The sequence below is a fragment of the Solanum lycopersicum genome, chromosome 10 (genome assembly GCF_036512215.1).
Source record: "Solanum lycopersicum chromosome 10, SLM_r2.1".
Classification (NCBI taxonomy): Eukaryota; Viridiplantae; Streptophyta; class Magnoliopsida; order Solanales; family Solanaceae; genus Solanum; species Solanum lycopersicum.
In genome coordinates, this window is record NC_090809.1 from 2154573 (window position 1) to 2266268 (window position 111696).

General features: G+C 32.1%; 15 protein-coding genes, 1 long non-coding RNA gene and 1 other non-coding gene across 20 annotated transcripts; 7 read left to right on the top strand and 10 right to left on the bottom strand.

Annotated features, from left to right (window-relative positions):
- Positions 1-3229: 3229 nt before the first annotated feature.
- Positions 3230-11453, bottom strand: LOC101256421 (polyadenylate-binding protein-interacting protein 9). Its single transcript, XM_004248179.5, has 10 exons — positions 10705-11453; positions 9478-9588; positions 9340-9384; positions 8012-8084; positions 7543-7655; positions 7339-7398; positions 6747-6794; positions 6595-6663; positions 4626-4687; positions 3230-3598 (listed from the first exon to the last, which is right to left on the bottom strand). The coding sequence occupies exons 1-10, from the start codon at positions 10999-11001 to the stop codon at positions 3541-3543; spliced, it is 936 nt and encodes a 311-aa protein (XP_004248227.1). The 5' UTR covers positions 11002-11453; the 3' UTR covers positions 3230-3540.
- Positions 11454-13605: 2152 nt separating this feature from the next.
- GLO2 (glycolate oxidase) lies at positions 13606-18062 on the bottom strand. 2 transcript variants are annotated; one of them, NM_001347977.1, is made up of 12 exons: positions 17991-18062; positions 17280-17447; positions 16366-16490; positions 16108-16154; positions 15882-15959; positions 15669-15793; positions 15502-15568; positions 15354-15416; positions 14933-15002; positions 14475-14575; positions 14267-14371; positions 13606-14097 (listed from the first exon to the last, which is right to left on the bottom strand). In NM_001347977.1, exons 2-12 carry the CDS (start codon positions 17417-17419, stop codon positions 13903-13905), a joined length of 1116 nt encoding a protein of 371 aa, NP_001334906.1. In that variant the 5' UTR covers positions 17420-17447; positions 17991-18062; the 3' UTR covers positions 13606-13902. The 2 variants fall into 2 exon arrangements, with proteins under 2 accessions (NP_001334906.1, NP_001334907.1); NM_001347978.1 differs by lacking the exon at positions 17991-18062 and adding an exon at positions 17890-17942 and having other exon boundaries at positions 13608-14097.
- A 10658-nt stretch (positions 18063-28720) lies between these two features.
- LOC101256130 (probable sugar phosphate/phosphate translocator At3g14410) lies at positions 28721-39315 on the top strand. Of its 2 annotated transcripts, none has more exons than XM_069289707.1 (7): positions 28721-28887; positions 35828-35935; positions 36006-36040; positions 37073-37185; positions 37414-37675; positions 37789-38057; positions 38649-39315. In XM_069289707.1, the coding sequence occupies exons 1-7, from the start codon at positions 28786-28788 to the stop codon at positions 38771-38773; spliced, it is 1014 nt and encodes a 337-aa protein (XP_069145808.1). In that variant the 5' UTR covers positions 28721-28785; the 3' UTR covers positions 38774-39315. The 2 variants fall into 2 exon arrangements, with proteins under 2 accessions (XP_069145808.1, XP_004248226.2); XM_004248178.5 differs by lacking the exon at positions 28721-28887 and adding an exon at positions 32398-32694.
- Positions 39316-39956: 641 nt separating this feature from the next.
- Positions 39957-41309, bottom strand: LOC101255338 (probable glutathione S-transferase). The gene is made up of 2 exons (XM_004248175.3): positions 40943-41309; positions 39957-40321 (listed from the first exon to the last, which is right to left on the bottom strand). Exons 1-2 carry the CDS (start codon positions 41255-41257, stop codon positions 39977-39979), a joined length of 660 nt encoding a protein of 219 aa, XP_004248223.1. The 5' UTR covers positions 41258-41309; the 3' UTR covers positions 39957-39976.
- Positions 41310-42460: 1151 nt separating this feature from the next.
- Positions 42461-44015, top strand: LOC104649502 (uncharacterized). Its single transcript, XM_010328956.4, has one exon. The coding sequence runs from the start codon at positions 42546-42548 to the stop codon at positions 44013-44015; it is 1470 nt and encodes a 489-aa protein (XP_010327258.2). The 5' UTR covers positions 42461-42545.
- Positions 44016-44062: 47 nt separating this feature from the next.
- Positions 44063-45758, bottom strand: LOC101255036 (probable glutathione S-transferase). Its single transcript, XM_004248174.5, has 2 exons — positions 45161-45758; positions 44063-44587 (listed from the first exon to the last, which is right to left on the bottom strand). The coding sequence occupies exons 1-2, from the start codon at positions 45476-45478 to the stop codon at positions 44240-44242; spliced, it is 666 nt and encodes a 221-aa protein (XP_004248222.2). The 5' UTR covers positions 45479-45758; the 3' UTR covers positions 44063-44239.
- Positions 45759-58904: 13146 nt separating this feature from the next.
- Positions 58905-61203, top strand: LOC101254736 (uncharacterized). Its single transcript, NR_144500.1, is given in 3 exon segments — positions 58905-58974; positions 59060-59152; positions 60958-61203. It is a non-coding gene; the product is annotated as an uncharacterized lncRNA (long non-coding RNA).
- A 72-nt stretch (positions 61204-61275) lies between these two features.
- On the bottom strand, positions 61276-63124 carry LOC101263854 (CASP-like protein 2A1). The gene is made up of 3 exons (XM_010328802.3): positions 62862-63124; positions 62414-62531; positions 61276-61627 (listed from the first exon to the last, which is right to left on the bottom strand). The coding sequence occupies exons 1-3, from the start codon at positions 63038-63040 to the stop codon at positions 61355-61357; spliced, it is 570 nt and encodes a 189-aa protein (XP_010327104.1). The 5' UTR covers positions 63041-63124; the 3' UTR covers positions 61276-61354.
- A 2455-nt stretch (positions 63125-65579) lies between these two features.
- On the top strand, positions 65580-67121 carry LOC101254243 (uncharacterized). The gene is made up of 4 exons (XM_004248172.5): positions 65580-66004; positions 66451-66487; positions 66665-66786; positions 66870-67121. The coding sequence occupies exons 1-4, from the start codon at positions 65747-65749 to the stop codon at positions 66930-66932; spliced, it is 480 nt and encodes a 159-aa protein (XP_004248220.2). The 5' UTR covers positions 65580-65746; the 3' UTR covers positions 66933-67121.
- On the bottom strand, positions 67097-70612 carry LOC101253941 (ultraviolet-B receptor UVR8). 2 transcript variants are annotated; one of them, XM_010328801.4, is made up of 4 exons: positions 70176-70612; positions 68351-68567; positions 67831-68173; positions 67097-67749 (listed from the first exon to the last, which is right to left on the bottom strand). In XM_010328801.4, exons 1-4 carry the CDS (start codon positions 70490-70492, stop codon positions 67265-67267), a joined length of 1362 nt encoding a protein of 453 aa, XP_010327103.2. In that variant the 5' UTR covers positions 70493-70612; the 3' UTR covers positions 67097-67264. The 2 variants fall into 2 exon arrangements, with proteins under 2 accessions (XP_010327103.2, XP_004248218.2); XM_004248170.5 differs by having other exon boundaries at positions 67831-68143; positions 70176-70611.
- A 1451-nt stretch (positions 70613-72063) lies between these two features.
- CAB-8 (type III chlorophyll a/b-binding protein) lies at positions 72064-74070 on the top strand. The gene is given in 3 exon segments (NM_001345842.1): positions 72064-72333; positions 72709-72770; positions 73333-74070. Coding segments are annotated over 3 exon segments (822 nt in total). The 5' UTR covers positions 72064-72189; the 3' UTR covers positions 73949-74070.
- Positions 74071-75232: 1162 nt separating this feature from the next.
- LOC101253324 (ras-related protein RABB1c) lies at positions 75233-80317 on the bottom strand. Its single transcript, XM_004248168.5, has 6 exons — positions 79960-80317; positions 77770-77909; positions 77457-77539; positions 76613-76817; positions 76428-76496; positions 75233-75569 (listed from the first exon to the last, which is right to left on the bottom strand). The coding sequence occupies exons 1-6, from the start codon at positions 80003-80005 to the stop codon at positions 75477-75479; spliced, it is 636 nt and encodes a 211-aa protein (XP_004248216.1). The 5' UTR covers positions 80006-80317; the 3' UTR covers positions 75233-75476.
- A 1436-nt stretch (positions 80318-81753) lies between these two features.
- LOC101263552 (GDSL esterase/lipase At4g10955-like) lies at positions 81754-85852 on the top strand. Its single transcript, XM_004248439.4, has 2 exons — positions 81754-82167; positions 84510-85852. The coding sequence occupies exons 1-2, from the start codon at positions 81995-81997 to the stop codon at positions 85513-85515; spliced, it is 1179 nt and encodes a 392-aa protein (XP_004248487.1). The 5' UTR covers positions 81754-81994; the 3' UTR covers positions 85516-85852.
- A 307-nt stretch (positions 85853-86159) lies between these two features.
- On the bottom strand, positions 86160-86232 carry TRNAR-ACG (transfer RNA arginine (anticodon ACG)). The gene has a single exon. It is a non-coding gene; the product is annotated as a tRNA-Arg (tRNA).
- A 2442-nt stretch (positions 86233-88674) lies between these two features.
- On the bottom strand, positions 88675-96118 carry LOC101253027 (conserved oligomeric Golgi complex subunit 5). The gene is made up of 3 exons (XM_004248167.5): positions 94742-96118; positions 91819-92292; positions 88675-89872 (listed from the first exon to the last, which is right to left on the bottom strand). The coding sequence occupies exons 1-3, from the start codon at positions 95879-95881 to the stop codon at positions 88949-88951; spliced, it is 2538 nt and encodes an 845-aa protein (XP_004248215.2). The 5' UTR covers positions 95882-96118; the 3' UTR covers positions 88675-88948.
- Positions 96119-98457: 2339 nt separating this feature from the next.
- Positions 98458-101636, top strand: LOC101252726 (uncharacterized). Its single transcript, XM_004248166.5, has 4 exons — positions 98458-98866; positions 100100-100299; positions 100674-101149; positions 101258-101636. The coding sequence occupies exons 1-4, from the start codon at positions 98710-98712 to the stop codon at positions 101295-101297; spliced, it is 873 nt and encodes a 290-aa protein (XP_004248214.1). The 5' UTR covers positions 98458-98709; the 3' UTR covers positions 101298-101636.
- A 1112-nt stretch (positions 101637-102748) lies between these two features.
- LOC101252438 (uncharacterized) lies at positions 102749-108867 on the bottom strand. The gene is made up of 8 exons (XM_004248165.5): positions 108606-108867; positions 105929-106651; positions 104652-104840; positions 104428-104519; positions 104137-104196; positions 103955-104024; positions 103546-103749; positions 102749-103423 (listed from the first exon to the last, which is right to left on the bottom strand). The coding sequence occupies exons 2-8, from the start codon at positions 106610-106612 to the stop codon at positions 103037-103039; spliced, it is 1686 nt and encodes a 561-aa protein (XP_004248213.1). The 5' UTR covers positions 106613-106651; positions 108606-108867; the 3' UTR covers positions 102749-103036.
- Between the last annotated feature and the right edge of the window lie 2829 nt (positions 108868-111696).

Genomic DNA, 111696 nt, shown 5'->3' on the forward strand with positions numbered 1-111696 from the left:
ACTTATTCTTGAAGTTGAAAATTGAAATATTTATCTAGGAGTAAGGGAAACTTAATAATTTTAGCAAAAACTTCATTTTATTTACTCCCTCTGTCCACAATTGTTTGACAGGTATACTAAAAATAGATGTCCAAGATTAATTGTCAATTCAAATAATCAAGAAACAATTAATCATTTTTTTCCAAATTTGCCCTTAATGATAATGTAGTTCATTAGGAAAGTTAGGTAGACTTTTGATATTCTTGATAGGGTTATATTAGTCAAATTACACATTATATTAAATTTTCCTTGAGGGGTATGCATGACCTTAACATGACAAACAATAATGGACGGAGAGAGTAATATAAATTTTCATTTTTACATGTTACTTTTGATATATCAAGCAAAATTATTATTTTTTCCCTATATTTTACCATCAACATTAAAGTATTTATTCCTCAAATCATTTTCTAACACCTAACATTACATATTGTTTATTAAGAATAGTTAGGTAAATTATTGTATCAATAATTATTTTTTTAATAAATATATCAAACTGGGCAGTAACAAATAAAAATAAATGAAGAGAGAGTATTATTGATACATTGTTGAGTTTGTCAACTTTGTTGATAAATTAAAGTTTATATGTTTTTGAGTCATTGACAAAAAAAAAGGGTCAACAACGTTACGTTACAGTCAACAGCCATTTTAATTTAATATTTTATTTATAAATCAAAAGAACTTGCCAATCTAATGTTTCACAAAGTCACTAGGCTATCATAACATGTATAATATAATTCATAAGTGAAGTTTGAAAAATGTAAACATATTCAGATATTTCTCTTACATTTTAAGTAAAGAGATTGGTTCAATACACCGTTAGCTCAAAAGAACATTTATAATATTGATAAGTTGAGATTAAATAAGGAATTTGTTGAGACCCAATAACCCCCCCCCCCCCCAATTGTTTGTTATCATGCTTTATTTTTGCTCTGTTTTGAGTGAAATAAAGTTTGAATTGAAATTATGTGAGTACAGTCGTGGTTTTCATTTTTTTTAGCAAGAAAGATTTTACGTAAAATTCTTGTGTCTAATCTACTTTGAACTATTTATTTTCTGCGTTATAATTCTGTTGAGGGACCTGGTCGAGTGATCACTGGTGCATGCATACTTTCTACCATTTTATATTTTTATTTTAGTATTTCATACTTGATCACCATAAAGATCAATATATAAATGAAGAATTAGATAGGCCAAAGAATTAAAAAAAAAAAACTCGATCTCTCTTGCATATCACTTGTTCAGATGCGTGTTTAAGATTGACAACCAAACTAACACCGAGCTTGGATGAAGTAATAAATACTCTTTTATTTTAATCAGAAATTTTAGTTCGTATCCTCTTGAATAAGCAGCCGTTTTTATTAGAAAACATGAACTTTCAAACATGAAAACAAAAATAATAATAATGTTCAGAGCTATTGTTGAGTTTTGAAGGTTTGAACATTTGAAATATTTTAACATACCATTACATTTAATTTGACTACAAGTTTTGACCAATATCATCAATCAATTAAAAGGACAAATTATTCCACTTCAATTATGTATTTAATTAAGGCTAAATGAAACTTATGGTTGCAAATTATACACGTCATGACATTTTGATTTTCGTTTAATTTTATCGTCACACCACAACCCAGATTGATACGTTGTTTGGTTTGTCAACTTTGTTAATTAATTTTAAGTTTACAAAAAAAAAAGGGGGGTCAACAACGTTGCGTTATAGTCCTTGTAATTCCATCATCATTATTATTAAAATGAAAGAACTTGTCAACGATATTTACGTTGAGTATTTTTAGGGGTTCGATGTTTATATAAGTTTTTCATTTTTAGAGACTCAAACATGAAATCTCTAGTTAAAGATGAAAAATCTCAATCGTTTCATCTATATTATATTAGTGTATATTTAATAGATTCGTAATATTGCAAAACAACAATACACTTAATATAATTTCATAAGTGAAGTTTGAAAAATGTAAATATATGCAGATATTTCTCTTTCGAGTAGAGAGACTGAACCCAAAAAAATATCGTCACCTCAAAAGAAAATTTGTAATATTGAAAGTTGTAAATTAAACAATAAATTCATGGAAAAATTACATGAATTGGTACATTTTAAAAAATAATTACTGATTTTAGCGATATTTTTTGTTATTATCATTTATAGCAATATTGTGATAAATATGTAATATTATTAAAAGTGAATTATGTATGCAATATATATGAATTATAACTATTTTTGAAATATATTATGTTTGTTTGGTAAAAAAATTGTCACATTATATTATAAATGTATTAAAATGTTTGATAAATGTATCATCTATCACTGAAACTTGTATTATATGTGAATAATAAATTGTTTTTTGTAATATGTATTAAACTTATGTTACAAATGAATTAAAAGTGATCCAATGAAAAAAAAATGTTATTATTATAAATGGTAAATATATTTTATTATAGTACATTTACGTAAGTTTCCCTGAATTCATTGCGACCCCAATAAATTCCCCCCCCCCCCCCAAATATATTTTTTGTGTCCTATTGTTTCTTATTATGCTTCGATCGAAAAAATCACAATTTCTACGATATAAAAAGATATTTGTGACTTTTTTATTTGTGCCTTCTATAAAAAAGTCGCAACGTAAATGTGAATATATGTTATTCAAATTTATTCTTTCTCGTGATACCTATTCGGAAAAAATAACTCTTTAATTTTTCATTCACACCGCACAAACTTAATGATTGTTATTTTGGTCAAACATTTCACATCAATTTAACTAAAATTGGAATAGAACATTGACTGAAATTGTACTTACATTATTTAATGAGATTTTGACAAATTAATTATAGTCTAAGTATAGGTAAAATTATTTCTGTATAACTAATACGTTACAGATTCAAATGGTAAATAAATCACTAATATTTACACTAGAATAAATCATCTACATCACAGTTAAGAGTGCAAACGAGCGAATCGAGTCAAATATGAGTCAGATCAAAAAACGAGTTAAATAAGTGTAACGAAAGATATTACAATAAAATCAAAATAAGAGAGATAATCGTAATATCATAAGGATGCTCACAAAGCTACATACACCACCAAACAACAAAGATATTCAAAAGGGTATATTCGGACTCCGCCGAAGACCAAAACCTGATATTTAAGTAGAAAAGGATAGAGGGCGATCCACGATTCACCAAGTTTCGAGCCAATGGCCCTCGGAAATTTCTCGATTATCGATAAAAGATTCAAAACAGTATATAGAACTAACTGTAGTAAATGTAGGGACATTACCATTAACACACTAGCAAAAGCAAAGGTCAATAGACATGTCCAGAAGCACCAAAAGAAAAGTACTATTAGAATTGGCAAGAAGATAAAGTAGAAGATGGACATTAAAGAAACATATTCGTTTCGCCATTTTTTCTCATTGACCTCAACGTCTTACAAGAGAGCTAGCGCCGTTCTCTTCTCTTTCAAGAACTTGAGTTTCTGAGCATCGCCTAATGCATTGCAGGGCCAGAAACTCGTGGCCTCACGGGTGTCTTTGAAGGACTCACCCTATAACATTAGCAAAGTTGTGAAGTTAGAAGTCATGTAATACCTCGCGGGAGAAAACAAAGACGCTTCAAGAATCACCTCAAATACAAAGTTACAAGCCAGATTATGGTAACACAACAAATATGACCCTTTTCCTATAAAAGCATCAGCGCTGCAGCGCTATCGCGTTTTCTCCAATTCATACATTCGACAGTAATTATCACTTGGTATACTATAAGCAAATGATTACAAAAGTATTATTGAGGCTCCAACATGTTTCGAACTAAAACAATAATCTTTTTAAGATACCTAACATGTCGATTACGTTTATATAAGATCCTGCCACATTGTATTTTAATCTGTTTGCACGGACTCTATGGAAATGTTGCCGTACCCGTGTCAGATCCTCCAAAAGAATAATACTTTTGGAGGATCTGAAACGCGCTCGTTAATATTTTTGAAGAGTCCGAGCAACATAGATTCTAATTATTAGAATAGAGATAGGATTTTGTTGCATATTTCAGTCATATCTTGTTCAAATTAAGTTACACACAAATGTATTAAGATAGATTACAACTTAAGGATGCTATCACTTGATAGTAATTTTTATGCGATACATATAGGATCAAGACGCCTTTAACTAACTACCACTTAATCTATAGAGTTGGATATTGCGATTATATATATTAACCCTGAAACAGGAACCAGCAGCTAGTCACATTTCCTCGTTTCACCCTATCTGATATAGACTCTAGCCAAAGCATGCAATGTGCAGACCTTTTAAACGAAACCATGATTTGTAGTTTTATTTCGGACAACAGAGAGGGGGAAAGCATGGACAGAGATAATAACGATGAAACTCCACAGGGAGAAGAAAGACGTTGCGGTTTGAAGGGGAGGACTTAAAAATGCATAATTCTAGTGCCTTCAATTATTCAAAAATGCCGATAGTAGAAAGATGCTAAAAGAAAAGAACAAAAATGCATTCACAGCTCACAAGGGAAAAAGTTAGTGCGGAACAGAGGACGCAATTTCTAAATAAGCTTACCTGATAGGTTGGGTGCCCAACATCTCACCACAAAGATCTAATGCCAAAATTGCACTCTCAGCCTGCACAATTTCAAATATGAGTTTGATTGCTATGATTGATCCACCGTTAGAGAGATTGTCTTAAATGAAATTACAGTCAAGACTCATTTCCAGTTTGTTGTTTCTCCTTTTCACCCTATATAAACTATCAGGACAATTGAAAATTTTACAACAAAAAGAGATTATATAGCAGTTTTGAAAAAGACAATTCTCGATAAGAGAATAGTGTTAAAATTGGGAAAGTAATAAAAAGAAGGGGGGAAGTTCAAATGAATATAATGAGGTTTTGTTTCTTTTTTTCTTTTTTGGCAAGTAATGAAGTTTTGCATCTTGTTTCGTGGAGAACTGTTGGGCATTATATAGTTATCTCTTTCATCGAACTTCCCCGAAAACCCAAAAAATAATTGAAAAAGCCCTCTCAAATCAAATAACAAAGAGCTTCCTCTCCTAAATTGTGCCCCATGGGTAAAGGACACCTAATAAATAACAAGAAGTACATTAAAAGCGCTAAAAGTTAATGGTGAAATGACATAACGAGAAACCCATGAAGGAAAGCGGAAGGTTGTATTAGTAACTAGGGAGCAGGTGTGCTTTCCTAAGAACAAGAATATCGCTTCTGATATTTGGACACATCAAGCTCCTCAAGACTTTAGTTGGTATTATAAAAAGCTCAATGGGCTAAAGGAGGAAATAAATGACGTTCTGCTGGAGGAAACTACTCGATAACTAGTAATTACATTGCTATCACTTCTAAAAAGTCACTATTTTCCCACTGAAAAATGTTCAGTGGCTATTCCCATAGATATTCTGATTGAATCGGTGAGAAAAGAAAACATAGTAATTTTTCATACAAGAGAAAGAAATGATAGATGTTTTGAAAATAGGGATAACAACCTGCAGGAAGTCAAGCTTAAATGTATTCTGTTGTTCTGTTTTTGGTGTACAAATGTCTACTCCAATGAGACTGAGTCAATCATAGATGGTTTAGGGTCCATCTAGTTCCTGGTTTAGCATTGGAAGGACTTCAATCTTTTTCTTCTTTTTGTAAATATGGTTTTTAAGTACTACCTAGGTACTGACTGAAATACAATGTTACTAGTGTCAAAAAAAAATTAGGAAGCTTCCCACTATTTCAGTGAGAATTTGTTTCCCACCATGCATTTTCCCAGTGAGCGACTGGTTCAGTGGAAAATATGAGTGAAAATCATATTCTCTAGAACAGATTTCCCACCGACTCGTGGTGGAAAAGACCTTTATTTCTAGCAGTGTCTCCTTGGGTAACAAAGAAGACTGGACCCCGCTAAACTTATATGGACTGCTCTAGCACACCTAGACACAGGTTTATACTATGGAAAGGTTTAGCACAATCTTCAAAAGAGTAACTGTACATAGCGAGGTTGTTCTTACATGGATTAAGGTAGAAATTATAGAAAGAATAGATATACTTAAGGTGTCTAAGATGTAGACGATTTTTACATTCAATACTGCATAATTAGATGATGCTTCTGAGACTTTAATTCCCATTGCCTAATTAGTGTGGGATTAGGTGCTCTTTAGGTGTTTGCTTTTACTGTTGTCAATGGTAATATTCACAGTTGTTACCAAAAAATGCAAGATAGAGAGAGGCGGAGACAGAGAGACGTCTACTTGGTGTGGACAAGCCTTTTCGGCTATTGAAAAGACTTGGTTTGGAAATGGGATATTCACATGTTCTTGTCCATTCTCTATTGGACATTGGCTTCATTAAGGTCCCGTTTCGACTTTAAAAAAAATCCTTTTTCTCAAAGAGTATTTTCAAATTAATGTTTGGTTAATAAAGGTTACTATTTTCCAACTTGGTTTGCCTTGAACTGAAAGGTGCGGAAGGACAAGGTTCGTGTAGAGGGGACAAAGCTAAAAAGATTAACATCTCAGAAGAAACAACATACCATAACAAATTCAACAAAACCGATACGGGTAGAGTGCACTTGATCCCCCAAAAGCCTCAGACGAGAAACCTGCAAAGGAAGACTTATCATTCAGCTTCACCTCTCAAGTCAAGATTCACATTGTATTGAGAGATATTGAACATCATACTGACCACACCACATCTTGTCTCAAAAAAGAATTTGACATCAGCTTGAGAAACCTGTTGATCATAGAGTACATTTATTTCTGAAATATAAAATGAAACAGCAAGCAGTGTTATGAAAAGCGAAAAGCGCAAAAAAGAGCTCTAAGGTTTGTGGGGGCTTTTAAGAGCAAAGCACAAATAAAGAGTGGGCTTTAATGAAAAAAGGCACAAATGGAGAAAAAATATGAATATATATGTTAAGTCCAAGACAAATTTTATAAGCACGAATCACAAATATATGGACAAAAAAATTGAAAAAAAGTAAAGGCCATGTGAAACATCAATGGTTTAATGTAGCCTCTTCACGAAATGCTCATTGGCTAGAAAAAGTATGACTTAGAGCCTTGATGACGATACCAAAACACACATTAAATCCTTCCTTCTCAAGAAAAAAAAATACACATTTAAGTGAGGCAAAACACTCAAAATCTTTTGAGGCCACAAGCCAGAGAATACAACAAGTGGTGCGTGCACAAGCTACAAAAATATCCAATAGAAAGATGCCGTCAAGAAAAAAACATGGGTTTTTAAAGAAGATTTCAAACATGAAACACTATACCGTCTTATCGATATTTGTACAATAGACTGTCCTAGCACACATTTCACGCTCATCCTCTGACTGCATATAAATCAAAACAACACGTCAGCTGACAAGAAAGCAATTAGTCGTCCTCGACTCCACAAGGATGAGATAGAACCAAAAGCAAATACTTGAGTAATATTCTCCAGATACAGCACAATGAAATGCCAAAAATTTGCATACCCTTGGAAGGAATGTAGGATTCACAGGTAGAATAGCGGTTTTTGAAGGTAGAACCTTGAGTTGGGAGAAACCTAAAATTGTTCCACAAAGACAAAGCGACGCTTTTGCAGAATCTGTTCATAATGATTTCAAATGACATTATTAGTTTCAACTGTTCAGCGAACTTAAGAATTTCAGCCAAAACATACTACTCCCTCTGTCCCAACTTAGGTAATGCAGTTTTACTGGACACAAAATTTAATAAATATAGGAAGACTTTGTAATGTTCAAAACCTACCCTTAAAATAAATGAATTTTGAAATAGAAGCGTACACCTTCTGTGGACTTTTTGCCAAATAAGTAGGACCAAATATGGGGAAAATGTTGATGGAATCATTAAATTTTGCCAAATAAGGAAATGTATAGTTCTTTTTGAGACTGACTAAAACAGAGAGTGTGTCACAAAAATTGTGACAGGGGGAGTACTTACATTCATCAGCAAACTCAACAAAAGCAAAGCGAAGGCGGGAGTGTGGATCACCACAAACTCGGCAGTCCACGACCTGCAAATAAGCACCACCAAAATGAAAACAACAACTCTTACACTCTTTAATAGAGTAACACACAAGATGTTGTATGAAGACAGTCTACTTTTGGAAACATTATAACTAAGTAGTTGCAAAAGGAAAAACTAATATGACAAACGGAACATAAACATCATTACTTCATATAACGTTTACCCACACGCTGCAGCCCCAACACACACACATTAAACCTATGCCCTTCTGCACCTACCAAACTTCTGTTCCAATAGTAAATAGTTGAAATGGGTGTATGGAAATGTCAATTCTCATTAAAGGCACCTGTAAAGAACAAAGCATGAGGCGTACATCCCAATTTTTAAGGCAAAAATGCTACATCCAGAGAAACCAAGCATGCAGGTCCCACCATAGACCAAACTGCACGCTCTTGAGTGTGATGATGGAAGTTAGGAAACAACAGGAACCAAAAACCCATGTTCCTCTATAGTGAACCATAGGGGGGAATGATTTGAAAAGTGTAAGTCTTAGCACAGATTTATTCTTGTATGCTTAACACTGATAAGCATGAGGGCTAGTCCCCTTTTGTCAAATGCATCTTCACAAAAGTGAAATCGCGCATAATTCAAATTGCTAAAAGGAGATGATTTGCTGCCAATGAGGACTGGAGATTGCTGGAGACTGAAGACATGTATCTTATTTTTATAAAGGACTGAAGACGTATATATCTATTTAGGTGAAATTCCAAAAATAAACAATTAATAATAAAGTTCACAGAAGTATGTAAAATTAATGAAGGGGCTAAAGCAAGGGTTCAAGTCGATAAGCGAGGAGACCAATTCTCACTAAAGCTCAAGTATTACTTTTCTATTTAGAGAACAATGTTATGGGGCTAACATGGATCTACTCAAGGACCTACTGATTTAGGTAAATAGCTAATGAGTTCCCCGACTGGAGAGGTCTATTTTTTAGGACAAACCATGTGCTTCTCAAAAAAGTCGGAAGAAATGCAGAGGATTTTAAAATTAAAAAATATTCATATAAATATAACCGTCTGGCTGCTTTTTCTTTATGTTATGCTTAGAGGAGTAATCTACCACAAGTCATTTTACAGGTAATCCAAGTTAGCGTGGATAGTGGAGCTTTATACAAATTAACAGAAACGGAAGGTAATTACTTGTTTCTTGCTTTCTCAAGTTATAAAAAGAATCATGCACATAAGAACTCAAATATCTGATATGATGATTCAATCAATGTTCAAAAGGGCGTAGTGACTTACTTGTCCATATGCACTAAATAGCGCAGCAAGCTGTTCTTCCGTGATCTATATTTAAGGTAAAAGGCAACATAAGAAAAACTACATAAATACTAATATATAACATCATACAGAATTCAACAATCGTAGATCATTACATACATTGATATCAAGGTCGGAAACATAAACTGTTCGCCTAATGCTATCTTCTCTTTGAGCTCTAAAAGATCTACTGTTCATTCTCCTTCTGCTTTGGTTAAAGTTGTTTCCTCTCTGTGAAAAAATAAATGTGAGACAAAAGAAAGGAACTTCACCACACAAGAAAGCATGACAAACGCAATCGCTGGAGATGGTTGTTCATGATTCAGATTGGTCGCTAAGGCATTAAACAAGACCAACAATTGAGTTACACAATGCCATTAGTAAATTAAAAATGTCAAGTAGGTAAAATTGTAAGTGGTTTTCTGCTAGTAGTTAGTAGCATCGCTGTCACTAGGCTAAAATGCACGTTTTCATTTGAATGTCAGCAAATTTGATGATCTGACCAAAGCCTTTGAGTTGCCGTATGTGAAGTAACAAATTAGCCCTTTATATCTCATCCACATATAGCAATAGTTTTGTTCAGTATCACAAAACAACCAATATAATGAAATCAAACAGCTAGCACATGCACATTAAACGACAAATTCCACGATATCCACTAACATGATTCCAATGTAATGAAATGGCATAACTAGCGCGTGCTTAGATGGTACTCATACACTCAATCCAGCTAAGAAAACCAAAGGAATTGATCCCATTTAACTAACTTAATGCCAATTTTCTGTTTTTAACAAATGGCCCTGGTTTCTAAATTCTGTTCAATCAGAAGCCCTTGAAAAATGATTAATGCCGAAGCCCTTGAAAAATGATTAATGCCGAAATGCATTTGGACCGTTGCAACAACTTAAAGTGGAAAGTAATCATTTAAAATCCTCACAGGATCAATAGTTACCAAAATACATGGAATGTCCAAAAAAAACACTTCTTACCAAAAAAATATGAACATATCTCAAACAAGCATGACAAAAAGCAGTTACATTTCCCTCAATACCAACTATTACTAGCACAAACTAATATACGCACACAACTCGATGAAATTCAACACGAATACTTTCAACCATGTTCAGTCATGAGAAATAAACCTTAAAACAGACTATAGCAACATCAAACTTGCAATTATTCCAAGTAATCATCCAATTAACAATTGTTCGGTCATGAAAACAGATTATAGCAACATCAAAATTGCAATTATTCCACTTAATCATCCAACTAACAATCATTCAGTCATCAAAAATAGCTTAAAATACACAAAAACAAGAAAATAAGATCTCAAAATATTAACAATACCCTTCTGTTATTTCTGAAACCATCCCCTCCCATAGTCATCTTATCAGCTGTCACAAAATTGTTAAAAACTATCTGATCACGATTATACGAAGAAGGAACAAATTCCTTAGCCATTGGATTCAGCTTCAGATTATTCAACATATGAACAACAATATCTTGCATTTCATACTCCGATTTTCCATTAGACACCACATCAGACTCTTCAACAACACCATTAACTACAGATTCAGACTTCACATTTGGCACAACAACCTCAATAACATCAATTTCATCACACCCTTTTGCACCAGCCGCCATTGAAACAAAAAAAAAACACTCAAATTTTTACAAGAAAACAGAAAAATAAGAGGAATTCTTGATTCCAATATGTTAAAGATCAGATTTTTACAGCAAAAATCTAATCTTTACACAACCCCAATACAGAAATATGTAAAATTAAATACGGGTATAGATCAAAAACTCAAATCTTTAATCTGAAATTGAATTATTTTAGAGCAAAATGTGTTCAAGAAATGCTTATTGACTGAGACCCATTTGGGGAATCAAAAGAAAATGATGAGTGAAAGAGAAGACAGATACAGAAAGAGAGAGCTCAAGAAGGGGTTTTTGACAAATTTGATCAAATGGTTGAGTAATGGATTTTGATGGTGTGGTTTATCAAGAAAACAACATGTGGCTTTGGGCTTTGGCCTATTGCAAATTGCAACTCTCTTGTGGCAATGTGTATTGGGTACACATATCAAGGAAGCAATTGTAGAAAACAATTTATTTATTTTTTATAATCGTGGCGTGCGAATTAACTCTATATAACAATATCAACCTAGTCACGATAATATAATGTATATGTAACAAAGATAACATATACACATGTATTATCTCTATCTTAAGAGATACATCTTATGAGACCATTGATATATACTTCAACCAGCTTTATATTAACGATATCCAAAACGTAATGAATCGAATCGAATTAAATTAAAAAAATTAAATTGTTCGTAAATCTAAAAATATTAACTCACTTCATTAATTACCAAATACATCCTTTTGGTGCATGGAAACAAGCATTTGTATGCTATAAAATTCTAATATATTCTTTACATTGATTTATGTCACAAAATAATGATATTTTTTTCTTTTAAAGAATATAAAATGAAAAATAATTTTATAAATGAATATAAAATCATTTAATTCTTTGCTTTTTTTAAAAAAAAATCATGATATCAAACACATGAGTCGATAATAGTCGTCGATTAGAATACATACATAAACGAAAAGTTGAATAACTCAAATTTCATTTGTGATTATTTAGACATTTTTACTTCAGTGGATATTTAGACACTTTAAAGATTATATATTATAAATATGTATTTTCAGAGTTAAAATATTTAAGGAGTCAACTCTAATCAATTTAAGATATTGAAATTTATATTTTTTAAAATTGAATATTTAATTATCATTTTTGTATTATGTCATTAGAAATTGACAACTAAAATTCCCATGTATTCCTCATAGATTAATAGAGTAAAATAAGAATATATGTACCTATCTTTGCATAATTTCTTACTTTTTTGCAAGAATATTTTTTAAATGTGTTAAATGCCTAGGGAATGGTGCACAATTATTATCACTTTGATTACTATCAAAACATTTATAATCACTTTCACTTAGTAATTAGTCCACAATGAACTTCTTGTTTCATCTATTGCCAAACATAAAGATATAATAATAATAATAATAATAATAATAATAATTAAATATAAAATTATGTATTTAAATATCTTTTAAGATGATCATTCTAAATTTACATTCTCTTACATAACTAACTTAAATCGAATTAAGGTATTCAGATATGTTAGATGAATATATAATTGTCAATTAAGACTAAATTTAAATATTTAAAAAGTTGATGTGTTTTCACAAATTAAGTATTACAATTTGTAAATTGAGAGAGTTAATGAATTTTGAAATGTATGTGGTATTTTATTTTTACATTTAAAAATTTAAAATGTATGTCTAGTGATATTTGGTATAGATATGATAATGATATAATAATTTTGAAAATTGAATATCAAAATTATAATATCAAAATTTTAAATAATCTATCGTATCATATTATGCCCACCCCTATTTGTTATACATCAATTTCAATACCTAATTACCAAACAAAATTAAAGAACATTTAGTTTTGTTCTTTAAAAAGGCATTTAACTTCCAACCTTTTTAGCTAAAATTAGGCAAAAACTGGTTCTTTTATTTCTTTATTTTTTTCATTCGAGCCGATGTTTGATATTTATTTTAGGCTACAATGAATTTGAATTAATGCCAATAAATTTCACTTCCGGAGATAAACTCCCAAAGCTCGAATTTATAATTTTGGATACCAATTTTGACCAGAATTTTAAAATATATTTTTCTTTATACTGACATGACAAGAACTACAGTTTATCATACTTTCGTATAGTTTTTCAATATCGAAACTTTAATTTTGAAATATTGAAAATTGAACTAATCTCCAACTTAGCTTGGAAGTTTAGTCACACCGACTTCCGATAAGCAATAAACTGAGACAAAGTGAGTATGCCCCATGCCTCGTATTGATGATCTATTTGACCAGCTTCAGGATGTCGCAATGCTTTCTAAGATTGATTTGAGATCCGGTTACCATCCAACTACATCCCTAAGACCGCATTTACGACTCGATGCAAACTTATAATGGACTTTTTATCCATAGTGTTTAAATTTTATATACCATCAGGTGATCCAAATGATATCTATCGCCTACAGGTAAGCCTCCTTAAAATATGAAATTTGGAAGTAAAACATGTTAAAGGAGATATATCCGATAATATAAAAATTACTTATATCGATCGACAATATATATTACTTAAACTCTAATCAATATATCCCACAAAAACAGACATTCTTATTAAGAAAATAATGATTAGAGAATACCCAATGGAGGCATCTCTAGTCATTTATCAAAAATATACATAATGCAAACTCATCACACAAAAATAAATGTTCCAATGAAAGATAGATAAGTTATTCAAAAGGCAAACTCGATGCACTAAGCTTTCACTACGCGCAGAGTCTGGAGAAGGGCTAGATCACAAGGGGCATTTGGAACATGAATGGAAACTGAACATTTTGCCTTGGTGAAACAATTTAACACCAAAGGTCTTCTGTCTTCTCTGATGTTTATAACCGTGGCACGGGAAGAGAAGCCCGTGGAGTCTCCCAATCAGTCATGACATGGTTACGCGTAATCTCCTTCAGTGAACGACAGCCACTCAATGCCATCGTTAGCTCAAACTCATCGCGTATCATCTGCAGTGCTTTCTTGACACCAGCTTCTCCATCAGCAGCCAATGACCAAATGATTGGTCGCCCAATCTGCAGAGGCGATCACAAACGTCAATACAAGAACAGTATGTCATAAACAGAAGTATATATGTCCTCTTTTCCGGCTTTGTATAAGGGGCAGACTAGTGTCTAGCTTAGAAGTTATATGTGAATTCACGTGAATCCAGTAATTTGAGGTTTGTGTAAAGTTTGTACTTACAAACACGCCTGATGCACCAAGCGCCAGCGCTTTAAAGACATCTGTTCCACGACGAACGCCTCCATCCAGGAACACGGGGATACGGCCTTGTACAGCTTTCACAACCTATATATTCACATGAAAAGCAATGCATGTCAAGGTTTGTACTAGACAGACGAGACGAGAGGTACCAAAACAAGAATCAGTAAGCTAGATACAAGTTAGATACCTCTTCAAGAGCCATAATTGTGGCAGGGACATAGTCAAGTTGTCGAGCACCGTGGTTCGACACAATGATACCAGCTGCTCCAGACTGAACTGCAATCTTAGCTGCAGGTTCCAAAGTAAAAAGTGTTTCACTACTAATTTGCACAAGTATTGAACTCAATAATGTGAGGAGAAATTATAAAGAGTGAGATGACAGGTGCAGTAAGCTCCCGCTATGCGTAGGGTCTAGGGAATGGCCGGACCACAAGGGTCTATTATACGCAGCCTTACCCTGCATTTATGCAAGAGGCTATTCTCACAGCTCGAACCCGTGACTTCCTGGTTCAATGTTAACAACTTTACCAGTTATCCCAAGGATCCCGTTCAATTCATTGAAATAATCCATTATAAAAGTATCGGAAACAGAAGTGCATCTTTATCCCAGAGCCTAGGAGGAAAGAAAAATCGTTCTTTGCTTACCATCTTCAGCTGTAAGTACACCCTTTACCAGGATTGGCAGTGAAGTAATTGACTGTAGCCATTGAACATCCTGTTCATATTCAGAAAGAAATTGTTCATATAGGATTCATGAGGTTCATTATAAAGCACGTGATAGTGGCGGTAGTTTAAACCGATATGCAAGTTTCATAATTACTCCTTCGGATCTCAATTCATGTGATGCACTTTGACTTTGCACGGATTTAAGAAAAGAAAGACAGACTTGTGAGTTAGTATAAGTCATACATATCCGTGTGACTATAAATCATCATCTTAACGTGAAATAAGCAGTTTAAAGTAACATATCGTTCTTCTTAGGACAGACTAAAAAGGAAAATGCATCACACATACCGAGCTACATAAGACTTAAGAAGACAGCTAAACAGTAAGGAAGTCAAGGTACCTTCCAACTCAATGATCGATCAACTTGACCAGCGACATATGAAGCCAATCCAGAGTCCTCAGCCTGCAAACAGGATTTTGTTAAAACTACACATGAAAATCGTAGAAATTATTTAGAACAACAGGTACGTTCCGTTCTGTTCACTCACTTTGTTCAGCTTGCCAATGTCCAGTCCTTCAAAGTTCTTCAGTGACAAATGTGGTGGCAAATTAAATCTGCAAAGGACGGAGAGTGAATTAACTTGTGGAGCAGCTTCATCTCAAGCGCCTTAGCTAACAAGACGGTAATATAATTACACGCGATTGGAATATGCACCTGTTCTTAATATCAGCTTCTCTACGTCCCAATCTCGGGGTATCAACTGTAAGAGCTATAGCCTTAAAACCTGCTCTTTCAGCTCTTCGCACCAACTGAATTGTTACATTTCTGTCCTTATAGACCTGGATTTTCGATGCGATATATATGTTTTAGAGTAGTAACATGTATGTATAGTTCTGATAAGTCTTTTAACTACAGTAATATACTTACATAGAGCTGGAAAAAACGGGTGCCAGGTCCTGTTGAATTAACCTCCTCGACACTTGAAGTTCCCCAAGACGACAGTGTCTGCAATACGAATTTGTGAGACACAGGCTAAATTTTAAGACTCCAAATTTCATTTTCGACATTCATCCCATCCATCAAAATCCCATCAAGTACTTTATTCATTTGTGATTAGTTTAAAGTTATACTTGACAGGCCACAACAGACTAACCATAATTGTTTCTGCTGCCGATGCTGCTCTTGCTATAGCATACTCACCTACACATAATCAACCAAAACGATTACTTGATTTTTGACATTACACAACTCGTACACGAACATAGTTAAATCAAACATGATCAACAACCAAAGCTGTATATATCAAATATCTGGTTCGTGTTTGCCATACGTCTTACATGAAATAGTCCAAACAAGGTATATCGCGACATTAGTGAAGGATTAAATATGAAAAGAATCAAGGTATATATACCATCAGGATGAGCCATTTTCTGCATAGCTGTTGGTGCAATCATGATAGGCATTGAGATATTGAAACCGAGCACGCTTGTGCTTAAGTCAATCTTGCTTACATCAATAAGAATACGAGGCCTAAACCTGCATAAACAGAGAAAGAATAGCTTATTACTAAAACTAAAACACATATGACTTTATCCGCTATAACAATAAAGTCATAATACTGTTTTTTCGCCATATCCCAACTTTATCCGCTGTAACAGTAAGTTAGTTATGTGTGTTAGGATGGATTACAGTCCCACATCGGTTGGTGAATGGACTGGTGATCTACTCATATGGATTTGAGCAATCTTTCCTTATGAGATAGCGTTTAGGATTGAGTTAGGCCCCAAGATTTATTTTTTTATCATGATATCAGAGTCAGGTTCTACTCTGTCTGGGTTCCGATCCACGGTTCAGTTAGGACTAGGCCTCAAGGGGGTGTTGGAGCGGGTTAGAGTCCCATATTGGTTGGAAAAAATGTACTACTAGTGATTTGCTTATATAGACATGAGCAATTCTCCCCCTCGTCAGCTAGCTTTTTGATTGAGTTAGGCTTAAGATCCATTTCTTTATCATAGTATCAGAGTCAGGTTCAATTCTGTTTGGGCTCCCGATCCACGATCTAATTTGGGATTGGAGGTTTTAAGAGTCCCACATTAGTTATGTACTAGTGATCTTTTTTTTTTAATAGACTTGAGCAATCCGCACCTAATGAGCTAGATTTTGAGTTGATTTAGACCTAAGATCCATTTTTTTATACAATGTGACTTTAGTTTTTACTTCAATAGTGATCATTAAGTTCATTGACGATACGTATAAGTGAAATCTAACTCTGATCTGTTGTGTAGCAATTTATGACTTAGAACTACGACGGCTAAAACAACTTACAAAATTCTTGAAAAGGCATTTCTGTTCTCAGCCAAAGTCCATTGATCCTCTGCTCCAGATGCATAGTAGTCATACACCATTTTTGGCAACTTTTGCTTTGCAATTGCTTCAAACTCCATCACATTGGTAACTTCCCCCATGTTGTACTTGTTTTACGATATTTAAAAACTACATAAAAAGTATTTCAGTTAAAATTCAAAATATTTTTAAAAAAACATACTAATTGCATCACATGAAATGGGAAAAAAGGAGTAATATATAATAATTAATAAGATCTATGCTGCTTAAAATATCGTCAGATCCTTCAAAAGTAATGCAATTTTTGAAGATCTGAAACGAGTACTACAACATTTTCTAAGAGTCGGATCCGCGTAGAATAAAATAATATTGGATTCACATAATTAAAAGGAAACATGAAATAATGAGAAAGAAATAAGCTTTCAATTTTATTTTATTTTTTTAAAAAAAATATCACTTGAATAAGATCAAATAAGAACAAAGATAAGTGGTACCAACTATCTATTTTTAACAAATTAAAAAAGAGGTGCAAACATGCATGCAAAAAATGTAGCTCAAAATAATTATTTTTTACGAAGAATATTCAACTGACCGTCGTTTAAGCCGACTAGAAAAATAAGTAGAAAGGAATCCAAGATTCTTGATAAGAAGAAAAAAGAAAGCAAGTGTTTTTATAGGAAGTTAAGAGCAAACCTTTTGAGTACTCCCAAGCAATGAAGAGTGAAACAATAATTGAGGGAATATAATGTTTTATTATATTATTATAAGATAAGAGGAAAGAACCAGCATATATATATAAATAAAATAAGGGAAAGGGGCCTCATATACATATATCATGAACTTTGTTATTCATAATTACTTGTTGATACTTTTTTTTTTAAGTTATCATTAATTATAAGGAAAATGTACGAGTATTCCTTCAATCTATACTTAAAATTTTAGAAACATACTTATACTATACAAAGGTTCTATTATCCTTCTGAACTTTTTTTTATAAATAATTTTTTACCCCTTTTCGGCCTACGTGGCACTAGCTTGAAAAAGAAAGTCAATCAGCTTTGGGCCCACAAGATAGTGTCACGTAGGCCGAAAGAGGTAGAAAATTATTAATAAAATAAGTTCAGGAGGGTAATAGGACCTTAGTATAGTATAAGTGTGTCTCTGAATTTTCGGGCAAAGGTTGAGGGGTACTTGTGCATTATCCTTTAATTATTTGTCCATTTTGATAAATTAAGAAGTTCCAAAAATATTTACCTATTATACCTTCAATTTATACTTCGAAAAAATGTATAATTTTTTAAAATATTAAGTTTTTAACTCATTCACTTCATAATTAAGAGGGGTAAAATTGTAAATTGCTATGTCAATTATTGATTTCTTAATAGGTTTCTCAATTCAAAAGTGAACAAGTAATTAGAGACAAAGGGAGTATTATACCCATATTGCGAAAGTAGCTCACATATATCTCTATTGTTACACCAAATTGCTCATATATATATATATATATTCTTTTTCTTTAACAAAAGTGAAAAAAATTATTAATTTTATTAGTAAAAAATAGTCCATATAGGGGTATATTTGATCCATCTCACACTATTTTTAAAAAAAAAAAATTCAACAATTAATTTGAATTTAATTATTTTAGTGGTTAAATTTATTTTTTTTCACTTAATTTTTTATAAAATTCATTATAAACACCCCAAATTTATTTATAATTAAAGAAGTCAAAAAATAATTTACGTGTAAAAGAGATCAAATACGTAATTTTATTTTTAAATTAATTTTCACTTTTATAACAACAGAAATATATATAAGCCACTTTTGATACAAATAATATATAAGCCACTTTTGATACAAATAATATATAAGCTCTAAATAACAAAATTAAAGAAATATATCAGCTCTAAATACTGGTCCCGTTCCCTTAATTAATTATAAAAGAAGACAAAAAAGGTGTACCCAAAAGAAAGGAGAATCACAAATTGAGGATGAGTATTAAAAAACAAGAAAGATAAGTGAGTCACTACAATTGCCTTTTCTTATCACCATTCAATAATTTCCCAAACTATTTATCTGTTATTATTAAGACATATTTGGACATATTAAATGTTATAGTATAATAATATTATGTGGCATTTTGTCATACACTTATCTGCAATTTCCTTTTTCCCTGTCAATATCTATGTAAAATTAAAAAAAATAGAAGTATATGATAAGTTAAAGAAACAAGACAAAATATAATTTGAAATATGAAATATGAAATTTGATAAGAACTATACAATTTCATCCAATAAAAATATGCATATAAAATTAATTTAATAATTTTTGAAATTATTTCTAGAAGTTTATGAGTTATAAAATTAATACTTCATGTGCTAGCTCTGAGTCTGATAATAATAATTGTGTTAGCTATATAAATCCTTATAGATTATGTTTATCTATTAAATGATTATATAATGAGAGTTTATCAAAAAGATTAGACTATTTTAGTCAATCATGTATATCCTTAACAAAAAATATTCTTACTTTAATATTCAATAACGTACCATAATTAAATTCTTAATATCTTTTATTGATTGAATTTTGAACTTTAATCTTACTCACTAATCTAAGAAAAATCAATTTAATCCCTTATCTAGTTATCTATTTTTGGAAACAAAATTTTATTTAATTACTTTCAAAATATAATAAGATATATTGTATTTGTATACATAATAAGTGTAGTCACACATATATAATATTTTTTTAGCAATATATAGTGTATCCATATACTATAAGTGTATTCATATGCTTAATAATAAGTATATCTACATGCATAAAAATATTATCCCTAATTATATATCCACTTGTATATATATATATATACTATAATACTCCAAACTATTTTATATTATATACAATTTTTTTTAAACTGGCACTATTTTAGATAAATATAAGGTCTTGATTTGTTGTGTCATTGTCATTTTTTTCGATTAATAAGTATCCTTACTTATAGTGGCGTAGCTACGTGGTGGACATGTTGTTAAATTAGATTCCTTTCGTAAAAAAAAGAGTATCGTATATATAAGTATAATGATATATAAAATAATTAAATAATATATTTTCGACACGTTTAATATAATAAGTTATTGTAACTCAGTGATTTTGACGATGTTTAAAATGAAGTAGTGATCCGTGTTTGAATCTCATTAGTTTTACTTTTTGAAAAGAGCTTTTATTATACTATTTTTGAATATTTTTGTAAAATTTCTGATTCCGCCGTTACTTTAATTTATAATTATTTTTTGAGACATTTATGATTGGAGACATTACTATTACAGCTAAGAAATTTCCAGCAGACATGGGCCATAAACATTGTGGAGGTGCAATATATATATATATATATATATATATATATATATATATATATATATATATATATATATATATATATATATATATATATATATATACGAGATATCTGTCATCTCTCATGATATATAATTTTTTGTTATATCAATTAGAAAAAAATGATTGATACAAAATTATTTTTATGTAGGTTAATTTTTTTTCATGTATTTATGGAAAAAATATCTTTTTCTTACTATTATCGTATATTATGACACTCGTTTAATATATATCATATACTTTCAAAGCAAAATATACAAAGAAATTCGATTCGTTTCTTAAAAACAGAGTGTAATCCTTATAATACTCATCATGAAATGGGATTTTGATAGAAGATTGGTTCATTCTATAAAAAAAAAAAACAGATTAGATAAATATTTATCTTAAATTACTTGTTAATTTATAAAATCAAGATGAAACTAATTATTTTTTCATTTTATCTTATAATTAATTTCTTTTTGAAAATGTAACTAAATTTGTACCAAAAGTAGTTTCTTTAAGTGATAAATTAATAAAACTAAAATTTATGATTTTTAAGAAACGTATAAAAATTATTAAATATAAAAGGAATAAAGTACCTTTAAATTGGACATTTATGATGGGAAACTTCTGAGCCCAATAACATGACACATGAACATGGGGCCATTAAGAAGATGTGCCTTATGGCATCGTAGAAGACAATGACGGAGTTATAATTTTAATTAAAAAATATTAAATATAAAAAAAATTAAAATTATGTAAAAGTTATAAAGTGTTAAAATATAATATTAATATATCAATACGAAAAAAGATATTTTTATTTATTGTATAATTTTTGAACAAAAAAACATCGATCAAATAATCGATATCTCTCGAATATATGAAGTCCAATAATTGAAGGGATAGTGAAAGAAGTAGACAAGAAACGAAACCGGAGCCCAAAGACAGATACAACTACAAGGACTCAACTCACAAATAAAAATCTAATTTTATTTATTTATTTATTTAAATTATAAAATTGAAGTTTAAAGTCACAATATTATGAAATGAGAAACTTGACCAGAAGAATTACTACAAGATAGAGCTTTTTTTCTTCTTTTCGAGTATATTCCTTAATTGGAGGCGGAGCTATTTTGTACGAAGGGTAGAGCTGTCAATATGGGCTAGTCCATCTCATCCGGGTTGACGCATACATGTTTCGACATTTTACGGGTCAGGCTGGGCTAGCCCATTTTTTATGTGGGTCAAACAATGACCGGTCCAACCCACAAGTACGTGGGCTACAGGCTTGTCGGGCCAGTCCATTTTATTTAAAAAAATATATTATATTAAATTGACAAAACAATATTACATGATGTTAATGTTACTATTTTTTGATAAAATCTACGAATAAAATTATTTTTGTAATATTTATAAGTTCTTTTTCAAGTAAAAATATAAATATCTAAATAAAAATATTAACCTAATTGTTTTGAGTTTGTACTCTCTTTAATTTTAAATTTTAATATTATATAATATTTTTAAATTAATTTTTATTGGCCCATGGACCGGCCCTACCAATATTTCTCAAACCCCGCAAATCAACCGATTTATTCAGGCCAGGCTAAAAAGTCCTTTTTCTCAAATGGGCTCCAAAAATCATAGCCCAACCCTATTAAATCCCAAACTAGGCCAGGCCGACCCAACAGGCCTAGCCCATATTGACGGATCTAACGAAGGGGGTTTATTATATTATTGCTTAATTCAAATTTTCTTTGATGAAAAATTACATTATTTATGTATGATTAAAATAAGTTTATATATATATATATATATATATATATATATATATATATATAGTAGATGTCAATCCCCTTTAACTATCTATTTTATACATTTTGAACCTCTTTATTATAAATTATGGCTCCATCTCTACTTATAATATACCTGAGATTTTATATTTATTTATAATGTTATATAAAAACATACAAATGTGAATTATAAATATGAAATTAATAAAAGAAAAGGTCATGTAGTAGGTGGTATATAATATGATAGTGAAGAGTAGTTGGGAGAGTACATTAATCAATATCCACAAAAATAATATATTTTATAACATTATTTCTTAGATGATATGCCTCAATGACTATATTCTTATTAGGAGAATAAATAAATAAAAAATGTATACATAATATAACTTGTAATGCTTGATATATTGTTAAAAATATTATCATAAAAATCGAATGGAAAATAAAATTTTAATTATGAAAAAAAAATACGTATTTTTATTTCGCTCCGATGAAAAATCACTTTATATTTTAAAGATAAAAGAATTTTATTTTGTATAACAACTTCTCAAAAGCTGAGACCGACAAAGCCTCAATGAATTGTTTTATCAAAATATAATTTTGAATGAATTTATGAACATTTATTTCCATATTTCACACTGTATTGAAGATTGTGATTGAACAAAAATTTTGGTGAAATATACTTTATTTTATCTCATTTAATATAATCTTATTTTAATTCAGCATTATGTAGCATTGTCAATATTATTTAAAAAAATCATTTATATATATATATATATATATATATATATATATATATATTGATATAATTTAAATAAATAACACATTAGTTATCTCGTAAAATATGATAATAATTTGTTTATTTATGATTATAATATTTAGAGAAAAAACTTCAGATAATATCATGTTTTAGTATTATAACTAATAAGAATCTTGAAAATAATTATTAGAAATGATAAATTTATACCAGTTTATAATTTTACTCGAGTATTTTTAAGTAGAAGTAAAATTTTATCTTGGCTATATATTAATTTAAAATATTATCTCATGATGAAAAGTAATAATAGAATATATATATTATCAAATGGTGCTTTTGACCATTTTCATAATATTGGAATTTAAGTTAAGAGATTTCTCTTATTGTCGTACTTAATAATATTGTAAAATATTTTTGGTCCTTCAATAATATTTATATAAACATTATTATGTAGCTAGGACATGACAATAAATTATTATAAACAAACATATTTTGTTCATGTTATTAGATTCAAAGAAATTTCATTTTATTGTATTTATTAGAAGAACACATTTTTATGCAATATCACTAAAAAATTTGTGATTTTATTTTGTGTACTTTGTATCTTACATTTTTTTTTTTTTTTTGCATATTTCATCTTCATGCATGAGAATTTGTTGAACTCTATTAATATCATATCTTCAGGATTTTGGATTATAGACTCGAATTTTCACCTTTTCAACTATAATAAAATATAATATGAATTGTGTGTTTTCAATTGAAAAATTATTTGTATAGATTTAAATTCAAAATTCTCATCACTATATTTTATATCTCAAGTAAAAAAAATATTTATACACAAAATAAAAACAAAAAAGGGCAACTTTCCCATCTAGCAAACAAAAAATTCATATTTGTATGCTATAACAAACTTTGCATAATTGCGCTCCATAGCAAACATAAAACTGTATAATTTGCTATACATATACAATTGTATAATTCGCTGGCCTAAATTGTATAATTCGCTGGCCTATTTCGCTGCAATTGTATAATTTGTTTTGCATACAGTTGAATCGACTTAAAATGTATGTATATTGCATAATTATAAGTGTATAGCAAGAAGATATATGTTTTTCTCGCTTTATACAAAAACAGATACATAATATATACACTTCTGTTGTATAAAGCTAGAGAAAATTGTATTTCACTACAATTGTATAATTCGCAATTGTATAATTTGTTGGCCTTTTTCTCTGCAATATTTGAGTAAAATGTTTGTAAATTGTATAATTAAGTGTATAACACGAAGATATACATTTTTGCATGTGTATATACAATTTTCTCTCGCTTTATGCAAAACAGAAACAGAATTATACAATTCTGTGTATAAAGCGAGAGAGGCGAGCGAGAATGGAGAGTGGCGAGCGAGATTTTTGGGAGAGAGACGCTGGCAAATTTTAGCTAATGTTTGCTATGGATCACAATTAAATCAAACCCTAGCTATTCCATTTAATTTAGGTTATTAATTTGCTATTATATACAATTTTCCCAACAAAAAATGTACATAATCCTTTGAACTTTGTATTAACTACCTCAGTGGTATGGGCTGCATGGGTAATAGTTTGGGCCGCAGGGGTATTATGGGTCACATATTTGTTTACGAAGAAACTATATATATTAGATGTACTTCGTTACTTCCTCCGTTCGATATTGTCTGTCATAATTTCTATTTTTAAAATCTAACTATAAAAACTTTGACTAGCATTTTAAAATGTACTTTTTCATCATATTAATATATAAAAAATTGTAATTTATAGTACTTTTCATATAGTTTTAGAATATCTAAATTTTTTGTTTAAAATATCAAATTAATGTGATCTAATTTATCTTTGAAAATTAGTCAAATTGACTTTCGATAAGTGCAACATGACAAACAATTCCAGACGGAGGGAGTATTTTATAATATATATATATGTATGTATGTATGTATGTATGTATGTATGTATGTATGTATATTATAATTAGAGCAATTTTCACATATAGCAAACATAAAAATAATATTTGTATGCTATAACTATCATTTGCATAATTGCGCTTCATAACAAACATAAATATGTATATTTCGCTATATAGATACAAAAAAAGAGTTGTATGATTCGCTTTACATATACAAAGAAAACAGTTGTATAATTCGTTAAACTTATACAAAAGAAAGCAATTGTATAATTTGTTTCGGTATACATATACAAAAGATCTATTGTATAATATGTGTTTGTATAAAGCGAGAAAGAGAGAAGGACAAAAGAAAACTGAACTGGGGAAGATTGTATTTGTATAATCACAAGTGTACATGACAAAATTATATATACATTTGTATTTGTATATACAATTTTTTCTTCCTTTATATAAACACAAACGCATGCAATGCATATATTTGTGTTTGTTGCAAATTGAGATGAAAAATAAATGACATTGCCGCATGTAACAAAATGAGAGCTCTACCCAGTAGTTCATTACTAAATGAATAGCAATGATATTTGTCCAACTGATTTTTCAAAAAAAAAAGAAAAAGAAAAAAAGAAGTTGAGGCGAGCGAGATTCGTTGGGTGAGAGGCGACTGACAAAACAGTTTGCTACGAATTAGAATTAGGAAAAAATACATAACTTGATATATTTTAATAAATAATTACTGATTTTAGCGATATTTTTTTATTTATTATCATTTATAGCAATACTATGTTAAATCTGCAATATGTATTAAAAGTGAATTATGTATGCAATATATATGAATTATAATTGTTTTTTGAAATATATTATGTTTTTTAGTAAAAATTTGACACATTGTAGTGTATTAGAATGTGGGAAAAATGTATTATCCATCATTAAAACTTGTATTATATGTGAATAATTAATTGTTCTTTGTAATATGTATTAAATTTGTATTATAAATGAATTAGAAGTGATCAAATGAAAAAAAAATATTATTGCTATAAATGGTAGATACAGTAAAACCTCTATAAATTAATACTCGGTAAGTTAATAATCTCTCTAAAATAATATTTTTCTCCGGATCCGACTTGGACCAAAGGAAATAATCATCAATTTCCATAAGATGATAAGATAATATATTTACAAAAGACCCCTATATAAATACATGGTCCCATTAATATCATAAATTAATAATTCTATAAAGATGCAAATATATCTAAGACAGTTTAGAAAAATATGATTCTATTGTGTTCTGTTTTCTTAAAATTTAAATCTAGCCGAAGCTCATCTCTAACTTTTCTTATTGCATCTAAGAGTTCCGGTGTTGTCATTTCAAACTGTACCATAAAATTGTGAAGAGTTCTTGATGCGATAAGTGCTTCCTTACGTGTACTGGTTCCAAAGGTATAGTTATATCTTCAACTTCCTCATCAACATTATTTTTTTTGGTGGTTATCCACAATTTCGTCTATGTTCTGGACCTCTTAACATGTTTCACTTTCACCCAGTTAATCAAACAGGTTATTGACATTCATTTTATTGTGGTAATCGAGATCATAAATTAACTAGCTCAAGTTTATTAATGACGTTTTCACAAGTAGGTTCATTCAAATTTTTTGAGATTGCGTCCTCAAACAAATTATACAGTGTCGAATACAATTTGCTATTATCTGTTGCCGAACTTTTTCATCCAAACATGGATTGCAAAATTGACAGCATCCAAAACATTAATCTTTACTGGATCAGTTTGTCACACTTCATAGTCTTCTAATATCCTATGATAAAACTAACTATATTTTGTCATACCATTTTTCCTTACAATTATTATTATCTACATTAAAAATATTACATATTTTTATCATACTCATATATATATATATATATATATATATATATTATCTACATTTAAAATATTACGTATTTTAATCATTAACTAAGTATATTTTGTAAATATAATGAGGAAGATACACCTATATACATGTATTTTTACTATTAGATACATTAAAATAGGAAGAGAAGCGATCGAGATGAAAAAAAAACAAGTGACATTATATGTGTGATTTGCCTATGTATCTAGGATATCAGATACATCAGAGAGTAGATAGTGATATTTGTTATCCATCTCTAATACGTGTGAATTCACTTGTATATAGTGTATCTCAAACAAATTACAACTATCTGACCCCATAATTTCCACGATACATGCATATGAATGCACCAAAATATGGTGAAATTTGTAATATTATCAACTAGCGTGTATCTAAATAATTATCGATACAGACTTCAAAATCAATCTCCCCTCAATGTGATACTTGTGTCTTTTTGATTGGTTGGTGAGTGAGATAATTATATTATGTAATTTGTTTTATTAAGATATCGTATTATGATTTTAAATAATATATTATTTAATTTATTAAAAAGTAATATTTATATATCGAACATACTTATAACATATATTTTTGAGGAAGATACACCTATATACATGTATTTTTGCTGTTAGATACACTAAAATAGGGAGAAAGGCGATCGAGATGGAGAAAAAACAAGTGAGATTATATGTGTGATTTTCCTATGTATCTAGGATATCAGATACATCCAAGAGTGGATAGTGATATTTATTATCCATCTCTAATACGTGTGAATTCACTTGTATAGTGTATCTCAAACAAATTACAACTATCTGACCCCATAAATTCCATGATAAATGCATATGAATGCACCAAAATATGGTGAAATTCGTAATATTATCAATTAGCGTGTATCTAAATAATTATTGATACAGACTTCAAAATCAATCTTCCGTCAATGTGATATTGTGTCTTTTTGATTGGTTGGTGAGTGAGATAATTATATTATGTAATTTGTTTTATTAAGATATCGTATTACGATTTTGAATAATATATTATTTAATTTATTATAAAATAATATTTTTATATCGAACATACTTATTTAATATTCATTTAAAAAATAAGCTATGTTTCGTAAAAGTCAAATATGTGTTAAAACTTTATATAAATTGACGTGTAAAAAATATATGAATATTTATGACCAAATATTATCTAAATTAAACGTTAGAATGAAAACACCTATAAATTCAACATATATTATTAGTTTCATCTTCAAACAATTGATAATCTTAAAAATATCATTTATTTGATTAACTAAACTTAGAACACCTTCAACCTGCCACATGACATATCAAGTGGTGTCAAACTCTTATAGAAACATCATACTCTTAATAAAAATTCGAGAAAAATGCTTAATACACCTTTAAACTTGGCGATCATTGTTGAGTATATTTGTATGCAAGATCGGAGTATATTCAAATTCAATTAGTTCGTAAAATGAAACTAATAATTCAAGCCGAATTTAGATATATGTTTAATATCCTCTCCCTAGATTTTATTTTTTTCTTGATACTAATTTGAAATGAAATGAGCTAAATCGACACTTATTTTGAGATCGAAAAAAATTACCGAAAAACAAGCAAAATATCCGTGTTCGTCTTTTTTGGCTCTTTTTCATTTTCACAAACAGTTGATGTACACAAAATTCCAGTCAAGCTTCAACCAGTGAGCGAGCGCGTGTTGACTGAACTCTTTAGGTATCAATGGCGGATCGAGAGAGAAAATTGATGAGCGAAGGTGTTTTAACTTATGCATACATACTTCTCTATATTTCCTTATCGAGTGGTCAGATCTTCTTCAACAAGGTACCTAAAAAAAACAATTCAATTTGATTCATGTATTCATTTGTTTCAACTGTTTTTAGCACTATGTTGTATCGTTAGTTGATTGGGTACCTGTGAAATACATTTTGTTGATGGGAGTTTCATCAACTCCCAATTTAAGAAAAAATGAAAAAGATAAAAGGGGATTGAAACAAAAAATGTAAAACATTAAGTTGATTTAATGTGTTCATTTGATTCAATTGTTCTTAGCTTGGGTTATAGGGAGGAGAGACATGAGTGTCGCGGTATGTTGAATGGCTAAGGGTGTTGATCGGAATCTTAGTAGCTCAGTTAGTTGGTTTGCTACCTGAACCTTGTAATCCCCTCCTTATAACTTGAGAAAAATGACAAAATGAAGAAAAGGGGATTGAAAGAAAACAGTTGTATAATTCGTTAAACTTATACAAAAGAAAGCAATTGTATAATTTGTTTCGGTATACATATACAAAAGATTTATTGTATAATATGTGTTTGTATAAAGCGAGAAAGAGAGAAGGACAAAAGAAAACTGGACTGGGGAAGATTGTATTTATATAATCACAAGTGTACATGACAAAAATATATATACATTTGTATTTGTATATACGATTTTTTCTTCCTTTATATAAACACAAACGCATGCAATGCATATATTTGTGTTTGTTGCAAATTGAGATGAAAAATAAATGACATTGCCGCATGTAACAAAATGAGAGCTCTACCCAGTAGTTCATTACTAAATGAATAGCAATGATATTTGTCCAACTGATTTTTCAAAAAAAAAAAAAGAAAAAAACAAGTTGAGGCGAGCGAGATTCGTTGGGTGAGAGGCGACTGACAAAACAGTTTGCTACGAATTAGAATTAGGAAAAATTACATAAATTGATATATTTTAATAAATAATTACTGATTTTAGCGATATTTTTTTATATTTATTACCATTTATAACAATACTATGTTAAATCTGCAATATGTATTAAATGTGAATTTATGTATGCAATATATATGAATTATAATTATTTTTTGAAATATATTATTTTTTTAGTAAAAATTGACATTGTAGTGTATTAGAATGTGTGATAAATGTATTATCTATCGTTACAACTTGTATTATATGTGAATAATAAATTGTTCTTTATAATATGTATTAAATTTGTATTATAAATGAATTAGAAGTGATCAAATGAAAAAAAAATATTATTGCTATAAATGGTAAATACAATAAAACCTCTATAAATTAATACTCGATAAGTTAATAATCTCTCTAAAATAATATTTTTCTCCAGATCCGACTTGGACCAAAGGAAATAATCTTCAATTTCCATAAGATGATAAGATAATATATTTAGTGAAGACCCCTATATAAATACATGATCCCATTAATATCATAAATTAATAATTCTTTAAATATACAAATATATCTAAGACAATTTAGTAAAATATGATTCTATTGTGTTCTGTTTTTTAAAAAATTTAAATCTAGCCGAAGATCATCTCTAACTTTTCTTATTGCATCTTAGAGTTTCGGTGTTGTCATTTCAAACTGTACCATAAAATTGTGAAGAGTTCTTGATGGGATAAGTGTTTCCTTACGTGTACTGGTTCCAAAGGTATAGTAACATTTTCAATTTCCTCATCAACATTATTTTTTCGATGGTATCCACAATTTCGTTTATGTTCTGGACCTCTTAACATGTTTCAGTTTCACTCGGATAATCGAACAGGTTATTGACATCCATTTTATTGTGGTAACCGAGATCATAAATCAACTAGCTAAAGTTTATTAATGACGTTTTCACAAGTAGGTTCATTCAAATTTTCTGAGACTACGTTCCTTAAACAAATTATACAGTGTTGAATACAATTTGCTATAATTTGTTGCCAAACTTTTTTATCCAAACATGGATTGCAAAATTGACAGCATCCAAAACATTAATATTTACTGGATCAGTTTGTCACACTTCATAGTCTTCTAATATCCTACGATAAAATATGTTCGATAATATATGTTGAAAACTCTTATTATCCTAACATCATAAGGTTGCAATTAGTAAGGCACATGATTTTGATATATTCGTTGTACTTTATGTATAATTTTTTTATGTGAAATCTATAAATATGATACATAAATTAGTAAGATACGATGATTTTGATATATTCAAAATTAACCTTTTATTAAATCTCAAACCATTCTTTAATATTAATAAATATTAATTTATCGATTAAATAATATCTCTATAAAATATTAATATTTTATAGTCCCAATTATATCAATTCATAGAGGTTTTAATGTATTTTTTCATTATAGTATATTTATGTAAGTTTCCCTTAAAATTAAATAAAACTATATCTGTAGCATTTAATTTGAATTAAAAGTGTGCTATTTTATACAATTTTTCCTTATAATTATTATTATCTACATTAAACATATTACATATTTTAATCATACATATATATATATATATATACACACACACACACACACACACACTAATTATTATCTACATTTAAAAAATTGCGATTTTTTCAATAACTAAGAGTGTCCTATCATATATTGAGGAAGATACACTTATATACATGTACTTTTGCTGTTAGATACACTAAAATAGGGAGAGAGACGATCGAGATGGAGAAAAAAACAAGTGAGATTATATGTGTGATTTTCCTATGCATCTAGGATATCATATACATCAAAGAGTGGATAGTGATATTTGTTATTCATCTCTAATACGTGTGAATTCACTTGTATATAGTGTATCTCAAACAAATTACAACTATCTGACTCCATAAATTCCATGATACATGCATATGAATGCACCAAAATATGGTGAAATTCGTAATATTATTAACTAGCGTGTATCTAAGTAATTATCGATACAGACTTCAAAATTAATCTCCCGTCAATGTGATATTGTGTCTTTTTGATTGGTTGGTGAGTGAGATAATTATATTATGTAATTTGTTTTATTAAGATATCGTATTACGATTTTGAATAATATATTATTTAGTTTATTATAAAATAATATTTTTATATCTAACATACTTATTTAATATTCATTTAAAAAATTAAGCTATGTTTCATAAAAGTCAAATCTGTGTTAAAACTTTACATAAATTGACGTGTAAAGAATATTTGAATATTTATGACTAAATATTATCTAAATTAAACGTTATATTGAAGACACCTATAAATTCGACATATATTATTAGTTTCGTCTTCAAACAATTGATAATCTTAAAAATATCATTTATTTCATTAACTAAACTTAGAACACCTTCAACCTGCCACATGACATATCAAGTGGTGTCAAACTCTTATAGTTTCATCGGACTCTTAATAAAAATTCGAGAAAAATGCTTAATACACCCTTAAACTTGGCGATAATTGTTGAGTATATTTCTATGCAAGATCGGAGTATATTTAAATTCAATTAGTTCGTAAAATGAAACTAATAATTCAAGCCGAATTTAGATATATGTTTAATATCCTCTCTAGATTTTATTTTTTTTCTTGATACTAATTTGAAATGAAATGAGCTAAATCGACATTTATTTTGAGATCGAAAAAAGTTACCGAAAAACAAGCAAAATATCCGTGTTCGTCTTTTTTGGCTCTTTTTCATTTTCACAAACAGTTGATGTACACAAAACTCCAGTCAAGCTTCAACCAGTGAGCGAGCGCGTGTTGACTGAACTCTTTAGGTATCAATGGCGGATCGAGAGAGAAAATTGATGAGCGAAGGTGTTTTAACTTATGCATACATACTTCTCTATATTTCCTTATCGAGTGGTCAGATCTTCTTCAACAAGGTACCTAAAAAAAACAATTCAATTTGATTCATGTATTCATTTGTTTCAACTGTTTTTAGCACTATGTTGTATCGTTAGTTGATTGGGTACCTGTGAAATACATTTTGTTGATGGGAGTTTCATCAACTCCCAATTTAAGAAAAAATGAAAAAGATAAAAGGGGATTGAAACAAAAAATGTAAAACATTAAGTTGATTTAATGTGTTCATTTGATTCAATTGTTCTTAGCTTGGGTTATAGGGAGGAGAGACATGAGTGTCGCGGTATGTTGAATGGCTAAGGGTGTTGATCGGAATCTTAGTAGCTCAGTTAGTTGGTTTGCTACCTGAACCTTGTAATCCCCTCCTTATAACTTGAGAAAAATGACAAAATGAAGAAAAGGGGATTGAAATAAGGTATATAAAATATTAAATAATGAGTTCATTTGTTTCAATTGTCCTTAGCTTGGGTTATAGAGAGGATAGATATCAATGGCACTATGTTGTACGTCCTCGCGAAAAGTATTAAAATGATTGAGGAGAATCTTAGTAGCTTAGTTGGTTTGTTACCAAAACTTTTACCTTGTTGATGAGAGTTCGATTCCCCACCTTGTAATTCCCTTCCTATATTTTCTTTCCCCTAACCCCAATTTAAGGGGAAAAGAGATGCATGCGATTGAAACAAGGTACATAAAACATTAAATTGACGTGTTCATTTGTTTCAGTTGTCCTTGGCTTGGGTACAGGAGGATAGATATGAGTGTCTGTGCAAAATTATTTTAAACTAGCATAAATCATCTAATATTGAATGAATAAGAAATGGCCTACTTGAATTAGTTTGAGATGGAGTTGATTGATTAAAGTGGTTTACTTTAACGATGTCTAATTAACATTGGGTTTACTTTAACAATGTCTAATTAGTTTGGTGGTTGCTAGAAATTGAGTACGTATCCATTTTCCTCTGTCTAAGTGTACCATGTTGGTAGTGAGGTGGGTTAGGTATTGGGCAATTTTCACCTCGTAATCGAGCTTTTGGGTTGAGTTAGCGCCAATCTCTATTTCTTTTTCATGGTATCAACCGGAAACTCATTCTCTGTTATTGTGTGTCACAATGTTGGGCTCCATGTTATGTTGTTCACGCTCAAATTAGTAGACCTAAGAGTGCAAAGGGTGTTAAGTGTCCCACTTGGGTTGAGAAATTAGTTAGGTATTCAACAACTTTCACCTCATAAACTAGCTTTTGGTTAGGCTCATTCCCTGTTGTTGTATGTCTCAATGTTGGGCTCAATGTAGTGGTGTTCACACTCCAATTAAAAGACCTGAGAGTGCGAAGGGGTAAGTGTCCCATGTTGGTTGAGAATTAGTTATTTGTCTTGTTATATGATATTAGGCAATCCTGACCTCATAAGCTAGGTTTGGGTTGAGTTGGGTCCAAAATCCATTTTATGACTCTGTTACGGTGGATATTTGTAAATTGTAGGATTTAGTGAATAAGGCCATTCGTACACATGAAGCATAAACATTTTTTTTTACTGACTTGTGTCTAGCTAGGTTGTTGTACCTTGACTATTTCACGGATACTTGTAACCTTCCACCGTTACATGTACCGGATAACTTTGTTCACCAAAAATTAGGACCTTAATCCGATGGGAGGAAATCCTCAAACTCTGTTAGAATTTGCTGAGATTCGAAGCATTTTTCCCCATAATCTTCATTAACTGCTAGACCACATTGTTCCAACATGAAGCACAAAGTTAGAATTCAAAATCCAATTTATTCTTTATAGACATAATGTGAATGCAATTATATAGTACCTCACTTTCCTTTCCTTTCCTTTCTTTTCCATCAACAACTTTGGGCTCATGTTACCCAAGTGGAGATTGCGGAAGTCTAGTACTGTCCTATAATTTGTGATTTGATTAGTTTGAGTACTCTATATGAAATGGTGGGGTGTTTTATTAGAAGGATTTTTTAAAACGCTCAAGGATAAGCATTTCTAGCATTGATCAATGGTCAGCTTTTCTTAGAAGGTTCTCGAGGTGCACCATAATTTATTTGTTTCTTCTTTGCGTATATAAGATCCATGTCATTATTTGGTCACATGCCTAGGATAGTTCATGAATATTTAAAGTCTGTTTGGATGGGAGACACCTTGGTTTCTGGGGACTTCATAGACATCTCACTCACTCTTCTTTTGAAGTAAATCTGTAGAAGAGCTCAATGTCCTGCAGTTTTGAGCTTTTGCTCAATTCACCTCTAGTTTGAGTTTGTGGTTCCAAATCCAAATTTTCTTAAAAAAACAAATGTGCGCAAACAATTTGGGCCTATGAATTGTAAACCAATATGGCAAATCCCTCAATTAAAATAACCCCTCAATCTCCAATTTCATTTTGGTTAAAATTTGTTGGATATTAAGTACACCTTTCATTGGATATTATTAAGACACCGATGCTATCTCCCTTTTCTTTTCAAAAATTTTGTTCTGTAGAAGGTTAAGCTGGGGTAACTTAGTTAAAATTACACACATTCTCTGCTACTATCAATCTTGATCAGATGATTTCATTAAACCTGATCAATCATGTATTAAGTATGCTTCTCCACATTTTCAAGAGGAATCTGTATGTCCTTACAGAAGCCCCTGTAACCTAGATAATTAGGTTTCTGTTCATTCTTCCTTGTGGATAAGCTTACCATAGTGACCAGATATAAACTCTAGTAACCTAAACCTCCTTCAGAAACAGCCTCTCTCCCTCACCTCTGAGGTAGAGGTAAGGTCTGCGCACACTCTACCCTCCCCAGCCCTCACCATGTGGGACTATACTGGGTATGTTGCTTTTGTTGTTGTTACCGGAACCTCCTCGGTGAGTTGGACGACTGTGAATCAGCCCTTTGCTAATGGCATTGAAAAATCTAAACCATAAAAGAGAACTCAAATATCAGGTTTCTCTAAAGAAATGGCCACTATGCTTTGGCTGAACTTTCATACTTTTCTTTTTCACCTTTCAATGAATTGAAAATGAGATAAAGATGCATCATTGTTGGATTTTATCTTGCTTGATTTCTTTTGACTACAGTTCTCAGTTGTTGCTTTAAGAATAGTTCACTTGTTTGACGTTTCTCTGCTCCTTTTATGTGCAATAATTTATTCATTGCAGTGGGTTTTATCATCAAAAGAAATAAACTTCCCGTATCCTCTTGCGCTGACGCTACTTCACATGGTCTTCTCCTCAGTACTATGTTTTGTGCTTACCAAAGTTCTCAAGGTAAGATTTTTTCTCCCTTTTACTGATTGTTTGGGTAACTAGTGATGCTAATTTAGGCATTTCTTTGCAGATAATGAAGGTTGAAGAAGGAATGACTCTAGACATGTGAGTGCATGTGAAAATATGTCATGTTAAATGTTTTGGATAGCAAGTTTTATATCCAATAACTCTATTACTCTGTCTATTCCAATTTATGTGGTACCAATTACTGTTTTGAGAGTCGAAGAGGTTCTTCTTTGACCATGTTTTTCTTTAAAAATTGGGATTACATTATGACTTCTGGTACTTTATATGTAGTTTCTAAATATGTAATTATATTTCTGAAATCTTGAAGAATCTAATTCCGATTCACACCGTAATTAAGTACTTTGGCTACTCTGAACCTCGTCACATGAAGTGGAATGAAGGGAGTATCTTTTATAACTTTTCTTCAATAAAGAAGGCTCATTTAGCTAGATTTTTTCCTATCAAAATATATGTAAATCTCTGTCTTCTGCCATCTCATCGCTTTTCCTCTTTCGGTGCAATCCATATCTTTTCTCCTGCTTTGCCTTGCCCGCCTTGGAAGTTGGATAAGCCAAGACTTGAGTGTTTAGCTGTTTAGTACATCACAAACTCCTTGGCTTATTGGTTAGAGATGTTCACTTTCTTCGAAGAATCATGTCATGCACTGCACAAGTTACAGATATACTTCTCATTAAAATTATATTTTTATTGTCTTCCCTAAAATGATGATAGGAATTTATTGTCCCAACATGTTGCTCCACTAAGAGACAGAGCGCCACATAGTTTCTATCCCCATCCTTACAATTATGCATAATCAGACATCTAGTTAGGCATAAAATGGATTAATTTGAATAACTTACTGAACTAAGTGTACACTTGCACTGCACAGTTATCAAAACATGTATAAACAAGACAGAGAAAAAAATTAGCATTAATCTTCTTCCTTACAATTAGTATAAACTAGAAACATACCTGAAGTTGATGGTTCTCTCAATTTTATCACAACTTTTGCTTTTGTGCTCAAAATCCTTACAACAGAAGTAGGCACCAGTGTGTTACTGTACTACTTTTTTCCTTCTCAACTTTTTTCCATTAGACTTTCTTGAGACTAACTAAGATTTCAATATGCAGATACATTAGCTCGGTCATCCCAATTGGTGCTATGTTTGCTATGACGCTTTGGCTTGGGAACACAGCTTACCTTTATATTTCTGTTTCATTTGCTCAGATGTTGAAAGCAATCAGTAAGAATTTTTTCTATCGAGTTGTCTTATATTCTGTAGTTCATAGATGTTAGAGGTATGTAAAACTTCAGTATAGTTTTATGCTGATATATATAAGTGTCAAAGGATGTTTCATGTGTGATGTTTACACTTTAGACGTTGGGCTGGTGGACGTCCTGCTCAAGTACTCTATACTCTTCGTTTGTTTGTGTGAGAATATGATTTCACATTTTTAGGTCTCATCTGCAGTGCCCGTAGCTGTCTTCATCCTTGGAGTTGCAGCTGGACTCGAAATGATGAGCTGCAGAATGCTTCTCATAATGTCTGTAATCAGTTTTGGTGTACTAGTAGCTTCTTACGGAGAAATAAACATCAACTGGGTTGGTGTCATCTACCAAATGGGAGGTGTTGTTGGAGAAGCTTTAAGGCTTATATTTATGGAGATTCTGGTAAAACGGAAGGGCCTCAAGCTAAACCCCATTTCTGTCATGTACTATGTTAGCCCATGCAGGCAAGTGCATTTTTTGTCTGAAAGCAGGATGCTTTTTCGAATTTTGTTATTATGTTATGCTTTAACATTATAAAAAAGACAATGTAATGGAACTCTCTTGTTACGCAATGCAGCGCTCTTTGCCTTTTAGTTCCATGGATCTTTTTGGAGAAACCAAAGATGGACGAACAACTAACATGGAGCTTTCACCCTATTGTTCTAACTCTAAATTGTATATGTACCTTTGCCTTGAATCTCTCTGTTTTCTTGGTGATCTCACATACAAGTGCCCTAACAATTCGTGTTGCTGGAGTTGTCAAAGACTGGGTGGTTGTACTGCTGTCTGCACTACTTTTTGCTGATACGAAGCTGACACTTATCAATCTTTGTGGTTATGCTATTGGTACTTTTCTGACCCTCGTATCTGATGCCAAGAAACATTCTACTTTTAACTATTTAACTGATTTCCAGCCATTTTCCTTGCATTCATTCTACATAGATGTGCTCCTTTGCAAAATACTCATCATCTACTTCTTGTTTTGGCTCATTATCTGTGCCCGGTAACTGGATAACCCTTTGCTTTGTCTCTATTGATTTGTGTAAGTGAACCAATGCTGCATCTAGTCCTCGGGGAACATCTTTCTATATTTTATCGCAACTGCTTTAATTTGTCCAGTGTTGGCACTTTGTGGTAGTGATATAATAGTAACTTCTTCATTAGAAGAGCTAACCTGTGACTAATACAACTGATTAGACCTCAGTAATGACATTATTGTTCTTGATGAATACATTGAGAGGACTAATAATTAATAAACACTGCCAAGAGCTTCATGTTGATAGAACACTTTATTTTATGTTTTTATTTTCTCAAGTAAGATTGTTAAACTTGGAGAAATCCTAATCTTTTCTCATACTGCATATATGATGATAAATATAAATATTGATGGTACTCTTTCATGATCGCATAGTAATATAGAAAATATGTTTTCTGCAGCTATTGCTGGTGTAGCTGCATATAACAGCCACAAGCTAAAGAAGGAAGCTACCCGAGTAAGCTCAGACGAGTCTCAAGCCACTTCGTCTATACCTTTAGTATCATCTTCAACGTCAAATGCGTAGATCTATCTGAAGAGTAGTCTTGCAGTCTATTCTGAGGTCTTGCAAGTAACGGAGCAGAAAATTCTGCAAATTCCAGTATGTCTTTTTTTTCCGGGGCAAGTAGGGGTTGGCTCACTCTTAAAATTGATGCATTATTGAAAACTACAACACATTTGCTGGTTTAGTAGAAGATAAAGTTGAACATGGTGATATTCAAGTCATGAACTTATCTATGCGACATTCTCTGGTTATTACTGCTGCTTTTGAATTCGAGACATCGGAGCACAAGAAAAAGAAACAGCTATAATGATGTATAATATAGAGGATCCCATATATTTTTGAACGCGTAAAGGTTGGGAAACTGACATTCTTTTTGTTCGATATAGACATCGATGAATGCTGACTGTTGATATGTTGAAACAGATTCCAGATTTATTAGAGTGTATAGCTGTTGGTGGAATTGAGTTCTTCTTGAGACAATTTTCTGTTGTAAGGTTGATCATTTTTTTTGCTTGAAATACAATATTTGAACAGATTAGTAAGAATTGAAGCCTTACATTGTATGATGAGCTATCACTTCTTTCACCACATAAATTTATCTATTTGGATTGTTTTATTCGAGCCGAAGATCTTTCGAAAACAATTTATCTATCTTGAAAGGGTAAATGTTTGCGTACATACCATTCTCCCCAGATCGCACTCGTGGAGTTATCTTATTTTATAGGTATGATTAAAGTTCATTCTTTTAAGCAAGTTATCTTGGATGATTATATGGTTTTATATGCAAACTTAAGTTGCTTAACATGATAATCATTTAAGTCAAATCTATAACTGATAAGTCTAATCGATAACATTCAGAACTAAACAGAACAGAACCAAAAGCAGTCCTGGCTCACATATTAAAACATGATATCAGAACATACAAAAAGTTCTGAATTCACCAATAACATTCAAAATTAAGCAGAACGGAACGAGAAGTAGTCCTAGTTCACATATTAAAATATGATATTCTGAATTCACTAATAACATTCAAAACTAAACAGAACGGAACGATAAGTAGTCCTAGATCACATATTATAACATGATATCAGAACAGACAAAAAGTTGTGAATTCACCATTAACATTCAAAACTCAACAGAACGGAATGATAAGTAGTCCTAGTTCACATATTAAAACATGATATCAGAACAGACAAAAGATTCTGAATTCACCAAATGATTCATCTACTCTATTCCATAATGCTTTCTAAGTTGCAAAGCAAAGTCATAAACCTTAAGAGGTTCAACAACATTTTTGTAGACACTTTCCCTTTTCATGCATCTTTTCATCCATGCAATAATCTTTGGTGTCTCAACTTCTGTACTAAATTCTCCAAATTTTTCATAAGTATAAAACCAACTACAAATTCCTATGAGACAAATGTCCAAGTAACCAAACTTTTCACCTCCAAAATAAAGTTTATCTCCAATAATTCCTTCTAGCATCCTTAAAGTGTCTATGTAGTTTCCCTTTCTTGTTTGTTTTTCTCCTCCTTTTTCCATCCATAATTTGCGCCCCGTATCAAACACCTGTGTAGAATTTAGAGTCAGTAACTTCAGAATCGAGCTGATATACAAAATATTAAATATGTGTACATTTTTGAAGTTTTATTACATATATAACATAGTCCAAACGAAAGACCTAATCCTCAAGACACAAAAATACCCTCTAGCAAAAAATGCAGAAGGTAAGACTGTATACGTAAGACCTAAAGTGGTCCGACCCTTATTTGAACCTAGTGAATAGAGTGAGCTTAGTGCATCAGAATGTCCATTATACGCAAAAGTTTCAATATTTTCTTATGATGACTTGGTGGAGATATGTCAGCATAAAAGATTTACTTTTCTTTTTCTTTTTCTTGTGAGCTTAGTTTACTTGACCGAGGGCCCCTAAAAATGGAAGTTTCTTTCCGTCTCTATTTGGCAAAGGGAGACGAAGTTGAACACGACTTATAAGTACATATAAAAATTTACTAAAATATCAACATATATTAAATCTTAACTCATAATTTCACGAGTGAAATAGGTTCAACAGTAAGAACCTTAAAGGTCGAACTCATCAAGTTTAAATCCAGGTCGAACTTATCAAGTTTATATCCTGAATCTACCTCTTCTGTCGATATATAAAAAAAAAATAACAAATTTTGTTACCTTTTCCACATAATCAGCCCAAAACATAGCTTGATATTTTTCATAAGGATCACTAGGAAGAAATATAACTTTGTTCTTCCAAACCTCATCAATATATTGGACAACATTTAGTGATTCACAAATTGGTTTTCCATTGTGAATCAAAACTGGTATTTTCTTGTAAATTGGATTCATTTCCAAAAGAATTGGACTTTTTTCAATCATATTTTGTTCTTTGTACTCAAAATTGACACATTTTTCAGCTAGTGCTACCCTAACTCTCATGCCATACATACTAGGCCAAAAGTCCAATAAAATCACCTCTTCATTTGCCATTTTTTTTAAAAAAAATTAAGAACTCATAAATTAACAACAAGAAGTTTTGACTAATCCAAAAAATTTTAGCTTGTGATATAAATAGATTGTTTAAGAGTTGGATTCTTGTATTTTAGCTTATGTATTCAAGTGATTGTACTATAAGACCTTGTTACTTTCTATTTGACGTTCTTTTATTTTCCTCGATTTTTACATAAAGGTAACTTGCTTACTCCGCGTTACGATGTTGGATTCTTGTATTTCAGCTTATGTATTAACGAAAATGTACTAAAGCTAGATAGGGACTAGAGCATATATACTTTTTATACTAACGGACGTACTTATCCACTAACCCGATTTATTAAATATCGAATCGACGAATAAGATAGCGCCTCGTGTCCCTATTTAGTCTTCCGTTAGAATAAAGGACATATATGCTCTAGTTTTGGGATGTCAGAGGCACCAATATCTCAAAAATATGACGAAACGTATCTCCATACCATTTACGATAGTTCATGGTATATTTCTTTTTCCCTTAAATTAATTTTCAATTATAGGCCAGTTTGGCTAGATTGATGAAACCAAGATTTTCAGAATTTTGTCTTGGCTAGGCTAAGGAATACAAGAGAAAAGAAGATATAATATATTTGAACTTTTTTTTTTTTGACTTGTTTAATTTTGGTGATGTGCCAAACCACAAAATTCAACCGTTAAAAAATAATGGCATGATTAAGACCTTATTCTGTAATACCAGTAGCATAATTAAGCCGATTTATTAATGAATGACCTAAATGAGTCTTTTTTCAAAATTCAGTGACGTATTTGAGCTTTTTCACTATAAAATATGTCATTTCATTTGATCATACTCATTCGCTTCAATAAGGCGTAAAAACCGAGAGGTTTTTTAGTTGAGGTAGATATGTATATATAGTCAAAGGAGATAGACATATTTTTTTTATAGGTTTATCCTTCAAATGTGATATTATGTAGCGATGAAAAACGATACAATCTATTCAAAACGTCATATTCAATAAAATAATATACAATAACACAAAACAATACATTATGAAACATCGCGTAACAACCCTCCACGGAGTGAGGTAATTGAAGGGCTAGGATGAGCATAGTACTTTACAAGTACCAAACACACAAGCATCTTGCTTCTGATTTTCACTTACACTTTGTAAAATGTGTTGTGTATGTATATAATAATGAAACTGTCTTTTTACTTTCTTAAACTCTGTGCAAAATCAAAACACGATAGACAAATTGAAACGGAGGGAGTAATAAACAACTCGCAAGTTAAAAGATGGTTTTGTTGAAGAGGATTTGTGATGATATAGAAGAGATTGAAGACAAGAAGATTGGCCTTCGTCGAGGTCTTTTAACGTTGATGTTAGAATGGAAATGTTTTGAACAACACTTGGATTTAACAGGAACAAGGTTGAAAGAATGGTTCAATGAACTCGAATCCAGAGAGAAGCATATGTGTGCTACTCAAGAGTCAATAGGTGAAAGCTTAAAGGAACTTGAGTTAGTTAGAGAATCACTCAACACGAAACGTGTTGAAGTTGAGGAGAAAGAAAGACAGATATCAGAGTATATTGATGACTTGAAAGTGAGAGAGGAGAAAGAGATATCGATTCGTGGTATGCTTGAGGTGTTTGAGAATGTACTTGAGGGAAGGCTTAAGGAGATTGATGTGAAAGAGAAGAAATTTTACGAGCTAGCTAATGAGCTCGATATCAAGGAAGATAGATTGAAGCAACGAGAGAATGAAATGAAGGCGCGAGAGGAAGAACTTGAGTCTGCTATGTTGTTCAACAAAATGCAGCTGGATTCTACGAGTCAGTTGAGTCCACGAGGATGTGATTCGAGGAAAAGAGAGAGGACAATGTTGGTGGAGTCTAACTACCCATTCAAAAGGCTAAAACCAGGAAAATCTTCGGAATATAGCAATGCTGTTGATGCAAGCAATGCTGATCAATTGGCGATGATTTGTTATGATATGATTGTTCGTGATGACTCTGAAACAGAACCGGAGACAGATCATAAAGGTATCACACAAGTATGTGACTGTCCTCGTGCTAAGTTTCACGACTTTGATAAGGGGAAAAACATAGAGGATTTTGACGTTGATCAAATTTGGGCGTGTTATGATGATTTAGATGGTATGCCTAGGCTCTACGCGCGAGTTGAAAAGGTTTTTACTCCCAAATTTAAGTTGCAAATGGTGTGGTTAGAGGCTAATGCAGAAGAAGATCATTTCACAAATCATGAGTTACAGATTAGTTGTGGTAGATTTAGACTCGGAAGCTCACTAGACGTCTCAGAACACCTTATATTCTCTCATCAAGTGAAATGTGAAAGAGATGGTTATGGTTATTATCTGATATATCCTACGAAAGGTGAGACTTGGGCTGTTTGGAGCTCTGAACTACTAGATGACCATCATCGACAGCTTAAGTATGAGATCGTGGAGGTACTTTCTGATTTCGTTGATGATGTTGGTATAAGTGTCAGTTATCTGGATAAAGTCACTGGATTCATCAGCATTTTTGAAAGGAGACGTCGTGGAAATGACTCATTCGTGATACCAGCAGATGCATTACACAGATTTTCTCATAAAGTTCCCTCCTTTAAGTTGACAGAAACGATAAACGAGTCTTTTGAACTTGATCCAGCTTCACTACCTGATTTGTCAGATAGGTACAACGACAAGTTCAAGGTCGGAAATGATGTCTTTAGCTTCAAAATGGATCAACCTGAAGAGTCTTAGGAATTTGAAGTTAAAATATACGATAACAAGAATTACGATTAGGAAGAATATTATCCATATCATAATGTCCAAGAAGAAGCAACAGCAGAACTACATAGATAATACTGACACTCTACTAGTCAACGATTGGCGATTGTCTTTATTCCTTTTAACTCTGAAACTATCTTTCGACAAGGCAGAACTAAGTGCCCATTCGTGTATTATGAAGCAAATAATGAAAATGTTTATTCTAATCCATTTTTCTTTCTGTATTCAATTACTACCTCATAGATCTTACGAGAGTCAGGTAGAGATTTCGAGACACTCTCCCTCTTCATGCATCTTTTGCCCCAAGCAGCAATCTTCGGGCACTCAGCCTCTATGCTGAAGTTGCAAATGGTTTCGTATGTATAAAACCAGCTGTAGAATCCAATCAGAGCAATATCAACGAAACCAAAACTTTCCCCTCCGAAGTAAGGCTTGTCTCCCAGTGCAGCTTCCTCGAGTAACTTGAGTGGATCGATGAAGTCCTTCTTACCTTCCGCAAACTCTTCTCTTTTGACTGTCCATATTCTTCTCCCGAAATCATACAACTGCAATTTCAAGATTTCCATTACAAAAATCTCATCTTTTTTATTTGTGATCATGTAAAACAATATCAATCAACTACAACGTCTGCTATATGAATCGTCTATATCTACTCTGTCTTATCCAGAATCCGTTTCATAGACAAATCAACAACAACAACAACATAACCAGTATGGCAGAGAGATTGTTTATGATAGACTCTCGACTCAAGGAAAAAACAATCCAAAGCAGAAGTAATGAAAGTTAAACCATAACGAAGACATTCTGAACAGTAACTACAACAAAATAATACAATAATCAAACAGCAAATACACTCAGTCTTATTGACAATCAGTTTCAATCTAATACCATAATCAAACAACGAACAACATATCCAATGTAGTCTCACAAAATGAGATCTCGGAAGAGTAAAGTGTATACAAACCTTACCCCCTACCTTTCAAAGGCAGAGAGACTGTTTCCGATAGACTTAGTCCAACAAGACATTCAGAACAGAACAGTAAGTAGAACAAAATATTACGATAATCAAAGTATATACAAGAAACTACAGGAGCAATACTACGGATACTAGTACGAACCTTATCAGTATAGCTAGCCCAAAACCTGGCTTGTGATCTGTCATAAGGATGAGAAGGTAACAGAGGAGCTTTATCCTTCCATACCTCATCGATATACTCAACAACGACGAAAGATTCACAAACAGGTTTACCATTGTGAATCAAAACTGGAATCTTTTTGTGAATTGGATTCATCTTCACTAAAAGAGGACTTTTAGAGGTAAACAAGTCTTCTTCCTTGTACTCGTATTCGATCGCCTTTTCAGCTAATGCAACTCTCACTCTCATGCCAAACATGCTAGGCCAGAAATCCAGTAGAATCACTTCATCATTTTCCATTACTATATGCTAGCTAAAAACTATAGCAAAAAACTCAAATTGTTACACAAGTATATAACAAATAGTTCCACAGTTCATTTGCTTGTATTTTGTATGTATTAACTTGTTTTATAGTAAAAAATCATAACATGTGAGACAACATAACACATAATCTGAAGTTTCATTATAGGTGGGCTTAATTTTCAAATAACATATCATTAACTTAATCTCAAGTGGTTAACAATCATAACTTTTTTGTTAAATGTCATTGTCTATCACAAACAACAACAACGTTGTGGTGTAGCGGTAAATACTCCTTCGTCCTTGATTGAAAAGGTCTTTTTGGTTCCAGTCTCCTGGGATACGGAGTCACCTTTGTTGGCCGTTAGGGAGTTCAGATTTAATCAGACTTCGATATGTATATTTGGATACGGATCGAGTTTGCCTTGTTAGGGAGCATTTTACTCACAATGTGGGATTTTATGGATTTGGATACTGAGTCGTCTTTATTAGGGAGCGTTTTGCCTTCAATGTGAGATTTTTCAACGCGAATTCAGATATTGTTTTGGATACAAGTCGCGTTTGATAAAGAGCGGTTTACTTTTAAGATGGGATTTTTTCTCAATACGAATTCAGATTTAGTCACTTTAATATGGATACCAAACACTGAACGGAAATAAAAAAAATATCATTGTCATCAAGCACTAATGGGACAACTGCTATTGAGACGTTTATTTTGTTTTTTTAATAGATTTTGAATTTATTTTAGTCTCATGTGTTCGACTTTTGTACGGGAAACTTACATAAGTATGTATATTAAGAAAATATTTATCATTTATAGCAATATAATCTTTTTCATTGAATATTTATAACATAATTTTAATACATATAACAAAGAATATATAATTTACTTTTTAATACATACAACAAATTTATCATAGTATTACTATAAATGTTAATAAATAAAAAAATTATTAAAATCAACAATTATTTGTTAAAAAATATTCACTCAACGTATTTTTTTTCCGTTTTGTATTATGGGGAAAAAATAGAGAAACATCAAAGACAACATTAAAAAGCCTAGAGGCAATAAATATTGAAGCGTGAATAATATAATATAAGGTCACTGATAGAATATTAAAATTATTTATTGTGTATTGGGAGTAGGGCAGCAGAAAAGTCCAACTAAAAAATATTTTAAAAAAAGATTCCACAGATCTAATTTTTTTTATTTTAATTGTTGTATCTATCTGTCCTAAAATATTTATATTCAATTTATTTACTTTATAATCCAAATGAAATGTGGATCAAATGCAATTTTGTCAAATTTAATGTATGTTACCTCAACGGATGGAGAGAACATATTCAGATTAAAATTGATTACAGTTGTCGATTAATAGTGTATCGGATTCGTTAAATTATCTTGATATCGAAAAGGAAAAGGATAAGGTTTTACTTACTATAAAGTTAAAAAAATGTTTTTTAAAAAAATAATATATTTTTATAGTTTAAATATGATTGCAACAAGGGTCGGAATAAAACGATAAAATATTATGCTATTAATATACTGATAGCGTAAAAAATCTTAACACTGTTAATACAATGAAATACTAGAATTCTTCACTAAACAATAGATTCATATATAAACATCTATGATTATGGTCTAATCTCCTACATTTTTTTTTTCTTCATTAGTTGAAACTCTTTTTTGGTTAATATTATATTAAGGGAAAATAATTAAAAATGTTCTCAAACTATGTGAACGTGATAAAAGTATGTTTTATTTGTAATATGGTTTTAAAACGTCAAACACTTTATAAGTGTTTTTTATATATATATTTTTTTGTCAAATACTTTCGATTGTAAAATACTGACTCAAAATTAAATTTAACCAACTTTTAAGCCAATTCAAACGGCTTTTTATAAACCCTAGAAGGGTCGTAAGGCAAGGGCTAACCCTTCATGTTTTTTTCTAATATTATTTCTTAATCTTTCTTACTAACATAATTATCTCCTAATCATATAGTATAACATAACAAAAAAGGACAATATTATCATCACATAACAAAAGAGGACAGTATTATTATTATTTATAACTAAGTGAGTATTTACATTTCATTGGCTATAATTAAAGAAAATTTTACATTTCCCACCAACATTAAAAACACAATCCAAAATCTTGTATTTGCCAATGACAAACTTTTTTCCCCAAAGATGGACCAGCATCACAATCGGATCGATCTCTATCATAGTTAAACACTTTGAAATGTTCCATGTGTTTGATCACCGAGAAATTTAACGTTACAAGTGACAGTATTATCACCTTTTACGATAATTGAAACGTCAACATTGTAAACAGAATTTAAATTGAAGTTATGATCACCAAGATTTTTTCCTCTCAACGTACGATCTATGTCCACCAAATTTAATTCCATGTAAATTTTAAGTCACCAAACTTTGAGATGCTTAGTTAGTTTAATTCCATATTTGCAAATTTTAAGTCACCAAATTTTGAGATTTTTAGTTAGTTTTATTCCATGTTTGTAAATTTTACGCGGTTAAGTAAATTTATACTACTTAATTATTCATCATATCTATAGTTTACTATAATTACCTCTCGTGACTAATATTATACATTGATTATGTGGACTGACTTTGAATTTGTATAATTAGCCACATTTGTATATGTTTGATTCGACAGAATATACAAATACCTATGTATAATATACAATTATCTAACCAATATTCATACAAAATTCACCACTCTCCCACTCTATGCCCTCTTCGCTCTTCGCTCTCCTCTCTCCTCCCTCTCCCAAATTCGCTTGCCATATATACAAATGCATGTGTATAATATACAATTATCTAACGGATATACATATACAATTCACATCTCTCCATTCTCTGCCCTCCCTCTCTCGCTTCTCTCGTCCCTCTCCCAATGTCGCTCGCCTATATTCTCCCTCTCCCAATCATGTTTGTCATATATACAAATACATATGTATAACATACAATTATCACTGGTATACATATACAATTCACCTCTCTCCCACTCTCTGCCCTCTCTCACTCGCTTTTATACTCTCTCTCCCAATCTCGCTCACCTATCTCCTCCCCTTCCCAATCACATTTTCCATATATACAAATACATATGTATAACATACAATTATCTAACCGATATACATATATAATTCATCTCTCTCTCCCTCTATTTTCCTCTCTCCTCCCTATAACATATAGCTACGAATCTTAATTATCAAATTATAGCTATGAAGAGTAATTAGGCTATTTTTAAGTGGTTATATGTGAAAGTTCCTCAAATAAACACTAGTACAAGTCATAAAATGAAAATAAGAAAATGGGCCAAAGTTCTTTTCAACTTATAAGAGGCCTAAACATTACCCTTTTGGGCTTTATAAGTTGTGAAAGTTATATATTTGGCCCATCAGTCAAATTTCTGGCATGGTACTATATGGTATTTCTGTTTCTTCGTTTCATTTCAAAATTTAATTATAGTTGTCTTATAATATATAGATAATTAAAACATTTAGGCGTTACAATTTTTTTTCATTTGTACTTTGTGAGTTGAAAATTAGCCTTTTAATATTTTGTATCTTATAAGCAATACATATAAATTTTAATGATTTAAGCAAGTTCACAAGTGATGGAATACAAAATTAACTTAATTAAGGTTGTGTGGTGGGGGTCATTCATAAGAGATATTAATTAGTCGATAGTACTTTTTAGAAGTTTTGTAATTATCCTTAACTATACCTATATTGTATAAATTTACTGTTATGAGTTTGAAGAATATTTTCTTTCGTATTAATATCAAAGACGGTTTCATGATTTAAGCTTTATAAGTTCGATTAATTACAAAAATTTCTATCTTTTAGTTTACTTCTCACCATAACCTATAAGTTTTACAAATTTTCAGAATCCCTCATTTTCGCACATCACATTAATGTATCTCGCGCATCAAATTAGTGTATATCGTGCATTAAATTAATGTATCTCGTGCGTCAGATTAGTGTATCATGTATAAAATGTACCTCGCGCATCAGATTAGTGTATCTCGCGCATCAAATTAGTATATCTCGCGCATCAAATTAGCATATCTCGTGCATCAGATTAGTATATCATGTAAAAAATATACCTCGCACATCAGATTAATGTATCTCGTGCATCAAATTAATGTATCTCGCGCATTAGATTAATGTATCGGCGCTAATGTTATTGTATACGTTTTGAGGAATTTTTGTAATTATAAATTTTTAAAAAAATAAATTGTAATTTTACCTTAAAAATATGTGATTTCTGTAATTTGCTCCTTTTTAATCATTAAACCCATTATATTTTAAATGTTATAAGTTCATATAATCATATCTACTATCTGTTGTAATTTTAGTAAAAAAATTTTACATATAAATTACTTTATGTTGAAAGTATTTGGTTCACATGTATTGACATATTTCAAATGTGTTGTCTGTCCCTAATTAATATAACAAGTAGGGTTACAAAGAAAAAATATCTTCTGCATCTACAAATTTGTCTAATTTAGTGTATGTTACATCAATTGATGGAGAGAATATATTTAGATTAAAATTTAATTCTAGTTATCGACTAGTGATATGTGTGTCGGATTCTTCAAAATAGTGAATTTTTAGAATATCTGGCATAGTTGCAATGAGAGTCTGAGCAACACCGCTTTTAGTGAATTGTTACACCATTAATACTTTGATCGCGAAAAAATCTTTACAGTATAAATACAATTTAATTAATCTTTTAAGATTTTCTTAGTAACATAATTATCTCCTAATTCATATATATTAGTAATTATGAGAGTAATACCTAACAAAAGAGGACAACATTATCATTGCATAACAAAAGAGGACAATATTATTATTATAATTATTATAATTAATAATTAAGAGTATTACATTTTAATGGCTATAATTTAGGAAAATTTTACATTTCCCTCCAACATAAAAACACAATCCAAGGTCTTGTATTTGCCAATTACAAACTTTCCACCCAAAAGATGGACCATCATCACAATCTGCTTGATCTCTATCATAATTAAACAGTTCAAATGTTCCGTGTGTTTGATCATCGAGAAATTTAACGTTACAGGTGAGAGTATTATCACCTTTTACAATAATTGGAACGTCAACAGTGTAAACGTAATTGTAATCGATTATATGCTCACCAAGATCATTTCCTCTCAACGTACAGTCTATGTCCACTGTGTGTTTAGCTACTAAATTAAGAATAGAAATGTTGTAATCTTCCACACTAAGTGAATTAACATGAAAAGATGAGAGTAAAAAGCATAGGATAAAGGCATGAAATAATTGGAAAGCCATTTTTTTTTGTTGTTGTTACTTTTTTGTGTGTGTTGATGCGACTCTAATTTTTAGTTGTTTTAAAGATTTATATTTTTGTTTAGATAGTTTTATTCCATATTTGTAAATTTTTAGTCTCTAAATTTTAAGATGTTCAAACAAAAGATTTTATTGACTTTTGACTAGCTTGTTTACCATAATGGAACAGTTTAATAAATATTAATCCATAAAAAATTAATTCATTAAATCTTCAACAAACAAACAAAAAAAAAGAGTATATTTTTATTTAATTAGTTTTATCCTATATTTATAAATTTTAAGTCACCAAATTTTGAGATGTTCAAGCAAATTAATTTTTATTGACTCTTGACTAGTTTTTTTACCATTATGGAAGAATTTAATTAATATCAATCCATAAAAAAAAGTCACTAAATCTTGAAATCTTTGGGGGGGGGGGGGGGGGGGGGGAAGAAAGAAGAAAGAATATAATGAAATACTCCCTCCATCTCATTTTATGTGGCACTTTTTGTTTTTCGAGAGTCAAACAGTTTAACTTTGATCGGACATTTGCGTATGAAATTTTTAAATTTTTTAAAAGGAAATTATATGTTTGTAAACTACGTAAAGAGTACTATAAGTCACAATAAATAATAATTCAAAATATTAAAATGATCTATAAAAAACTTATAATAAAAAATATACTTATTTCTCGAAATACGAAAAATATCACATAAAATAAGACGGAAGAAGTAATAAACACTAGTAGAAGCCATAAAATGAAAATAGGAAAATGGGCCAAAGTTCTTTTCAATTTGTAAGGCCTAAACATTGCCCTCTTGGGCTTTATAAGTTACCACTCTATTTCAAAAATAATGACCATATTTTCTTTTTAGATTGTTTAAAAAAGTATGATTCCTTTTATTTTTGACAACACTTTTACTTTTGCTTTCTACGTAACATGTTTAAGACGACAAGATTAAAGAACATTTTGGTGCATTTGACATAACTTTAATTTAGAATCATAAGATTAAAAAGTCTTTTTTTTTAATTAAACTCTGTTCCAAGTCAAATTAGGTTATCCTTTTTTAAACGGATGGAGTACATAATTTGCCAGTCAATCAAAATAGGGATAATTGTCTAAAATGACAAACTAATAATATAAAATAAATACAGTGTTTATCGTTTCATTTATTTGTGTTTCATAGCAAACTGTGTATCAGTCGCATCTCTCCTCATATTTTCTCTCACCACTCTCCCTCTCTCGCTCGCTCCCTGTCGCTTGCGTCTCTCGCTTTATACAATCGAAATGTATAAATTGTATTTCTGTTCGTATAAAGCGAGAGAAAAATGTATATACACATGCAAATACATGTATCTTCATTCTATACACTTATAATTATACAATACAAATATTTCTCTACCCAAGTCTCTTTGGCCTTTCTCTCTTTCTCGTTTTATACAAATTCAAATTGTATATATTTTCTTCTTTTTTCGTTTTATACAATTCGATTCAATTGTATATAACCTGCCCAATTTTCTTTTGTCTTTCTCTCTTTCTCGCAATTTATACAAACATAAATTATACAATTTTTATCTTGTGTGTGAGAGTGTGTGTGTGTGTGTGTGTATATATATATATATAATTATACAACTGTTTTCTTTTGTATATGTATAGCGAATTATACAATTGCTTTGTATATGTATAACGAATTATACAACTACTTTCTTTGTATATGTATAGCGAAATATACATATTTATGTTTTCTATGGAACATAATTATGCAAATTATAGCTATAACATACAAATATGATTTTTAGATTTGCTATATGTGAAAATTGCTTATAAGTTTATTATTATGAGTTTCAAAAACAATATTCTTTTTTATTTTAATATCATAGAAGAATTCATGACGTAAGCTTTATAAGTTTAATTTTTTGATTTTTGTAAATCATTAAACTCATTATATTTTAAATGTCATAGGGTTCATACATACTATTTGTGTAATTTTATAAGATCTTTTACACATAAATTTACTTTGCACTAATCGAAAGTATCGAATTTAGATGAATTATACATTTCAAGTTGTTATCCATCTCTGATTAATATAAATATAATAAAGACTCGAGTTTACAAAGAAAAATTCTATTAAAACAAAAGGGTTCATATTGAAAGTCGTAATTACTCCAAAAATCACTTTCACCAAAGAAAAACTCATAAACATGATATACTAATATTTTTACGATTTAATACTACGATACAAAATTAAGTTATCTCAAAATGATTATAACTTGAATAATCAAATCCACTTTTTTGTTTATATCTAACGATTTTTGTTAATATCTTCAACCAGATATGAAATAAGTTTAAGGAAAAATTACAGAAATTCCACCTTTTGTTTTACTTATTACCATTATTCCCTATAAGTTTTACAAATTTTCAAAATTCTTTATTTTCGCACATCATGTTAGTGTATCTCGCGCATCAGATTAATATATCTTGTATAAAATATAATGTATCTTACTTAATGATTAATGTATCTCGCGCATCTGATTAATATATCAACGCTTATATTATTGTATCCATTTTTTAAATTTTTGAGGAATTTTTATAATTAAAAACTTATAAAAGACAAATGATAATTTACCTTAAAAATACGTGATTTTTGTCCTTTGCCCTAAATTTAATCGCAAAACTTTTATAGCAATAATCCATCTAATTCTTTGAACCAAACAACCTCTTAATTTTGCTCATGGTGTCACTTCTTGTGCCACTAGGTATGTCATGTATTGTCATCATCAAATCTAATTGGAATTCTCATTAATGCTAAAAGAGAGGTTTGCCTCTTAAAGAGGTCAAGTCCATATACCTTTTTTCAAATGAAACACATATTACAAATAATGAAACATGAGCATGATAAAGACCGAATCAGAATTTTAACTTTATAAGTTTTAAATTTTAGAATAACAAGTTCAAGTAATTGAATTTCAAACATGATATTTAACACTTACTATGAATTTTAAATGCAAATATATTATTCAAATATAAAAAATCAAATTCAATTAAATTTATATTTGAACTTCTAGCTTCGCCTTTATATACTGGTCAATGACGTGGCAGAAGAATTGTCATTCATTGCTTGAAGTTAAAGGCACTTATGTGGAAATTAGCATTGGTTTGAAGCCAGCATATTCCAAGGCCTCCTGTACTAGGGTAAGTTATAACGATATCGTTTGTTTAGATATTTATTTACATTATAATAAAAATAATTTTTAGCGGCATTAAATATTAATAATAATAAAGAGTACTAAAGTCTTTACCGGCATTAGTTAAGTGTCGTTAGAACCAATATCGTTAAAGGCTTTAGGAACATATACAAAAAATGTCAGTTATCACTAAAATACATATTTAACGATAATATTAATTCGTGTTAATAGTTATAAACAAAATATTTCCATAGAAAATATATAATATTATATGACATAAAGGAACTCAGATCATTATATTGAAAAATTATTATAGATAATCACTAATTGCCTATTTGACTTAACTTGTAAAATTAGCTTATTTCAATTATCATTATTTTCAAAAAAAACACTTTTGGTTTGGATCAATCAATTTAAAACACATTTTTTTGGTCCCCTTATCTAGGGAATCAATCCTTATTCCGCATTCTCTCTTATCGGCCTGAAACATATATAAATCATGAATTCTTCGGAGCAGACCGGCAGGCTAGACGATCTTTAGATCAAAGCGAACAATATACACATTTTAGATCAAAGCAAACAATATACACATTAACATGACTTGAGTTGTGAGAAATATACGATATTAACATCGGACTTTCATGGTATATATATGATAGTAAGAAAAATCTCATCACGAATATTTTTGTACACTTTTAGGTCAAGCTGATGCCATATATGAAATCTTTGTACCAAAACGAATAATAATACATATCATGAACTTGTTAAACTTTAATTAAGTAATTGTAATATATTTTTCGTAATAAAAAATATTACCAGTGAATTTAAATTTCAAATATAGAATTTGATTTTTGGTCCCGTTATCTAGGAAATCAATCTTTATTCCGCATTCTCTCTCACCGGCCTGAAACATATATAAATCATGAATTCTTCAGAGCAGACCGGCAGACTAGACGATCTTTAGATCAAAGCGAACAATATACACATTTTAGATCAAAGCAAACAATATACACATTAACATGACTTGTGTTGTGAGAAATATATGATATCAACATCGGACTTTCACGATATATAAATGATAGAAAGAAAATTCTCATCGCGAATATTTTTGTACACTTTTAGGTCAAGCTGATGCCATATATGAAATCTTTGTACCAAAACGAATAATAATACATATCATGAACTTGTTAAACTTTAATTAAGTAATTGTAATATATTTTTCGTAATAAAAAATATTACCAGTGAATGTAAATTTCAAATATACAATTTGATTTTTGGTCCCGTTATCTAGGAAATCAATCTTTATTCCGCATTCTCTCTCACCGGCCTGAAACATATATAAATCATGAATTCTTCAGAGCAGACCGGCAGGCTAGACGATCTTTAGATCAAAGCGAACAATATACACATTTTAGATCAAAGCAAACAATATACACATTAACATGACTTGTGTTGTGAGAAATATATGATATCAACATCGGACTTTCATGGTATATATATGATAGTAAGAAAAATATCATCGCGAATATTTTTGTACACTTTTAGGTCAAGCTGATGCCATATATGAAATCTTTGTACCAAAACGAATAATAATACATATCATGAACTTGTTAAACTTTAATTAAGTAATTGTAATATATTTTTCGTAATAAAAAATATTACCAGTGAATTTAAATTTCAAATATACAATTTGATTTTTGGTCCCGTTATCTAGGAAATCAATCTTTATTCCGCATTCTCTCTCATCGGCCTGAAACATATATAAATCATGAATTCTTCAGAGCAGACCGGCAGGCTAGACGATCTTTAGATCAAAGCGAACAATATACACATTTTAGATCAAAGCAAACAATATACACATTAACATGACTTGTGTTGTGAGAAATATATGATATCAACATTGGACTTTCACGATATATAAATGATAGAAAGAAAATTCTCATCGCGAATATTTTTGTACACTTTTAGGTCAAGCTGATGCCATATATGAAATCTTTGTACCAAAACGAATAATAATACGTATCATAAACTTGTTGAACTTTAATTAAGTAATTGTAATATATTTTTCGTGATAAAAAATATTACCAATGAATTTTAATTTCAAATATATAATTTGATTTTTGGTCCCCTTATCTAGGGCTTTTTCATGTTTAGTCAATTTTGGCCAAACAAGACATTTTCATTCAATTAATGCAAAAAAAGTAGAGGACGGCTGTGTATTTTTGGTGTGTAATGTTAAAACACAATAACGTATTGGACACGATGGAAATAATTTTTTAAAATATTTTTTTCGTTTTGATTTGATTTTAATTTGATACGTAATTTTAAAACAATTAATGCCTATGCACGATTAGAAAATCAAAGAGAAGGACGGAGAGATTATTGGACATATGTAAACTGGCGAGCGTAATTTTTTTAAAACAATAATGTTTATGCACGCTAGAAGGACTGACAGATTTTTAGGCATATGTAAACCGGATGCACACTTTTGTGTGATCGCGTGTTGGTTAATTAATCACACATATCCTGTAATAAATTTTTCCGTCTCATTTTATATATCATCTTTTTACTTTACACTTACATTAAAAAATGATGTAACTTTACGCTTTCTACCCTTATTTAATGTTTTCTTAAGTCGATTATATAATAAATGATGAATACATTTAAGATTAATTAACTACTCTATCAAAAATATAATAGATAAATTATGATAATTTATGCATAAATTTTAGAAAAAATGCACAAGTACCCCCTCAACCTATGTCCGAAATCCCAGAAACACACTTATACTATACTGAGGTCCTATTACCCCCTGAACTTATTTTATAAGTAATTTTTCCCCTTTTTGGCCTACGCGGCACTAGCTTAAAAAAAAAGTCAACAAGCGTTGGCCCCATAAGATAGTGCCACGTAGGCCGAAGGGATAGAAAATTATTAATAAAATAAGTTCAGGGGTAATAGGACCTTAGTATAGTATAAGTGTATCTCTAAAATTTCAGGCATATGTTAAGAGGGTACTTGTGCATTATCCCTTATTCTTATAAAATAACAAATATTATAAAATCTAAGTATTAATAAAAAAGAATAACACATAAAATGAAACGGAGGGAAAAGTTCTCACTTTTTCTTCTATAAATACAATAAGTTGATAAGGCCTATCATAACTTTTTCCAACTTCTTATCATATAATAAAAATAAAAATTCTACCAATTTTCTTTTCCCCTCCAACATTACAATAATGGCCAATATTCTTAAATTGTTAAGGTTTTCAACAGAAATTGCTCCACAAAAATTTATCTCTTTACCTAAACCTTGTCCAATTTCTAAAAAATTGGACACCATCAAAGAGGAAGAAGCTTATGTATCAGTTATTTCATCTTCTCTCGATAGAAAACTCGAAAGAGATCGATATCTCGGAGCCGAAGTTAGCTCCATCTTAGCTTATTAGTAAGCATATGGCCTTACAAAAACTGCCTATACTATTCACTCCAAGAAAAATAAAAAGCACTACTATAGTCTTAAAATCCGTGTTGTTCATACTCTTTAAAAAAAATACTGTCAGTTGTTCATTCGACACTGATAGAACAATATTTTTTTTTAAGATTCGAACAACGTAGGTTAAAACTTAAAACTATAACAAGTGTATTGCCAAGTTTATTCACAAAGAAAAAAAGGATTTTTTAAAAAAAAATTCCTTTTTCTTTTTTTTTCTAGTCCCTAGTTTTTGTCTTAATTATCATTCACATGCCTATATTTTGATGGTAGTGATGAGTTTAGTCTTAGAGGAATAATTACTTTTGACATTATTCTTCACCACCATATTTTCAAAACAAGGGGTGAATGAGTTTTTAATTTCTTATTTATGGAAATTATTTGTTATGTATTATGTTGAATAAATACTTTCCTATATATAGGCAGTGCAATTAAAGGAAAGATTTTTCTATTTCTACCCTCAGAGAATTTAACTTATATTATCAGTATAATTTAATTTGTTATAGCAATTACTTGTCTTCAAACGTGAATTAAAATGTTATTCTATTTGTATTTAAGTTATTCGATTTGATTTGATTTTTCTCTTTTTGTTAGATTACTCGATTATTCAATTGTTGATATAAGATAATGTATTATCTATCTAATGTAAATGAATACATATTTTTGAATGAGGATTAAAGGACAACTATTATAAAAGAACGGGAAATAATTAATAATGTTAAATCTCTTAAATATCACGATTCTTCTTATGACTATTTTTCTATTTTTATGAGCTATAATAAAATATGGTCAAACGTTACCTTAAAAAAATGTAAAAACTACCTAATGATTTATATATTTTTACCATCTAGATACATGTTTTTTGCTAGCAGATACATTAATACATATGCATAGGAAAAGAGACGAGCGCGATAGAAGAGAGACGAGCAATAGAGTCACAATGTGTCACATATACTTGCGAATCAAACTAAATACATGTATAGAATATCAAGTACCAATTATTTTCCAAAATTAAACACAACGCGCTTGAAATAGGATAGATACGAGTGAACCATATGTAAATCCACTTGAATAATGTGTATCTGAAATAAAATCACATTAATTTTGCCCTCATGTATCTAGAGACTAAAATCTAATACGAAATGATATTTTCAAAAATACATGTGATTAGACTCCGAAATAATGAGATTTGTCCTAAAAACGATCAAACCAAAAAGTGGCTAGTTTACGCTATTTTTATCAATGAAGTGAAAGTGTTTGGGCCAAAGCCCAACCCCTTTAAGAAAGGATTTAGATGATGATAACTAGGCCCAGGCCCAATAAGTTTTACCGAATCACATACAAAACCCTCTATATAAACCCTATAAACCCACCAAAATCCCTCAATTTTTTGCCCTAACAATTTCTTCGTCTCCGCTAATTGTTGATCATCAATGGATTCTCAACCTGTTGAACCAGTCAGCTACATCTGTGGAGGTACCTTTTTTTTCATATTTGTACTGTTTTTTTGGTTTAATTTTGGTTTAGCGAGTCATGGAGCTTTTTTTTTTTTTTGATGAAGATTGTGGACAGGAGAATACTCTAAAGCCTGGTGATGTGATACAGTGTCGTGAATGTGGTTATCGTATTCTTTACAAGAAGAGGACTCGCAGAAGTAATTATTTTTCGTGTTATGCTTTTGTTATCCTTTTAATCTGAGTTTTGTGTGTTAATGTTTGCTTGATTGCTGTATTTGGGGTAAATTCAAACAAATTACTTGATTTAGGGATTTGGGTATGTTTGTTTTCGGCGTTATGTTATAAGATAAACTAGTTGATTTGAGGTTCGAGCAAGTTGACCTAGATAGCTGTATTTCGATTGTGGGAAATTAAGTGTGTTGAACTGAAGATCATGAGGTTTTAGGTTCGGATTCTACGTGTTTTGTTTCCACCTGTTATGACCTAGGTGGACAATGTTATCCTGTGCTTAAATTGGTGGGTGGTAGAGTGGAATTAGTCAAGGTGAGCGAGTGTGTATCGGATATTGTTATTAAGAAAACACTTTTGACATTGTAGGAAACTACCCCTTTTGGTATTATTGTGGTTCAGTTTCGACAGGGGTTGTTTCTTAAGGATGGAGTAGTAGGTTAAGGCTTATGGTTCTGTTTGTCTAACTTGGTTAGGTTATTCAATTGAGAGTAAAGGAAGTGTTGGAGTGAATTGGTTGATCTTAGAAACATATGGAGTGTTGTTGTTTCTACTGTTCGAAAGATGTGGGAGTGTTGTTGTTTCTATTGTTCTCTTCTCATTTATTTTTATTGTGGCTTCTTCATTACTGTATTCACTATTTCCTTTTCATACTTGATTTTGATATGCTTTATTTTAACTGAAACAACCTCTCTAGCTGCATAAGATAGGGGTAAGGCTGTGTACACACTATCCTCCCCAAACCCCACTTGTTTGCATGGAGTGTTACTGTAATTTTGATATAGCGAAATTTCATGTGGTATTCTTTTTTAAATTAGCATTCCGGGATGGTAGGGGATGGAATTGATGTGCTTCTTTTGAGTTGTAACTATTACATTTAATGTCGTATCTTTGTTAAAGAGAAGTCTTAGAAAAAGGCTCAAGCATAACCTAGAATTGTCTTTAGAATTGCAATGATGAGATGTGAACCTGTAAGAAATCGGGAAGTCTTAGGATTGTATTGTTGAACAGTTTGATGGTCTTTAATCTTTTACTATTGTGTTTAGGTAATGTTTGCTAAATTGTGAAGACAACCCATGGAACTTTTCGACAATTAAATATCTTGATTACTAGTTGTGGTTGTCTGTTGATTGCAATGGAAGTTAAGAAACAAGAAATTATTATTTCATAAAACTGTATTCACGTTTATTTGTATATAGCATTCAACCATGCTGTCGCATATCATGCTTGAATTAGCTTTTCTTTTGGGCATCTTTAGGTGAATCTGGTTTAGAACATATGCTTTGGTTTAATCTGTGTATGTGCGATTAGCCTACCATTTTAATGGTCCATTTCTCCAACAACAGTCTCATTACATTCTGTTTAAAGTTAGAGGATATGGCATATTATTGGCTCTGTTAGCAATAGAAATCAATTAAGTGTAATTGTTTACGTCCTTTAAACTGTTAAAACTATTCCCGGAGGAAGAAAGTGAGCCCATATTTGTTGCTGATGCACTAGTTCCACCAATGGATTGATATCTTCCACGTTAGCGATCCTAAGATGGTTGTTATGCATGTAGTTGTATTCCTTTGTTGTAAATTCAGAGATTCGAAAGCTAAATATACCATTCCCCAGTGCAAGGTTTCTAATACAAGAATCTTAGTAGTAGGAGTTTTACCACAACCCAGAATTTAGACACTTATCTCGAAACATCTTTGTTGCTGTGAGGAATCTGGGCCAACCTACAATGTCTCACTTTCTACAAGTAGTTACTATATTTGTTTTGGTGCAGTCGTGCAGTATGAAGCTCGTTGATTCTTGAAGTCATTTGGTAAAAACAGCAAGTGCCTGCTCTTATGGAAGTAGATATTAAAAACGTTAGCTAACTACTGTTAAAAATCACGCGTTTCAGCGTGGCCATTGTGTGTTTTTACCTTTCTGCGTGTGATTTCTTCATGTTGTTAGTCTATATGGCAACTTCGACTTGAACTCAGCGTGATTGAAATATTGTAGAAATTCCTTACATAGTCTGTTTCAAGTTCGAGTCTCTGAGATACTATGTTTTTTTTCCTTTCTTGAACTTTGAAGCTAGTAATCAAACAACATCATATAAACTGAAACGGAGGAAGTAGTATTTTATTACACAACATCAAATGTTGGAAACATTTTGGACTACATACCATTTGTTCTCAATAGTTAGTTATTTCTATACCTCCTTTGTTATTGTATTGTCCAATTGGTGCTTCATATTTGCTAAAAAGTCTGTAAGATGAAAGCAAAGAAATACCAACATAACAAAGACTAACAATGAATGTAATGGACACAGATGCAGTTGCCTTTTTGCAAAAACCACCAAATGAACCACAAGTTTCACTCCATGTAACATTAGTATCCCCTTTATATGCCAAATATATCACTTCTGTTGATGCAGCACCAGCAGCCAATATAATATATGTCAATATCTACAAAGTTAAAAACTTTTAGCAACTGAGAAAAAGAATTTAATACTTCTATCTATGTGAGGCATATAATACTGTTTGCAACAAATTTTAAACCAATGAAAAATAAATAAATCATACAAATAAAATATGAAGAAATATAATTTTATTGATTAAGATAGCGGTACAATTCTGTTGATCCCTTGATGCTACTCTCTAAGATTTATCCATGACTTGAGGGTTAGTGGCGTATTTCTCGAACTAGGATGATTTAGATTTGACCTCTCCATATGAATAATCCATCAATTTGTAGTTTATTCGAGATTTTGACCTCTTTATGGAATTTCCGAGATGCCTTTTTAAGGGAATTTAGTACCCTTTATATAGGCATAAACTAGGGTTTAGGGTTGAGTAGCATCCAAGAATCCTAATCTGAACTGAATACAATTTGTAGAGTTCTAACTCGAATTGAACGCATCTTCTAGAGTTTCACAAAATTTCAATGTCTACAAATACATAAACCATATACTTAAGCACTCTAACTCTGAGAGTGTATATCTAGACATGACCCCTTTATGTGTCGTTGATACCAGAAAATGATATGACACATCTAACATAACGGAGAAAGAGATGAGGTATCTAGATGTGCATACACATCCATTTGATAGAGAATTATACGATATTTCCCCCCACTAATCGTAAAAAGGGTTATTTCACTAAATTATCTACCAGTAACTTTTAGAAAAATAGTTGATCAATTTTTGACCCAATTATCAATGCTACGGAATATATAAATGTGAAATTAATGACCTGATCGAGGAGGAAGATTGTCCACGCCCTAGGCAATGTTGTTGGACGAGGAAGAGCTGCAACTATAGCTGATATTAGGGAATAAGCTGCACAAATTCCATTTGCATGTACTAAGTACCTGCACCACATTCAATATTTCACCAATAATACTAAGTTACATGTATCAATTTCGAAAATTTCATAACGTTTAAAGGCGTTTTAAAATGATAACGAATATATAAAATATCATTTCGTATATATACATGTATATATTCTCTAATAATATCGATCGAAGCCATAGTTATATCTAGCTTAATTCTGATTGATTATTCCTCGTTGTTGATACAGAAAAAACCTAACTAGATCACATATGCATGCCATCAATAACATGCAAAAGACAAAATAACATAACTTTTTTTTCAATCGTCGATACATAAAACTTAATCGAATCGAAAAAGAATATAGTTACCTAAAAGTTCCAAGGTCAGAGTAAGAAAGTGAACCATAGTCATTGGTTTGAGAATTCTTAAGCATAATGACAAGTGCCACTACACATAATCCCATAGGTAACAACCTCAATATTATTTCACCAATATTACTTCCATTATTTTCATTTTCCACAACATTTTTTTGTGTCAAATCTCCCATAATTGATAATTAATATTCTTTTGACACACTTTAGACTAAGATATTGTGGAAAATAAATTGAAGTGAGAGGGGGAGATTGGAGTGATGGATTGTTCACTACTTATTAATGAAAAATTTTTTAGATGAGAAGTTGGGTAGTTTTGGAAATTTAATGCAATTTAAAGCTCTTACACACATTTCTATGCATACATATTAATGTATCTTGATAACTATGCATTATGGGATAACCATATATTTGAAAAAAAAAAATTATTCTTTCCGTTCGTTATTATTAGTCATAGTTTTTATTTTTAAAATCAAACTGTAAAAACTTTGACTAATAATTTAAGATATATTTTTTGTTCATATTCATATGCAAAAATTTATAATTTATAATACTTTTTTATATAGTTTTAGAATATATATTTTTTGGTTTAGAATATCTAATTAATATGATCTAATTTACTTTTGAAAATTAATCAGATTGACTTTCGATAAGCGCAAAATGACAACAATTCCAGACGTTCGATATTATTTGTCATAGTTTCTATTTTTAAAGTCAAACCGTAAAAATTCTGACTAACAATTTAAGATGTATTTATTTTGTTTATTAATATGCAAAAAATTATAATTTATAGTACTTTTTATATAGTTTTATAAAATATTTAATTTTTTGGTTTAGAATATCGAATTAATATGATCTAATTTACCTTTAAAAATTAATCAAATTAACTTTTGATAAGCGTAACATGACAAACAATTTCGGACGGAGAGAGTAATTTCATTTCATATTGGCAACTTGAGCTGGTTTGCCTTTAGATCTCATAATAATTTATTTGATACATTATGGAGAACATAGAGATATATTTTTAAAAATATATAAGGATGGTGTATGAGTCAATCTGTCCACATTTTAATTAATTTCTTGAGATATTTGTTATTTTGATATAAATATCAGATAATTTTTGTCACTAAAATTTTGACGAATGAAAGGAAAATACATAATTTTATTATGTAATTGTTTGGATCGACTTGACCATGATTAATTTTATGCAATATTTATTATCTTTTTTCAATATATCAGAATGTTTTATCCACCAGAATTTAGCGGAATGGAAACAAATTACAACTTGATCATTTTTTTGTCTAATTTTACAATATATTTCCTCCGTTCAATAATATTTGTGTTCTATTTAGGATGATTAATAATATTTGTCCACTTATTGAAATCAATGGATAAGTTTTTTACTTGGTTCCCAATTTATCCGTATCATTAATTATAATTATCTACCGATTACATTTTTCAAATATTGTATTTAACTATTTATCATAATCAAAAGATGATATAGTAAAATTACCTTTTTATATTTATAGTAAATGTGCAAAATCAATAATGATTAAATATTATTGAGCACTTGTCTACAGAATTTGGATGCATGAAAAAAAGTTTCATAATTTTATACTGCTAGTGTTTGAATCAACTTACACATTATTTGATTTGTTACCATCGATATATATATATATTATCAGATATTATTATCCACCACAATTTGGCTCAATGGTATGAAATTGCATAATTGTGTTTTAATTGAAATTTAAACCTAAATTTTACTAATTAAACTATGATCAACTCTTGTCTTATAGACAATTAATTATGCCCAATGGAGCAATAATAAACTTGATCAACAAATTTTCAAGTCGTTAAACACAAAAAGGGCTTAAAAATACTTTTTAGACTATCTCAAAAAATGTCTAAATATACCTTTTATCCACTTATTTCATTAAAAATATTCGTTCAAATACCTTTTTTTAAGCTTATTTTTGCCCTAATAATTAAAACCTTTTTATTTATTTATTTTTAATATTTTAGATCTTTTATAATAGATAAAAAAAAATTCAAGATCGATATTCATAGGTTCAATATCTTAATCTAGTCTCAAGTAGTGACAGAATCAAGATTTTCAATAGAGGAGTTCAAAAATTGAAATAATAGACACACGAAGTAGTCGAAGGGGGTTCAACATCTACTATATATCCCTAAAAAATTATTTTAAAACTATATATAAATAATAGGGATAATGCACAAGTACCCCCTCAATCTATGTCCGAAATCTCAGAGATACGCTCATACTATACTAAGGTCCTATTACCCCCTCAACTTATTTTATTAATAACTTTCTACCCCTTTTCACCTACGTGGTGGGCCCAACGCTGATTGATTTTTTTTAAACTAGTGTCACGTAGCCCGAAAAGGGGTAGAAAATTACTTATAAAATACGTTTAGGGGGGTAATAGGACCTTAGTATAGTATAAATGTGTCTCTGAAATTTCGGGCATAGGTTGAGGAGGTACTTGTGCATTTTCCTTAAATAATATAATTTTTTGTCAAAGAGATTTCGAATTAACCTGTAACAGTAAAGTGGCTCCTCCACTAGTCTCAAGTAAAACCCGAGTTACAAAAACACCATCGTAAACATATCTAGTGTAATCTCAATAGTAAAATATGAAAGAAAATAAGACTAATATTAGTAGGATAGAGAAATTACTTTACCATATAGTCTCTTTATTAAAAAAAAAAAACTTATATCTAAACAAAGACAAGGGATTATTAAAAAAAAAAAAGGAAAAAGGCCTTTTGTTGAGTCAATAGCTTCTAGCCACAAATTTCCCTCTTCAAGAAACAAGAAAAGGATAACAACAATTCCCCAAAAAAAACAAAGAGAAAAAATGGCACTACAACTTCAACATTTATCATCATCAACAACAACACCTAAATTCAACACTTTTGCTTCTCAATTGCTACCAATTTTCCTGTGTGTCTCAAAATTTAAAAATGGTGGCATAACAAGTCTAAGATTATCATCATCATCATCAAGAATTAGGAAAAAAAGGACTACATATTTGTGTAGAATATCAGCTTCACTTTCACCTCTTGATTTGACTGAAGACAACATTATCCAAGTCCTAGAAGATGCAAAGGCTGAGGTATATCATATTTTTAAATTTCTTTTTAATAATTGAGAATATTTATTCCTTATGTATACGGTTCGAAATTCGATGGATAATAAGTTTGTTCTCTGACATTATGGGTTTAAGTGATGGAATGATAAGTGTTTTTTTAATCATTATTTAGAGGTTTCGAGTTTAAGTAAGATGTGAGACTTTTATTTTGAAAATTCAGATTTAGTAGAACCCTAACGAATATAGCAATCGAAAACAAAAATGAAATTTATAGGTTATGTGAATCCACCAACTTTAACCAAGATTTTGCATGTGTTGAAAAATTTAATATAGGACTACAAATGATATATTTCCGAACTCGAATTCATAAAGTTCAAATCTCGAATTCACTTTATGTCAAAATCTACTTAAATCTTGTGTCTGAATTTATCAATAATCTCATTATTTGTTTTGGTGTTTGGATTCTGCAGTTGGCACAACTTTTTGATACTACAGTTGGGATAACAGGTGATTGACATCTCATCAAATGAATAATGAAAATTAAGTCTTGTTTTTTTTTCTTCCTTTTATGTATTTAACCTAGCGTAATCACACACGTGAGGTCTAGAGAGATCGAGCAATATGAACGCTGATCTTTCCCTGTCATAAAGAGAGATTATTTCTGATAGACACTCGACTGAACAGGAAAAGCAGAACTTGCAGAAGTGGATGGACCTTATGTGAAACTTAGACTAAGTGGCAAATTTTGGCATACACGTTCTACTGTTGTAGCAAGACTTGGTAATTACTTGAAGCAAAGAATCCCTGTAAGTATATATACTATAAAAATATTACTAGTGTTTATTTCTTTCATTCAACTCTATAACTATTTTTTTCCCCTACTTTTTAGGAAATCTTGGAGGTGGATATAGAAGATGAGAAACAGTTAGATGATAGCCCTGCAAACTTCTGAGATTCGGAGTCGGAGGGAGTTGAAGAGAGCTCAAAGACACTAAAAACGAGCATTATGGCTCGATGCTTCTGAAGCCTATCGCGAGGGATCCTCAGACGAGGCACTCGTTTTTGTAGGATCCTATTTGTCATTCAAAGACAAAAGATACTAATAGTTGAGAATGATTTCCTAAGAATTAGTTCTTTATTTCTTGATGGTGTTTCTAAAATTCTAAGGGCTCGGTTTGGTTGGGGAACAAGTTATCCCAGGATTGTTATTCTACCCTCAATGTAGGATAAACCAAACGAGCCCTACAGAGTATCTAAAACAAGAAGAAACAAGAAATCAAAGATTTATTCACTAACTAGAACAAGACTATGATCCAGACCTGCAACAGCTTGAATAACGTCAGAACCTTCCAAATATTCAACGAGCATTGGTTCCGCTTCATCAGCAGAGCTGCCTAAACCAAGCCTCCCGTTCCTCCCGCAGCCCCAAGCCCATAACTCTTTCTTTGCTGTGAGAGCAAGGGAATGTGCACGTCCTCCTGATACAGAAACAGGTGATTCGCCAATCAGCCCTTCAACAACCTGAGGAGTGTTGTCTGGACCTTCCCTCCCAAGTTGAGAACTTTTGTTCCATCCCCATGATACAACACTTGTTGCATTTCCTGTTGGTTCTGATGAACGATCGTTACAAACTGCCAAAGAATGCCCAAGACCCGAAGCTATAGAGAGAGGAAGGAAGTTTATATCAACGGGTTGCATTCCCAAGTCTTTTATCGCTCTTCCTAACTGGCCATACACATTGCTTCCACCACTAAACAGCATCCCATCACCTAAAATAAGTAAATATAAACCACCATCAACATACATTCATGTACATTTCAAGTATTTACACATTAGTAAATGTGACTTACGGCAAAGGACAAGAGAGTGATCAAGTCCACAAGCTACATCTGCAACTTTTAACTCGTGTAGCTCCTCAATTGAACCAGGCTCCCATATGATAGGCATATCTTTTTCCTTCTCGATAGCTTCCATGACTGACTTCTCAGCAGCTTCAATTGCAGAAGATTCTCCTCTTGATCTAGGTTTAATACTATTTGATTCCAGTGGAGATATCTCCAACTCTCTTCCTATCTTACCGATTCTACCATCTGCATAGTATCCCCAGCCAAACAAATTCCCATTCTTAGCTAGTGCAAGAGCATGTCCCCAACCTAATGAGACCTGCCAACACCAAATGATTTGACAACACGCCTACACTTCCAAAAAAAATAAAAATAAAAATCTGAACAGTTCAACAATATTCACCATCTACTTAACTTGGTTATTATTGTTGCACATTATATCATTATGTGTTCCCAGTAACATTTCTTCCTCCTATTTATTTGACAAGTAAAACTTATTCTACCTTAAGCATGATTGGATGACCACCTTAACAATATCTTCTCCAGAAAGTGTTTCAATTTTCAAAGGTAATGCAGTGTTGGTGATTCCCTTGCCAAGACCAAGCTGCCCACGCTTAGAACTTCCCCAAACCCATAGAGATCCATCATCTCCTATGGCGGCAGAAATGACACCTGATGCAAATGCGGTTTGAACTCGTACTTTATGTAGTCCTTCTACTCTTTTTGGTTCATTCCACGTTTCTCTGAACAAGCTCAACAAAAAAGGATTTCCATGTCAGTAATACAAACACCCTACAACCCCAAACCAACCCTAAGTAAAAGAAGAAAAGCAAGACAGGGTGAAAACAGGACAGAGAAGGAAATACATGAGATCCTTTGGAAAACAATAGTCACTTCATCTGGATATCCAGCATATGGAGAAGAAAAGGTTAGCACAGAGATAGCTAACACCTATGTGGCTTGCACTCTTCAAAAATGTCTATGGGTGCACGTCGGATACTACAAAAGTAGTGCATTTGAAGAATCGGACATGGGTGCGACAACAATTTTGGAGAGTCCGAGCAACATAGGCTAACACAGTCTAGAAACCGAAATTTTAGTACCTTTCTAGAGTCATACAAACAAACAAATAGAGGTAAACTAGGATGTCACAGAAACTTTCAATACTAAGAGAAATTGCTCTTTTCTCACAGCAGTAAAGAAATCTGTTACAGTCGGCACTCGGCATTATCATGGCAACATTCTTTACAGCTACTGTTAAACTATGGAACTAAGCTGAGGTTGTGTGGTTGACCAAACAACTTGTCTACTACTGTTACAATGTTCTGTTGGCAGAACTTAATGCTTTTCATACATCAGATTGCGAGGATCATGCTTTGGCCAGATTAAGCTTTTCTTGGAATGTTAATCATTTATATAAGAAACAACAAACCACCAGAGCTCTCCAGTCTACTCAAGAAGCAAAAGCAAATTAATGGCCTCAAGGTATAGTCTTCTTCCAGAGCTTTCTTTCATCTGTTACATTTGCACGCACACTTGACTCGCTTATGTTGAAATCAGTTTACTTATTACATTTCCTTATCAATGAGGGTGGAAACATGAATGTGAACTAAAAGAGCATATATACAAGCAATGGCATGACTGCATCAGATATATGAATCTTCAGCTCAAACAACCTCTTTACAGTTCCTCGCAAGGTCATAAACACGAAATTGCCAGATTTAATCTGAAAGCTACTTTCTTCGAAGAGGATTACATCAACATAATAATTGCTTAACTATAATGAATCCTTCTCAATCCAAACTTGTGAGCACACGCATCGAATAAAGCTGAATAGATACAGAGGATTCCACATACAGCAGACTTCTTACTAACTCGAGATTGAAGCACATTCCATTTAACGAATACAATGAAATACACAATTTTCTCCAACTTGTACTACTAACAGACATAGAAAGCAAGCATATGACACATAAAACACTGTCAATTTACACAATATCAAGCCACAATTCAATACAGTTACTGATAAGTAAGTTACAAGTTTTTGCCTGTTCAATCAGTGGACATACATATACAAACATGTAAGGTTAAAAACACAACTAAAGTATTCCAAACAATTTTTCGAGTTTCATACCGAAACTTTTTTGTATCGGAATTTCTTATATTAACTATTAACAACTGTTTCTTTCCTTTTTTTCCTGCCTGAATAATGGTGATATTTCACGCCGGGAAAATAATAGTGTGTTTTGATAAATAGTCAGTGATAGTTTGATTAGGAAACTTGAATATCTAATAATTCAGATATAAAACTCGAAAAATCGGATACCGTGCGTTTTTGATCATTAACTCACCTGGGAGAAAGGGGATCACGGCCAAGCTGGCCTTCATTGTTACGTCCCCAAGCCCAAACATGTCCCTCAGAAGTAACGGCGAGGGAATGGAAGTGACCGGCGGCGACGGAAATGACGTCAGGCGGGAGACCGGGTATAGGAGTAGGCTCGTAAGCGTCGGATCCCATACCAATGATGGACGACGGAAGGCCCAAAGCTCCGTGGCTTCCGTCACCGAAGCTCATCACCGTTGTTTTGCTATGACTGCCGCTGCTCATCCATCGGCGGGGAAGGCGACCCGCCGGAGTTCTCCCGTGCTTCAGTAACCGGAGCATCATTTCTGGTTCGACCCGATTGGAAAGTGGTGGTTGGATACTTCAAGTATACTACGGATCATAAATCGGATCTTTCGGTGTCTCTATTTAAATTTTAACTCAATTAATGAAAATGTTTAGTAAAATAGCCTCAAATTTCTTTTTGTTCTCCATTCGGTGTCTGATATATGCGGTAAAAGTTGGCTGGTATATTAATCGGAGTTAACTTAACAACAAGTTATGATGATTTTTCAAAATTTTTTTTAATAGATCGTGAACACTTGTAAGTGAAATATTATTAAGATCACTAAATTATGTGTTAATTTATTAACAAACATTCGTAAAGTTAAATTTTAAATAGTATTTCAATTTAACATATGAATTATTGCGTAGGTTTAAAAATAGGGCAACTTTCACATATAGCAAACAAAAAATTCATATTTGTATGCTATAGCAAAGTTTGCATAATTGCGCTCCATAGCAAACATAAAACTGTATAAATCGCTATACATATACAATTGTATAATTCGCTGGCCTAAATTGTATAATTCGCTGGCCTATTTCGCTGCAATTGTATAATTTGCTTTGCATACAGTTGAATCGAATTAAAATGTATGTATATTGCATAATTATAAGCGTATAGCAAGAAGATATATGTTTTTCTCGCTTTATACAAAAACAGAAACACAATATATACACTTCTGTTGTATGAAGCTAGAGAAAATTGTATTTCACTGCAATTGTATAATTCGTTGGCCTTTTTCTCTGCAATATTTGAAGTAAAATGTTTGTAAATTGTATAATTAAGTGTACAACACAAAGATATACATTTTTGCATGTGTATATACAATTTTCTCTCGCTTAATACAAAACAGAAACAGAATTATAAACTTATGTGTATAAAGCGAGAGAGGCGAGCGAGAATGGAGAGTGGCGAGCGAGATTTTTGGGAGAGAGACGCTGGCAAATTTTAGCTAATGTTTGTTATGAAGCACAATTAAATCAAACCCTAGCTATTCCATTTAATTTAGGTTATTAGTTTGCTATTATATACAATTTTCCCTTTAAAATATAATGTGAATATAGTAAATTTTGTACAAATTTATATTGAAAAAATTTATTTAATATATAATTCATGATTTAGTTATTATTATACCATTAGAAGCATAGTTAAAATCTGAAGCTTATTGTTAATTCTAGTCATTTAACATTGTTAGGTTGAACATTTATTAATAAATTTCCTAACGCAAATACAGAATTTAAATCAAAATTGTTGAATTGAGCTAAACATGTAACGTACGTATATCTCCCCCTTATATATCGTATTAACTTGAAGTTATCATAAGAAAAATAAATTTCAAATTCAGAATCCGTCACGAGAAAAAACTATATACCCTAGTAAATCTATGAGAAGGCAAGGTGGCAACACCAAACAAGAGTATCTAAGATTTTCATTTGTGACTATAGGAATATAATATCTCTTATCTGATTTAATGAATCCACATGTTCACTTCTCATTTGTCCACAAGATCACAACTTTATCTTCAATATTCACAACTTGTTATATCAACCACAATTTCTATTCTTTTCACTTAGCCCCACAAAATACTTTGTCCCCTTATTTGCCACCTTTTGTATTTAATTTATTCTTGTGGAGCTAAGTGTTTATATTATTCTTCTTCTCAAAAAAACAAAAACAAACAAAAAAGAGAAGAAAAATTATGGCAACTCAAGCATTGATCTCTTCATCATCAATTAGCACTTCAGCTGAAGCTGCAAGACAAATTATTGGATCAAGAATTTCACAATCTGTTACTAGAAAAGCTTCTTTTGTTGTAAGGGCTACTTCCACTCCACCAGTCAAGGTAATTTTTTATACTCGGGGTCGTTTCGTTCAAAACAAGGATATACTGAAATCTATGCTACTCGGATGCTTTAAAGATAATGTGTATACTTATTGGAATCCTCCAGAAATACACTATTTTTTGAAGGATTCGATAAAAGTCATCTACATTCTTTAAGTGTCTGAGCAAGATATCCGAGAATTATAGTATAGTTATCTCAGAATTATAATTAAGTATGGTGAACCATAAGTTAATTTTGAATTTTGTGTGCAAGTGTGAGTTGTTGTTACCTTAGTTGCTCGGACTCTTTAAAAGAATTACAAAAATTGTATAGAATAATTGATGAAAACTTTAAAATAATACACAAGTACTCATACACTTAATTCTATTTTACAGCAAGGAGCAAATAGGCAACTCTGGTTTGCATCCAAACAAAGCCTTTCATACTTGGATGGAAGGTAAGATCTATGAGAATTGGTGTGACTTATAATAGCTCTTTCAATAGCCTTGTCGAGTTTATGTTTTGTACACTGACATAAAAGATAAAAATCGACTAGCAACAAATCTAGGTAACACTCAATATTTAGCCTGATATAGTAACCTAGAAAATTGCACATATAGTTTAACATGGTGCATATATACAATAATCGACAAGAGTTTATGTTTCGTGCATTGACAGTGTAAAGAAGGTTAAGTTGATTTACAACAATTTGTAGGTCAAACCTAATATAGTATCCTGGAAATGGATTTATATCTTGCTACAATCAATTGAATTGCACACATAGTACATGGTGCACATAAATGGTGTAATTGACAAGAATTTATGTTCTATGCACTAACAGTGTAAAGACAGTTAAATTGATTTATAACAAATATAGGTCGCGAATCAACCCTAATATAGTATAAAAACTCATGCTGCACATATAAGGTAATCGACAAGAGTCTATTTTATGCACTTACATTGCACAGATGATATATAACTTGAGTGAACTTACTAAATGATTGTTTGCTGATCCACAGTCTTCCCGGTGACTTTGGTTTTGATCCCTTGGGACTCTCGGACCCTGAAGGCACAGGAGGTTTCATCGAGCCGAAATGGCTAGCATATGGCGAGGTCATCAATGGTCGGTTCGCCATGTTAGGAGCTGCAGGGGCAATAGCACCAGAGATTCTTGGAAAAGCTGGTCTCATCCCACAAGAAACAGCACTTGCATGGTTCCAAACTGGTGTTATCCCACCAGCAGGAACATACAACTACTGGGCTGACAATTACACATTGTTTGTTCTTGAAATGGCACTCATGGGCTTTGCTGAGCACAGGAGATTCCAAGATTGGGCCAAACCTGGTTCAATGGGGAAACAATACTTCTTGGGTCTTGAAAAGGGTTTGGGTGGGTCAGGTGATCCAGCATACCCAGGTGGCCCATTGTTTAACCCACTTGGATTTGGAAAAGATGAAAAGTCTATGAAGGAATTGAAGCTTAAGGAGATTAAGAACGGAAGACTTGCTATGTTGGCTGTTTTGGGATACTTTATCCAAGCATTGGTTACTGGTGTTGGACCTTACCAAAACCTTCTTGATCATTTGGCTGATCCAGTAAACAACAATGTCTTGACTAGTCTCAAGTTTCACTAAACTAAGTAGAGCAAAAGCAATCCACTCTTTCTTCTAAATCTCCCCCCCTCCCCTTCTCTTATGTGTAATGTAACATTATGTGCAGATAATATTTTTCATCTCATCTGTAATGCTAAAACAAGGACATGTCATTTTTAAAAGGCCTGATATATATTTTTAGAGGAAATCATCTAGTATTCTGATCTTACTGATTCGACTAATTCAGATTCATGTCACCTAAGATCTAATTAAAGAAGGAAAATACTTCCTACCAAAGCTTGAACTCGAGATATCTAGTTAAGGGTGGAGGGGGATCATATTCATCCCACCACACCCTTGAGGTAGTCTAAAATCATATATCAGGTGCATTGATGAAGGTAATTTCAAATGAAAAACACTATTAGACATAAAAACAAAATCCTACATCACTGAACATGAAGTTTTCCAGCAGAGAGCTAGAAAGTAAATAGCAAAAAAGTAAAGGACTTCCGATTAACTCTTTTGATATGTTATTGTTGATAAATGGCAAAATGACTCATGAAGATTCATATAGTTGATCATCAATTAGCTTGGGACTGAAGCATATCCAGAGAGTGAATTTCCTGGGAATGGAATCCATATGGCATTGTAGCAGTCACCAATCAAAAGCACAAACTTACATAATTTCATAAGAGTTGATACAATTCATTCCAAGGAAGAATCAAGTGAATTGTTTTTTAGTTGACACCTCAAACCTCACTAATTCATGGTTGTATAACATCTATGTATTGTTTAGATTCTCTTAATAAAATTTCTGACTCCGTCACTGTATCCACCTCAATCTTACGATAGTGACTGAATACTATTGTTGTTCTCATCAAACCGAATGGAAAGATTAACTAGCCGTACAATATTTCATGAAGAAACATAAAATAGGACAAAGGGAAGTGGATGCCTTGATTATTGACTCTCATCAAGTTTCCAGAACATAATGAAGTAAAATAGTAAAAGCTAATAGGTGAGCCATACCTTGCTCCGTATGAAACGACAAACCAATGTTCAGTCATATGACTTTCCTACTGACTGAATTGCTTGAATTAGTTGAAGGTGCGGAGTTACTACAACACTAAAAGTAGTCATACTAGTCATACTTTTTCTTCATTCGCAAACATCTAATATAAGGTATCTTTCTCCGTTGATCAGATGCGGCTATTTTGTCCAATTACTCTGGCAATGATCGTGTTGCCTGTACCTTGTGTTGAGATATTGTACAAGAAGAAGAAAATTGACACCCAAGACTTGGAATAGAGAAGAAGGGCGGGCAAGTGTAGTTCAATATTTCTCATTCACACAAGCACACAAGATATAAGGAATTCTATTCACATTTTGAAATGCCAACTATTATACACGGGCGCACATAAAGATGGACTGTCCACTATTTACTGAATTTTGCTTATTTTTGCACAGGTAACATCATTAAAACAAATAAGATAAGAATGAAAGACCCGTGATGATGGCTGGCATAGAGATGATGAGAACATGATCAAGTTTGAAGAATGATTTTCAAGTTTCAAGTACAACAACCCCCTCCTTGAGAAGCAGCTCCATCTCTTCCACCTGATGGTCCTGGAATGCCTCCATATCCAACTTTTATACCATAAGACTGCAGAAAAATATCCAAGTAGACGGGAGAATTATACACAACGAAAATAAATACTCTCATTGGCACAAAAGCATTAAGAAAGCAGGCAACCTCTTCTTAGTGGTATGTGCTACAATCTGGTTTTCTATCAATCACCAATTTACCATCACTCCCATCTAAATTACTTGTAGGGGATCAAAAGTTGGATGAATGAAACAGTGCTCGCATTATTGTGTAAACTAATAATGATATAAGTAATTTGAAATCATCAGGGGCTGCATATTTCTTTTTTATATTTCACAATTTTTATATATAACTGGGATTGTGGAAGCTGTAACAGCAGCAATTAGCTGTATATAGCCAGGACATACGTGCCCTTAAACCGGACCCACCATGCAATGGATGAAGGTGTCCCCAGACGGTTCACCTTGTTTCATGTGAAATGTCGGCAAGTTACCCAATTAGATTTTTTTGAAGGAAAAATCCTCCAGACTTTCCAATATGTTCTTTAAACTAATGAGATACTATATTTGTTAACAACAAGATTTGGTACTTAAGTGGAAAAGGGTAGAGTGTGAGGCTCATTATCCACCAAGCTCTGACCCATGCGCCATCTGGCCCTTCAGGATTTCTTGGTTGTAATAATAGCAATTGGTAATAGAACCAGAATGAACCAAATATGATGTGTAGACTAAATTGGATGTGAATCACTGTTTTTCTCTACTATTTCCATATTACTCTAAAAGAGATGTCTTTTTCTGGGTATAAATAGCCAATTGCAAAAGTACTTCATCTCAGACAGGTAATGACATCAACTAATCATGACCATCAAAAAACATATCGAGCATACTCAAAATCAGCGATCAAGGTGTGGCATACCTCATTCGATACATCAAACACTCCATCTTGTATTTTCTTATAGATTGTTGAGGCTGTTTTGATGAAAGCCTGAATAATGCAGAAAAGAGATCATCCAGTCAAGAACAAAAATTTAAATTTGAGATAGAACTTCCATGGTAGGACTCAAAACCTCAAAAGACCTGTCAGATCAGAAAATTCCTTACCTCTTCAACATTCTGAGCTGTTTTAGCTGAGGCCTCCATGAATATCAATCCGTTTTCTTTGGCAAACTGCTCACCTTCTTCTGTGCTTACAGCCCTTCTATGAGCCAGATCACACTTGTTCCCAATCAGCATTATGGTCATGTTTGCATTTGCATGCTGTCTTGCATCTTCTAACCAACTAGCAAGGTGATTAAAAGTTTCCCTCCTATTTAATTTGGAGAAAACATTCAAAATCTTGTGACCAACTAAAATAATGCAAGCAGAGATAATAGACACGCAAATCAGGCTATCCTGATTTTATATTGTAACATATTTTCCCCTCGTTTGCATTCTCTAATGGAAGTAGATTTCATAAAACAGATGCTTAACTTTACCCCCACATAAAGTTTCAATTGGACCATGAAGAGTATTAAGTGCATTACAGATTTCAGGAACAAATAAGGCTTGAAAACTATATGACTCTAGCTCACTAACTGGCAGAGCTGCTGCTCTGGAAGTTTAATGCTCATCCATTATCTTTTGCACTTCTTATTATCTTGACCAAATTTTTTATTCCTCCCCTTAGTCCAGAATATATTAGCTATCATGATCATAACACCATCAGATATGTCCTTGCTATGATAGACTAAAATGTGATGTTCCTTAATTAGTTTAACTAAAAGACTACAATATATTTGAGTTGCAGCCACTTTAAATGAGATCTTCAGGGCAGCAAGTTACTCTACTGGAATTTCTAACCAAAGTTAAATTACACATAAAGAAGTACACCTCCTAGGCTCCTAGAGTTACATGCATTATGAAAGTGTCAAATTCCCTTATCCAAAGTGACAAAGATGTGTGCTACCTTGTAATATCATAAACAAGTAATGCGCCCGCAGCCCCTCTGTAATATGACCTTGTGATGGATCTGAATGATTCTTGACCAGCCTGAAACGAGAACATTTATAAGAACATGCCTTTAGACTTTAGTGATAGCACATTTAGAGATGAAAACTAGGAGGAGGACTTGGTCTCATTTAGGTTAAGCTCCAAATGATTTGCTTTTTTTTAAAAAAAAAAAGATGATAAACTGAACTATGGACTTCTATAGGCATTTATCCCGAAATTCTACATAACATACTAAGAGAAAACAGAAGAAGAGAGTTTTTCTCACTAACCGTGTCCCAGATCTGTAGTTTAATTGGTTTGTTGTCGATTGTGATCATTCGAGCCCCAAATTCAACCCCGATGGTCAGGTCATGGACTGGTTGAAACCGTTTGTCCGTAAATTGCAAAAGTAGACATGACTTTCCAACTCCTGTATAGAGAATATTATATCTTTATAAGTGAAGTCTCGCACAAGACTTTAAGTAACATATGCATGGACATCACACAGTACAATCTAATGCATCGTAATTTCAAACAGGGATGATAGGGTTGCACTCTTTCATGGCATAGTAAATCTAAAAGAGGCATTATGTGAGTCCTGAAATAGCAATAAAACATACAGAATCATATTAAAATAACAATCAGATAAACAGTAAAGAGTTTAGAATCACATTGAGTTTGAGTGTCTCTAAGAGAATATGTATTGGCATGGAACTTTGTCATAATGGGTGGTGATGCTCTTGAGCAATTGATTTCATGATAAAGGTACAAATTCATGTATATTTCACGTCTTAAAACATTGAAATTATGAACATGATAATTCAAAGAGTGAGTATTGTAACTTCCACAAGCTAATGTCTTTCATGCTTTTTGAAAGCATTTTCCAGTTCTCACGAGTCCAAAGAAGCTGTGAAGGTAATTTCTAAAACTGCTCACTATTTTACAGTGTTGTCAAAGGCGCCCTTAAGCCCGGGAACAAGACTCGAAACATGTTGAGTACTTCCCCTTGCTTGATGTGTGCTTGAGTGCTGTCATCAAGGCTCTAAGACATACTTTTTCTTCCCAATGAGTGTTTCTTAAAGAGGCAATACTAAACAAATTAATATTTTACATTATTGTTATTCTTTTTTAAATTTCTTTGTCCATATATTTGTTGTTCATGCTAATAATTACTAGTCTTGGACAGTGTTGTCAAAGGCGTGCTTAAGCCATGAAGCAAGACTCAAAATATGTTAGTGCTACACCTGGCTTAATGCCCCAACGGACCTAGAGCTTTTTTGCGCTTTTTGTTTTTGGTAACATGGATCTTGGACTAAACATATATATATTTGTATTTTCTCTCCATTTGCACTTTTTTCATTGAAGCCAAAGGTTTATTTTTTCTTTGCGCTTAAAAGTCTGAACGGGCCTTAGAACTTTTCATTTTTGATAACACTGCTATTTTAACACTGGAAACCGTAAAATTAAACTGCGCCACTGCAGATTGACAACTTTGTAGATGCTATTTCTTGCCCTATTCTAAAGGCTTTCTACAACAGCTACAAACTAAATAGACCTCAATGACAAGTAAACAGTCAATATAGATAAAAATCAGGCTAACATACCGAAACTCTAGCTTACCAAATACACAAAACCAAATTATCAAGAGAACCTACTGATTAGATGCAAAATGGAGGAAAAATGAAAACCAATCTATTTTGCATTGCCAAGTAATAAAAATTAAAACTATAAATCAGATTCAAAATCACGCAAAATCGATTTTATTTCTACTAAATTTATGAAATCTAGATAAAAATATTAGAAGCCTATTAAAATGCTAGTTCTTAGATAGCAGCATATACTCAATTCCATATCTTTCAGAAGAATCGCTACGCTTGCAATAAGTACTTAGCTCCTGTTTGGCCATATATTTTGAAGTTGAAACATGAAACATGAAAAATTGAGTTTTTGAAGTTGTAATATTTTGAATTTGAAGTTGTGTTTGGACATGCATTTTACTTTGTGGATGGAAGTCCCAAAAACACTAGAAAATATTTGAAGCTCAGATTATCATAATCTGATCAAATTTCACTGTCAAACATATATTTGAACATCAAATTTCCGAACACTCATAAAATTCATAGCCAAACAGATATTTGTCTATAAATTTTCAAAAACTATCCTCAAAATCTCTGCTAACCGCTAGCTTAGATATCAGCATATACTCAATTGACATATATTTCAGTAAGAATCACTACAATAGAACCTCAAAAAGAATTATTTTTTTCCAGATCCATAATCAGTACTCACAAGTTCAAAAACACTAAATTTACCCAACCTATTAAACAAAATGCAGAAAAAAAAGCTGAAAATCAATCAAATTATCATCGCCGATAAACAAATTTACAGCAAAAACTTATTAATCAGATTCAAAATCATGTAAAATTATATATAAAAAAAAACTTCAAACTCGTAACTAAGCAAAAAAAAAACAAAATTACCAGTATCGCCGATGATAATATACTTGAAGAGATATGCGTACGACATGATTTACCGATACGGCGGTGGATCAACGGAGATCTGAATATAGAGAGACAGTTGAAAAAATTTGCAGGTGAGCTGGAGAAATGACATAATAATATTTTGAAGCTAATTAATTGGCTCTATTAAGATTTTTTTTAATCACGTATCTCGATTAATTTACAAAATAAGTTATGTATCCATTAAGATATACGAATTGATGTACATATCGCTTATTAATTGTTTGTTACAATTAATATAACATTACGATATAACTATGACATAATACAATACAATACAAAAACATGTATCATAGTTCTACGTTGTGTATATAGCTTGCTTTTCTTATAGGTTATTCTTCGATCTAATATTGTGGATATTATGTAACGACTAGAAAACATTATGATCTATTATCATGTTTTATTCATCAAAATAATATGATACATGCATTATGAAATGATATGTAATAATCAAACCAATGGTAGAATGTACTTGAATATGTCATGTGGAAATCAAAGAGTTGCGAAACAAAAAAAGAGGCTAAAAGAAACAGTAAAAAAAATCAATTGAAACGAAAGAAGTATTGAATTAATATCAGGATTAAAAATAAACTACAAAAGTAACTATTTGTTGTGAATATACTAGCTCGAAAGAATCACCAGAAAACCCAACTAATTTTTGTTTAGATAAAATATCATATATTGTATTGGTATCATTAAGTCTGACAATTTTGCTTAACTGATATTAAATCTGTGTGTGTGCGTGTGCACGCGCGTGTTCGTGCGTGCGTGCATGTGGGGCGCGTGCGTGCATGCGTGCGTGTGTGTGCGTGTGTGTGTGATATATTAGTATCATTAAGATTTCTTTTCGAAAATTACTCATTCGTCAATGATATACTTAGAACATCATTGATGTATGAGAAATTTTTGAACAAGAAATCTTAATAATACTATAAAAATAGACATGTCCTCTTATAATAACTAATGAGTAATTTTTAAAGAAAAACCTTAATGATATCAATACAGTATATGGTATTGATATAGTATTAGTTAATCGAAATCAGTTGTGAGTATATAATATAATTATTTAGTGTGGTATGAACGTAAAGGGTCTATGTTTGTTATTATTTTGCTTTTATGTGGTATTTGTTTAGTTTCCTTTTTTTTTTTTCAAATAGATCCTACATAACACAAATCTATAAATCAAACTCCAATACAACACGAATCTGAATTAATCAGAATCCAATACAATTACAATATACAAAAAGGGGAAAGCTTCGCAAATAGCCACTATGATAAACTTAATTATGTTTCATAGTTATAATTTGCATATTTACGGATTATAGCTATAACTGCATCATTTGTATAATTCGCTGATTTGTATAATTTGCAGGTTTGTATAATTCGCAGTCACATTTGTAAAAGAATTAAGTTATTTTTGTATAAACTCAAAACAACTAGTTTATACAATTACAAATATCAAAAGTGTAAGCAGTTATACAAATTAGATTATACAAATTTCGAATTATAAAAAAGTTATACAAATTTCGAATTATACAAACGTATGAATTATATAAAACTAAAAATTTAAGCCACGTAATTATAGCTAAAAGTAGATCGCGAATTATAATTAAGATAAATTATAGCCATGTTAACTAATTAACTAATATGTGTTTGCTTATATGATTAATTTTCCAAAAAAAAAATAGAAAAAAGGGGAAATATGACCGTTAGAGACTCTTCTAAACAAAAGCCAAATATAATTCAAAATATGCCATTAACAATGATTACTATCTACTAATCAATTAAATTTTCAATCTAAGAATTAAATTCCTCATTAATGTTACCAAAATCCAATTCCATGTACAAATCTTAACAAAACTTCCCTTTTCCTCCATTTTTTTTGTTCTTCTGTCACACATTCTTCAGGTGAGAAGGGTGTCATTGATTTAAAGATCGAATTTTTTTCGCGTTAGACTCGTTACCTTGTTCGATTCGAGAAGTGGGTTGTTTGTAGATGTCGAAAAGGGGAGTAGAAGAGATGAGAAATGAAATGGTGGCAGCTGAAGGAGAGATAAAAATGGAGAATTTTGAAAAGGGTGCTGTTGAATCTCATCCTTATGCATTTCATGTTTCTGGACCAAGAAATGTTGCTTCTCCAAATTGGAGAGATCTTATTAATTCAAGTTGGTTAGTGTTCTTTTCTTGATTTGCTGTTAAAAGTGTCAAGCTTTTATTAGTCTTGTAGCTGATGATGTAGAGTGTGCTTGTTTTTCAGTGTTTGTGGATTTTGAGTTGTGGATTTAAGACCCTTTTTCTTGATTTCAGATTTCGATTTGTTAAGGTTTAACTGATATCTAGCTAAAGCTAATTCTAGTTTGTTAGTGTTCTATATCTGCTCAATTTGTTCAAAGTTTCAAGCTTTATTAGTCTTGTAGCTGATCCATAGAGTGTGGTTGTTTCAGTGAGGATTTTAGATTTCACTTTTTTAAGGTTTAACAGAAATTGAGCTAAACCTAATTCTAGTTGGTTAGTGTTCTACATTTGCTCAATTTGTTCAAAGTTTCAAGCTTTATTAGTCATGTAGCTGATCCATAGAATGTGGTTGTTTCAGTGTCTGAGGATTTCAGATTTCACTTTTTTAAGGTTTAACTGAAATCTAGCTAAAGCTAATTCTAGTTGGTTAGTGTTCTTATATTTCATTTTGTTCAAAGTTTCAAGCTTTAGTCCTGTAGCTGATGATATAGAGTGTGCTTGTTTCAGTGTTTGGGGTATTTTGAACAGTGGATTTAAGATTAAGACCTTTTTTGATTCCAAAGTTCATTGTTTTTTAGGTTTGGTTTGGTTAATCTTGTGGTTTATATGGAATCTTGCTAAAGCTTATTCTAGTTGGTTTGTGTTCTTCCTCTCAATTAGCTTCAAAGTTTCAAGCTTTAGTCTTGTAGCTGATGATGTAGAGTGTGCTTGTTATTCAGTGTTTGGGGATTTTGAACAGTGGGTTTGAGACTTTTCTCTTTATTTCAGATTTCATTGTTTATTTGGTTTGATTTGGTTCATCTTGTTGTTTAAATGAAATCTAGCTGAAGCTGATTCTTATTCTGTTGGATTATCCCTCATAGGTGAAAGAGAGACAAATTTGTCTATGATCTTTGGAAATCCTCACATTTCGAGCTAGTTTTTGAGGTTGAATCAGGCCCAAGTTTCATTTTTTTTAATTTTATCCTGGTATCATCTACCAATTCTTGTTTCTCCTGAATCCTGATGAGTATTTAATTATCCCACATCAATGGACGGGAGGCAAATTTATCTCTTTGCATGGTCCTGGATACTTGACAATCCTCAACTCTTGAGCTACGTTTTGGGGTTGAGTTAGACACAATGACCCCGTCTCATATTACATATTTATGTTCTTGGCTTAGGCTTCCAATTGGTGTAGCTCAACAAACTTTCCTTTTATTTTTGTATTTATAGAAAGGGAGCAATCTTCTTTTGTTCTTATAGCTGGCAACGACTACCTCTTCCGACCTACAATCTCTTGAAATTCATGCATACCTAGCAAAACATAAGGCATAATGGAGGAAAAGTATCTATATAGGCAATACTATTAGCTGAGATTAAGTTTTAACTATGTTAGTATGTTTTGTTTCATTAGTCGTCTTTTGGTCTCCTTATAGTTTTATATGCTAGTAGAAATGTAGAGAACTTAGCAACTTAGTTTCGATGTTTCAAGCTTTAGGTTTGATTTGGTTCATTTGTGATTTAATTGAATTCTAGCTGCAGCTATTTCTTATTCTGAGGACTGGGATCTCTCCTTTACATATTTATGTTCTTGGCTTAAGCTTCCAACTTGAATTTAGTTGGTATTGCTCAGCCAACTCCCGTGTTATCTCTAAAATTATAGATAGTGAACAATCTTCTTTTGTTTTTCGAGCTGCCAACTATTTCCTCCGACCTACAATCTTTTAAAAGTCATGCATATCTCGCAAAAACAGTAGGGCAACAATGGAAGAAAAAGATCTATATACGTGATACTATAGCTGATTCTTGGCTTGGTTTCCCACAGCTGATTCTGTGCACCTGGACTAGTTCCACGAGGTACCTTCTGCCTCGCACTAGCACTGATACCGAGTATGAAATAGGTTTGTTTTGGGTGAATCTACAACATCCTCTTGACTTGTTATTTATTAGTAAAAGCTACTGCTAAAAGATGAATTATCATTCACTTAATATCTTGTGGTTTTGTCCTTTAAAATATTTTTGAGTTATCCTTTTTCATTCTCAATGGGCAACTACTATCTAGATGTCAGCAAACTAGTTTCCTCTATGTTGCTATGTTGCTCGGACTCTCTAAAAATGTACTACTCTTGGAGGACCACAGACGCACCAAGCGGCATTTTTGAAGAGTCCGAGCAACAAAAGCCTTCTCATAGTGCTGCTGATCTGACATTAATTATCAAGTTATGGTTCTTTTCTTCTGTAAAAATTGTTAGACAATTTGATTATGATGCAAAATAAGTATTTTGAATGAACAGGAAGGATGCTAACTACAAAAGAACAGTAATGGCTTGTTTTGTTCAAGCAGTTTACCTTCTCGAGATCGACAGACAAGAAAACAGGACTGAAGAAAATGCACTAGCTCCAAAATGGTTGATACCTTTCAAGTACAAGTTAGTCGAGACCTTAAATGACGAAAGAGATGGATCTATTTTCGGTGCAATCTTAGAATGGGATAGATCTGCAGCATTGTCTGATTTCATGCTCATCAGACCGAGTGGTGCACCAAGAGCTGTCGTAGCCTTAAGAGGAACGCTTCTCAAAAGCCAAACAATGAGAAGGGATATCGAAGATGATCTCCGTTTCTTAGCTTGGGAAAGTCTGAAAGGTTCTGTTAGATTCAATGCAGCCCTCAATGCGCTAAAATCAATTGCCACCAAATATGGCAGCAACAATGTGTGTATCGTAGGCCACTCACTCGGAGCTGGATTTGCTCTCCAAGTAGGAAAAGCGTTAGCAAAAGAAGGCATACATGTAGAAGCACATTTGTTCAATCCACCCTCAGTTTCACTTGCTATGAGCTTAAGAAACATAGGCGAAAAAGCTGGTGTCGCATGGAAAAGGCTCAAATCAATGCTCCCTTCGAATCAAGATACCCAAACTAGCAACGAGGGAAATGATACTCAATCATTTCGGATAGGCCTAAAACCATGGGTGCCACATTTGTACATCAACAATAGCGATTACATATGTTGCTCTTACACTGATCAAGAAAAGAATGGACTACGAGATAACCACGACGAGTGTGATAAAGAGAATGCAACACCAAGAAATGGACAACAAGTTGTTGCTGCTGCAAAGCTTTTTCTGTCATCTAACAAAGGGAAACAAAAGTTTCTTGAGGCACATGGATTGGAGCAATGGTGGTCTGATAATTTGGAACTACAAATGGCTATTAGTAACAGCAAGCTTATCAGTCAGCAGTTGAAATCTTTGTACACTCTTCCTGCTTCTCAACTAACACAACCAAAGCGCGGCCAATGAACGGAACTGGCCTTCCAGAAATGTCATCTGGTGCGCGGTTCGATCTTCCAAAAGTAGTACATTTTTAGAGGATGTGACATGTTCAACGAGCAACATATATATAGTCATCCCATAAATAACTCATACTCTTATATACCCTTGTGTTGCTCGGACTCAAAAAAATGTCATTTGATGCGTGTTAAATATCTTTCAAGAGTATCGTATTTTTGGAGGATCCGATACATTTAAGCAAAATATATACTCATTTCCCTATGTTTGTGTTCATTTTTTCCTGTTTATATATATAGATTGATCTTGATGTATGTGATTAATAATGATGAGATTGTTATACATAAAATTTTACTTAGTGCTTTTTTTTTTTTTGTTAATAAATGTATTCTTATTTCATTTTTTTTCTTTTACTAGTCTGATTCAACGTAAGTCAAAGTAGATATAATTTAATAATTCCAATAGAGTGATTATTTTTTATTTTTTTTATGCAACAACCAACCAACCACTATATTATCTCATGTGAGATTTTGTGCTGAAATAGTTTATATTTTCAAATTATATATATATATATATATATATATATATATATATATATAAAATAATCTCATAAAAATTAGTTACTAAAATAAAAAATTTAAATGACAAATATTATTCGACTCTGCTGGGGATCGAACCCAGAATCTCTGGTTTCGTAGACCAGCGCCTTATCCATTGGGCCACAGAGTCCTTATTGATATAAATTTTGAATAGAAATATAAGATTTAATTGCATCATGATTTGTAATAATGTCCTTCACTTGAGAAAAGTCTCCATTTTTTTTTATAAAAAAAAAACCTTTTTCTTTTAAGAAATTGAAAATTGCTTAAATTTTTTTTATTTTTTTAAAATGGAAATCGCTGCCAAAATTTTTTTTTTCCAAAACAAAACTGAAAATCTCTGTCTAAGTATCGATTTGAATTTCTTTTTTTAAAAAATCACATTTTGCAAAATCGCTGCAGTAGTAGCGATTTTGCTTTTTTCGGTGGAGTAAATCGCTGTTGTTCCAGCGATTTTACCATTTTGGTTGATATAAAATTTTATGTACCGTTTTGAAATTTTTTATTATATTTTATAGGGAAAATTGTATAAAATAGCAAACTAATAACCTAAATTAAATAGAATAGCTAGGGTTTGATTTAATTGTGCTCCATAGCAAACATTATCTAAAATTTGTCAGCGTCTCTCTCCCAAGAATCTCGCTTGCCACTCTCCATTCTCGCTCGCCTCTCTCGCTTTATACACAGAAGTGTATAATTCTGTTTCTGTTTTGTATAAAGCGAGAGAAAATTGTATATACACATGCAAAAATGTATATCTTCGTGTTATACACTTAATTATACAATTTACAAACATTTTACTTCAAAATTGCAGAGAAAAAGGCCAACGAATTATACAATTGCAGTGAAATACAATTTTCTCTAGCTTTATACAACATAAGTGTATATATTGTGTTTTTGTTTTTGTATAAAGCGAGAAAAACATATATATTTTTGCTATAAACTTATAATTATGCAATATACATACATTTTAATTCGATTCAACTATATGCAAAGCAAATTATACAATTGCAGCGAAATAGGCCAGCGAATTATACAATTTAGGCCAGCGAATTATACACTTGTATATGTATAGCGAATTATACAGTTTTTATGTTTGCTATGGAGCGCAATTATGCAAAATTTGCTATATTATACAAATATGAATTTTTTGTTTGCTATATGTGAAAGTTGCCCTATTTTACACCCTTTAGGCTCCGGACTCCTACAATGTATTACAAATCTTTGTTTATTTATAAGAGATATAAAATAAAATAAAAAGGTAATAATAGATAACAAGAACCATATACAATTTTATACATAAAAGATCTCAAATTTCAATGGAAGATTTAATAATGAGTTTTTGAGTTTATCGACAAATTAAATATATATATATATATATATATATATATATATATATATAAAATTAACTTTTAATTCAAAATTCACAACGTCTAAATAAACTTAATAATGCAAAATATTGGACAAATAAGAATCATAATTATCACAAAGAGAGACCTGTTCTTGAACCAATGGTACATTCCCTTCATAATGATGATAATTAGAACATGTGTCTATCTCCAATAGCCATGACTCCATTTTCTTATATTCTTCTGAAAAAATTATTTTCGGCGAATATTTTTGAATAGAAGACTCATGATGTGTAGTAAAAGATGACGGCATTGCTCCTTCCAATGAATCTAAGGATAATTCTTGATTGATACTTTGTAGGTGTGATTCAGATTCATGTATCGTAAGGTTTTGAGTTGGATGCTCAGATACAGACGACTCGTGATGAATTGATTCATTGCCTGTGAGTTGTTGAACAAGATTCTTGAAATTTGAACAACTTGTGATATAAACTTTGGGTTTCAATAACTTTATTAAGTTGTTGAGTTGTTTCTTGTTGCATGGTATATTATTGTTCTTGTTGATCTTATTTTGTGACATGGCTCTTTTCCCCATGAGAAAAACTAGGAATTTTTGCTCTTATTGAAGGGATCCTAAGAGGTATTAATATGAAGAAGAAAAAAATCTTATGTTAATATATTTAATTAATATAAGAAGATTAGTGATTAAAGATGCTGAGAAAATGTTGCATTCTACACTAAGATGTGAAAATTAGAGTCCATTCTACTCTAATTTATTAAGAATATTCCATGGATTGTCATTTGTTAGTGTATTTTTTGTAGTATTATTAGGAAAGTTAATGCAGACATTACTCTATTCTATAGTTTCCATTTATAAAATGACATTTGTGAAAGGGTAAATTTTGATATGAAATGATAATTTGGGGATAGAGAGGTCGCTTCCAATAGACCCTCGACTAAACAAACACTGAAAAAGAGACGATAGTAATAAACAGAAAGGGGTCCGAAATAGAACATCACCTATCATGAGGCTCGAACCTAAGACCAAAAGCTTGTGAAGAACACCCGTCTTATCTTCATTTGCTTCGTGTAAACACCCGAGTGCAAGCTTAGCAGCATCTAGCAAAACCGCGAAAATGTCGACAATGTGGGGGTGGGGTGGAGGGGTGGGGGGTGGGGATTGTCATTATATGACTACTGAGCAATGACCAGGGAAGACAAAGTAAGAGCATCTCAAGCAAAAAATTCAATATAACATTCTTCATGTTTTGAACAAAATGAGGCATTGACTACTATAATCCATCTCTTTGAATCTGTGCACTATCAGGGCAATACTACAAATGTGAAATATTTAAATCATGGCTAAGGGAAATGAAACATAATATATGGTCTTCTGTGAGTTCATAATCTATAGAAACATTATTCAAACAAAAATTGTGACGAATGGCGTATACAACGAAAAGATGATTGGAGCTGTGCATATTTCTCAAAGTTCCTCTAACGATTCCCGGATAAAGAAGAACCAATTTCTATCATTAAAGGATAGACAGGACTGAATTCTTTGTCTCCTCTTGAACGTACCTTAGAAGCATAGTCGTCCAGTGTAGCTTTGATGCCTTTCCATATCTGGTCCTCGCCTTGTGAATCCATCCATAGTGAATACTGCATTGGAGTAAGTCTATTTCTTTGCAAGGGTGATTGAAGTTCTTCAGGACCGCGTGAGTAGAGATGGTGCAGTATGACACTTGGTGGTAGATCTTGACGAAGTGGGGATGAAGCAAGTTGAGATGTTTCCAGGAATATAACAGGACGAAATGCTCTAAGTGCTCGATATGGGGCACCGAGCTGTTCAACTGGAAACAAGTTTTGGCCAACTGCCAATTCCAGCTCAGCCATGTCCCTGGCTAATCTTAACTTGCCTGATTCTGAGAGAGGTCTAACGAGTGAAGCATGCCTGATGAAAAATATCAAAACTCTAGACGCCATGCTCCTCACGAGGGTAGTACAAATAGTTTCTGAACCTGTAGTCAAGCTATTTGCCGAAGAAGGCAACAGCCTGGACAGGAACTCACTACGGAAATGGAGAATGCTCTTCTGCAACTCTTCCATATAAGGTGATGCATTATTCTCCATAGCAGCATCCATGCCGAGACTACCAAAATTTTGATCATGAATTTGCAAGATGCATGACTCCAGTCGATCAAGCATTGATTGGAATAGTGGTGTCACTGAATCACCTGCAACCCCATAGATAGATCCCAGTGCGGGAGACAAAATATCGGTTGCAATAGCTGGTAATCCTGCCACCATAGACGATATGCGGGTATGAATTTCTTGCAGATGCTGGCATAACGCAAAGTTCTTCACCTGTGCTGGAGTTGCAGGACCTGTTATCTGTCGTGCCTCGGGACCTGCAGATATCTGTAGATAAAGTAAATCTATGAAATTCGAGTAGATGTGCCTATAGATACTAAATCATTTATCTAAATTTTTAATCAACTCAATTACTCTGATGGAAAGATTATTGATATCACCAGACCCTACCATCCACCTCCTACTGGGAGAATACAGAAACAATCAAGGGAAATCATTTGCGATATGTTGCCAAAGAAAAGGGAGAGAGAGAGAGAGAGAGAGAGCAAACTTCCACCTTTCCCCAAATGAAAAGAAAACGACGAGAGGTAGTAGTACTTACTAAAATTCAGTAATAAGAATAACAACCATTTCTAATTCTAGTAATCAAAGTAGTTCTACTCATTCCAGACATCAAGCTTAGAGTATCAATAATAGCTTACAAAGATTAACCTACTCGAAGTTGCTAGCTGTTTACTCTATTTAACTTTCAATACTGTCAAGGACCACAGAAAACAAGTTCTATCGAAATGCAGAATAGTACGAGAAAGAGCAAGAACAAGATGGAAAGAAGAAATATAAACAGAAAAAAGTAAAGTTTCTAGGTCACTGTTAGCATTTACAAATCTTAGGCTTTTGCAATATCTTTTTTCCCTTGTTTCGGGTGGCGTAATAGCATTTCTTAGCAATCAGCTTCTTATAACTATTCCTGTTTCAAGAACTTCCGCTATACCTTTCAAGTTTCAAAAACATAACTATGCAAACTTATTTACCTCTTCACAGTTCACACCATAATTATGAACTAGTTGTCTGCAAAGTATAAATAATTATTTTCCATTTCATTTTGAATCGAAATATCATCCAATGTACATCGAGGAGAAAGTGATCAAATCAAACAACGGTACTCTGCACTAATTCAAATTAGGGTGATTGTAGTAGGTCCTTGGATAAACTTCATTTCTTTTTTTGTATAGATAAGTGTGATATTTTTTTTAGGTTAGTTCATGAAAACATTAGTAGGTGAGAACAAATTGTTCAAGATTCTTCTATTTGACGTTGTAGAAACATAAATCAATAAAATGTTTGGCAGGGGTTTATAGAAAGGTTTGAGAGGAGGTTGGCTACTTGGAAGAAGCTATTCCTCTCAATTGGAGGCAGACTAACAAAGAAAAATAGTGTGCTGGGCAGTTTGAGAAATTACTTCCTGTCCTTGTTTCCTATTTCTAACAAAGTGGTAAAGCAGGCTGACATGATAAGGAGACTCTTGGCTGTGACCACCACAAATTCCATCTAATAAAATGGAATATGGTAATTAAACCAAAAAGTCTCGATGGAATGGGAATGGAAATCAGCAGATGACTTTGTAATTCAATCTTTTGACTTTGTTGGATCTTAAAAGTTTTTAGCAGAAGTCAACTTGGCTTTGCAATATTGCATCCACTGGATGCATCATTTTGATAAAAAAAATGTTTCTTAAACAAAAAGAAAAAGATTCTTCCGTTTGAGGTTCGTGGAAAATGATCTGCAGTAAATTGTAGGAACTTGCATCAATGCAAACTCTCTTTTTCTATAACATGCAGCAAACTCTTTTAGATACTTTTTGTTCAGCTTAGCTATAATATACTGGTCTTACTCCAAAATCTAAATAACGACATGCTAAATTAGAGGAACTTCCACCCCTAGGCCTATAAATTAACCCCTGTTCCTTTCCCCTGATTGCAGCACTTTCTGGTTGATGTATGAATGAACTGGATTCTAAATTTCTGGAAATGCAGACCTATCTCTACATTCTTCACATACAAACTGGCAACTCTCCCTCATTTCCACTCAACAAATAAAAGCAATTGTATTATTCAAGTGTAAAACAGCTGCTTCAAATGTTCATACCCAAACTGCAGATATTACATAAATCATGAAGCTAGGCAGTGAGCTCGTGATATACAATTTTGCTTCTTAAAGTTATAAACAGTGTTTTCTCCCAAGAACGTTCTGTCATACAAATTTAAAAAAGGTACCTGGTATTCTGTTCTTTCTGAAAGCAGAAGCAGAACTTTGTTGATCTCACGCAAGACAAGAAGAGTTAACCGAGCATCCATCTGGACGGCTTCTATTTCTTCTTGAATTCGTGATATAATCCTTGCTATATGATCTTTTGAAGGAACAGTTCCACGACCGGACACTGGAAATACAGTATTAACAAGTTCTGAAAGACGGCTCAGACAGAGGGTTAGGAAAGCAGTCTGGAATATTTCAATGGAAGATAACATTTGGTCCTTTGCTTCTGAACTGAGAGCTGGTGGAACTCCTTTGACGTCTGTATCACGTGAAATTCTTTCAAGCAGGTTTTCTAACATAGAGAAGAGTTTTGGATATCCAAGAGTGAATATCTCCTTAACAAAACTTGATGTGCTGAAAGTGGACTTCATTTGGTTAGCAAAAGATTTACCCAGTGCCTCCCAAACACGATCCGTCAATATCGGATCACCTTCCTGAAAAATATGTAGCAATGTAAGCAGCCATGGAAATAACAACAACATGCTTTTCCTCGTGTCATTAATCATCTTACAACTTACTTGCCCTCTTTAATTTTTCATTTAGCTTTGGTTGGTCTTTCTTAGAAATATATTTGCAATTGAGCATAAGCATTAACCGTTTATGAAATTCCATAAATTACGTTTGATTAATCTTAGTGTAATGTGACCAGAAATAACCTGATTATATTTTAGTGAACCTCATAACGAGCAGCGAGTGTCAATGATTCTATGGTCCCGAAGTCCAAACAGGTTCGAAGGCTAATCTAGTATCTAAAATTCAATGAGTTCATATATATTCAACAATGCAATTAATTTGAGGAAATAGAGTGGAAAAGTATGGGAGACTAGTTTATCTGGTATACCTTCGGCACTGGCTAATGTTGATTGGTAAGACTTAAAAGATGAAAAAAGGAAGAGAATGTCTTTCTACCACAGAAAACTAATCCTAATAACTTGAGGTATGCTAGTCACCTTTACTTAATCCACAAATATTTCCTTACTTTTTCTGTTCTGAATATTTTTCACCAGCCGGATCCATAAGCTACAGCCTATTAGTATACTACAATAGCACAATCTTAACTTATGGAGTAAAAAAAAAGGGACAAGCAAAGGAATAAAATTGCCTGTTGTTGAGTCCACCATTGAAAAATAAGGTGGATTGTTAGATATTCAGTTTCTAATTGGGCACATCAGAAGATTAAATCTCTGAATCAGTCATATTTAGGGGATGCCATCTTTGCTTCCTTGTGTTTTCTGTTACCAACCTCATCATAAAACACTAAATGAACTTAATGAGGAATATTTCTAAATTAGGTCATGTCTCATCACATGCAAATTGCAATCAAAACAGAGTAGATATTTAAGAAATACGGAAAATTGTCACACAGCCAGACATAAGAGTTCACTGTGTTTCTTAGTCTATTATTAAGTAAATTAGTAGGAAGAGGGCATTATTTGTTCTAATAGATCAGTGGACCTTTGCACAGTGAAAGGAGAAGGCAGCAATTGTTGGAGTAAGACAGCCCCACTCTCAATGCATGAGTTATATTACACAGGGATTATATGGCAGGAAAGATTTTTGGGGGACAAGCAAAAATTCATTTCAAAATTTTATTCTTCTAAGATTTAAATCTTTAGGAATTAGGATCATAGAATCAGCTCAAATACACTTCTCATTTCATTACAGATTTGTTAGCCTTACTTTCTATCAGATTCACCGTTCCTTTAAAAGAACTTACCATACTGTACCCTTGGTAGCAGAAACCATTTCATGGACTGATTAACTTAATATTACCGATGGTTTCCTTTTCATTGTCAAATAAGTCACCCTCAAACACAGGGCTATAATTGGGGACAAAAGGACTTGTTGTGACCCACATTATGAGAACAGAACAACATAATGAGGAGTTGACAGTGTCTCACTACCTCGCATGATTACAGCTAATTTCATCATTTTCCACAGAATATTGCTTTCGGATACCTAAATGTAACTGCATAAGGTTATATACATTTCTTTTGGAATGAAAATTCTTTTACCCTATGGACACAATCAGCTAATCTCCCTTAAAAATTGCTCAAAGTTGGTCTTTTTCGTGTTGAAGTAGATTTCATTAATAGCAGCAAACAGAAACAAAAGCAAAAATTACAAAAGACAGATTGAGTCAGCTCGTATACAAAAATCGAAGCTCTAAGTAGAGAGTTGATGCAATCCCAAAAATGATTGTTCATAGTTGGTCCGCTTGGGTCATACCAAGGTTAAAGTCATAACAAGGTTAACTAAACCTAAGTTACCAAATCGGAGCAACAGATTCAAGCTCAATGCTACCACAAGTCATGAAACTTGGGGGCTCCCTGGGAGTAGCCAAAAGAAGAAACTGCTTGCTATCAGAATTCACTATTCCTCAAGCAGTACTCACCATACTGTACTTTTTTCTGCGAAACTTATACTGACCACTTTTTCCCTATTAATTGCCTCACTAATCACCCTCAAACACAGGATCAGGACCCTGAAAAAGGATATCCGCATTATCAATAACACAACTACATAATGGTGAGTAGTGAAGACAGTCTATCGGTACTTCCCATGATTTCATTGTTTTCCATAGAGTATTCTTTTAGATATCCTGAATGTAACTACCTAGGATTATATATATTTCATTTGGAACCAACCTTTCTAGCAAAGATCCTGATAACACGCTTAAGCTGGCTCAAACCAGGTCTTCGGTTTCTATCTAGCTATAAAGTTATTTTGCAGCTTAACCAATTCCATATTTCCAACACAAGGCAACATATTCAGGCTTAATGTGATCATGCCATTTTAGACTACAAATAACTCAATATAAGAAAAGCATCATATATAACTTCTTAGAAACAATTCATATCAACTAAAGATGCATTCACACACCTGCATGACCTCATCAAGCAGCAAGACATGCGTAAAGGGGTCTCTTTTCTTCGATAAAACCCTCTGCAAATGCCAAACAGCAACCACAATGGAATGCAATTGGTCCATACAACCACTCATCCTTTGCCATAATGCATCCTTCGCCTTTGCACTTCCCCCAAACTGTGGTGTCCCACTTCTCTGCACCCCTCCCGGACCAAATCCGCCACCAGCAGATATAGCTTTCATATCCAAAGCAGTCGTTATACTCTTCACTCCCATTGCCTTATACTTGCTCACTAACCCATCCACAGTTCCCCTCAACTCCCCCATATTATAAAACACCTGAAGCCCAGCCCCAACTTCAGCTTGATTCAAGCCTTCAAGTCCTTTTTCCAAAACTTTCATCCCTTCAGCCCGTAATTTCTGCCCAATTTCAAGAACCCATTTGAGTTCCAAATCAACCACATCAATCCCAGCTAAATGGTACTCATTATAAAGCGATAGTATCTCAAAATGTAGCTGAGCAGCTTTCGAAAGATCCAATTTTTCCGGGTCTGGGGTCGAATCCATGAGATCCCTAAGCTTTTTAGACAACCGAATAGTCCTAATTGTCGATTGAAGCAGCTCAGTAGCTGAATGAAGATTCGAAAGCTGAAGGGTCTTCACTTCAATTACTTGATGAGGATCAGAGAGTTCAGAACGGACCCGACGTAGCGACGACTGAAGAGACGTAACCGATGAACGAAGAGTCGAAAGTGCAGATTCAGCAGCACGTAATGAAGTAAGCTGATTGAGCAAATCATGATGACGTGTAAGAACTTCATGACGAAGCTGATGGTCAAGGAGACGGAGACCTTCTTGAAGCTTCTCGATACGTGAAGCGGTAGAACCGGAGGAAAGTGCGGCGGAGGAGAAACGTGTGGAATCAAAGTCGGAGGATAGGAAGGATGAGAAAATGGGATCGGAAGTGAAGGAATCGAGAGGGGAAGAGGCAGGTGTGAATGGGGTAAGGCCGGAGGTTGGAGTAGGAGTAACGGTAGCAGTAGGGGTGGGGTTGATGGATCTGTCTTTGAAAGTTGAGAGACGTTGAAGGGGAGATGAAGAAGATACGGGTGTAGATGATAAATGCGTTGATCTCTGAATCGCCGGAGACGCCATTGATTCCGGCCACCGGCGATGTAACAAAATGCTGGCTTTTTCTGATCGTTTTGAACTGAGTGAGAATTTGGGTCTGTTTTTCACATTTTCTTAAACAAGTTCTAAAAGAGGAGTTAGTTTATTCATTGCAAATGTAGTGATAAAATTCCCCTATATTTTATCTTTTTGAAATTTTATTTATAAAATTATACGGAATATATTATAGTTATTGTAATTTAGAAAAATAAGTAATGACATATTATTAATCATAATCGTGGATATCATTATATTTCCTCTGTTCCTATTTAGTTGTTCATTTTAGAAACATATTATTAATCATAATCGTGGATATTATTATATTCCCTCTGTTTTTATTTAGTAATTTATTTTAGAAGTGACACACATATTAAGACACCAATTATTATCATAGGTTAATTACAATTTTATCTTTAACTTAAAAAGATTATGCAACTATCTAAGTATAAAAAATATTTTTTTTTTGGTTTCAAAAAGCATGCATTACAACTTAGTAACATTTGAAATTTACTAGAATTAAATAAGGGCATATAAGGAAAAATATTATTGTCTTTTCTTGATTTGTTAAAAAAGACGAATAAATCAGATATAAAAGAAAATATGGACAAGTAAATAGAAACAGATATAAAAGAAAATATGGACAAGTAAATAGGGACAGAGGGTGTATTTGTTAACTAGATTTCTTTCCTTTTCAAGTTAATCAATCGTCTTTTTAGTTAATTTCGAAATTTGTTCTTTAGTCATCTACTTTTAAAGGAAAAAAAAAGATAAATATACCCGAAACTATCGCAAATAATAAATACCCTCCGTCATAATTTCGGGACATTGATGCTCTTGCCGTCCAAAAACTAGAATATATATATACACTTTACACTAACGGACATACACGTGCCATAATCTTATTTGTCGATCCGACATTTATCGACGAATAAAATTGTGCCACATGTTCCTACGTAGTATTCCGTTAAAATGAAGGACATATATGCTCTAATTTTTTAACGATATGGACACTAATATCTCAAAAGTATAACGGATAATATTTACATATCATTTATGATATATAAAGGATATATTTATCCTTTTCCCATAACGGATTATAGAATTTGAAGCCCAGGAACAAAATAAGAAAAAAGTGGGAGATAATAACGGTTTCACACACAAAAAATTTGTTTAAATAATTTTTGAGAGATTTTCTATTTAAGTCAACATATTTTGTTATGTAATCTATTAATAACATTTGTTGTTTTATAATGAATTATCAATTAAGTTAAAAAGAAACTTTTTTAAAAAAAAAAAGTTACAAAGAAACTATTGTAGAAGGATATTTTGTGAAATAAGAATAAATAAAATTATTAATAAGTAAAATTTGCTCAAATAGTTAACAATTTTATCATTTTTAGTAGAATAAGAATTCGAGAAAAAGGAATGAAGTCATTTTAGTAATGCCTAAAAAATGCATAATTGTCATTATTCGTCAGGTTAAATAAAACAATATAGATTTAGTAATTTATAATAAATTTATCGTTGGACAATCTAACTTATGTTATTTATTCAAAAAAAAAATATTGTTTAAACTTATTACAATTACAATGAAACTCACCAAATACATATTATCATATTATATATAAAAGAAACACTAAACTCATTAACATAAATAGATTGCAAGTTTAATGGCAAATAAAAGGTCATATTATCATTACTCGTTGCAACAAAACTAACATAATCATCTATTATGTTTATAGCATAAAAACGATTTTCGATATATGCTTAATTTATCGATCAAAAATCATAGTAAATAAAAATTTAATTTATCTTGATAATAAATTTGATCAATTCGATTTTTTGAGCTTTTTTAAATCAGCTTACATGCCCAACGTAAATTAAATTACAATACACACAAAAAAAATAGTTTAAATTTTTTTTTCCCTTTAAACTAAGGAATGAAAGAAAAAACAAAATAAGAATAAGAAACTCAAATAATTATAATAAAAGAAGTCAAAAAATAATTTATGTATGAAAAAAATTAAAATATACCTTAAATTTTTATAAAAGAATCATATATACCCATAAATAATTTTTTAAAAAAAAATTAGAAGTAACAAATATAAATTTAAAACTAATTTTTTAATTTCCGTTAAATGAAGGATATATATGAGTCATTTTGTAACGGCAGGGGTATATGTGAGTCGTTTGTATAACGGTAAGGGCATATATGAGTCACTTTTATAACGAGGGTATATCAGCTCTAAATAACAAAGTTGAGGGGTATATCAGACCCTTTTCCCTAGTAAATATTACTCTTCGACACTTCTAATTCCTATTTTTTTATTCTTCTTATTTGTACTCTCAAATATCTATTAAACAGTCTGTCAACTACATAAAATATATAATCAATCTCATCTAATTATATATAACAGCCTCCTTAAGCAAAACATCCTTAAAAATTTCATAATTTTTCGACACTTAAATTGTAATTAAGGAACGTTAGGTCACGTAACTTAAATAGTTAAGCTATTCGTATAACATGTTTTGGGGATTTTGTGTTCAAAATTTATTAAATCCAATTAAACTCGAATTAACATAACTAAAATAGTTAAACCCTTTTTTTTTTGCGAAATTTTCTATCGAGTGCTGAAAATTTATTGAGTCCGACTAAACTCGAATCTTACCCCAAATTATAAAATGAAACCAAGCAAAATTTTGTTTATTTCTTCAACTATTTTTTTATATTAATTTTGTTATAAGATTTTTTTTTTCTGTATTTTATCATCTCCCCTCTTTGTGAAGAGACAGAGTAGAGAAGATTAAAGAAAATGATACTGAATTGTGCTTTTTCTGGATTTGTTCAATGGAAAATTCAGAAGAAAATGGTAAATTTAGCTGCTTCTAGCACAAATAATTTTAATACAGAGAAGCTAAGGGAACAATTAGACCATCTTCACAAGGAAGCACAAAGCACAAGAAATAAAGGTAATTTATTTGTCTAATTTTTCTCATCTTAAATGGGTTTTATCCCTTTTTTGTCTCCATGATTTTGATGGGTTTGTTTGGATTTGGCTTTATTTTATGTAAAATTACTTATTTGGGGATTTTATATGTGAGATTTTGGGATCTTGGTGTGTAAATTGTTGTAAAGTTTGTATCTTTGATTGATTTTTCTTGATTGGGTGTTGAATTTAGTGATGGGGTTGTGTGTGAATATGGCTTTCGGAAACAACCTCTCTAGCTTTAAGATAGACAGGGGTAAGGTACCTTTCCCAAAGACCCTATCTTGTGAGATTGCACCAGATATTTTGTTAGGTATGAGATTTTGCAATGTTGGTGTATAAGATGTTGTGAATTTTTTTGTATCTTTGATTGAGTTCTCCTTTATTGGGTGTGGATTAGTGGTGGGTTATGGTTGAATTTGCATTGCGAGGAACAACCTCTCTAACTCCACGAGGTAGGGGTAAGGTCTGCGTACACTATACACTCTATACCCTCCCCAGACCTCATATGGTGGGATTACAATAGGTATTTTGTCATTGTTATATGAGGATTTAGATGTGGGATTTTGCGAACTTGGTGTACAAGATGTTGTGAAGTTTCTGTCTTTGATTGATTTCTCCTTTATTGGGTGTCGAATGAAGTGATAGGTTATGTTTGAATTTACATTCCGAGAGACGACCTCCTCTACCTCCACCTCTTGGTGGTACACCCTACTCTCCCTAGACCCCATTTGGTGGGATTACACTAGGTATGTTGTTATTGTTATATGTGAGATTTTGTGAACTTGGTGCATGAATTGTTGTGAAGTTTGTAATTCTGATTGTTTTTCCTTTATTGGGTGTCAAATTTAGAGGTGAATTCTGTTTGAATTTGGTTTTATCTTTAGGACGTTATAATCGGAGGCTTTACATGTGAGATTTTACAAACATGATGTGAAAGATGTTGAAGTTCGTACCCTTGAATGATTTCTCCTTTACTGGGTGTGAATATTCCTGTACGTTTTGCAAATTACTTATTTGAGGATTTACATGCGAGATTTCATGAACTTGGTGAACTCGCCTTTACGTTTGCAATTTTCATCTTGGATCACTTTTATCCAACAATGTGTGTGTCTCTGTTTCTGTTTCCTTAGTTATTTCGCTCATGTATTCTATGGACAGCATAAGATTTATTGAACAGTTTGAGTTCTTACTGATCAGAATCCTGGCTATTCAGCAAATAATGCAAGATCGAGGCTACTTCGGTTGTCTGAAGCAGCAGAGAGATTTCGGCGACAAGCAGCCATTAGTGTTCGAACAGGAAAGGAGAATGACGCCAGGGAGCTACTTTTTCAAAAGAAGAAGATTATGCAAGCCATGGAGAAGTCAAAGAGTCGCATTGAATTGCTCGATGAACTTGCAGCAAAGCTCAATGAGGTATGGTTGGATATCTTTTAGTTTTCTCCTTAGGGTGGTTGCTTTCCTTCAGCTGAGGAAGTTGTTATGGTAGTCGAGATAAAATCTTATTGGAACTTATCAAAACTAAATTAATATTATCACCAAACTTCATCGATTCAAATCTCTACTCAACACGGTGCCTTGAGGAGAAGCTGAAGCTGGTTGTTTGTGGAAGCATTCCTTTCTGTGGTTTTGCTTCTTTCCTCATGTGAAAGGATTTAAAGATTTTGTTCTACAACCTTACTGGGCGCTTATATCTGTTCAATGTTGTTGCTCAAACATCAGATACCATAAATTGAAATGGATGGAGTGTATATTTTTGCTACTTTTTTCACGATGTTTTCTATTTTCAGGCGATATCTATGAGGGAGAAGCAGTTGATTGGAAATGTTGCTTTAGATCTTGAGATTGCTATAGATGAGACTCCAAGTCCCGTCCGAATAGTATCTCCAAAGGATGATATTGCAGACAATTCAGATGAAAATGAAGACGTTGACCTGGAAACTATAAAATTAGCTGATAGTCAAGAATTGCAAGCTCCCTATGATGGTAATGCAGACCTTAAAACTAATAATGAATTGAAACATCTCGGGGCATCAACAAGTGGGGACATGTCCAAGGAAGCTGACAGGATCAATAGTTTAAAGGGGGTATCTTCATACGAGGAGTTTTTGGAGCATATAGACCAACAACTAAGAGATATTGAAGTAGAACTTGTCACCTTTTTGAGATTTTCATCCTTAATACTTGAAAACAAAGATAAACTAGAAAACTCAAAGATACAGCAAGCGCTGGACGTTCTCAACGGTGTTCATCAGCTTAGAGGGAGGTAAGTATAATCGGATCCAGACGCAAATGAGCTTTTACTTCTCATTGCCCACTTTTTCAGTGGCTTCATTGGAACATATCTGACAAAAAAAATTGAATTGGTTTGTAGAATTGAAAGCATAGTGCAGAAAAAAACTGGTGTATATTGAAGTTTTTTTGCACTATGCAATCCTTGCAGTGGCGGATGTCAAGGCCAAAGTTCATTTCTTTGTGGTTGCTGTTGGTGGTAGGACTTCACTAAGATTCTAAGCACTCTCTCAGAGAATCAAGTTGTTGTAAGATAATAAGGTATATGCTTTGTGAACAACAGGAGAATATCACAGCCTTTTTTCACCGGTGGATATAAAATTCATTATATTCTTTTGTAATATATTTCTACACTCTACAACTCTGTCAAATCTCCCTATTTCAATTGTACATTCAAGCAATCATATCTCCAGTATCCTTTCTTTTTGATTCTTGAATCCCAACAGTCTTTGATTCTTGAATTCAACTTTTTTGTTGGCATTTCTTTTCTATCTCCACAGTGAAGAGCATCAAAAGATGCATTGATCTCTTTAAAGCTAAGGCTCTCTATTTACCCCCCTGATGCATCTTGTATCACCTATTTTGTTTTTAAGCATAATGTCAGTTAATTGCTGTTACTTATGTTGTCCACTTGAGGGATTACACTGGGTACGTTAATGTTGTTGGTTGCTGTGCTTATGTTGTTCATGATATTCCCCAGTTTGTCCACCTGGATATAAATAACTCGCATTGACCATTCATCTGCGGGGTCTGCCAGCAGTAAGTTTTCAGCAGTTGCTGATATGCAAGATATCATACTGATTGTTGAGTTTCTAGATGTCATTATTTCTCATTTCTCTCATCTTCTTGAGCTCGGATATGATGTACTCTCATTTACCACAGCAGTAGAAACCTACTTAGCACGAAACAACCTCTCTACCTTCCAAGGTAAGGGTAAGGTCCGTGTCCACACCACCAGATCCCACTTGTAGAATTACATTGAGTATGTTGTTGGTCTCTGTACTCTGAGAAAACTATATAAAACAGCTATGCTTCAGTCCTGAACAAGTTGAGGTCAACTATATGAATCTTCACTGATCATGTTTCATCTCGTTGTTTTTTGTAAATGGACTTCCACGACATCCATGGCAAACACGCATAATGTAGCTGCTTCTGTGTCCACTTCCAGTTGCTGAAGATCCTATACAAGCTTCTTTTATTTGTTTAAGATACTGATAATAATGTTCATATTCTGCAGACTATAGTAACTTTATTTGTTACTGATTCTGTATCATGTACTTGTTTAAATCCTTGCTGTTAGCATATGGTAACTATATTTGCACTATTTTTTTGTTATCCTTACATTCCAGTGTGCTTACTAATAGCCAAATTATGTACCCAAGGGTGTTACCATGAAGTGTATAAGAATCGTCGCGAGACCAAGGTTTAAAGACAACTGTTATATGATTTCTTTCTATATGTCTAAGCCTTAGTTGAATTACTTGTACTAAATGAAAAGCAGCAAATAACTGGTGAAATAGTCGATGTACACGCAAGCTGCAAGGTTATCAGAGAAAAAGAAATGATAGCCAAATTATTGCAAAACACCTTTCACTTATAATATGGAAAAGGCAATAAGAGTTCAACTGTATATAGAGTTAGGCGCTTTCTGCCTTTTATCATGTAAACAGAACATGGAGAATAGAGAACAATGCCCCCCTCTAAATTCAACTTATGAAGCAGCAGAACTGTTCTATTTGCAGTTATTAGAAGTTATGTTACCTTTTTTCTTCCTTCTCTACCAGTTGTGACAAGATCAGACAAAATTTTCCGATTCTCATCGCGATGCAGTATTGCAAGACTTGGTATTTCTATGTTTTGATCAATTAATGACAACATATTTGTCTCCATCTGTCACTATACCTGCAGAATGAACTGACTTCTTGGCTTCTGAATCATCCTTTCGGACTTGCACATGCGATTCAGCCTCGTGCTGGAACATCTTGACGAGTTCTTGTAATTCTAGTTTCCTCACCTCAACTTTCTCCTCGGCGAATGGTTTATTCAATCCGAGATAGATCAATCCGATAGCAATCAATCCAGCTCCTAGCAAGACAAGGGCGAGAGAGAAGAAGGCAAATGCATATGGGGATCCCTCGTTTCCAGGTATTCCGTCCACATTTATCCCAAATAGCCCCGTGATAATAGAAAGAACAAGTCCACAACCCCCGAATACCCCTAGATTATGTTGGACTCGAAGGCTCCGATCCTGAAGTTAAAGAATTTCAGAGTAAAAGCTCAACAGGATTACATGGAAGTTATTGCCAAGCGCATTTACAAGCTATAGAAATAGACTAGTAAATGTATCTCATGTAAATAGACTTATGGCACCTGTAACCATGCACGGACAGTACTCTGCATGACATCTTGAATTGTAAATAAGCGGCCACGAACTGCTTCTTGTTCTCCAATCATCTGTCTTGTGCTTTTTAGTATGCCTTCAAGCAAATTCCTTGCAGCGTTTCCCCTAAGATGTTGGAGAAGCTCGAATACAATCTCTTCTCTTGCATGTAAAGACCATTTCACCCGTATAACCTTGCAGAAAAAAGAGAGAACATGATGGTTCAACCCCAACATATAACGCGCTTTTAAACACTAGCCTGAAATACAAAATCCTCTCAATGATGAAAGGAAGTTTATGGATACTTAGTAGTCATTCATTGGCTTTGGGCATCAACTAGATTAAGCATATTTTTATGCTTTGAAGGATCAATTTCCTGCAATGATGAGACTAAAGTACCTGTGTCGAGAGCCTTCTAATCTCTTGATTCAAAATTACACTGAACAACTGCACATCTTCATGGGTTCTCCTGTCCAACAGGGACAGTTCATATGTTTATAAAAGATGCCATTAACTAAAACCAAAGGCAGCAGAATTTCGATTGCAGCACAAGAGCAGTTTATAATATATAGTGGAAAAACCTGTTCATGAACTTCAATTCAGCTTCATCAGCTGCCCCAAAAATATACTTCCGATATAACCTAAAAGTTTTGTGTATTAGTTGAATTCACAATCAGAATACAAAGCCACATTGATCAGTAGTGACAAAAATTATAGATGAATTCAGCCGTGCAACATAAATGACTGATCAAAAGCTATCAGAAGTATATAAATTGCTATCATGCTCTAGGCATATTGAGCAAATTGGAAACTAACAATCGAAGTTGCAACTTCTGACGAAGTAAAGTAGTCTGAACGGTAAAGATTGACACCTGTCATCCCACCGGGCCAGGCGACAAGCTAGGAGTGCTACTACCTCATGAATTGTTCGCGGGACATTACAAGAGCCCGCAGCGAGTAGTTCCTATGAACACATAATTAAACAGTGAGATGTCTATCAATACGATGTCCAAGCCTCAAGGTTTTTATTCCACTGTCTAGTAATGTCAAATGCAACATAGACAGTAGGAGCTTTATAACATGATTATTGACAAACCTGGACTTCTGCAATACCTATCACATTGATATTTGATGCACAACCTTTAACATGCAATGCAGTTAGCAAGAAATTTTGTGATTGCCATGATCGTATAACAGCTGGGATATCATCTTCTTCAACATAAGGATCACCAACTGACTGCCCCAACAGCTCAAATAGTAATCCACCAGCAACTCTAACCGGTACCTTCACCAAAAGCAACAAGAAGTGAAGGTTATACAAGCTCAAATTTGTGGCAGCGTTTTCACATAGAAATATAACTACCTTTGTAGTTAAGAGTCGATTCTATAATGTTAAATCCTTCAATGAATTGTCACACCTTCATGTAAGGAAATATTTGTTATCCTTTTACAGATCCATGACGCTCTGCAGAGGAATTTTTGTAGCCTACCATATTTTTCAGGTCCGAATTTAGATCTAGACCTCAATTAAGAGCATGCTTAAAAATTAGAACAATCGTTTAGTAAAAAGCAAATGCAGTCTCCCGTAATTTGATTTTCCATCCATTTCCTTCATAGATATTTGTTGAAACTACACTCTATTTGTATCTTTGGTGGTCTTATCAGAGTTCACAAAAGAAAATTCAGAAGAATCAAAGAAAAATCGTGCAGTCACTGAACACAGCACAAAATACTTTAGTGGAAGATTCTATATAAGTTGATAAAGCCAGTAAGAATGATTTTGTGAGAGATAGGTAACAACTATGTAACTCATGTCAAACTGGAGAGAAAAAACAGTTTAACAAGATCAAATGACCAGTCACCATGTTAAAAGATAAACTGCAACCTCAATGTTCTTCTATCAAAATTGGTTTTCCGAATCTTAAGCATACCATTTAGCAAGAAAGTTCATACTAGTTCCACCCCACCTCTCCTTTTTGCGATCTCAGAAAGAAATATCTAGCATCTTTTGCTGCTCCTCTTAAGGAACTTCTAGAAGTTGCAGAGATGTCGGTAGTTGGTGAGGCAAATAAATTATTTTTTTGTGGAAAAAAAAAAAGAAAACAGGATACTTGCATTTCTTTTGACCAAGCTTTTCACAATTATCAAGAGTCAACCATCCTTTAGGTCATTTTAAGGAGCAATAGCCTATTCTTAGATCCTGATAAACTTGTACATCCTTAAAAATAAAAGAAAGGAAACTTTCACAATCCAGGTAGGTTAAACAATAGGTTAGAGATCCTGATGCTATTAGGAGGAAAAGAAGGTTCAGTCTTCTCAAAGTTGTTATAGCAGTACAGATTGCTTGAGTCTAAACTTATAGAAGATAAGTACCTCATAAAGAAGGTGCTTCATGCGTTCACTGATCAGCTTGCTTTCATCTCGCAAGGCAATACTTATGGCAGGATGTAGCCAGTGAGCATTGCTCAACCATGCATTTATGGAAGGGTGACCTGCAGCTACATGACACCACCAAGTTGGTCCAACTGGATTTTGCCAGTATGGAGCTGCAACATCTGCTACAGTGACATCATCTTCCTCATCACTGAGATCAACAGGCTGAGAGGCCCAACCACTATCAATCTGCACTGTTTGAAGCAGCTCAGATATTCTAGACCAGCCTATTGGTATCCAGTAATTACCAGGAGACGTTTCTCGGGAATGATAAGGATAGTCTTGATGATAACTTTGGCTATCTCCATTCTCGATGTCAACATACGCAGATTCTGTTGGATAATGAGGTTCTATGAAGTGATCCTTGTCAACATCTTGGGGTGAGAAATTACTTGCACCATATTTATATAATGGTGGTTTTTTAGGGTCCCTGACAGCATAATGTTCAGTAGCTCTCGCGCCATTTGTCTTCCTTTGGCCACGGACAAATTCAAAGGCACAAAGCAGGCCATCTGTCCATAGCTCACTACCCAGCATGACATCTCTGGACAGTTGCTGTTTATGATTCTCTCGGTTCTTCGTACCATTGTTCATTTTTGCACTCTCATGAGTTACACTACTCATGCCACTTTCCCTTTTCCTGATTCAACTTAGCCAGCATTCCTGAAATATCAGCAATTGATGGACCCAAGTTTGTCGAAGAAGTTGCAAGATGAAGGAAGACAACAAAAAAAGAATCACGGAGAAGTGGTATTATCTGAGGATCGCTAATGTTAACATTTTGCCAAGACCAGGTCAGATCTGTACTATAATCTCATGAAACCATTTAATATATAATTTGGGTTGTTGTCGTTTCGAGCAAAAAAAAGAGGTTATATAATTATGTCAAAAAAACTAAAGGAATATACTAGAACCAAAGGAACTAATGCTGCTGATAGGAAAGACAAAAACTGCATACCAACTTATGTACCTACCACTTCAATACCGACTAACGATACATTAAAATCCATTGGAACTAATGTCACTGATAGGAATGTCAGAGACTGTACTACCAAGATCTGCTACTTCATTTCAATAAAAACTACTACTAATGTACTTATAAAAGCTCCCATCTTTCCCAAGTATCATTCGCGATGACAAGAGCAGCTGCAGATCATGGTAATTCTTGTTTATAATAAGCCTAAACAGAAGGGTGTGTCGTATTCAGTGAGGTACATTCATCAGCACTTATAGTAGAAGCTATGCACAAAACTCACAGACTAATTAATTCATCAACAATCTTGATGATTGTCAGGAAAAATGAAAAAACTAATACCAGAATAATCATAATTAGAAGAAGACGGAATATTCAGCAGGTAAATCATATCAACATGTGGAATCATCTTTGCCTCATAAGCCAGATTGAATAAGAATGAATCGTAAACAAATTCACCAAAGTTACATAATTTGCACGCCAACAGTCAGCCAGTTATGCTCATGTATAACAGTTCAGCCAGAAATCCTCTGAAATGGTACACTTGGAAAAGCATATCTTGCATTAAACAGTTAAAGTTAAAATCTTAGACATATGCAACAAGGCATTGTCAAGATCAAAGGACAGAACAGAGAATAGAATGACTGAGGTGCGTTTAGTATGACAGGAAGTTTTCAGAGAAGAAGTCATAAACAAAAAGTCATTTAGATGTTTGCAGAAGTCATCTTCCTTAACACAGTCCAATTCTTACTCCGTATCACATTTTCCAACCAGCACTCCTTTTTTCATAACCAATAAATCCCGAAGAGTCATTAAGGTACAGTTCGAGATGTTGTGTCTTTAACACTAGAACAAAGCTCAAGGAGCTTTGCTCAGTGTCAGACCAACAGGTACATATTATTATCAACAATCTCACTCCAAAAGCTCTTACAAGCACTACCCAATATCATCATCTATATTGTCCATTCACCAATCAAACACCTATGTTGCTCAAACTCTTCAAACATGCTGACAGGTGTATGTCAAACCCTCAAAAACACACACTATTTTTTAGAGAATCGGACACGGGTACGACATTACTAAGATCAACATAGATAAACACTAATAAGTGAAGCCAACACCTATTTTCCCCCAAAAAAAAACATTTCTTTCCTCTACTAATTCCAACGAATACCTCCCACCAGCAACACGCACCAGGTACCATCATGCTAATTGCTAACTAAGATCAACATAGCCAAACACTAATAAGTGAAGCCAACACCTATTTTCCCCCAAAAAAAACATTTCTTTCTCGACTAATTCCAACGAATACCTCCCACCTGCAACTTCCCACCAGCAACACGCACCAGGTACCATCATGCTAATTGCTAACTAAGATCAACATAGCCAAACACTAATAAGTGAAGCCAACACCTATTTTACCCCCAAAAAACCATTTCTTTCTCGACTAATTCCAATGAATACCTCCCACCAGCAACACGCACCAGGTACCATCATGCTAATTGCCAAAAAGGGTATTTATTACCGGAACCAAAAATTGAAAATTTCTTTCAAAATCACCCAATTAAATCAACTATACATACATTCTTCTCAAATTCAAGCTCATTTCTATTTGTGAAACATAAACAATTCAAGAAAACTTACCAGTATTGAGCCACCGACTGGCCCCTTCAACTCCAGAGATTTGTATCACTAATTTATATGACCCAATATCCAAATGGGTGTTTGAAAAAATGGTTCTTGGATGTTCAATCAAAACCTAAAATCCTTCCACCATACTTGCTGACAATTCTGTTACAATCCTTTCTCCTTTGTATCATATTGTTCGAATGTTAAGTATTACTTCATAATGTATCTATTATTATATCGTAATATATCTATTATAATGTATCTATTATTATCACCTATTTTATAATGTATTTATTATTATTACATATTATATCGTAATGTGTATATAATTTTAACGAATAAAATATTTAGATAGATTGTATTATTTTTCGTACAATATAATACAAATGATGACAATGTGTAAATCATGTAATTTTCCAACTTAATTTTTTCATGTATTTAGAAAAACTATTTGACTATGTAAATATTTTTATTATATTTATTAATTTTCACTCTCACGATAATTTCAGATGATTCATTATTTATTAATTTCATATCAAATTCAAGCTAACCACATCTAGATACGTATCATGGGATAAAGATCTGATTAAATATAATTGGGTTAAGTAATGTTCAATGGTCTTATAGATTCATATTATGTGTAATATATAATAACTTATAGTTAACATCTATTTAAATTATATATTCATTATAATAATAAAAATAATAAAATCGTCAATTATTTTTATTTTTTAAAACTATCAAATAAAACAATAAAGTTTATCCTACCTAATATTTTCAAGAAAAAAATAAGACTAGCGGAAATATGCGCACTTCTCGACTTTTTTATGTCAAACCTCGTACTTGTATTAGATTTTTTAAATTAATACTAATTTTAAAGAAGATACTTTTGAAGAATCTGATTAAATATATTTTTATAATTATTTGAAAATCTCCAAATAAGTTTTTTTTTAACAAAAAAAAAGTATTATTATGTTCTTTAGTTGAGTTTTTATTTATAACTCAATGGTGTTTTTAAGTTTGATCTATTTTTGGAGATTACTTCAGAATTTTGAGAAAGCAGGTGCGAAATTACTCCCAAAGAAGTTTGACGGGTAGAAAGTCAAGAAGTTTGCTTATTCCCGCTGATCTTAAATTTTTCTTGAAAATATTAGTTTGGATAAACTTAATTGTTTTATTTGATAGTTTTGAAAAAATAAAAAAGTTGACAACTTTGTTGTTTTTGTTATTATAATAAGTATATAATTTAAACAAAGCTCAACCATAAATTATTCTATAGTGCATACCTCACGAATCTATAGTCATTGAACATTGCTTGACCGGATATTTATCTTATCATTTCGCTGTTAAATATATTTTAAAATATAAATACATAGGGAGAAAGGTAAGATATAGTGAGAGAAACGGGAAAGAGAGGAGAGAGAAGATTGAGTTAGGTGGACAGTGAAAGAATTTGTATTTCTCAAACACATAAAAATCACAATTTATTTTGATATACAGATACATATATCATAGATGAATGTAAATCTACTTAAATATATTTATTTAGATTAAATTATACCTAATTTTAATCCTCATATATTCAAGATACTTGTGTTTGAATAAATCGCATGCATGTATGTGGAGATCGAAACTTAACACATGATCTATTACTCATTGGAATAACAAGCATAGTATAAGGCATCAATAAAATAACGAAAGAATGATTGAAATTCTTCTAATGATATCGAATTTAAGTTATTAAGAATAAAAATATTTTGTTAACAAAAATATCACCTTCAAAATTAAATCTTTCAATATACGAATTCAAATTTAATATACAAACTATCAACCCTAAATCCTTGAAAGGAAAAGAGATTATATTTATTATTATTATTATTGTTTTTGCTTTCTCCCTTTGCTTATTTTATGGTTACTCTAATAAGCAATTGTCCATCACAAATAAAAACAATTATATGTTATTATAATCACAAATAAAAATAATTATATGTTATTATAATCGCTTCTAATTTTTTTTGGATATTTTTAATATATCATATGTTTTTTTAAAATAAAAAATTCTCTCTAATTTTTCTGATTTAATTACGAGTTCATCATGATATTATTTAAATATATTACGTTTAAAAATTTAAAAAATTGACGCAATACAAATTAAATTCATGTTTTGAAAAAGTCAATATTTTTATATAACAAATTAGTGGAATCTTTGATTCAATTAGGAGAGTGATTAGTAGCAAAATATAATACTAAACACTAGTATCCAAAAATTAATTAAACTTTTCATGTTAAATTCAGTGTATATATTAATTAATTATTTTCTCACCAATTGATGGGACCGCACATGTACTATATATTTTGCTAAAATAATTGCTAATTTTATAATCAGTAATTGTCGTTCCTTACAAGTTGGAATATAATTTGAGTATTAAAATTAAATATTTTTCTTAAAAAAATCATTTGAGTTTCCTCGTTGAATAATATTTTTAACTTATTTGTACGTGTCTTAATAAGATGAGATTTCGTCGCTGTTAATTAGATATCTCGCGTTCAAGTTATTTGAAATGAAAAAAAGAATTCGTAGAAAGCATCACACCAGGACATTATTTAAAATATCTTACTTGTTTTTATTAATTTAAACTCACGTCAGGTATGATTCACAAAAGAAAAAAAAATGCTACCTACATTGACTGTTTTCATTTTCATAAAAATAATTTTCGAAATTCAAGATCTTTAATTAAAAATTATTTTTATTTAACTTCTCGTGATGGTTATTGTTTAGTTGTAATTCACGATTAGTTTGACACAACTATCAAACAAACAATTAAAAAATATATTTTATAAAATATGATCAAAATTACATAGATAAGTATGAATTAAATAAAAGGAAAAAAGTTAATTGAACATGTCAACATGACACAACTCACCAACGTCGTGTTAGTATTTAAATCATTAAATGTCATAATTGTGTTATTCAATTATTATTCTATCATATACGTAACCTTTTCTGTACCACAAGATAAATTCCGCTTTATCTAATAGCTTATAAATTATATTCTATACATAATCTATTCGATAAGTTTAAAACGATGAGCTTAATCGAGCATGT

Bases quoted from the DNA above. Each gene is read 5' to 3' on its own strand.
- LOC101256421 (XM_004248179.5), bottom strand. From the start codon at position 11,001: ATGGCGGCTGGTGCAAAAGGGTGTGATGAAATTGATGTTATTGAGGTT. The intron at 7,656-8,011 runs GTAAGTACTCCC...CATTATGAACAG, and splicing joins TGTTGAGTTTGCTGATGAAT to ATTCTGCAAAAGCGTCGCTT. The intron at 6,795-7,338 runs GTATAGTGTTTC...TATGATCAACAG, and splicing joins GTACAAATATCGATAAGACG to GTTTCTCAAGCTGATGTCAA.
- GLO2 (NM_001347977.1), bottom strand. From the start codon at position 17,419: ATGGGGGAAGTTACCAATGTGATGGAGTTTGAAGCAATTGCAAAGCAA. The intron at 16,491-17,279 runs GTAAGTTGTTTT...CTGTTTATGCAG, and splicing joins AATGCCTTTTCAAGAATTTT to GTTTAGGCCTCGTATTCTTA. The intron at 14,576-14,932 runs GTAAGCAAAGAA...TGGAACCTGCAG, and splicing joins TGTACTTACAGCTGAAGATG to CTAAGATTGCAGTTCAGTCT.
- LOC101256130 (XM_069289707.1), top strand. From the start codon at position 28,786: ATGGCGGATCGAGAGAGAAAATTGATGAGCGAAGGTGTTTTAACTTAT. The intron at 36,041-37,072 runs GTGAGTGCATGT...TTCAATATGCAG, and splicing joins GAAGGAATGACTCTAGACAT to ATACATTAGCTCGGTCATCC. The intron at 38,058-38,648 runs GTACTTTTCTGA...TGTTTTCTGCAG, and splicing joins TCTTTGTGGTTATGCTATTG to CTATTGCTGGTGTAGCTGCA.
- LOC101255338 (XM_004248175.3), bottom strand. From the start codon at position 41,257: ATGGCAAATGAAGAGGTGATTTTATTGGACTTTTGGCCTAGTATGTAT. The intron at 40,322-40,942 runs GTAACAAAATTT...AATTCTACACAG, and splicing joins GGGCTGATTATGTGGAAAAG to GTGTTTGATACGGGGCGCAA.
- LOC104649502 (XM_010328956.4), top strand. From the start codon at position 42,546: ATGGTTTTGTTGAAGAGGATTTGTGATGATATAGAAGAGATTGAAGAC.
- LOC101255036 (XM_004248174.5), bottom strand. From the start codon at position 45,478: ATGGAAAATGATGAAGTGATTCTACTGGATTTCTGGCCTAGCATGTTT. The intron at 44,588-45,160 runs GTTCGTACTAGT...TTGAAATTGCAG, and splicing joins GGGCTAGCTATACTGATAAG to TTGTATGATTTCGGGAGAAG.
- LOC101263854 (XM_010328802.3), bottom strand. From the start codon at position 63,040: ATGGGAGATTTGACACAAAAAAATGTTGTGGAAAATGAAAATAATGGA. The intron at 62,532-62,861 runs GTAACTATATTC...AATGTGGTGCAG, and splicing joins TCTGACCTTGGAACTTTTAG to GTACTTAGTACATGCAAATG. The intron at 61,628-62,413 runs GTCATTAATTTC...TTAACTTTGTAG, and splicing joins CAATCTTCCTCCTCGATCAG to ATATTGACATATATTATATT.
- LOC101254243 (XM_004248172.5), top strand. From the start codon at position 65,747: ATGGCACTACAACTTCAACATTTATCATCATCAACAACAACACCTAAA. The intron at 66,005-66,450 runs GTATATCATATT...TGGATTCTGCAG, and splicing joins TAGAAGATGCAAAGGCTGAG to TTGGCACAACTTTTTGATAC. The intron at 66,488-66,664 runs GTGATTGACATC...TCGACTGAACAG, and splicing joins TACTACAGTTGGGATAACAG to GAAAAGCAGAACTTGCAGAA.
- LOC101253941 (XM_010328801.4), bottom strand. From the start codon at position 70,492: ATGATGCTCCGGTTACTGAAGCACGGGAGAACTCCGGCGGGTCGCCTT. The intron at 68,568-70,175 runs GTGAGTTAATGA...GAGCTTGTTCAG, and splicing joins CGTGATCCCCTTTCTCCCAG to AGAAACGTGGAATGAACCAA. The intron at 67,750-67,830 runs GTAAGTCACATT...TACTTATTTTAG, and splicing joins TCACTCTCTTGTCCTTTGCC to GTGATGGGATGCTGTTTAGT.
- LOC101253324 (XM_004248168.5), bottom strand. From the start codon at position 80,005: ATGTCGTACGCATATCTCTTCAAGTATATTATCATCGGCGATACTG. The intron at 77,910-79,959 runs GTAATTTTGTTT...TTCTCTATACAG, and splicing joins TATTATCATCGGCGATACTG to GAGTTGGAAAGTCATGTCTA. The intron at 77,540-77,769 runs GTTAGTGAGAAA...TTCTCGTTTCAG, and splicing joins AACTACAGATCTGGGACACG to GCTGGTCAAGAATCATTCAG.
- LOC101263552 (XM_004248439.4), top strand. From the start codon at position 81,995: ATGTCGAAAAGGGGAGTAGAAGAGATGAGAAATGAAATGGTGGCAGCT. The intron at 82,168-84,509 runs GTTAGTGTTCTT...TTGAATGAACAG, and splicing joins GATCTTATTAATTCAAGTTG to GAAGGATGCTAACTACAAAA.
- LOC101253027 (XM_004248167.5), bottom strand. From the start codon at position 95,881: ATGGCGTCTCCGGCGATTCAGAGATCAACGCATTTATCATCTACACCC. The intron at 92,293-94,741 runs GTGTGTGAATGC...CATATTTTTCAG, and splicing joins TGCTTGATGAGGTCATGCAG to GAAGGTGATCCGATATTGAC. The intron at 89,873-91,818 runs GTACCTTTTTTA...CTTTATCTACAG, and splicing joins CAGAAAGAACAGAATACCAG to ATATCTGCAGGTCCCGAGGC.
- LOC101252726 (XM_004248166.5), top strand. From the start codon at position 98,710: ATGATACTGAATTGTGCTTTTTCTGGATTTGTTCAATGGAAAATTCAG. The intron at 98,867-100,099 runs GTAATTTATTTG...CTGGCTATTCAG, and splicing joins ACAAAGCACAAGAAATAAAG to CAAATAATGCAAGATCGAGG. The intron at 101,150-101,257 runs GTAAGTATAATC...ATTGGTTTGTAG, and splicing joins GTTCATCAGCTTAGAGGGAG to AATTGAAAGCATAGTGCAGA.
- LOC101252438 (XM_004248165.5), bottom strand. From the start codon at position 106,612: ATGAGTAGTGTAACTCATGAGAGTGCAAAAATGAACAATGGTACGAAG. The intron at 104,841-105,928 runs GTACTTATCTTC...CTTTTGGTGAAG, and splicing joins TGAAGCACCTTCTTTATGAG to GTACCGGTTAGAGTTGCTGG. The intron at 103,424-103,545 runs GTGCCATAAGTC...CTTTAACTTCAG, and splicing joins CTGTCCGTGCATGGTTACAG to GATCGGAGCCTTCGAGTCCA.